Below are 144,179 nucleotides of genomic sequence, written 5' to 3'. Positions count from 1 at the left end.
AATAAACAGGCTTTAAAATAAGGCCCTACTTCAGGTGGCACAACCAGACTATCAATGTGGTTTGACCCTTAGAATGTTGGTTAATATTAGATAAGTAACTAATTTCAGCCTTGAATTGGCAATAAGTAATTAACTTCAGCCTGCTCAGAAAATTCCCTAGTTAGATGAATATCTCTTCAGCCAAAGAAGCAAGCACAGTAATTTAAGAGGTTACCATAATGAAAAATGATAATGTAGCGTGAGTTTTGTACTAAAGCAGGGTCAGCTGTTACAGGGAAAACAAAGTTTATGTCTCAAACTGACCAGAAATGTGAAAGCAGGATGCATAGAACTACTTGGGACTGTAATTAGGAAGTGTACTGCTGATAAAATAATAAAATATTTAGAGAATTAAATGTACTGCAGCTTACTTGACTGCAGTAAAAGAAACTGCCATTCATTAAATTTAGCTCTGAGATTGTGCTAATGAAAATATCTTAAATATATGACAATGTAATTTCTGTGGTGCATTTAATATCAAAAATAGCAGAACAACCCCGCTGCAATTTAAAACTGTTCTTACTGAAAAATATACAGTAACATGTAATCATAAGAGCTGTCTGTGTTACAGTACATGCTGTCAGATCAGGACTTATGCTGAACATGGGAGCTGCAGCAAGCTGTTTCCCTTGTTACAACCGTAAACAATTAAAGGTCACCAACTTCACATCTTTACATTTTCAGACAGTCTTGTATTTCAGGGGCCTTGATGTTCCATAAGCTGATTTTTCTTCATGTTGTTCTTGCCTTGCTGTGAGTAGTGCTGAAATAAAGCTCTTTCATTGCACTGATGTATCTGTGCTTAGCACTAGAACCACCAGTTATATTAAACCGCTGCCAGCAGTCATTATAACGGTTACATTTTAATATGAAAGACACACTATCGAATACAACTCCTAGGTTTATTCAAGCACATCATATAGACATCTGCACAGCAAAAATGCTGCATTTAAATGAACACTTAAACATAAGAGTTTATTTTCTAATTTACCACATATAAAGCAAAATTTAGAAAATGAAAAACTAGAATAAAATACACTAGTGTGCAGCACTGAATGCTAGGCAGTCTTCTAATCATAATGCTCTGTGTCTAGCTTCAAAATTAAATCTCTCCTGCAGATGTTTTCCCTGGTGCATTCCTTGTACAAAAAAATGGAATTGATGGCTACCAGGTCCAGATAACAGATAACAATAGGCTTGTACGCTATGTGTCACGATGAGATCGGTGCCCCCTCTTACCTTGTAAGTGCCTCATACCTTAAAATTAATTGAAAACTGTGCTCAATTGTAGAATATATACTGTATATTAATACCAAAACACACTGAGAATCAATGCTCATCCAGTTCACATTAGCTTATTGATCCCAGTTCTTAAAAGATCCCAATGAATCAACAACAACTTGGCTTATTAACCAATTCCATACACTCACCACTGTCTGTGAAAGAAAAAGTGTTTGACTTAATTTCCAACAGTGTCATCTGGTTCAATTCTTTTTGCTTTAAATATTGACAAGGGTTAACTTTGTCATCTCTTTTTAGGATAAAAAATAATAAGAACATAAGAACATAAGAAAGTTTACAAACGAGAGGAGGCCATTCGGCCCATCTTGCTCGTTTGGTTGTTAGTAGCTTATTGATCCCAGAATCTCATCAAGCAGCTTCTTGAAGGATCTCAGGGTGTCAGCTTCAACAACATTACTGTGGAGTTGATTCCAGACCCTCACAATTCTCTGTGTAAAAAAGTGCCTCCTATTTTCTGTTCTGAATGCCCCTTTGTCTAATCTCCATTTGTGACCCCTGGTCCTTGTTTCTTTTTTCAGGCTGAAAAAGTCCCTTGGGTCGACACTGTCAATACCTTTTAGAATTTTGAATGCTTGAATTAGGTCGCCACGTAGTCTTCTTTGTTCAAGACTGAACAGATTCAATTCTTTTAGCCTGTCTGCATATGACATGCCTTTTAAGCCCGGAATAATTCTGGTCGCTTTCTTTGCACTCTTTCTAGAGCAGCAATATCTTTTTTATAGCGAGGTGACCAGAACTGCACACAATATTCAAGATGAGGTCTTACTAGTGCATTGTACAGTTTTAACATTAATTCCCTTGATTTAAATTCGACACTTTTCACAATGTATCCGAGCATCTTGTTAGCCTTTTTTATAGCTTCCCCACATTGTCTAGATGAAGACATTTCTGAGTCAACAAAAACTCCTAGGTCTTTTTCATAGATTCCTTCTCCAATTTCAGTATCTCCCATATGATATTTATAATGTACATTTTTATTTCCTGCGTGCAGTACCTTACACTTTTCTCTATTAAATGTCATTTGCCATGTGTCTGCCCAGTTCTGAATCTTGTCTAGATCATTTTGAATGACCTTTGCTGCTGCAACAGTGTTTGCCACTCCTCCTACTTTTGTGTCGTCTGCAAATTTAACAAGTTTGCTTACTATACCAGAATCTAAATCATTAATGTAGATTAGGAATAGCAGAGGACCTAATACTGATCCCTGTGGTACACCACTGGTTACCACACTCCATTCTGAGGTTTTTCCTCTAATCAGTACTTTCTGTTTTCTACATGTTAACCACTCCCTAATCCATGTACATGTGTTTCCTTGAATCCTAACTGCGTTCAGTTTGAGAATTAATCTTTTGTGCGGGACTTTGTCAAAAGCTTTCTGGAAATCTAAATAAACCATGTCATATGCTTTGCAATTATCCATTATCGATGTTGCATCCTCAAAAAAAATCAAGCAAGTTAGTTAGACACGATCTCCCTTTCCTAAAACCATGTTGACTGTCTCCCAGGACCCTGTTACCATATAGGTAATTTTCCATTTTGGATCTTATTATAGTTTCCATAAGTTTGCATATAATAGAAGTCAGGCTTACTGGTCTGTAGTTACCTGGTTCAGTTTTGTTTCCCTTTTTGTGGATCGGTATTACGTTTGCAATTTTCCAGTCTGTCGGTACCACCCCTGTGTCAAGAGACTGCTGCATGATCTTGGTTAGCGGTTTGTAAATTACTTCTTTCATTTCTTTGAGTACTACTGGGAGGATCTCATCCGGCCCAGGGGATTTGTTTATTTTAAGAGCTCCTAGTCCCTTTAACACCTCTGCCTCAGTTATGCTAAAGTTATTTAAAACTGGATAGGAACTGGATGACATGTGGGGCATGTTGTCAGTATCTTCCTTTGTAAAAACTTGTGAAAAGTAATCATTTAATATATTTGCTATTTTTTTTTCTTCATCTACGATTTTGCCATTTGTATCTCTTAAACATTTAATCTCCTCTTTGAATGTTCTCTTGCTGTTGTAATATTGGAAAAACATTTTGGAATTGGTTTTAGCTCCCTTAGCAATGTTCATTTCTATTTCTCTCTTGGCCTTTCTAACTTCCTTTTTGACTTGCGTTTGCAGTTCTGTGTACTCTTTCTGCGTACTTTCTTTTTGGTCCTTTTTTAATGCTCTGTAAAGTGCCTTTTTTCACTGCATTTTTTTTTAATTGATCTATTAAACCATTTTGGCAATTTAGTTTTACATTTAGATTTGTCTACTTTAGGGATGTAATTGTTTTGCGCCTCTAGTACTACATTTTTGAAGAATAACCATCCTTCTTCTGTGGGTGTTTTCTCTATTTTACTCCAATCTACTTCTGTTAGTCTCTGTTTCATACCTTCATAGTTTGCTTTTCTAAAACTGTAAACCTTAGCTTTAGTCATTACTTTTGGGATTTTAAAAAACACTTCAAATGAGACCATGTTGTGGTCTGAGTTTTCCAGTGGTTCTCTGACCTCTGTTTTAATTATTCTGTCTTCGTTATTTGAAAAGACTAAATCAAGGCATGCCTCCCCTCTAGTCGGTGCCTTGACAAATTGTGTTAGGAAGCAGTCATTTGTCATTTCCACCATTTCAATTTCATCCTTCGTGCTACCCACCGGGTTTTCCCATTTTATATGGGGGAAGTTGAAATCCCCCATTACTATGGTTTCTCCTTTGCTACATGCATTTCTAATGTCATTGTATAACAGATTATTTTGCTCACCGTCTGACTCTGGCGGTTTATAGCATGGTCCTATTATTATGCCCTTTGAATTTTTGTCTGTTATTCTGACCCATATTGATTCGGCTTTATTTTCTTTGTCCAGGTTTAACACCTGGGCATCAAGACTGTTTCTTATGTATAGCGCTACCCCTCCTCCTCTTCTGTCCTGCTTGTCTTTCCTATACAGTGTATACCCACAAATATTATATTCGTCCCCATCACTCTCAGACAACCAAGTTTCTGTAACAGCTATCACATCATAGTTACCTGTTAGTGCAGTAGCTTCAAGTTCTAGAATTTTGTTTCTGATACTTCTAGCATTTAGATAAATACATTTAATGGTTGTCTTACCTGAGTTGTTGTTCTTGTTTTGATGCGATTTCCCTTCTGTTTTTTTGTTGATTTCTCCGCCCTTCCTTTCTAGTTTAAATGCTTCTGAACCTGCTCGAGGATCTTTCCTCCAAGTAGACTGGTTCCCTTGTTATTTAACAATTTATTGTATAATTTATGATGTATTTAAAGTTATATGTAAACAAAAAAAAGAGAAAAATTCAAACTGGGAGCAGATGCTTGGCAAATATTTTAAATGCTATAATTTATTTCTACTTTAGATCTCAATCCGATGTCTGCCCCTTTCCTGTCTGAAACTGTTCACTCACTTAGTAATTTTATGAAGTTACTTCTTGTTGAAATGTACTACTTTAATGTCATGTTAAGACAATGCAATGTTATCAAGTAAATAAGTCCTTAGAGATATTAACAATATTGGTTCCATATGTGCTGACCAAGGAGTGCAAACAAAGCAGTAAGGAAATGTCCCTCAATCATATCAGCTTGCTCTGAAGAGTTTGTTGTTCTGCACCTCCAGTTTTTTTTTTTTTTTTTTTGTTGTCTTCTATTGTTTTGGCCTGCAGGAACATATATGACACAGGGTTCATTATATTCCACCTCATTAGCCATTCTTATTGTATTACATAAGAGTATTTTCAGCAGCTTATTTTCTACCTCCATATGAAATTGTACATAGTTTAATGTACACTTTACTACAAAATGTACTGCAACTTTACAATACTGTGTATTGCAGTAAATTGGATTTAGTATAAAATTACAGTTTATAAATGTGTAATGTTAATTACATTTTATTACAGTACATAATTCAGTACCCCCCCAAACATGATATCTCGGCCACCATCTTCCACTGTCATTACAGATTTGACTTCCTTCTCTTTCGCATGACTCTAGCCTTCTGGGATGGATCCCCATAGGCATATATACAACGTGAGTTCTCAAAACATTATTTTAAATATAATCATTATAACATTTACCATATATTACGGTTTGCATATGTATCACTTACATTTTGAAAGAGTTGCATCTCTATTTTCAAATTGGGTATGGAATGGAATAACAAACAGAGTGTATGACAGTTTATTGCTTTCAATAGCAAAATAGTACACTAATTGTAGTATGTGGTGTAGAATACTGTTAAAATCTTTTTCTGAATTGTGGTAAAGTTTCACTTTGTAGTGTACATACGGTACACATTACAGAATAATTATTAGAAGCAGTGGAGCAAATTAATTGGTTGTGAAAGGAACACTGCTTGTGATATGACTAGCTCTGTAATCAACTGCCATGCATTATAGTGACTCACTATCTAATAACATGCCATTGCATGTTCCGAAGTTAAATATTGTAATTATGTTTGGCTGTTTATCTCCTTGTAACAGTAGCTGGCAACTTATTGTGGCTTTGCTACAGCAGTAGCTAAGGAAATTAATTTGTGTGACTGCAAGGAGTTATTTAAAGGCAGTAATGCACAATGGATTCTCAAAAAACTGAGAATGGCTTGTGTGCTCAATTGACATTTTAAAATCATTCAGCTCAACAACTGCATCCCAGATACTGGGTCCTTATATTACACAACTAAAGGAAACAAATGAGCCAAGACTACAATATCTGCCTACGAGGAAGCACTCTGTACGAAGCATTTGCAATTTCAAACACACTGACTATTTTGTCCTCAGGTTAACCATTTAGAACAATTACAGTTTTACAGTCGCAAAATGACTAAGGGGCATCAAAAGCTGTTGTGAAGGACTACCTGTGTAGCTTGGTCAGAAGCGGTAATAATAACAAAAAGTATTTTATTGGTTGCTGAATGCTGCTTGGATCATAAGATCATAGTTTTTTTTTTTTTTAATAGAATACTAACCATTGTTGTCTTCCATTAGTAAACTACTATAGCACCACATATCCAGTTAGGGTGCCTGTAGCTTTCTGTGAAACAAGTATGCTTTACTGCATGTTTTTAAAAAGTCTCCCTGAATTCTACTGCATCAATTCACCACAACAGCTCAGGTGAATTAAAGGTCAGTGGCCTTCAGTTTACAACCAAGAGCCCGACAACGAATGTCGGCAAGCTACAGGCCACGGTGCAGGTGTCCGCTGGAGCACAATAGGCAATGCAAAGCTTCCTGTGAAATCCCCAGCTAGCATCCCCTTCCATGCTGTCATCCATAATTATTAAACACTCAACAGCAGGGTTCATTTCATATATTAAAACGCACCAGGCAGGAGTGCTCACTCACAACTTTTCTCTTATGTATGAATGGTAGATATGCACTGCCTGCAATAATTTTGCGAATCAACTATTTCAACCAATTAGCATTGCCATGTGGGGGGCGGCATTTAGTGTTTCAAACAGTTAAGACTAAGCATTGCCATGCAAGGGTGGATGTTTGTTTCAACCTATCTGCACATTAGCATTGCCCTGCGAGTAAATATACATGCTAACGTAAATTTGAAATACTTACTGACCCTGAATTTATTGGTTAAACAATAAAAAAAAATAAACATACACTAACTTGAATAGCGAACTCCTCCCAGCTCCCTTGCCCTTCACACAAGTAAGTACCATATTTAATTTTGTTACAGATACAGTTTAAAATATGTGTCCAGCTTGTGTTTATGTATTTATTTTTTAAATAGGTGGGGGTTTTTGCATATACTTATATATGGTGAGTTCTTCAACACAATGGCTTATATCGATAAATAGGTTTAGCTCATCAAAGATTAGGTCTTGTTAAGTCCTATTTACTTTATAAGGTTCAAAAGGGTAGGAGCTGCAGCCCCGAAACCCAAAGGGGAAGGAGACTGTCCTCAAAGGCCAAAGTTGAAGGTGCCACCGTCCACAAAGGCCTGAAGAGCCAGAGAAGAAGTTATGGTTATAGAAGGAGTAGCTGCCACCGTGAGGGCCAAAGGAGGAGCTACTATCCTGACAGCCTGAGGAGGATGAACTGCTAACCCCGAGAGCAAGGAAGGAGAGAAGAGACAGGTTTCTATGGTGGAGGAGTCAAGGAGACCAGCTTGTCAAGGAGTCAATGAGTCCGGGAAAGCTGCAAGCAGCTGAAAGGGCATCTGCGCCACAGCTCGAGGTGACTGCACCGCCACGTTACACAGACGGGCGCTTTGATTACATCCAGGAGGAGAGGCTCCGCACTGCAGGATTACTACTATGGAGACATGCCTGTGAAGGACCGTCGTAATGATCCGCAGTCGCAGGGAGGCTGGCACTTCGGGAGCAACAGCAGTACTTAGTTTACTGGATGTTGATCCCAAAGAAGTATAGAGTGGATTTTTGTAGTGTAGTAGGTTCCTGGAGTGGGGCATCTTTTTTAGTGAGATTAGCGCTCGCCTTGTGTGGCAAATTTTTATTCTGTTTTTGAGCTTTGTTTTCTTTTGTTTTCTTTAAGTCCTGACACTGCTATCCTAAGTGTCAGCACTTGTTTTGATATTAAATCTGCACACCTGTGTGGCATGTCAACACCCAATGTTTGCAATGAGGTAAAGCAGTTATGTAACAGCTTAATTAGAACATGTGCTGTAAAAATTTATTTATTTATTAATTTATTCCTTACGTCTCACACTGCATATAAACTATATGTTTATTGTCTGATTCTTAGAATGATGCTAAACATACTGTCCTTTGCTATAAGACTTTGGTTTAAATATTGTGTTCTAACACGTGTTCCATTAAAACTGTCTCTTTAAAAGGTCAAAGCTTTTCAAAACCAAACACATCCCTACACAAAAACATTATTTACTTATGGTAGCATGCCATCTGCTAATGCAGGTAAATAAATTATATGCCATAAAGAGAAAATATGGAGAAATATTCTTTAACACCAAAAACATTTAATTAAAATAAGTATTCAAAATAATTTCTTAAATTTAAATTGTATTATGTCATGTTTTAATTTTTATTTCTCTATAAATTCAATTAAACTACATACCAGTTTCCAGTCCATTGTAGTTAACTATTTGCTTGTGTAAGGCCATGGGTGTGTTTCATCTTGTGTAGTAGTGACTTGTTGAATAATGGAGGCCGACACAGAAGTACACAATCCGGTTTATCTTTCATTCTTGCACTTACAAATGTTACAGAATATACTTCTTACTATACAGGTCAAAATTAATGAAAATACCAGTCTCTCTACCATATTGAAACAAATGCAAAAAAACTATGGTTATGTCTTTTGCTAATATGAAAATGAAAATATTGAATAACCAATATATGTCAACTAAATTCAATGTTATGTTTTCTTAAGCACAATAACATTAACTAAACACGTAGTTATAGTAAGTGTTATTTTAATTTTACCATTACTATGGTTGAACAGCTACAAATCAGGTATTGCTTTTATTTTTTTCTCTTTGTCATTACTGCCACAGATTTGCTCTAAATACTTGACTTTAATTCCACTTGAGAAACAAATTACTTTTTAAGTTAACAACTACTATATTTTAATTGGATTTTAAGAAAAAAATGATTTCAGAAGCAGACAGGTTTTTTGGTGACATTTATAGATATAATTGCCTGTCAACTCATCTAATTTCCAGGGTGGTAGAGACATTAGTTCAAAATAAAAATAAACCATATGTTTTGTAGGTTTTAATCTGACATTCGATGCATCATTATTAATGCTGTATGTCTTAAAGACACACCATGTACAAGTGTGCACTGTGATTAGTTTCGTCATTTTTTCCTAAGGCTTGGGTGGAGACATTTAGGCAATGCCTACAGATGCAACTATGTTATTAGGCCTATATCTATAGCAATAACAGGTGAAACATGTTTCATTTGTTTAACTCTTCAATTTTTGTGTCTTGTTAAAGGAGAAGTGAATATATTCACCATGTGTAATTAGTGCTAGGCCAAATATCTGGATATATGTATTCTGATACAAAAATCAGATCTTAATGTTCGATAGAAATGACAAAAATACCTTGCACTTGTTGTGCAACAGTTTAAAAAGAGCTATGTGTTATATTTGAGTAATATATTGAGCCTGTATTTAAAAGTTTTAGACAGCAAAATGTAAATAAACCAGATTATGTGCTCGCACTCATAGAGTCGATTGCTGTGTACCAAAGTTAGTCCACTTGATTTGTCTAACTAGCGGATTAAATAGGTTTAGTCCATTTGTTTAGACTAAAGTTAGTACACTCGTTAATCCCGGTTGCAGTGTACCAAGGTAATCATCACAGGTGGATCATCCGCTAAATCAGACTAAACAAGATCCTGATTGCAGCGTGCCAAATCGGATATAAGATGATCCTGTTCTGGAGGACTAATTTAGTACCATGAAGTATAAAACTAACTTAGTACGATTGCTTGTCCTACGTGTGTACAGCACATTTTAACACACAGACAGTGCCATTATTCTCGGAAATGACATCTAAAAATGATTGAAGTGAAAAGTGAAGCCTTTTGAACCTCAGACTGAACCCGTTGACACATTTGGTTCAGTAAGGTTCGCTCGCCGAATCACAGAAATATCCTTAATAAAACTGAAAATTGCACTATATAATGATCTAATGTACCTTAATATATTGTTGATACACTATATTAAGCAATTATTCATTTTCTTAGGTAAACAGCTAATTTATACAGTAGTTTTAAATAAACTAGCAATGTGGCACCCTTTTCCTTTTGTCTAATTTATAATGGTTGATGAACAAAGTGTTCTGAAGAGATTGGTTTTGTTTTTTCATGAAACTATTGTAAAAACTTTAAAGTGCTGCACAATAGAATACTATGTATTTATATTTAAAAAAGAGTGGCTGATGTATTCAATTTAAACTGAAATGTCAGTATAATGTGTATTAAATATAAACAACACATTAAGAACTTAACGTTTGGTGTCAAGCAGCAATAGGCTACCGACAAGTTAAAATGCAGGTATGATCCATGTGCTGAATGTGCATAAAAAGACATGTAGTAGCTACAATTATATTATAAATATATATATTTCATATATATATATATATATATATATATATATATATATATATATATATATATATATATATATATAATTTTTATTAAACATGAAATGTTTACTTAAATGTGTTTGCCCAAATCATGCCTAATGTAATAAAAATGTTTTTACTATTATTAATACTATATACTATTAAAGGTATGCATTTTTCATACCTTTTCATATGTCTGACTTTTTTTCCGGTTCAATATATCCAATGTATTTTTTATGTCATTTTTTTTTTTTTTTTTTAATCAAATGCTAGTAATGACAATGTACACGGAAATGTCCAAGTTTGTAGTTACACTTTAAATTGTAAATTTCCATCTGCATTTGTAATGGCTTATTATGGGTTAGTCCTCATTGTCGGCCTAACTTGTTCCATTTGCTCAGGTTAACTAAACTAATTTTCAGGATTAGCTGTTTGGTATGCTGCAATCAGGACTAGTACAGAGCTGCAGGATTTGCTAGACCGCATTTTAGTCCACTTGGTGCGACTAAGTCACAGGAACGCTGCAATCAACCCATTGTGATCTCTATGGAAAGCCATCTGGGTCAAAAAAGTATAAAATAAATAAATGTATGCATTGTCAACTTGACGTAATGTTTATTTAGAGAATAAACAAAACAACGTTTAACTTGAGCTGCTATTTGGCATCAGTTATTTCATTGGGGTAAAGTAAGGCCTACATAATGTATTCCTTCCTGGGATATTTTTCTATTTTAATGTGTTACATATTGTAATGTCTTGTGTAAAATAAAGGCACACACACAGGGGCCACCTCCCTCTCCATGTTGTAATTCGGACTGCCTGCATTCTGAGCAATATAATGACTGAACAGATTTTTAAGTTATGAATGATTATTTAAATTATCTGAACATGAACATCCTGTGTTCGGGCCAGCTATGATATGTAACTATGGTTTGCACTGGTACATAGCTTTCTTTCACAAATGTCGTGGAACTTTTCAGGTTTGCAACTAAAAGAGCCAACTGCACCAAGTGCTCAGAGATATAAAGCTTTATTAGTTTGTGCAAACGAGAACAGCTCAACACATCAGTGTTAGGAAGCCCGAGCAGTGTTCTGCCATACAGAGTTAGCATACAGTTATTACACCTTTACAGAGAGACAGGGTCGTTTCCTTTTCAACCGATAAGCTGGAGCCAGCTCAGTTGGGGTAATTAACAACAGGGGGGGACAGGTATTTACGAGGTAACACAATAAAGATCAACCGATAAGCTGGAGTCAGCTCAGTTGGGGTAATTAACAAATAAGCTGGAGCCATGTTCCTTTTTGTCACACCACCCACAGTTTAGCTCTTTCAGCCACACGTACCTGCAGTTTAATATATTTACTTTATTTCTATAAACTTAATAGATCATAAACTCAAAAGATTTTAAAACATATAACTCAGTGAATAAATGTAGTACAGGGTAGCAACAGACAGGTACAGGAATGGTTCTATGCAATTATTATCCTACATTCCCTCCTTTTGTAATATAATTACAACTCAGATAATTGCAATCCTGCAAAGGGATTCTTCCTCATCTTCGTTATTGCATTCACCTTCCCTGGTAAGCAAGATCATATTAAAAGCAAAATCAGTAGCTCTAGTGCACAGTTTCTTTAGGCAGAGTATACAAACATACATAGCTATTAAAAAGGGTACACATATATTTCGCAGTGTGAAACACCCATAAATACTCGAATAACAATATTCGAATAACAGTCAGCATGGAGAACAAACATAGCAAGGTTCTGTGATATTCAAAGTGTTCCTGGCAGTGTGGCGCAACAGAGACCACCAGGCATTACTGTATGGTCTACATTGTGTTCATCTCCACTGGTGCAGTGCGTTCCTTTTTTGCTTTAGTACTGGGAGACTCAAGGAGCAGCAGGGTGAGGAGACACACGCTCAAGAGGATGGTGACTGGTCCCAGGAGAAACTTGAGTGGAGACATCTTGGTCTGGATCGTGCGGTACCTTCCTGCAGTGTCTGACGTGGACCCACGTGGACCTCTCAGGTACCTTTATTGCGGTGGGAGTTGTCGGCAATACTTGGAATGGTCCAGTCCAGCGCTGTTGGTGCCAATACTTCCTCTGAAGGTCCTTGATCACCACCCATTCGTCGGGGTGGACGTTGTATCCAGGTCCTTCTGTTCGGTCGGGCAGGGCAACTCTTACCCTAGAAAAGAGATTCTTAAGCACATCGTTAAAAGCGACACAGTATGCCATGAGCTCATCATCACAGCCTTGGAGCGTTAACTGGTGTCTGGTGTGGGGCAACTGATTAGGCATACACATAATGCGACCAGTCAAAACCTCATGGGGACTCAAACCATGTGCAGCATGAGGGCGTCCCCTCATGTACATCAGAGCCAAAGGTAGTACCGTTCTCCAGGCCAGCCCAGTTTCAGCACACAATTTTGTCAATTTGCTTTTCAAATACTTTTTCCCTTGCTATGGGGTTAGTTCAATGAAATCCATCATTATATGGTCAAATGGCTGATTAGGTTTGGGATGGGCAGACATGGGAACACCTGTACCCCTTCCCATGTTGTTCTGCATACATACAACACATTTGGAGCAATATTGTTCAGCAAAAGCAGTAAAACCAAAACAAAACCGAAACTGATAAACAAATCTACTACCCCTCCTTTGGACACATGGTCAAGACCGTGTGCCCACTTACACATAAAGGGATTGCAAGATCGGGGTAGTATGGGCTTGCCGTTTGTGCCTAACCACAGACCAGAAAAGGATTGGCCGTCACGTTGTTTCCATTTATGTTTCTCCTTGTCATTGGTGTGCACTGCGCATTTAACTACTGTGACTGTGTTCAGGTAGTCCCAGGCAGGAGCTGCTAGAAAGGGCCTGTTTTAGTGCCATAAAGGAATATAGCTTGCACTCTTTCAGACCCCAGCGACTTCCCTGCAGTTCATAGTTTGACCCAAATAAGTTACTTCCCGTTTTCACCGAGCTCCCGGGGCCTGAACGGTGGCTCCTTTTTGTACCAGTTCTTCTAACAGTGGTTTTACGCCATCAGCAGCATCCCGTCCCAAGGGGTTTTGTTTTCGTTTGGGTCGGTGCGCGCTTTTGGGTATCACCACCAGAGGTTCGCAATTCTTAATACAACCAAACTCATTTTTGCTGGTGGGCCGCAGTTGCTGGGGTATGTCTTTCAACCAGGCTAGCTCAGGGTCATGTAACAACATGACGTCCTGTGGCCCAGGCATGTCTGAAAGCTCCACAGCCACTTGATGGCACGCCCAGGCCCCTCTTTGTAACATCCGGTATGCTTGACCGGACGGAGAGTACTCGCCTCTGGGCGCTGACTCCCAATCAACTAATTTAGCTAGTGCTAACACCCACGGACCCAAATCTTTCCACCCTAGTTCTGGTCGCTTAGCAAGAGATACATGAGGGGCAGAGCCCTTGGTAGAAAAGAACACTTTCTGTTCTTTTAACAGACAGATAGAAGAGAAAAATCCTTTGACCAGTATAAATATTCAGAGGGCACACATTCAACATAGACAGGGCACAGAGGAGTAAACCAATCTTTTTTAAATTCAAGGTTGCGTTGGCCATGCGAGAAAAGCGCCGTGCAGTGCATACGAGGTGCTGGCATAAAGTCTGTTTGTGAACCGCATACTTCTCGTGCAAGCCATTCCAATTGTGTGGTTAGGATTTCTGGCAACAGGTCCCATGCATACACGCATACAGCCAATCGGCTTCTCCATGATATAGTAATTGCACTTCAACGATAATGCCTTCCTGACTACATTCTATCGTGATGTGTAGAGCCGTTAACAGATCCCTCCCATACAAATTTACTGAGTACAAATGGGAACATATAAACGCATGGTCAACAGACATATCATTACACTGCACCCTAGCTCTGGTAGTAACCTGTTCCTTATTGGTTTGACCTGAGGCCCCAACAGTTAGTACAGTGTTTCCTGATAACTGCAGGTGTCCTGCCCTACTGTGTTTAATTACTGATCTAGCTGCCCCGGTGTCTACTAAAAATATATTCTCTTTCCCTTCTACTGTTAATGTTATAGTTGGGCTAGTATGTGTATCAAATTGTAAAGGGCATAATTTAATTGGTTCATTATTAACTTCTTTCTCTACAGTTCCCTCCTTGATGACCTCGTCCTCGTCTGTGGTGACCACGTCCTCCCTGCTGTCCTCCACCCCTGCTTCCCTGTTGTTGTTGCTGCTGGTAGTATTGTAGTTGTACCATCTGCAACTTCCCTTGCTTCTTTTCTTTCTCTTCTTTTTTCTTTTCTTTTTGTGTTGCCAATTGTCGATTCTGATGCACTATGTGGGCTAGGAAGTTGGTCAGTGTGCCGGTTTCCCAGCTGATGCATGACTGTGCTATGGGGCCACGGAGATCAGGTTTAATGCCATTCATAATGGCAGTCTCTAGTACCTCTGAGTACTGGTCCTGGTCGTCTCTCATACCGCTGTGATCACTTTAGCAGTCGGACATAATAGTCATTCCAACTTTCTTCAAGACCTTGTTTGCAATTGTGGATTTTATTCCAGTCTGATTGGAGCGGCCACTTGGTAGTGATCCTGTTACATAGGTCCTGGAACTGTCGCTGGAAGTCTCCATCTGCTGCAAAGTTCATGTTGGTGTTAAATCCTTCACTAACACTGTGCCAGTCCAGTTGCATGTCCGATGTCAACTGCGCCAGGACGGTACATGTGTATTAGTCCTTGCACTTTCTCCACAAACTGTCCAGAGTCTTTACGGTGGTCCGGCAAGTCGTACTGTACCGTCTTTCTTGTTACGTTCTTGCTCTCGCTTAGGGTATCCTCTCACTGTTGGGTTTGGATCAGTCACTTCTTTTGCACTGTCTTCACTTCCAATGGAGTAGTCAGCTTCCACCGCTGTTTCGGGAAGGAGGGGTGGCGGTGGAGTTGGTACGGTTACCGGAGGCGCGGTCACCCCGGAGTATGGAGGGGGAGCGAGTCTCTCTCTGCGCTGTTTCGACTTCCTCTGATCCATCTGCAACATACCTTGAGCCTCTCTGTCTGTCTTTCCCTTTTCGTGTTTCTCTTTGTCCCCATCTGCCATTCATTCCCACTTCCTAAAGCTATCCCAGTCTATTCTGCCCTTTCTCTTTTTCTTTTCTTTTTCCCAATGTTCTAACTGGCTGCTTTTTCACTGGCTAATTTAGTTACACTTAAAGTTCCTTCTAATGAAAACCCGCCCTTGTCAAACCATAAATCTATTTGTTGTAATACAACAGGACCCCATCTGTCACATATTCGTTTCTGTGGTCCTGTAAGGTTATATACCTGACATTTGTTTAACTGTTTACTACGTCCCTGCCCCATCCTGTTTTGCTAACGTATTGAAGTAGAGAGAGAGAGTAAAGAAGAGACAACATAGCAACAGACAATTAAACACACATGAGCACAAATCAACAGACAATTAAAACACACATGAGTTCTTTTCGGACAAATCAACAGACAGTTAAACACAAATGAGCTCTTTTCGAACAAGTCAACCCTAAACAGAAACTGGCTCCCATTCTCAAACTGTAAACAGATTCTGTCTCTATCTCAGAGTCTAATTGCTGCCAAACGCTCTGCTAATTCATATCGTAAACACAGTTTACACATTCCCGCACACACATGCACGCACACACATAGGCCTACTCAAAATTCACACACAGTTAAACATACCAAGATAAAAACACAAAACGACGTACTTCAACATAAAGGCAGTTCGATGCTGGTAACATAACTCGGTATTTTATAGTACTGAGTTTTTTGTTTAATTATTATTTGTTTTCCATTCAAAGAAAATGTTATCTCCCTGCTCAGCTCAGGCATGAACTAAACAATCATTAACACAGACCAAGGTTAACCTATTGAGTCCCATGTTCCTTTTTGTCACACCACCCAAAGTTTAGCTCTTTCAGCCACACGTACCTGCAGTTTAATATATTTACTTTATTTCTATAAACTTAATAGATCATAAACTCAAAAGATTTTAAAACATATAACTCAGTGAATAAATGTAGTACAGGGTAGCAACAAACAGGTACAGGAATTGTTCTATGCAATTATTCCCCTACACAGGTTTGTTTTCTAAATAAATTAATACAATCGGTTAACCTGATAATAACAATAGTAGCAAGATGTAATGAGTTAGCTCATGCGTGGCTATTTCTGTTTGTTAAAAAAGTAAAGGTTAAATTATAATCATATATTTGCTTTGCATTGAAAATGCAAGGGGTCAGTTGGAGTCATTAAAATTCTTCACCTATTTTTCATTAAGAGATTGTTAAGTTATTGCCATATGGCATGTTTTGTAAATGCTAAAGGTGGAAATAAGTGAGTTCAGTACAGCGTTTAATAATAAATGTCAGAGCAACTTCTTTCACTTAATTTATTAGCGGTTCTAAAGTATTTTGATGGAGCTGAAAGATTCATAAACAAATATGACAGCTAGCATGACAAAAGGAAACTGAGTGTGAAGCATTAACATGTTCCACGACAAGACCGTCATAAAATATTTGAGCCTGAATGGTCTCCTTAAGGCAAAAGTGGTCTTAAACTGTATTCATTTCATGGAATGACTAATACATTGATGGTATAATCTCTGTGACTGTTGTGCAACCAAAAACTAAGTACCCCAAAATTTCCATATTGAAGTCCACATTTGAGTATATCAATGATATCTAAAGTGGTCAAGCAGAAATAATTAGCTGACTGTTTTATTCACAGGTTTTCAAAAGTAAGCATTTACAGTAATTGAATAATTAGTCTGGAGAGGAAGCCTCAATCAATGAGACATTATCATCTACCCCAAGCAGGGCCGGTGCTAGGATCCACTGGGCACTGTTGCAAGAGTGTGAAGTAGACCCCTCCCCCAATCTAACTGAAGTACAAATCATGTGTGATTTTGGGGAATTCAACATCAGTTTCTTTAGCTGTTTCATGATTTCAACTCTTAGCTCTTTGGTACAAAAGTCAAAGTCAGGCCAAGTAGCTGGATCATAAAAATCACATAAAAGGTGCCTGACTGGGTACCGGGTTTACAATACATGATTCAGTACCTTGTATTTGCTGTTGATGTCTCCGATTCACATCTTTTCTCTGGCTCATCTTCTTTTGTTTATTTTTCGTGTGAGGAGGAGGTTGGCAGTTCCGCTGCCGCACTATACTTCCATCCGCTGTTTTTGGCCCACTTTAAAGCATTTACTGTACACTTTTTTTTTTTTTTAACCATTTTCTGCTTCTTTTGGGGAAATTTCTAGTTGTATTTTCTGCTCTTTTCGCTTTGAACAACCCGACTTCTTTTTTGATGGCCTATTCCATATACCAAATGTCATGTACTTATTACCACAACTGTGGAAAAGTTAACTTACTCCACTGAGCGCTTTTTTTTTTTTTTTTTTTTTTTTAACCAGGCAAGTCTATTATGGAAAATTGGGGTGTGATGTAGGAGTTTGCACAGAGAATTAAAAGTTGGCTGACAGTATGTGTATACCTATGTGTTTATTTTTTCAGAAGTATTTGTGATTATATACCTTATATACCTTGTTAGTAAACTGTTTGTTATAATCTTTATAAACAGCAGCTGTGAAAGAAATACCACCCCCCGTAAATTGAACAGTCTGTTGTTTTTTAATCGACAATGACCTATAAAAAGATTCACACTTAGTCCCGCCTACGTAGCTCTGATTTGATAATATGTGTTTTGACTGACAGTACATGGTTTAATTTTAAACCACCGGGAGAAGTTTTTTGTTTCTGTTTTGCGATAATGGACTTCGAAAAAAAATAAATGGCATGAGCAAAGATATTCTAGACTGATGTAGTTTTATTTGGCCAGTATTAATTGGGATATTTATAAGTTTATTATAACAAATTCCACAGGGTCTATTAAAAGGCAATAGATACCATGAGTGGTAGTTAATTTGAACATTCAGCCCAGAGCAATTTTCTTTAAATCTACTCCTCTCCCCAGTTCCTAGTTTAAATGTAATAGTGATTCAACCACGAAAGGCTGACACAACTTCAATGCGATAAGCCTTTTTAAAATTTTCTGGAGATTCATTCATTGGGACTGTCTTTGCTAAATAATATTTCTCACTAGTACCTTGCCCTTCCCTACATCTTAATCTAAAAGATCTTATTTTGTGGGTACTATTGTAGGCAGTTAATATATTCATAAGAGCAATAAATTAAAAGGACCTCCAAAAAAAGCTGTGTCCTATTATAATGTACAAACCCGTTTTTAATATCGCTCTCTGAAAACGATGGTGGAATTACATGTTACAACAAGCCGAAAATAGACCACATTCCAGACTGTTCAAAGCTCATAAATCCTGTTTGTTCAACCTGAACAAATTAGTCAATACTGGGAATCTCTTTCAAGAAAGGTGGTATTTATTAAGCATACAACCAAAATAAGTTTGAAAATCACACAAAACAGTTACACAATTAATGTCACATTAAAAGCATTACAATGAGAACTAAGGTTTAAAACAACAATTTACCAAATAAATACTAGTACATACTGACACAACAAAGGGGTCACACAATACCTGAATAGATATTTAAGAGTATGGTTAACTAGCCTGAAAAGCAGTCACTTTCAGCATTCCGTTACCTTGTGTTTTTCCGAGTGTCAGAGATCCTAACCTTGATGGATAAATACTGAGAGCCGAGGGCTCCAGGTGCAGTCTTGTAGTTGTCTGAGCTGATAGCAGAGGGGACTATCGCAGGTCTGGGGCGGCAAGGACCTGGGCTAAAGCAGGGGGTTTTATACTTTTCAAACAAAGAGATTGTTTGAATTTCCCACTGCATGCTCCAATTGGCTTTTTTAAAGTGAATGGGCTTGCAATCTTGATAGATTGATCCCCCCTCCCTCTGTCTGATTTAGTTTATTATCATAATCTGGAAAAGGGAAACTTTTTAAAACATGCATAACTTTTGCTAAATAATTCAGATTTTATTCTGAATTCCTGTTATTTTTACCATAAGAAATTACATTTCTTTAGACACCAAACATGTCTGGTTGCGACTTTGGTTAGACATTGCAAACAGTTTAATTCTCTTAGGGATCTATTACCTGGGTTATTCTGTACTTGTTAGGCAATTTTAGAATAAAAATGCTTGCATCTTGTACTCATAGTGGTATTAAATTAATATGATGTGAAATTTGTCTAAAATCTTTTGAGCTATTTTCCTCTCTTTTGAGACTCCTATGCTAAACCACCTCTCTCTCGCTAGACGAGTTAATTAAATCACGGAGACAGGTTTGATTAGCCTTTTGTTTCCTGTGTGCCTGATGATTTCAAGGTGTTAGGTTGATCGTTATCTCTAGGCAAAGCTAGACAAATTATATTAAAGTTCATTCAATGTAGTTTCCTGATAATGTAATATCATAGTAACATAAAATAAGAAAGTCCATGACATTTGCAATATATTTGTGATGACAATGTCTATAGAACCTACATAGTTTTCAAAATGTGCAGCTAGACTACTTGCCCCAGTATTGTTCAAATGAAGATTATATGATGATAATTTGTACCATTAGCCTCACAATAAAATAAAAAGGGAATATCAGTATTATTTTAATGTGATGGAGTAAAAGCCCTGTGTGTCAGGGAAGTGATAAAATGACAATCTGTATTTCAGTGTGTTCTGAGCTGATTACATACATGGTCAAATGTAACTGCCTTAATCTTTCATTTACTGTAATTGTTCTTGATAGAGCAGTCAGACCATGTGCCAACTGGAAAGAAATTATTATATGTAACCTGGTGTTAGTTTTGAACAAGATTTGTTTTAGCTTTCAATTCCTTTTTATTATTTTATGGTTATCTCGTTTTCTCAGCTTGTCAGTCCTATCGTTTATTTTCCTTTTAAACAAATGGTTGATGCTGGGAATGTGTGTCATCATTCGGAGCCCCAGAGGTGCAGCTATGGACAAAAGTTTTGCATCACCTACATTTTTTTTTTGCCTTGAGACATAAATACATAAAAAAAAAAAAAATAATCATGATTTAGATGTTTTATTTAACATCATGTAATTAAAGAAACTGCAGAACTAAATCACAAAGGTCTACCGGAAGCCATAAAAGATGTGTGGTAATATTTAATGTTGGATGTCACATTTTTCAATTGTTCTCAGTTTTTCATTAAGTATATAGAAAACTTCAAAGCTGTATGTAATCATAAATGTTAACGAAATATTATTCAGCAGCTTCACTGGAAATTATTTAATTCTATAAAGAGATGCAAAACTGCTAATTCACTGTATTCTAAAAGATAAATTACAACTGTATATGCAATATTGACAAAATACAAGAAACATAGCCTTGATTTATGATGGCAAATCAATAATTAGAAACTGGTTCATGTGAACAGTAATCATATATCAGTATGTGGACAGTAATTAATTCCACTATGGAAATTCAACATTAGAGACCTAACAATACACAGCTCGCCATTTACAAAACTACTATTTAACTAAAAGAAACTAGTAACATTTCATTTTATTTAAGAGGAATGCATTTTTTTTTTTTTTTTATCATCTATCACATTTCGTGACTATATTCAACCTGAGACAAAAGCTAATATATTTGGGGTTCTCTAAACAGTGCCAGCAGTGTAAACAACCCTCCTGGGTGTGGACAGCTTGTATTACTCATTTTGTAAATACCAGCTTGTCAGAGTGTACAAAGATTAAATAAATGGAATCATTCAGCACATATCTTTTGAATGAGGAATAATGCTGCAGAATAGCCGTTAATGAGTTCCACAGAAAAGCTCTTTCCATTTCCTTTTTTTTTTTGTTTTTCTCAAAAATGTTTACTCAGCTGATTCAGTTACCTTTAGAACAGCTTATCACAGTAAGGTGCAGAGCCAAATGTCATAAAGCATAGTGAAAGCATTGTAAGGAATAGCAAGGTATGATAAAGCATATTAATAAACAAGACAAAGCAGGGTAAACTTTGGTAAATGCCTATTACTTGTATAACCATAGGAAACGAATAGTAAACCTGCAAAAAAATACTGTGCACAAATACCGTAGTTAACCTTTATACGGTATATTTTCTAAATATGACTAGCATGTATAAAACTGTCAGCTGATAAGTGACCAAAGGGGGGAAAAAATAAGAAAATACTGTTTTAAGTTAATAGTGTGATTGAGTGAGCCCTATGAATGTATAAAGTTTGTAAATACCTCACTTACAGAGCTTATCATGGGCAAAACATTATTAACATTGTATTTACTTTCAAGTAGGTAGGAAACCAAATTGATTTGACTATAGCTCCCAATAAAGCAACTCGACAAGGATATGAGATCAATCAGCCATCAGAAACCGGTCAAGCTGGCAGCCGCTTGTTTCTATCCCTTTTTATGTTATTAAATATAAATGTTCATGTTAGAGCCAAATTCCTAAATTTAAACAGACAAAAACACAGAAAATTAAAAGATATACTGCTGTTTTGTTGTATTTTAAATGTGACTGTTGATTAATCCTTTCTTCTTGTAGTTTTGTTACTGACCCTGTTGCGGTGTCTAATAGTCTTTCATTTTAGTAGCTGCAAAGATGTTATTTTTTAATTTCCTTAATTTTTTCATTATCAGTATTATCAAAGGCCTGGTTAACATGCTGTTTGTAAACCTTGGATTCTCTCTCCATCGTGTGAGAATGAGATAGCGCACACATATCATGCACATTCTCTGCGCTACAGGAAGAACGTGGCCAAAACATGGTATGACTTAAAAGGTTGGGGACATCGCCTACTCATGCTACAAAGCCGTGCAAAAAAGGTTTTTTTTTTTTTTTTTTTTGCAAGGAAACAAGTCCGAAAGCAGTATTTTCACAGGACTACAACTTTCTACGACAACTAAAGGCCGTACCAAGCAAGTCTGTATTAAGAGATTTGCTGAACGTAACACTTGGCAAGCTTCTTTGACCAAATATCAAAAAATAGGTATACTGTAGAGGTTTTTTTTTGTTTTGTTTCATGTGATACCATTTATTCAATGTTTCAAATTATTGCCATTTGCAGGTGACTGCTTTATTACTTTAGTTGTTTTATGCGCAAGATTATAAAAAATAATTAAGCTACTAGAAGCAAACAAAAAAAAAATAAGCTCTTTGCAATAAATAAATAAATAATAAAGTCTTTTGCAAAGCATAGACAGATTTGTTTTTATCCTTTACACTTTTGTTATTTTCATGTTTGGTGATCAGATAGCTGATTTCTTTAAGCTTAGACTTTTCTGTCCCTCAGCAATAAGATAAGATAAATAAGATAGAATTCATTGTACACTATCTTTAAGTTGCATCTACCATGGGTGCCTACCAAGGACAAAAAAGTAATTTTTGGACCCCAAAATATATTCAATGAGCATAGCTGGGAATTAATGCCATTGGTCTTCTACATTTTATTGCTGTGGGCTAGTGAGGGCATCAGGCTTGAGTGACCATGTAAAATATGTAAAATCACTGGAACCTAATTCAGAGCAAGATTTGTTTCAGAAGAACAAAAACATAAAAAAGAAAAAGAAAAAAAATCTGTTGGTTCTATGAATTTGTTCAAAAAACGTAGTGAAATTCTACTCACGAAAGCAGTCCCTTTGGAATTCAGATTCAGGTTATTATTATTATTATTATTATTATTATTATTATTATTATTATTATTATTATTATTATTGTTATAAGAACATTATGCTGAGGGAGATGTGGGAGAGTAGGTTAGCCTATTCCAGATTTACTACCAGTATAAAATGTACTGTACGGACAGGATCATTTTAATATAATTAACCTAAAGTGATTATCTATATTGTGGAAATGTGATATATATAGCCACAATTTATTTTTTAACCACAGTCAAAGTGATGATGTTTTTAGTTCTGTATCAACAGATTGTCCTCCCATTCTTGACTTTTCCTCAAGCAGACTGTGCATCATTTTGCTGCACACAACCTTTTTTTAGGAATTTTAGGAATTAAGAAGACACTGAGAATTTCTTTCAGCCATATGCTTCTCTAATAGAACATTTCCTCCCCAGACCCTTTTGTGAGTCAAGTAACACATATTTCAATATTTCACTAATTTCCTTATTGGAATCCATTGCTTTTAACTTTTCCTGCCTTAAAATTGCAGGATAACGCTTTAAGAAGGGGATTCCACAAAGCAAACAGTTTACACAGCTTAAAACTGCTGAAACATACAACTTGCATACAATTGTAAATCATCCAGCCTTACACAATTTGATGCTGAACTCTGACAACTATAGGTTACATGGTAGGCTGACCAAGCATCTGAAGACTACACTTACACAAAAGTAAAATCTGTCAGGATCCACGATTTTAAACTACATTACAGACTTACTTAGAACACTGTCCGCCCTCTCTCTCTCCCAAGAAAATTATATTCAGTCTTAAAAAAGCATGCAAGGATAGCAACCTTGTATATGGTATATTTTGCATACAATGTAATAAAATGAAATATGTAGGAGAGACAGGTACGTCAAACAGTTATATACAGTAAAAGAACGCAGAACCACCTCTCAAATATAAGAAATAAAAAAGTAAATGAACCAAGAGTTCAGCACTTTACAATGAACAGACACACCATGGATGACCTAGTTTGTGGTTTTAGAAAAAATTAAATTAGATAATATACTGTATAGAAGAATAAAAGAAAATAAATGGATAGACTAGATTCCAAGATGCCTGAAGGTTTAAATAGAAAGGAACAGTAGATCATTACATAGTTAGCTATGTAGTGAATGACATCACAATGACATTATATTTAAAGAGAAATAAATGTGTGGTTACCATGGCATCAAAAGCCTATAAATACCTCCAATTTTGTTTTCAACCACACTTTCCCCTGACAAAGGTATGTTAATTAGACTTAAAAAAACAAAAACACACACACACACACACAATTATATATATATATATATATATATATATATATATATATATATATATATATATATATATATATATATATATAGATATATATATATATAGTTTAACATTATATACATATAAAACAATATTCATAAGTCCAGGTTTAGTATGTAACAGTTACTGAAGTTAGTAAAAACATGGTTAACAAATGTGAGCCTGATAAATCATAAAGCAGCTTAGTAAAATGAGGTGTGCCATATTATTGTTGCAAAGAGGTCTGGTTTCACATTTCCCAATTATCACTAATCTTGTAATAACTAATATTATTTTAGGTAAAGTAGTCCAAAACTAGTGCTAACCATAAAGGCTATTGTAGATCATTGGTCTCTAATCATTTCTACTGCTAAAATGCTGCAGAGGGGTACATTTACAATATGAATAATTAAGCCTTACATCCTCAAGCCCAGAAAGGAGGAGAAAGTAGGAAGCAGCGTAGGACAAGAATGATACCCATGCATCCTGTTGCAGTTCAGCAATATGAAGGAAGGAGGTTCAGGAGGTAATTTGAATTGGCAGCGCATGTAAAATGGCAGTTTATTGTTCACCTTGCGCTAAATTCTCCAGGAACATCCACGCTTTAAAGAGCATCAATTGTACAAAGAAATAATTTCAGTCGAGCATCTGGGGAACTGAATTGCAATTTTACAATCTAATAGTGATGTTGAGGTTAAGATAAATTAAGGGTTTTGGGTCAAATTGTGATTTAAGGATTGGATTATGCGTAGATCCTCCTGGATGTGAATATTCTTGATGTATTTGGCATTATGTTACTAATGTTGCCACTACTTTCCATGAAAGAATATTCAGATATACAAACATGGCTCTCAGCAATATTATACCATACAATAGTACAGCTACAAATCTCTTTGTAAAAGATCCTTCAACATGTAATTGTTTAATAGTGTATTTACAAATATGCATTCTCTTGTTCAGATTTCAAATTGAATGCAAATATAAAGATTTATTTATTTCAAGAACACATCAGATAAGTAAAAACATTTAGAAACAGTTTAGATAGGTGGTCTTCAGGTAATAAAATATACCTATTAGAAATAAAATGCAATTTTTACATTCAACCAAATAGTTAGTAGTATTAAATAGTCAAGGAATGCCTCTCTATTTTTTATTTATTTTTTACAGTATATGCAGAAAGTTTCTGTGCGTATCTAATATTTGAGGGTTTGATATAATGAGGTTTAAAACACAGTGAAATGAGACAGGAAGTTACACCCTCAGTACTTAGAGATCATAAAACAATAGTGGTTGTAAGCTTTTGCTAACGGGGCTGTGTAAGTCCAAGGTTTAGTGGACGGGTGGAGCAACAACCTTTCGTCTCCCATTGTCAGTGGAAATGACATTTAGGTAAAAAACCCTCAGTTAAATAACTTGCACACTACTTGAGGAAAAACAGCACTTGAAAAGAGCTAGCTACCATTATACAAGGGAACAACAGCGGACGTGCAATCTTGGTTTAAGCATATATGCATAATATTCTCAGGTTAATGAACTTTGCATTGCAATGTGAGAGGTGAGAGATTAACAGTCAGTGGAGGTAATTATCAACTATCATACTGATGATACTGATATAACCAGGCACCAAAGCAAAACGACTAGTTTCTATAATGTGGGTGGAAGTGAGGCTCCATGTCCAGGGGAAACATTAAAAAGGCAACTACAAGAATGTTGTTAAAAATGTTGTGCATATACAACATTAGTGATGCAGCTTTTGTTGATTTTAAACACACATTTGAAGCCGTTACCTAACACTCAAAAAGGTACTTCACCCACTCTTCACCAGTACAAAATATCTATATTTACACATTCTCTGAAAGCTCTCCAAAACCTTCACCAATTATAATTTAAAAGTCTTTGTTTTCACAATGGTTCTTTTTGCAATGTCTCCTTTTGAACCAGTGTGTAGATATGTTTTGCTTGAATCATAGCGAAAGCATTTGAAACTTGTAGTTTGCTTGCATGTAGATAATTGTTTCAGCAAGTTTCCAATGTTGTTCTGAATGTTTCCTTCACAGAATCTCAGGGGTGCTAGTCCTACAGAATCTTATTTCTGAAAGCACTTCAGCAGAACAGGAATCCAACTTCTGTCCTTCACTCCAGATAAGAGGAATATCTGAATTTATATAAGTCAGCTTCATCAGGAAGCAAAGGTACAATGTCACCTGAAAATTGAAAGGAAAAAAAAAAAAAGTTACTATACAGGTATTTAACCAGAGTGTTTGCTTGACAACCCTAACCACATTCCACAAGCACTAAGCTACAGTGAATACATAGCACTCTAAAGGGGTTAAAAATTGCTTTAAATGTTAACCTGGTAATTATAGACAGCATTTAACTTAAACAATTATAAATCAAAACAGTGTCAAAGTACATAAATGACTTACCCAAGTATTATTAGCAACATCTACACCATGTAGAACTATAGCTCTACAACAGCTTGTAATGCGACCCTGTATGCAAAGGGATGACAAAATAAGATTATCTCGTACATTGGTTGTGGACCTGCATTAACAGTTATTTAGTAACACCAGCAATTCCAGGCCAATGGAAAAAAAATGATGTCCTTGTGCCGTAGGGGAAGACAAATACGACAATCACTATATATATATAGATATATATATTATATCTATATTAATATAATTACTAGTGCAGCAATCTATAATATATATATATATATATATATATATATAATATATAAAGTTAATGCTGCAGAATTAGAAATCCAGAAACTCAGAGCAGGCACTGTATTGCTGGAATTAGTATCGAATACTTTATCCTCAAGCAAAATCCACAGGCAGCAATTTATGCAAGATCATAATAACGAAAATTACAAAGTTACAAATATACAGCTTTCTTCCTTGTATTGTGATGTACTGTATCCAGCACAAATGAGCTCCAACGTAACCAGGTTGCATTTTACTAGCTGTTTACTTGTATTTTAGTCCTTCAGCTACAGACAGCAGTTCAAACTCCACAGTAACAAAGCAACAATTAAATAATGTAACAGGCTGTGTGTGCATGTCATGTTGGACAATAAAGACAACCCATCTTCTTTATCACTGCTGGAGCTACCTGAATAAACCATATTAATAATCTTTCTGCTGAATACATATGTATGATCAGAGGTGGGTTAAGACTTTTTGGAGCCCTGGGGCACAAAGAACATCCCCTCCCCCCTTTAAAACAACAGTAAAATGCATGAATAGACCTGTAGAACATTTACCTGCTGCATTAATACAAAGGAAATCATATTACAATATACTATGCTTAAATGAAACTGCTTGATTTTGTCACAAAAAACTAATAAAATACCTTTATCTGCTTTCAGAAAAACTCAAACCCACATTTGTTCACCTACTGCCCTATACCAAAAACTACACCAGCCTCCTTACCAAAACTTAAACAACAATAATTGCACTTAAATCATTTATTTTATTTGCAGAACCATAATACCTCCAAACAACGGATACCGTTATTAAAGAAGGCAACCTCCGCAACCTTCCTTAATAGAATATTTTACCAGAAAACACTTGACCTGCTGCAGAATAAAGTTGTTCAAAGGAAAATAAAAAAGTGATTATACGATACATGTATATAACACGATATAATACATGACCTGTGAAACGATTTTAAAAAATTTACCTACATTTCAAGTTTTACATTAGGATGTCTTTCGTGTGTAAACTACAGAATAATACAATGTTCTTTAAATACTGGGATAGCAGCGCTACTGCTTTAGTTATTTCATAAATTCCAACAATAATATTCACACTAAATAGTTGCATCCGAGAATCCATGCACTCATGTCAAAAAAAGTAAAGGTGTTGTTTACAGAGTTCACACAGGTAGCCATTTACAACAACGCGCACACTCTTAGTATCTGTCTAAACACATATCCCTTATATTATTAGAGACCAGAGGTGTGCATGTGTAGTTTTGTAGTATGTGTCATTGATTTGATAGCGTAGAGATCTTAACGTGTCAAAATTCTGATATACTTAAACACCTGGACATTGTATTCATTCATTATTATATTAAAGAATATTTATTGCTACATTTTTGCTATATTTATTTACTGCTATATTTTGATCCACCAGTTATAGTGAGTTTTATTGGGGGCCACCTAAGTGGCTGGGGCCCCTAGGCATTAATCCACCCGTGTCTGATAATGCATCAGATGTGCAATCAATTTACACACAACACTTACAGATGATGGATTAAAAAGAACAGAATGGGGTCAGAGGTGGCCTTTAAACTTTATACTTGAAGTTCTACGTTTAAATTGAAATGTAATTATGATATTTAAAAAAATAATAAAATAAATCAAAACAAACACACACATTTGTTTTCCTTCTGTAGGAACCCGAAGTATATTATGTTTGCCATTTCTGTTCACTTCCAGTAACAGAACCAGTAACTGTTTGAGTAAAGGTCCTTTTCCACTTATTTTCATTGGTATGTTAATCTTGATAATTGAGGCCTGAATTGCTTTGCTACATTGGTCTCACACATACTGTTTTGTAGAGCTGCCCAAGGCTTCAAATGATTGTAGGTTGTGGGAAATACTTATCCTTACAGGAGTGGTGTCAACTGTGGGTTAAAAAGGGAAAAGGGTTTAAACAACCTTAAGGCAAGAGTACCCAAGGCAGGGTGGCAACAGTCACTGTGCCTCAGATAGAATGCAGCTGAAACAGAGGTGGGGAGGTTGGAGAAGCAAGAAAACAGACCAGAATGACCACCTCCCAGGGTTATGACAAAATATACACCTGTTCAGACCAGTACATCCTTTTACATTTGTTTTAATATCATTGCATGACCGATAACCCCAGAATGAAACAGTTACAAAACCTCTAGGTACTAATAGGAGTTTAAAAGAGATTTACTTTTCTTCTGCAGGATCTTCTTGATTTACATTGTGTTGAACACTCAATGTTTCAATTTCATGTATCGCTTGCGTATTCATTCTTCTTTTTTTTGTATGCTGTTGGAGAAAAAAGTAGACAACTTAAAAAATCCCAATGTTTGTTATAACTGCATATTTTATCCTTACTACAAAATGTGCTTTGCCTATTTAATGTCTATACATTCTAAAGTCTGTCCTATTCAAAATCCATGTACTGTGTAATAAATATTAATATACAGCTTCCAGCATATGGACTGCTTATCCTGAAGAAATGTGTGTAGTACATACATCTTTCTGCACCAGTACAAACCTTGTAACTTATTTTTAAATGTACCTTAAATCTCCATTTAATGAGGCATGTTAGTAAGGTTTGGATTAAATTAATTTTTTTTTTTTTTTTATCTTGTTTGAGTTCATATTGCTCTTCAGGCAATAATAACCTGATTTTCTTTTACAGTAAGCTTGATTACCTTCCATGTCAAAACCAGCAAAATGCCAAAAACTGGTATTAGAAGTAAGAAGTAGAGTGGTATGTGCAGTTTTTCTGCTCCTTGTGTGTTGGTTTTAGCCTCAGGGTTTTTACCATGTCTTGTTTCCTCTGTGTAACAAAAAAGAAACAAACTGTAAATGCAATGTTCTACTACTGAAATGTCACAATTTCATGCTTATCCTTAGCTGAACCTTTATGAAATTCATGCTTCTAGTGAGACTTCTCTGCTAGAATTGCATTTTCATTCTTAATATCTTTATTGTAAAATACAGAAAAACAACATGCAACTCTTTTTCCGTTGTGATGGCTCCATCAGTCAGTCTCCTCAACAAAACCGCATTCATTCTGTTTTAGGATACACAGTTTATTCAAACAGAAAATGGCAGAGCATGAGGATACAACAGGTTTATTACAATTAACCTAATCTAACAGTATGGAAAAATGCACTAGAAAAAAAAAAAACAAGATATGACCCTGCCAGGAATAAAACAAAACATCATGATGCGTGCATACTGTAAATTACCACAAGGCTGCATTCACCGGAGATAAATAAACCTCGAAATTCAAACTAATGATACATTGATGACATAGTGCTTGACGCCAAAAAATGTAGAAGCAAAGAAACTCTTTGTACCATTCTTCTAAATAACAAGCTCTATGTACTTACGTGTACTACAGTCACTTGAAGATACACAAGCTGTTGTAGTCATTATCAACAGATCAGTGGAGTTGGTAACGGAGCCTGTATAGAAAATGGTGGGGTATTAGTGTATTGTGCTAAACATAGTAATTCTGTTAGATACAAGCAAACATTGACCTTAAGCTTCTTTTTCTTTTCTGCTAAAAGTGTTTGTACTTTGGGAGATATGATTGCTGCAGCTGTAAGCTACACATTAACAAGAAAGCTGTGTATTTGATTTCCTTTCACAAAATCAACAGAGGATCTTTTATTATTATTTCCAAGAATGCTCATTTTAAGTGAACCATTTTCTTTCTTGCATAATTTCTTCTTTACATTGGGTGAGGACAAAAATCACAAAAAGTTCTCCCTTGCAAAATTTTTGGAATAGAGCCATCTGACCTAAAGCGGTGTACTGTAATTATAAGGGGGAAACATCCTTGCTTCTGCTGTACATAGATATACAGGCTTGTGAGCAGACATTCAACATTCTGGAGATAAGCAGATGACAAATCTCAGGACTGTAATATTGCCATTGACATGTTCCTTCTGTATTAAAATTGATGTATACGCTGTGTACATTGGACATTATTTATGGAACATGATTTCTGTCTATATTTTAAATATTCAAGCACTAAGTTAATGAAAGAAAGATATATATAAAAAAGAAGCAAAAATCAACTGGATTTGTAAACAGGCTTCCATGAGTAGGAAACTGGATTTGAGGGGTTAAAAGTTATGTGTTAACATTATTGCACATGTGTTATCTGTTCTCACAATTAGCTCGAGATAGCAATGCCTAATAAACAACTCCCCAATGAAGATTCTACAACAGCTAGAAGGGGGTATAAAATAAAGCACCATTTCACAGATGATTATTCACAGAAACTATCATCAGACCTGAGAATACGGTTGACGGTCCTAAAGTGGGCTGTAGAAATAAGGTGTTAGAGTCGTAAAGCAAAAAAAGTTTTAGTTTCAAGGCCACGCAGTGATAGGGTAGCTAAGTAGTAAGTTAGGAATATCTTAGTGAGTAACAGCAGAAGAGGCGCAGCGGTAGAAGACCATCTATTTTTGGGGGGGGGGGGTTGCATCACAAGTGTCTCCGGTCGTGTCACCTGGGGAGTGAAAGGTAGGACAAACTGAACTACCTAGACATTTTAAAAGATGAGTAAAATCTAAACAAAAAGTGTGATATTCATACCTGCCACTAATGTTGTCATTTCACTCGTAGGACAAGGGGGAGACACACAGTCAGGAGAGATGAACTGCCTCTCATTTAATTCATACGTTTTAATAATTTTTTTAAAATAGTCAAAATAGACACTGGTATTAAAGTTTCCGTCTTGATAATGGCAGTGGTAATCACCAATGACGTCCTCTTCCTACAATGAGAAACAAAGAGAGAAGCATACAAATTAAGATGTCTGTAACAAGGCGAGGAGCCCTGTACATAAAAAGGGGGCAGAGCAAAGCCCTGCTGTTAAAGTATTATTTAGTTTTTATTTTATGGTATTATTTAAAAGAAACGTGTTTGTTTATTTTTATAACAGGGTACCCCTCCACTCCTATGTATAGTTGTTAGCTTTGCATGTATAAGTCGAGCGAGGTGTATGTGTGTTTGTGTGTGTGTGTGTGTGTCTATATATATATATATATATATATATATATATATATATATATATATATATATATATATATATATATATATATATATATATATATATATATATAATAGATATAATGGTAAAATAAATTAATAGATAAATAAATAAATTTTATTGTTTACAAATGTACAATTACAGTCAGGTTGCTTTTAATTAAGTTCACCCAGTGGGTGGAGGACGTACTGTTCGTACAGGATGTCCTGGGAGCCTTTGTTTACAAATGTATATACACCATGTGTACACATTTATATATATATATATATATATTGGATATATATATATATATAAGTATATATATATAGTATTATATATATATATATATATATTAAAAAATTCAAGTTTAAAACAGAAGTCTTCGTGCTCACAGAGTGTCTCGGTTTATAAACATTTGTTTTCACGAAGTGCTAAATTTGAGTTCGTAGAGTCCGGGCCGTGCGGACAGTGACAAGGATAAATGTAAAACAAAACTATTTAGTAGGATGTTTTATTTTCTCTCATGTCTCCTCCACTCTCGTTCTCCACTTCCAAACACCCACCCTGAGTGTAGAGAGCTGCAGGCTTTTATTTAGTGTGGCCGAGGGGTCAACTAGCTATCAATGATCTCTCATTACCACAATCTCCACAAGTTTAATAATTATTAACTGGTTTAATAATTAGTAAATATATATATATATTAGCTCAAAGAGCCAGCTGCCCAACGCTTTGATATGTTGTACACATCTTTCTCAAGGGATAGACACACACACAAAACAAAACAAACAACTACACATAGGGGTGGAGTGGTACCTTGTTCTAAAAGTAAACAAACACATTTGTTTTAAATACCATAAAATAAAAACAAAACAGCACAATGCTTATCACCCCGTCACAATGTCACAAATATCAAATTGTAGTTTTGTAACCCTAACAGGACTTAAATATAGGTCAAGAGTTTTAGCAAAACTGCCTTAATCAGTGTTCCTCAAAACATAAATGCAGACTAAAATGTAGTAGCACTAATAAAGACTAAAGTCTTTGTTAGCGCTACTGTATTGTAGTATTCCAAAACAATTTTCTGACAAATGAAAAACAATGTGGTAGAAAACTCCATAAACCTCAAATGTATTTTTTCCCCAGAAATTTGTTTGGTTGGTAATATAAAGCAAACTTAATTTGGTTGGAAATATGAGGTTATCTAAAGATTTAAAAATACACCCCTCAAGTATGCAGTTTGATCCATGGACAGTCCTAATCAATGATATTCAGTCAATTTTCCTTTTCTAATCTACGTTTCTTACTAGCCATAATCAGCACCATTTGGGATGAGAAGCTGATTCCTTACCTCATATTCAAAGAGCCTCCGCATTTTCATCACCATGTCTATAAGAATTGTAATATTGTCTCTGTTGGATGAGGTTTCAGCAAACTTAACAGCAAGACTGTATAAACTTAACTGCAGTTCATAGATGTTGAGCATCAACCAACATATGTCATTCTGTAAGAAAATAAAAACAAGTTTGAGAAAAGAATGTTCACTGGAATGGTTGCTCTTAATGAGATATTAAATATTATATATATATATATATATATATATATATATATATATATATATATATATATATATATATATATATATATATATATATATATATATATATATATATATATATATATATATATATATATATATATATATATATATATATATATATATTATATATATATATAATTATATTTGGGGGGGGGGGCAACCATTCCAATTATCAATTAACAAAATGCAAAGTGAGTGAACAGAAGAAAAGTCTACATCAAATCAATATTTAGCATGACCACCCTTTGCCTTCAAAACAGCATCAATTCTTCTAGGTATACTTGCACAGTTTTTGAAGCAACTTGGCAGGTAGGTTGGCCCAAACATCTTGGAGAACTAACCACAGTTCTTCTGTGGATTAAGGCAGCCTCAGTTGCTTCTCTCTCTTCATGTAGTCCCAGACAGACTCGATGTTGAGATCAGGGCTCTGTGGGGGCCATACCATCACTTCCAGGACTCTTTGTTCTTCATTACGCTGAAGACAGTTCTTAATGACTTTCGTTGTACATTTGGGGTCATTGTAATGCTGCAGAATCAATTTGGGGCCAATCAGATGCCTCACTGATGGTATTGCATGATGGATAAGTATCTGCCTGTACTTCTCAGCAGTGAGGACACTATTAATTCTGACCAAATCTCCAACTCCATTTGCAGAAATGCAGCCCCAAACTTGCAAGGAACCTCCACCATGCTTCACTGTTGCCTGCAGACACTCATTTGTGTACCGCCCTCCAGCCCTTCGGCAAACAAACTGCCTTCTGCTACAGCCAAATATTTCAAATTTTGACTCATCAGTCCAGAGCGCCTGCTGCCATTTTTCTGCACCCCAGTTCCTGTGTTCTCGTGCAAGTCTTCCATGAAGGCCACTTCTGACCAGACTTCTCCGGACAGTAGATGGGTGTACCAGGGTCCCACTGTTTTCTGCCAAATCAAGCTTCTGAGTGACACATTTAGTAGATGTATAGTATTTTTTTTCTTTTACTGTGCCCCCTCTTACAAGATAGTTCTGGCCAAGATAGCAAAAAACTACTAATTATATTTGAATTGCTTTTTTTGCAAACTTACCAATTCTTCTGACTGAGGAACATAGCGCACTTTAATAATGTAGTCATTTGGTATATTCCCTTTCTGAAACAGAAACAAAGTAATAATGACCCCCGCAGAAATTACCCCTCTATAAAAAACTCATGAAGTATATACATTCTGACAATATTATTTTAAAAGCTGAATCATTAACACCTTTCTACAGTATCTCTTGATATGCTACGTAATTAAATGTATATACAGGCCCGCTGTTATGGAGTTAAGCCATGTTAGAATGTGGCAAAGAAACTTCACATGTGGATTTTGAGTACAAGGGCAGAGCACATTGATTTTGGTCGTCCAATACTTCAAATTATACTGTACCTAGCCTAATTCAACTGTTCCATCTTACGAAATACACAGCGCTGCTTAAAGAGGGAATAATTATAATTGGGCCCTCTAGTTAAGCCTTGGTACTAGGGATATGCAGAAACGTGTTGTCTGTAAGTATTTATCTGCAGTATTTTTCTTATTTAAAAACAAGAAAAGCTTCCATGTTTACAATTGAATACTAACAAATGGCAATTAACTTCGGCATTGAGAGTCTGAAAAGGTAGCTGACTTAGTGTATGGCCTCGATACACCACTACAGCAGTAAAAATGTCAGTGCCCTGGATGTGAAGAAAATATTCTTCAAATCAGCTTTTTAAAAAAATCAATGCGGACGTTAACTGCCATTGATTGATAATCAGTTGTAAACATTGGAGGCAGATTTTCTTGTTTTTAAAATCAACACGTTAATGAATGGATTTATTGAATACTTGCCGTTAAATACTTCTCAAAGACAATTCCACGTACAAGTAACGAGTTTCTGCACACCACTATTTGTTGCATTATATCCCTAATAAAAGTCTGGAAGTTATGATTAAACTGTAGTTTACACATAAAACCATAGCCCCAAGCCATTCTAAAGAATTCATAATAATCTAATAGTCAATAATGTAAAGGTGAGTGGTGTTATGGAAAAACCTACTTTCAAATTCACATGTTGCATAGTATTATTCCAAAAACTATTCTGTTTTAAAAAAGGCACAGTAATCAGTTAGTCAGGGATCATTAGTCAGCTCAACCTTGAATGTGGCATGAATTCTGAGATAAAGTACTACTTCCTTTTAAATTAAAAAATAACTACTAGGTAATTTTAGACCAATATTTCCTCTAGAGTTACTTACTGGAGTGCTGAACTCTTGTTTGTCAATGTACAATTTAATTCAGCTTACCAGAATGGGAATTGTGTTGACATCATCGGTTATAACATTTCCCAATCCACGTGAATGTTCCACAAACGTGAAGCAAAAGAATAAACAAGGGTAGATAAAAGCAGTTATCCAAATCTGGGGAAATAAATATATTTGAAAGTCATTTAAATATTACAAGAAACCTAACAAGTGTTAATTAAAACAGCTATAGCCAGCAGAGGAAATACTTCAGGGCAGTATCTGTTATTTTCTGTTTAGCTGTTATGGGGAGATTCAATAATAAAATACACCATGGAATGTTTGTTACATTGGATAAGTCATCAGTATCAGACTATTGGCAAGCCCAAGACTTTTGGTGAACTTCTTTGTAGACCCATCAACACACAAATGTGTACTTGCCATTAGTCTGTTCTTCACATACCAAAAGTACCAATTTCATGGAATGGTCCATTCATGTTATTTCATTCCATGGCAACTTTCAATCAATACAATGTTAACTCAAATATATGGTATTTTTTTACCCTAATACCTGAGAAGGGTCTGGGGGTGCCCATCTACACTTGTATAATCTGAGTTCAGGAGTGGGTAGTGAATGTGGCGTAGCAGTTTTGCAATTTGATATACCAGATGACTGGGATCAATACAATTGCTGATACTGTGGCAGCTGTCCTGCAAGTTACTTATTTCATACCATATCAAGTACTAAGGTAGTTAGTTCCACAAATCTCTTTACAACCACTGCACTTAAATAACCAAGAAACAGATAACATTGTGCATCCTACAATCAGTGCCGAAGACATCGACCAGAAAATTGCTCTGATTGATCTACAAAGCACCTAAAAAATAATGTTAACAATTAACATTAGCACATTATCTTGGTCAATGCAAGTTTAAAGCAGCAAAACCTCTGCAGCTAGACAAGAATCCTTTTATAAGATCTGGATTTTTGGTTACTATCCAAGGACACTTTTGTTAGTTACTGTATGTTGGTTTTAGGCGATGCTGGATTAGGAGTTCGTGCAGCATACTGTACTTAACGCATGAAAGATAAACAAAGTTTAAATCCCAGAAACAAAAACATAACATATTTAAGAACATTGTGAATATTTGTTTTTATCAATTACATTAAAATGTCTTTTTACGGTATGGTTTTCTAAATGAATTCAATTTGAGTATTTACTTAAACCTACACAAAATTAAGCACAGGTTCAGTACCTGAAATACTGTACACATTATACCATCTCTCACGCACAGTTTCTGCTGGTCTGTGCATACTGCAAAAAAAAAAAAGTATGCATTAGTTATGGATTTATATACAACATGATTTTTATATAACTCAATGAATTATTGTATTATGTGGTTAAAAAATGCTGTTTCAGACTTCCAGACCAAACCTTTATATTAGAAAGTTTTGATTTAGAAACTCTTGTTTTTCTGACAGGAGACTCCACTTACCAATTACACCATTATCCTACTTTCTACAAATGCCTCAGTTTCATGTTGTTTTTTTTAATCTTAGTCGTCTCATCCTCCTCCCCTCCCCTCCCCTCCTTAACCCAGATGTAAGTGATCTCCATAATGAGGCTGTCAGTGAGCAGGCTAGGAGGCAATATTCATTACAGAAAAAAGTTGCACAACCACTGACTTGGGACATACCTGCTGTCAATCGCAGTTTTATTAATTAACCTAAAAAGATCCAAGCCCAATTACTCAGCTGTAGCTGTGCTAACTGCCAAAATCTTTGGAGTGGATTTACTTAAAAAGGTACATAAGGACCTTTTTATTTTACTGTGTTACATGTTCCCATGTGTTGCTACAACTTTATGTAAGGTATGTGTATTGTTTTAATTGTATTTATTTACATTCTGACCACTTTTAAAACTTTTAAATTGCATTCCCTGTCAAATGTAAATAAATAAATAAAAATAGCACAATACACACACCTTATGTAAACAGCTGTAGCAACACATGGGAACATGTGTTCTTATGGTCCTTATGTGCCCTTTAAAGCCTGCTATTAAAAGCAAGTAATGGTAAGTTTAAGGAGAAAGGTTCATGTACTTATATCACAACATTCTCTCCCAGATGAGATTTATTATTTTGTTATCTTTTAAATCTGGAATCACCAATTTCTTATTTTCTCCCCAAGTTGAAATATCCAATTATTTTTTTTATTTCACCGCTGCCACCCCTGCGCTGGCCACCCCTGCGCTGGCTCAGGAGGGAAGCTGACGGCACATGTTTCTCCGAAACATGTGCCGTCAGCTTCTTTTCACTCTGCAGGCCCACCGTGCAACCAACAGCGTTGGAGGACCATGCAGCTCCAGGCAGCTTACAGGCAGCCCCACAGGCACCTGGCCAGTCTACAAGGGTTGCTGGTGGATGGTGAGCCGAGGACATCCTGGCCAACCTAGACCCTCCCCACCCGGGCAGCGCTCAGCCCCCCGTGGTCAGCAGTGGAAAAGCCAGGACCAGAACCAGCGACCTCCAGGCTATAAGGCATATCCTGCACTCCACTTGGCGTGCCTTTACTGGTTGCGCCACAATGGAGCCCAGTTGGGTTATTCCTTAACCCACAACCTAAAGGCACACAACATAACTGACACTATAATAATCTTAAAATTAAATTTGTGTTACAAGACTTTCTGCTTAAGATTTAAGCAGTTAACATGTTGTCCTTCTCTCTCATCCAGCAATACATGTACAGGTTTTGTCACCAGTGTTTAGCAGAAAGTTGCAAAAAAAAAAAATAATAAAAAATTCACATTTGTATCCACATATTGTTTTGTTTAAAAATTTTTTTTTTTTTTATATTATATATATATATATATATATATATATATATATATATATATATATATATATATATATTACAAACATTTTCAGTTTGTAGAAGTCTTGTTAGACCGTTATTCAGATTTTGTGGTGATATGTAAAACACCAAAATAATGTTTAATTTTAAACAGACAACAAGCATTTGTCATAAACAGTAAAGTAACTTAGATTATCTAATTTGCGAACCTAGGTCAGACTGATCTGAAAAGTTTCACAGTGTTTCCTTTCCAGTTCGATAGCATTTCTGTTTCTTTTTGTTCCCCCTCCCCCCCCCCCATCCATATAGCCCCAGGTCCACTGTGAGTAAAATAAAATAATAACTTGTATCGCATTATTGAGGAGTTTGGTGATAAAACAAGTGATAAGGAGAGGATTTATCAGTATGCATATCTATAAAGCGGTGCGTGAAATACAGCAAAAAAGAGGTGGGGCTTGGCTGGAGATACAGTGCCGAGTGTCCTTTTGCAATTCAATGCCTTTTAAACCTGTTTTACTCTGAAAAAATAATATTTTAAACAACGTGTGTGAAAATAAATTGGATGTGACGTGCCTGAAAAGGTCTTCAATAAAAAATAGAACTGTTTAGGTGGTAAGAATTATATTCAAGCATACTCAGTGTTTAATCATACAGGTACTGTAACTGCCACAGACAAAACAAGGCTACACCTACACATTCATATCTGGAAACTATTTTGTTTCCCAAAACTGTATAAGTAGCATTATTTATGTCAAGTACAGAGTACTACTTACTTATTTTTACTCTTCAAAAATGTAAGAATCTTGTCTAAAGTTTGTCAAATGTTTTTATTAAAGGTTTTTAAAGTTCTGTGCAAAACACAAAATAAAATGCACAAACAAATGCCTACATCTGAGGTGTACTGTACAGTAAACAGTACCAGTTACTTATGACAGTAATTTTGTTGCATGGAAATACACAGATGATTTGCTGATCTGTCTTTCTGACTGTGGCTGTGTGTTAGTAAAACAAAAATAACATAACAGAAATGCAATAAAACAAAGTATCTGCCAACTGTAACTCAAAGTTATCCCAGAAACTGGTGCAATTCATCTAGCTCTGTTAAAGAAAAATGAAAGAAATAAAAAATACCAAGGCAGTATACCACGCCAAAGGGGTGTAACTAAATGTTCTATTTGGCATACAATACACTTCTTTATATACCTGTATGTCTTTATTCTATTCACCCTAGTGCATTTTGCCATGCTGTACCAGTAGCTATTTTTTTTTTCTTGTTGGCATACAGTCCTCAGGTTGTATTACAGGTAGGTGCTAGGCTATAGTTCAGTGTGAGATGTGGTGTGACAGAAATTACCTGTATATCCTGTATTGTAGACAAAGTTTTTGATCAGTTAGTCTCTACATTCAACTACTGCCTTGCTTTAATGACTATGCTTCACAACATAAGATTTTAATCTTTTTACTTTGTATTCTTTGTTCTCAACGTTGCCCTGAAAGATGTTTTGATAAAAAAAAAATATATACAGTGGTTTCACCCCTGGAAAGTTTTCACATTTTGTTGGCAACTGAGCATACTCCACAATGCTTTCAAATTAGACTTTACATGTAGAATCTACACAAACTACTCCACGTTGATAAAGTTAAAAAATGCATATACAAGATAAATAAGTAAGATTTACAGAGAAAAACAGATTAATCTCAGTTGCATAAGTATTCAACCCCTTTTCTACTGTAGCCCTAAATCAGCTCAGGTGAAAATGATTTGTTTGAAAGCTCACAAAATTAATGAAATGGTTTCAGCCTGCGTGTACTCAGAGTGGTTTAACTTGTAGACAACTGCCCTCGGGTATATAAAGACTTTCAAGCTGCAACTCACATAGTGATCCAACAAAACAACCATGAAGACCATGTCAGGGATAAAGTGGTAGAGAGGCACAAAGCAGGATAAGGGTACAAAAAAATTTAAAACGTGCCGATTAGCCCTCTCAGCACAGTGACGTCCATCATTAAGAAGTTGAAGATGCATCACAACACCTAAACACTACCGAGATCAGGTCTCTGTCCCAAACTGAGCAGCCGAGCAAGCAGGAAACTGGTTCAGGATGTCACTCTGAAGCCAACAATGACCTTGAGAGATCTGCAAAATTCTGTGCCCGAGATAGGAGTCAATGTTCACACATCAACAATAAGCCGGTCCCTACACAAAGCTGGCCTGTATGGATGGGTGGCAAGAAAGAAGCCATTACTCAAAAACCCTCACCTTAAAGCATGTATGGAGTTTGCAAAAAAGCATGTAGATAATACTGCAGATATGTGGAAAAAAGCTGTGGTCAGACGAGACAAAAATTGAAGTTTTCGGTATAAATTCCAAGCGCTATGCCTGGCTCAAGCCCAACACTGCACTGCAACCAATCAACACCATCCCAACTGTCAAGCATGGTGGTGCCATCATCATGTTATGGGGATGCTTCTCTTCTGCAGGGACTGGGAAGCTTGTCAGGATAGAGGGGAGAATGGATGGTGCAAAGTACAGGTGAATCTGTGAGGAAAACCTGTTTGAGTCAGCCAAGACTCTGAAACTGGGGAGAAAATTCAAATTGCAGCAGAACAATGACCTGAAGCACAAAGCCAAAGCCACACTGGAGTGGTAGAACAAGAAGATGTTTAATGTTCTTGATTGGCCCAGTCAAAGTCCTGACTTGATCCAATCAATTTATGGTGAGACTTGAAGTCTTGCAGTCCACCGACAATCTCCAACAAACTTAACTGGAACAATTTTCCCCGTGAAGAATGGGCAAAAATGTCACCATCCTATTGTGCAAAGCTAGTAGAGACCTATCCAAAAAGACTCATAGCAGTAAGTGCTGCAAAAGATGCTTCTACCAAGTACTGATTTAAGGGGCTGAATTCTTATACAACCAGTAAATTCCATTTTGTACAATTTCTTTGCAAGTTTTGCTGACATTTAACCCCATCTTCATATAACAGTGTTCAGTTTAACCACTACAGCTTTGAATAAAAAAAATGATTTGAAAAACTGTGCACACATTATTTGTAATTCAACAAAATGTGACATCATTGGTGGGGAGTGAACACATCTGCAAACCACTGTATATATTTAGAAGGAAACGGGACATTTGCGAATATCCCTTGTTTGTTTCTCAGTTCAAGGAAATAATGCAAACCACCAACACCAAAATATCTAAAGGTGTATGCAAATGCATTATCTATCAAACTGTTTGACACTGTCTTGAGTATGACAAATGTTTCTTTTAACACTTTCAGTACTGGAAATCTGTACATAATCTAGGAAAAAGAAATTGCAACCCAATCCAATATACTAATACGAATATCTATGTCAATTTGTATGAACTACTCATTACACTATGTAACACAATTTTTGTTCCTGGGTAGTAAGTGTTATTTCCTAATTGCTTATGCCTCAAAAGTATAGAAAATGGCTATTATTCCCCACAAACTTTGCTTTTGTAACCAGGACAGGTAAATTTCAAAATATCACTATTTCCAATGAGAAAACGGGCGAATGTCTTTTCGTTCACATAAAGTCAGAAAAAAAAACAACACATGAATCCAAATTAACATGTATTTATACTAAAGTAATACAAAAATGACTACAAAAGATTTAGACGTAAATTTACAGTATAATCGTAAATCTCGAAAAACTTCTCACTTGGTAGAGGCATCTATGTATTTTTTAAACTTGGTCAGCATGAAAGAGCTTCATTAGATAGACTCGAAAAGTAAAGAACAAAGTGCCTAGTTTTCATGCAAGCATTAAGTAATACAGTATTGAGATGCGTGTATGTTCATGTACTGTGATTTCATTACGTCCAAACAGATTTTTTTTTTTTTTCTCCCTAACTAATGTTGTGTATTATGCGAATGTTAGGAGACAATGGTTGTTATTTGTAGCCATTCTCAATCCACCATCTCCTTTAAGTAAACAGCATGACTGTCAAAACTAAAAGTATCATGTTTCCTCATGAGGTGCGTTTACACTGCTAGCACAAATATTCCAGATCGAGAAGATGAGGCCGGATTTCAGACACTTTTTGCTAGTGTAAACGTTACTGAGCACCTTCCAGAATCCATCGTTTTATCCTCTCAAATGTTGAGTTAGTATTCCGGACTGAGAGGGCAAGAGGATGGACTCTGTTCACCGTTTTCAGTTTAAACGCGCTGAGGACGTATTCTGGAACGATTGCCGCAAATATCCAGCGGGCACTGCCTGCTAACCAGCAACGTCTTCACAATGCTGTCTTTTCATTTAAGCATTGGAATTGAAAGCGGGAACACAAGCACATTTAAACTCGTAGCAGCTAAAAAAAGTGAGAAGTACCCCCCTCCTTCAAGCAAGTGTAAACGCAGAGCTCCGGTGCAGATTGTCGCAGAATCTTATCTGAAAGATTCCAGAATGTGGGTGTAAACGCACCTATTGTTTTTCATCCAGTGGTTTAATAAATTAGCTCCCTGCACCTGCTCTTGTGTTTCTCCGATATCTGACAGAACTGTATGACTTGCAATTACAACTGTAAGATCACCAAAGGCGAACATTAAATGTGCACATTGTGAAACTATTGTACAAAAAAATAAAATATATATATATATATATATATATATATATTGTACAATAAATATTAATATATATATATATATATATCATATATATATATATATATATATATATATATATATATATATATATATATATATATATATATTATATAATTGTGTGCATGCATTAAACTATAAACTATACAGTAAGAGCTTACCAGTAGCATAAAAAAAACTAATGCAATAATAATACGACGTAGCATTTACATATTAGTATTTTGATAATATGTTCACCAAGTACACCACTGCTGTTGTCCACATTGAAACTATGGTAGAACGAGCGCCATTTAGTATTCCACTTGTAAAATAAATCTGCTGACACTTCTACAAAGCGAAGACCCGATGAATGCAAATAAACCCTTCGTACAGGACGGTTTTATTTATTTATTTATTTATTTTAAAGACAAAAGATAATAAAAGTCGAAATATACTATTACATCTACCTGGATTTTAGCGACAGTAATCAAAAGACTAACAGTAAAAACTTACCAATGTTACAATTGCATCTGATTTCTTGGGAGATATCTGTTTTGCAGATTAAGATCTGTGTAACACATCAGTTTCCATGGGCTAAATAATAATGGCTACATACATAAATAACATGACAAACTATCACACCATTGCTTGCGTGAAAAGACATCGTTGCATTTCTGACCGGTAAATTTGCAGTTTTTCACGTGCTATGCTTTACCATACCTCTCCGGGCTGTTCAGTGCTTGCATATGCTTTACCATGTTTTACTATGATTTATCACACACTGCTATTTTTATGCTATTTTGTAAACTTTTATAAGGGTACTAGCAGAGCACAAGAAAAGTTTGTGTTGCAAGTATGTTTTTCTTATAAACGAGAAATATCTTCACTGCGTGCCCACGCGTGCATTACAATCTACATCAACTAACCTACATACGTGGCAAATCAGTTGTAACTAGTTGTTTTTTATATTATTATTATTATATATATATATATATATATATATATATATATATATATATATATATATATATATATATATATAAAGTATCTTGTTCTGTTTATGAACAACGCACTCTCGCTCAAATGCATACATATTAATAAATAAAAACATCCCCATGTGCAAAATGTATCTTTACTTACTTTTGTCTTCATAAGGAAATAGGGCAGTAAATCCCAATATTCAGAAGTAAAACCCTGTTAGTGGAATTCTGATGGAAGAAAAATGGTTCGCATATTGTCCTTGCACATATCCAGTGTTTCTCAAAAGTAGCGTGCAAGCTGCAGAGATTCGCCTTGTATACACCTAACCCTGCACAAGTTGCACATATCTACGGTTTATCGAAATAGGCAGGATACCAACAGCTGTAACAACACAAGCAGCAGCAGCGTGAAAGCCACTATTTAATCGCAACGCCCTTGCTTTATAGAAATATTTTAGAAACGCCCACTACAAATGGGTCCCCCGCTCCCACCGCCCTTTCTTTTTTTTCTTTTTTTTTTTTTTTTTTTTTTTGATTTTGTGTCAGTCACACTGGCTGAAACTTCATTATGTGGGCAAATTCCCGACTAGAGTGTATATAGACTTTTAGTGTACAAATATATTTACAAAACCATTAACGACATGACAACCACATAATTATAATTACACTATGTAACACAATTTTTGTTCCTGGGTAGTAAGTGTTATTTCCTAATTGCTTATGCCTCAAAAGTATAGAAAATGGCTATTATTCCCCACAAACTTTGCTTTTGTGACCAGGACAGTGATATTTTGAAATATCACTATTTCCAATGTGAAAACGGGAGCTTTTGTGTCTTTTCGTTCACATAAAGTCAGAAAAAAACAACATATGAATCCAAATTAACATTTATTTATACTAAAGTAATACAAAAATGACTACAAAAGATTTAGAAGTGAATAAATAATATGTTGTTTTTTTTTCTGACTTTATGTGAACGAAAAGACACAAAAGCTCCCGTTTTCTCATTGGAAATAGTGATATTTCAAAATATCACTGTCCTGGTCACAAAAGCAAAGTTTGTGGGGAATAATAGCCATTTTCTATACTTTTGAGCCATAAGCAATTAGGAAATAACACTTACTACCCAGGAACAAAAAAACAAAAAAACAAAAAAACAAAAAAAAAAAAAACATTGTTACACAGTGTTATACATCCCAAACAGCAGACTGTAGCCTAGTTGCTTCTATTTCTGTTTTATATACAATTTATATTTAAACAAAAGTTGTAACTTTAGTTGTTATGAACCATTTTGAATATCATTAACTAAAGTGTATACATAATTTTGTCATATCGCAAAAGACATATTCTATTGTATATATATATATATATATATATAATATATATATATATATATATATATATATATATATATATATATATATATATATATACACACACACACACACAGCTCTGGAAAAAATTAAGAGACCACTGCAAAATTATCAGTTTCTCTGGTTTTACTATTTATAGGTATGTGTTTGGGTAAAATGAACATTCTTGTTTTATTCTATAAACTACTGACAACATTTCTCCCAAATTCCAAATAAAAATATTGTCATTTAGAGCATTTATTTGCAGAAAATGACAACTGGTCAAAATAACAAAAAAGATGCAGTGTTGTCAAACCTCGAATAATGCAAAGAAAATAAGTTCAGATTCATTTTTAAACAACACAATACTAATGTTTTAACTTAGGAAGAGTTCAGAAATCAATATTTGGTGGAATAACCCTGATTTTCAAGCACAGCTTTCATGCGTCTTGACATGCTCTCCACCAGTCTTTCACATTGATGTTGGGTGACTTTATATCACTCCTGGCGCAAAAATTCAAGCAGCTCGGCTTTGTTTGATGGCTTGTGACCATCCATTTTCCTCTTGATCACATTCCAGAGGTATTCAATGGGGTTCAGGTCTGGAGATTGGGCTGGCCATAACAGGGTCTTGGATCTGGTGGTCCTCCATCCACACCTTGATTGACCTGGCTGTGTGGCATGGCACATTGTCCTGCTGGAAAAACCAGTCCTCAGAGTTGGGGAACATTGTCAGAGCAGAAGGAAGCAAGTTTTCTTCCAGGACAACCTTGTACTTGGCTTGATTCATGTGCCCTTCACAAAGACAAATCTGCCCGATTCCAGCCTTGCTGAAGCACCCGCAGATGAGTCTAATTTTCAGCTTTGCCCAACACCTGGTCGTCTAATGGTTAGATGGAGACCTGGAGAGGCCTACAAGCCACAATGTCTCGCACCCACAGTGAAATGTGGTGGAGGATCGGTGATGATCTAGGGGTGCTTCAGCAAGGCTGGAATCGGGCAGCTTTGGCATGAATTAAGCCAAGTACAGACTTGAACCCCAGTGGATACCTCTGGAATGTGATCAAGAGGAAAATGGATGGTCACAAGCCATCAAACAAAGCTGAGCTGCTTGAATTTTTGCACCAGGAATGGCATAAAGTCACCCAACATCAATGTGAAAGACTGGTGGAGAGCATGCCAAGACGCATGAAAGCTGTGCTTGAAAATCAGAGTTATTCCACCATATATTGATTTCTGAACTCTTCCTAAGTTAAAACATTAGTATTGTGTTGTTTTAAAATGAATCTGAACTTATTTTCTTTGCATTATTCGAGATCTGACAACATTGCATCTTTTTTGTTATTTTGACCAGTTGTCATTTTCTGCAAATAAATGCTCTAAATGACAATATTTTTATTTGGAATTTGGGAGAAATGTTGTCAGTAGTTTATAGAATAAAACAAGAATGTTCATTTTACCCAAACACATACCTATAAATAGTACAACCAGAGAAACTGATCATTTTGCAGTGGTCTCTTAATTTTTTCCAGAGCTGTATATATATATATATATATATATATATATATATATATATATATATATATATATATATATATATATATATATTTCAGATTTAATAAAAAAAAAATCCTTAAATGTAAATGTAGAAGTAGTTACTTTTTTTTTATCCAAATGTAATGGTTTTATTTTATTATTATTATTATTATTATTATTATTATTATTATTATTATTAGTAGTAGTAGTAGTAATAGTAGTAATGAGTTAGTTTCCCAATCCAGTTTATTGTAGAAAATATCTTCTTGTCTCATTTGAACAACAATTAGAAATAAACTAAATCAAGCAGAGAACATTTGAGCCCTTAATTTATAAATGAGAATCTGAAGATATTGTTATTATTCATAAACAATACTACTGTAGATCATAGAATGATACAGTGGGAAGCACTTCGAGGTCTTCAAGAATAAAAACAGGCCAGACTGTGAAAAGTGTGCATGCTGATGAAGGTATGCCTTTTGCTTTTGTTTTTTTAAAGCACTGCAGCCAGGTATCACTACTTCAGCATCTTCTTCATCTGTAACATTGCTTTTGGTTTCTTACCACTTGAAAGATGCAGAGAAATGGTTCCACTATTTTAACCAGATTTTTAAATGTGAAAACAATGAACAAATGAACCTCTTGTACAGTACATCTCAATATACAACTGCAGCTGTAATTTGCAACTCTGTCCTTATGGGCAGCAACATAATAGCTATTCACAATCACAAAGTCTGGACAGAGGATGTGGGTTTTTTAATTAAGCATGAATGAAATAAAGATCAAAGGCTTACTGTTCTAGTTCCAAAAGCCTTTACCACTGGTATATAGCTCAAGAAATACACATTCTTTATACTGCATATGCCCTGCACTGGAGAATGCAGAATTAATTGGCGTTTTACACAGAATAAGCCCGCTTGAGAAGTCTGTGTGTAGGGGGTTAAGAGGATATCTGATAATGAGGAAATGTCACTTTACATTTTTTAGCACCACATCATATCAAATCACATAGGGAGCATCTTACATGAACAAGGAGAGCGCTGCTTTGAGGAAATGTGTAAATATTGAGTATTTTAAAGTGTCTTCATTAAATGTTTGTAGACTGATGTTCTTGTTGGAATGCTTCTAACATTGTACAAATGTTTTCACCCGCCTTTACATCTATTTTGATTATTATAAACCTGGGGAAGCATATTTTGTACATTTTGCTCAGCATGTATCAACATGAAAAAACTGGAATAAGATAACCCAGACAATGTAGCCTAAATCTGGGAGGATCATATTACAATGCGCTACTATATAATCTTCTATGGTGCCTTTCAGGTATCTGAAGGTGCTATACAGACAGGATTACTGCACAGCAAAGACATTGTACAATAAGTAAGTCTTTAGCCCAGATTTAAACATGTAAATGGTTACAGCATCATAAATGATAAAAGGATAAAAATTCCACAGTCCAAGCAGAGCAGGTGACCCTGTCCAGTTGGTAAGTAAAGGTCACAATCTGCTCACTGTAGAAAAAGGCTATTTTAGCTGCCCAGCTTTCCATCTAATAATGTCTTCATGTGCATTTGATAAATCACAAAATCAAATTGTCTGTACCTTGTATATTTTTGCTTTTGAATTTCATATTTGTCATGAGTCCAGCCGTGAGATGGTAATGCAGCAACTATTCATCAAGCTTAATATCCAAAGCATGATGTGAAAAATGAGTTTGGAATTCTTTAACCAGGGACACCAGCCCTGATCTTTACAGTTTCATTATACTGTGCGTACTGTAGTTACTTTGATTTTACAGGTTACAAGATGATTCCCTTTTAATGAATAATTGCGATCATGTAGGCCTTTATAAATATAAAATAGTATATTAAAAGAAACTTAGCAACATTTTTTGAGGAGTGTTTCAACAAGAAGTATTTCTCTATGTATTTGACATTTATTTTAGAAATGTTCAGTACTACAATGTGTGCTCTGGAGTCTATCAAGGATACTGTGATAGCAACATGCGAATGCAAATTTGAAAAGTGGTGATCTATATACTTCAATATACAGGTTGAAGCACATCTTTAAGGAGGCTGCATGTGTAACAACATAAGAGCAAAGCAAATAGGTGCATCAAAAAAAAAAAAAAGTAAGTCCAAGTAATGTGGACAATAATGTGTCCCACTGAAACAAGTTACCGTTTCCACTTATTTCACAATTTAGCCTAAAGTTGTATTACATCTCACAGATTAAACCACAAAAAATCTTGTCAAACAAGCTTAGCAGTGACTGAATTGTGAGAAGGTTTTTCTGGTTATTGAGGATAATGTATGCAAGGCTACAACTTTGAGGAAGCCTAGCATTTCAAAAGAATTTTTGATTATAAAAACGAATACATTTTGAGCAAAACGTACAGCACATGTCACAATGTTTTTTGTGCTCATGAGGTTCCCAGTCTTCAGGATTGCATACTCCACTGAGAGAGTGATATACTATATAAAGCTTAAATAGGAACTTGCTGATAGGAGGACAGCATTACCTATACCCTAACATCAAATACCTTTGGGATACCAGTATCATATATCTGGAAGGAACCACAGCAAAGCAAACACAATGAATTTAGAACAAATATTGCACAATGGTCCTGATAGCACACTGGTATGTGTAAGGTGCTTCAATCGATTACTGATGTGACCTTATTCTTAACATTGTTACCAGTGTCAAAATATAAACATGTCACCATCTGAAGATGTCCCCTGTTCTACCAGTTGCCTTTTGTTGTGCCACTGAAGATATAGGGTTTTCTATGGTATGAAGGTTGCTGCCACTACAGTAGCTCCGTAGCTAAAGGAAAGGATCTGTACACAGCAATTCAAAAAATAATACCTCTATTTCCAATAATATGTGGGTCATTCCACACCAACTCAACCAGAAAAGAGGCATTTTGTTCCCCGACCGTCTCAGATTTTTATAGAAAAATTAACCTGGGGGTTTTCTGGCCCGCTGAGATCAGAAATGCAAATCATTTTTTAAATTAATTTTTTTATTTCCTCTTCGAGTTGTGACCTAACGTGAAAAAGTGAGTGTGACAGCGTAGCCGTGTGGTGACGTCAGACCAGAATGCAGGAAGAAACCAAACAAAGTAACTGCGGTGCAAAAGGTGTGACGTGTGCCGTTTTTATTTTTAAATACAAAAAATAAATCAAATATTTAAACAAAGCACACTGAGCAAAATTCAAGTTTTAAACAAAAACAACTCTCAAGCACAAAACAGACCTAAGGTCAGGCTGGGCAGTTGCCTTCACTGATCCTTACTCTTTCGTTTTAGGCTTTTATCCAGGTGACCATCTCTCGATTAGCAACAAATTAATCACTTATTTAATTCGGGAGATGGACACCTTCTACACAAGGTTTTTTTTTATTATACACTGGCAGAGGACAAGCTGCCTAATCACACCAGAAACAAAACAATAACAAAACACGGCTATGCTGTCATATTTATATACAATAATTAAATCATAATAATAACAACAATACAACAAAACAAATCCAAAATAATAAACTGCACAGGGACGGAGGGGTACCCCATTCTAAAAATAAACAAATAATCATGTACAGGACTCCTCGCCCTGTTACAGTGACCCTAACCAGAAAAATCACCCTGGCCTCAACTTAGAAGCTACCATCATGTGTAGCATCTCGTTCGACTCGTAATGAATAGGGCTTTCGAGAAAAAAATACTAGGAGCGCCTAGCTCACTTGGCAAGTTTCCAGACAAGGGGTAAGTGACTAGTTTTATTAAATTCTCAGCCCAACCCTTTACCCTGTAGGGGATGTGGGTCCTAAAATGTTAGCATTGCTAGCATAGCATAGCATTGCTCTGTGAACAACTTTTGGTTTCAAGTCCCTCCACTGGTCATTAACCCCCTCTGAAATTAGAATTTTTGGTATTTCTACCAAGTTTAGGCCGAAATAACTCACGATAGATATTTTTGGATAGATGTTGATGAGATCTACAAGAATCAAGCAAAACATTTTGGTATCTGAGGATTTTGGATTTTTGGCAGATTTTTGAAGTTGTGTTTGTCATGCATTCGAGCATTGCTTATGGCCACTTTGGTGAGGCTAAAGTACCACATCCTAACCAAACTACCATTATTCTTCAATTTTGCATTGTCTGGGGTTAGATCTAGAGTAAAAAGTGACAGGTTGTGCTTCTACTAGCTTGGCGATGAGGGGTTATGAACTTGCGTGTGGAACTTAGATTTATTTATTACAGTGACACATTTGAAAATACCAAAACCTCAATTAGTTGTGTTTTAAAAACTACAAACTGATAGAAAACACCAAAACATATTACAATGGTAAACTTAAGTAACTGGAGGGGTTAACAACTTCCAGCATCACTAGAATTTCATATCTACTCCTACTGGAATTTAACAAAAAATGTCAGTTCTTATGGCAAGTATATAACTACGCAAATAGGAAAAGATCTTAAACATTTAAAAAGTTGCATGCAGAATGTGGTTGGTTAACAACTGCTATAGAAACCACACATCACAAAGTTCAGTATTCATAAAATTTATAATTATTGCGGGCATGAACTGGAACGGGGAGCGAGATTTTCTTCACAGTGTTCTTTAAGTTCCTTAAGCTTACCATGGTAATCTATTTTATGTGTTTTCTATTAGATTGTAGTTTTTAAAACACAAATAATTTTCGGTTTTGGTAGTTTCAAATGTGTCACTGTAACAAAGAAATCTAAGTTCCACACACAGGTTCATTATTACAAGCATGTTATTTAGAAGAAATAGTGAAAACACATACAGAACAACATTCAATCAATGAAACATAATTACATGAAATAAGAAATATGATTGTTTGTGATAACAAGGATATCATATTCAATTAAGGCATATTTCTGAATATAAAACAATGAAAAATGTTGCCCTGGTTTTGGCGCATCTTGAAATATGGTATCATGTAAGGAAAAATGTTATAACAGATCCAGAGAAAATAGCTGGTGAGGTAAAATTAAAAAAATATATATTATTCTACTGTACCAGCCTTTTTATTAGTTTACTAGGTTTTTCCATATCACATTAGTGTAACAGAAGATGGGCATTAGAGCTCATCGGTTTTAGAGACAGCTGGGGTGTATGGCAGCGGCACATAAAATGAAAAGTTTTATACAGTGAGGAGTTTGAACAATGTACACAAAATAATGAGAGGATTGAGATAGAGACTTGCTTGCTATGCCTTACAAAATAAAGCATAATTCCCTGCCTGGGGAGATGTTTTTAAAAAAGTACCTGTCTGGTGTCTTCACTTAATCCTATACCTGTACAAACCAGTGGATTAAATCAGATTTAATAACATTCTCGTGCCTCCTAGAGATACATTTTTCTTTTTCATTCACATTTATATGTAGTACATCATTTTTGTTCAGTTTGTCAGGTGAGAATTATTGTGCTCTTGTGGATGCCCAGTTCCTGGTTTATGTGATTGTTTCGACGATTCAAACTGATTTATTTATGTCATTCAACAAAGTTAACACTACTGCACTTTGCCATATTATGAAAACTTAAAATTGCCTTTAATTTCACTATCTGAAATCAAATTACCTAAAAGATTATTTTTATATGGTTTATATCAATTTACAATATCATTTATATAATAATATGCAATGTACAACATGAAAAAATATGCAAACATGTGCTAAGATCAAGCCATTCAAATAGTAAACAGAAGTTTTTTCTACATTATTTTCTTTGTATGTGTGTGTTTTTTTTTTCAGTTTTGCCTTATCTGTAGGACAATGAGATTTAACCTCCCATGTGAATCCTACCTTTCATTTCCTCCGTTAGGGAATTATGCTTTCAATACTGAATAAGAGCTTCTGGGAGTGGAGGAATGGATAGGATTCAGAAGGGAGGTCTGACATTACATTCCTGCCTTAAAAGCATTAGAAACATGAAAATGAAAGAAATAATGTACAAAAGGTAAAATGACACCACAATACTCACAATTGTGTACATAAAACACACCTAAGGTATTTGATAAAAATCCTTAATAAAAAAATAAAGTAAAATTTAATAGCTAAATAATCAATTCAGGATGTGAGCAGGATTTGTGCCATCTGGATTATACCAACATTGTTAACAGCTTTATGTTAGCATGTTTCAGTACAAACAACTCTGACCACTACAAAAAAAGGAAGTAGATAAATTTCTCTGTCAAGGATATCCCTTACACAATGTTTAGTGCCTGATAAACTGAAGTTCTGTTCAAAGCTGGAACGTCTCTCTTATTCTCAGTAAAGGACAATGCGACTTCTGATTTAGCGTTTCAGCTTTTTCAACTTTATTCAGGGGAATTTCACAGGCTCTCCGAAATTAGGAAATTGAAGAAATGTATTGATATTCCAAAGCAAATGTTTTTATAACAGTACTTTCAGTAGCGCTTTAATCTCTGATATTATTAAAATCAATGATTTAACAACATTAATGAATATACACTGTCTCTAAGACATGTATTCCTGTTCCAAAATGTGGGCCATACCTTTTGTTTCTTAAAACACCTAATTGACAAAATATCTGCAACCTATTCCAGATTTAATCTGTTTTTTCTGTAGCTGTCTTTACGTCAAGGATTAACCCCTTAAGGACCGTGATCATGTAGTCACGATCATACTGTAGTGTTTCTTAGCCAATGATCGGGTAAACACTGTAAAAACACACAAATTGACTTACTGGACCACCACACTTTTGCAATATAGGTTTGAAAATGCATATCATTGCATAGGGGAGGGATTGAATTTCACTCCATGATATGTATTTTTTTTCATGTGACGTCACTGAGATGATGTGACAGAGGGAATAAATTCTAGACAATAGTCTCCTTCCTGACCTGTGAGGGTGCTATGTAACAGTGTGCCCTGGACTGGAGGGTTTGGCAGTTCATTACAGGGTCAGTTAGAAGCCGGCCATCCAAGAAGGGGGCGGAATCACAATACCAGTAGTCATCACCCTAATGCAGTAAGTAATGTGTCAGTCATGGATTGGTGGATACGTGAATTTACTCGCTACTAAAGGGGGCAGGACTGAAGGTAAATCAGGGGATGTGGCCAAGCGATCTGTTCCTTGTGTTATGATTACATAAAGGCCTACGAGGAAAAACCCTGTGTACTAACTGTGAGTGTTTTGTTTGTTTTGTTCTGTCTAGTAATTGTTGTATTTGTCATTGTTAGATGGCTAAACTATCCGGGAGCTGTTGCTAATTGGCCAGTTTCCAAACCCGGACTTCCTCCCATGCACATTGTTTCTACACTACGAGCACTCACTGTGGACTTGTGACTGTGTTGTGTTTGTGTGTGACTTATATACTGAGTTGTATTATTTCAGGACTGAACCCATTGTTTTGCATAGAGAGATACACATTCTGTGTAGAGCCTGTGCTTATTATTTAAGTGTTGCTGGCATGCAACCCAACCAAATAAAGAGCTGTTTTACTGTGAACTGTCTTGTGTATGTTTATCTTGAACACCACATCACCACTGCACCTGAGCACTGATAACCACTTTGACACAGATGGACATTTTAGTTTTAAAGGCTGGAGAAAGATTCAGCAGCATGCAGAAAGAAAAACATCAGGAAGAACTTATTTAGAGATAAAAAAAAGGAAAAAACACTGTAAATCTGTTGTATATTTGAGTTATATTAGAACATTTATTCTGTCTTGTGTGTATGTGTGTGTGTGTATATATATATATATATATATATATATATATATATATATATATATATATATATATATATATATATATATGCTTCCCTGAGTGTAGCAAGCATGGCATCCTCTGGCAGTGCAAGGCAGGCATCCTCGGGCGGTGCAAGGCAGGCAACCCCAGACGATAAATGAATACAAAATCAAAACAATACAATAATATGGCAGACGGCACTTGCTCGTCCCCCACATATAAAAACATTTTATAGCGGGGCTTTGCCCTGCCCCCTTTTTAATAATGTGCAGGCTTTCTACATATCCACCCCCTTGTGGCCCAACGGCCACCTACCCCTAATTTTAGGATTGGGACATAATTTAAAAAGAAAAATGATATGAACATAATAATAATCTTTTATTTATCATCATGTAATCAAAGAAACTACAAACTTTTATAACAAAAGTCAACTGGAAGCCATAATAGTAGTACAGTATTTCATGATTCATTTTGAAATGTCCCATTTTTCAATTGGTCAGCTCTTCATTAAGTATATTGAAAAATACAAAGCAGTATGTAATTCAATATGTTAATGTTACATTATTCAACAGGTTTCATTTGACTTTATGAAGCAAAATTTGTTAATTCTATGGGGTGATGCAAAACTTCTGACCAATATTGCAGAAAACAATATTTGCTTATAACCAAAATGTCTATGTAGCTAAGAAAGTTGGCTAAAGATTGATGCAAAATCAAGCCAATTATCGTGCTAATCATGTAAATTGCGACTGTCAGAGATGACATGATTAGAAAAAAACTGTAAAAGAAAATGGCTGATATCTTTCTGCACTGGGTGTAAAAGCATGATCTGGAAGGATCCAAAATTTGACATTAACATGTTTAACTGTAAAGTCTGTATTTACCACACTGTAAAACATTATATTCCATCTATGTGAATGGGGTAGGGTATTCTGTATATCCTTATACATTTTCAGATCAGTAGCTTTGTGATGGTGGTCCACTATGAAAGGAGCTAATAAAATAAAAATTGATTGATTGATAATAACCATGCAGTCTGTACATACTTATTGTTAGTGTTCTCCCTGTAACATAGGATAATATGTAATGTAAAAAGGTAACTTCTTAAAATACATACTATATATATATATTCCCTGATACCGATATGTTTGTCATGTAATAGTGTTGGCTATTTCTGTTTGTATGTGTATGTATGGTGTATATGCATTTATGTTTGTGAGGGACCCAGGACCGTGCATCTAAGAAGATTTTTACTTATAAAGTGATGTCATGCTTGTCCTCCACCCACCTGACTTGTTTTCATTTTAAGCAACCTGACATTAACATTTATTTATTTCTTTTTAATTACTGCCATAAAATCCATACTTCTTCTTTGTGGACTAATTTCTGGTTGTTTTCAACTAACAATAATTGCTAGAGGTAACTTACAAAATTACCTTCCAACTTTTTATGTTCTTTATTTTTTACTCAATGGTGGGTGTAATACGTTACAGTCTTCAAATGTTCTGAGGCTGACCAACTGTTACATTGCAAAAGCAGGGTTCATTATCATTTAATGAAGTAAGCACTGTGGTAAATATTTTGTGAATATGATCCCACAAATTATATATATATATATATATATATATATATATATATATATATATATATATATATATATATATATATATATATATATATATATATATAATCAGAAAACAGAAGCCAGAGAGTAAAAGCACATGCATGTACAGTTTAATGCCATGAACAGTATTAGCATTTCTATACTTTACAGTATAAGACTCGAGGTCTGAGACAATCTTTAAATCTTCAAAGAAACTGGTTTTCCATTTCTGACAACCAAATTCATGTAATGCGCTTCCATCCTCCTCAGTGTCAAAAACAGCAATATTATCCATTGCTGAATAACTTATTCCCTGCTGTAATGTTGTAAAATATGATGATTTGATTTGGAGCTGACAGGTTACAAGTGGTGAATGTTATTTCTACACATTGCTTAGCACTGATCTGGCTATCAAGTGAATTCACTACAGATTAGTGCATGTCATGCATTAGTTCAAAAGCATGTCTAAAATATAATTTCCATAATGCATATTTGCAACTGACTAGTAGATGAACAGTAGAAAAGCTACATATTTACTTTTAATGAAATAAAATATTTTGGTCAATACTGTATGCATACCATAATCTACACATACAGATACATTGTGTAAGTTAAAGCTATGTGAAATTCAGTAGAACCCTTTCCACTCCAATCCCATTTGAGAAATGGTGCAGCATTAAATCAGACCTGGTTTCCATTTTTTGATAAATGAGTCACTTTTGACTTGAAGTGAATCATGCTGTAGAGATTAAAATTACTGGCACTTACTCTATGTGAACCTTATCAGTATACCAGGACACACTGTTAAAAGTGGCAAGCCTTAAAAGAAATTCCTGAAATATCTAAATTTGCATACAGAACATTGGGCTCATTTGCTTAAAGCTTTTAAGTGTCTGCAATGACCTTAGAAAAAAAGAAAAAGGGTTCAAGTTAAGACATAGATAGGTACAGTACTTTAAAATCAGACAAACTGTAAAAATTACCTCCAATTTTGTTGTCAGAATGATTGGAATACGTCTGTACAAAGATATAATTAAAACCTGAAGAGTCACGAGAATCTTGAAATGACTGCAGTTTGTCATCTGTTGGTACTAACAGTTTGCACATTCCTTCCTCTTGTCTCAGCTGTCTTATACATTGGGAGAAAAGGGATGTAATATGCACACCGAAGCCTGCTAAGGTATTTGTTCACAAAAGGCAGGTCATAACAGGACTGATCTTCTGCGCTGTCTACTGACTCCTTGTGTACCTGCTCACGCCAAGCTTTGATGCCTCTTTCTTTTTCTGTTCCTGAAAGACATTTAAAAAGGCATGTCTAATGAGAAGTATGTAGAGATAGGTGACTCATTTAATACACATTAAAGGTTTTAACATGTGGCTAACCACCAATTTGATTCCACTGCACATTCGGCAGCCATGTCACACATGGAAACTACCTGTTAGACAATATTTTATATGTTGCTAGGCATTGTTTGTTGATTTCTTTAAATTTATCGTAAAGGAAAGTTTGTGGAAAGTTAGTGAGAAAGACTGTGACAAAGATAGAATGATTCTTGGTGTTAGATCTCCCTCCCGACCTGTGAGGGCATTATGTAAAAGGAACGGAGTAACCTTTATCAAATGGCATGACAATTTATTCCTTAGGGTAGGTGGAAGTTGGTCATTTAGGAAGGGGTCTGAGCTACGTCACCCAAGTTCGATGACTCGGACGGGAGACGGCATGGCATCCGAGGATTGGAGGAGCGGACTCACCCCTATGATCCGGTAACATACCCCTTATAAAAAGTGTGTTGTGATATACCACAGTATTATTGAAATTATGAAAAATTATGAAATTATGAATTGTGAAAACACAAAACCTAGATAAGTATAGTAAAGCTTTGTAAAAGCCTTGGTTGTCCTTTGCACATGCATTGTGCAAGTACGGTAAAAGCACAATAAACTTAAATTAAAGTGCAACGATGAGTGGCAATAGGGACCTTTTATGGCCCATGTCTGGCATTCAAAAAAAAAAAAATTCAAAAACTTAATAGAAAAAGAAAATCAAGTAATGCTTTTCTACAGCTCTTTCCTGCATCACTGCACTCTGAACATGTCTCATAAACCTGGCTTTAACATGGAAAGTGAAATTGTCCCTACACATTCTACACCTTATTTACTGACATTAATCTACTTACCACTTCCCCGAATGCCTGAGATGCTTTGCAGCCAGCGACATCTAATGTATGACCTAAAAACACTGCTGACTTGAAATGACCTACCATGAAGGAGGTGTCAACTTCTGTTAAGGCAGATACTGGTACAGTATGCTCAACACCTGAAATCTCCCATAAAAATACATGTGCTGTGGTTGATTAAAGTTAATTTATATACCATGTAAACTGGACCAGCTCTAGACCTGCAGGACAGTATAAACTGTCTAGAACGCCAGCCATTCTAAGCGCCAGCCGTTGAAAGGCCACACATCAAAGGGCAGTCTGAGCTGTGGCAGTCAGTGCGAGGACCTTTTCCAAATCTCTCCCAGTGGCTACTACAGGCCTCACTCCAACTCTTAACATTAGCTATATTTAAGTAACATTATAAAGGTGGTGTTTTAATTAGGTTATCTACTGTTTGTGATTAGTATCAGGTGAGTGTGATTAAATTGAATAGAGGTTGATTTGCAATTTGATTGGTTTCCACACAAAGTTTTGTAGTTGTGTGATCCCATTGAAGTGCATTGAGACTAGTGTCTTGCTTAAGTATTGTCTTTAGCACAGTTTAGTATAATAGACAGCTAGCCTATTTGTGCGCCCACATGAAGCGGCAGCCAACCGAACAGCCTCTCTACCAAAGAGTCAGGAGTCTAGCTATGGGAGTCCAGCGAGGAGAGGCTGTTGGAGAAAATCCGAACCTAGCAGCACTCTGGAAGACGTCAACTACTAGACAGGTCTGGACCCTCCCCCACCACTCCTGCTCTCACTACTACGACTACTACGAATACTACTACTACTGTACCTATCTGTCTCACCTGTCCTGCCACGACTATCTCTCACATCCCTGTTCTGTCCTCTTATTCCCATCCTCTGTTCTCTCCCAATCGCCGCTCCCCTAACCTCTCTAATCTCATCACTCTGCCCCCTCCCCCCCTCATTCTCTCCACCTCCCATACTCTCTCTGGTGCCCTCTGGAATTGTCACTCTTATGCTAACAAAGCTGATTTCATCTCTGCCTTTGCCTCCCACCTCTCTCTCGATTTCCTTGCTCTCACTGAAACCTGGCTCTCTCCTGATAACACTGTAACTCCTGCTGCCCTGTCCTCTCTCCACATCCTGTCCCATACTCCGCATTTCACTGGACGGGGAGATGGAACTAGTCTTCTTTTCTCTCCCTTCTTACTCTTTTCTGTCCCCTCTGACCTCTCCTCTCTCTCTGTTAACATATTTGAATTTCACGCTGTCCAACTAACCTCTCCCTGTCAACTCCTGCTAATTGTACTGTACCATACCCCTGGACCTCTTGCTCACTTTCTCAATGAACTTGACTATCTCCTCTCCTCCCTTCAATCTCTGTCTATCCAACTGTCCTGTTAGGTGATTTCAATATTCATCTCTCCAATCCCATCCACTCTGCTAGATTCCTTCATCTCCTTCACTCCTTCAACTTCTCTCTCTCTCCATCCCCTCCTACCCACAAAGCTGGCTGTCAACTGGACCTCACCTTCTCGAGGGTCTGCTGCCCCTCCACCGTCTCTGATCACTATTTCATCTCTTTTTCTCTATCTCTCCCCTCTGTCCCTAGACCACCTACCACCACTGTCACCTCCCGCCATAACCTCCGCTTTCCTTGCCTCCACTGCTCTCTCTCACCTCATTCCTATCGATACCTTCTCCCAAGTCTCTGTAGACTGTGCTACCTCCACCCTCTTCTCCTCCCTCACCTTCTCCCTCAACTCCCTCTGTCCCCTCACCTCCCGACCTGCCTACCCCTCTGCTCCCCGACCCTGGCTCTCTTCTGTGCTCCACTCAGCAAGAACTGAACTGCGCTCTGCAGAAATTGAATTGAACCAAACTTTCTGCTGCCCTAGACCTCTACTGCTCCCTCCTCTCCTCCTTCTCCAATACTCTGCTAAATGCTCCTATTTCCAATCTATTATAAACCTCCAGTAACAAACCCCAGAAACTATTCTATACCTTCTATACCCTCCTCAACCCTCCCCCTCTCCTCCCTCCTCTATCTCCTCTGACGACTTTGCATTTTCTTCTCCTCTAAAATCTCTGATATCCACAAACTCTTTAACATCTCTCCCCCCACCCCTCCTGCTCCAACCCCAACACTCTCTGTCTCTCCACGTGTGCCCTGGACCCCCTCCCCACTCACCTCTTTTAAACTGTTGCTCCTGCTCTACTCCCCTTCATCTCCTCCCTTCTCAACACCTCTCTCCTCTCTGGCCTCTTTCCCTCTGCCTTCAAACAAGCCTCTATCACCCCCTCCTCAAAAAACCCCACCTTCCTCCAGAACTACCATCCTGTCTCCTTCTTACCCATCATCTCTCAAACTATTGAGCAGGCAGTACAATGCAAGCTCTCTGCTTTCCTGTCTAACCACTCTCTGCTTGACCATGTGGAAGCGTGGTGGGCAATTCACTGACAAAGAGACAGAACTTTTAGTTGTAACACCGCTCAGGCTCACTGATTTATTTCAGCCCACAGAGGGTGCGGTTGTCCGTTGCTTGAGTACCGGCAACGGTAAACAAGACCATGGTTATACCAGTCCTGGTACACAGTCCAATGCAGGTGCACTCGCAGGTGCTCTAGAAATAATATATCACAAAGAATAAAAAGTGAAAGAAAAAGGGCAAATAAAACAGTAACAACTACAAAATACATTTGCTGCACTCGGCAGCGTTATCCCGACTGTCGCTATCTCTAAGGCCCGGGTCTCTGTCCTACACTACGGTGTTCCCTCCACCTATACACATTTCGGGGTCTCCCCAAGGATTCCCCGATTCCTACAGTCTTTCTTTTTCCAATGTGTATTTTTAGTTATTTAGTTTGTTTTTGTTTCGCCAGCCATGCTTGGTCAAGCAATCCAATTCCCAGACTTTGTTAAGGAGGTGCAGTCTACTTGGGGGGCTCCGGCCTCTGCTCCTGCGACGTCTCGCAAGGCTTCGGCCTTTACTATGCAAGGGGCTAGTGAGGCTGGTTTAGCGTCCTTTCCACCGGTGGACGCTGCGTTCACCGCGTTAGTGAAGACGCCAACACTATCTAGGCTTACAAATGACCCAGCGTGCCACAATAAGCATTGCAGGACCACAGAGATACAACTGAAAAAAGGGTACTCTGCAGCCACGGATGCAGTCAGACTGTCTAACATAGCCAGTCTACTGACGGTTTACCAGGTGGCACTCCTTCGAGACCTACCTGAGTGCCCTTCTGCGGCCCTCAGAAGCGAGCTGGGCACAGTCAGTCAGCTGCTGGTGAAGCTAGCCCAGGTCAACGCGCGGGCTCAGGGCAGGAGCATCACGTCTATGGTGGTGGCCAGAAGACAGCTCTGGCTCTTGCAGACGAGAGTGCAGGAGCCTGACAAGGCCCCTTTGCTGGATGTTCCGATTACACCTGGACAGACATTTGGTCCGGCGGTGGAGGAGATGTTGCAACGCTCTGTCAAGGTGCGGGAGACGTCGCAGCAAATGGCTAAGATGTGGCCAAATAAACAGTTCCAGCCAAAGCGGCCTCAGGAACAGCCATAGGGTAAGATACCGCCACAGCAGCAGGCACAACCACGGGGTAGTAGGACCTCCCTCGTAGGTCCATCAGCGTGCGGCCAGCCTGGGTTTGCCCAAACCGCGGCGCGTAGAATGGCGCCCTAGAGGAGGTGGAAGGTCACGTCCTCGTGGCTCTGGCCAGGCCCCTCGTGAGCGAGCACAGCCAAAGCAGCCCTGAGACATCCAGGCAGCTGTTAGCCCACCCTTACACTGTTCCACAGCTCCAGTTCTGGCAACAATGCACCAACGACATCTGGGTGCGCAAAAGTATATCCACCGGGTATCTTCAGTTCCGGTTAAAGCCTCCCCCCTTCAGGGGGGTGGTCATAACTGCAGTGAAGGACTCGGTTCAGTCCTCAGCACTGAATGTGGAAATACAGGCATTGCTCAGGAAGCATGCCATTCAACAAGTAGACCCTGCTCTGATCAACCAGGGGTTCTGTTCCAAATACTTCCTAGTGCCCAAAAAGGACGGCGGGTTCCGCCCTATTTTACATCTGCGAGTACTGAACAGATACCTAGGGCGGTTATCGTTCAGGATGCTTTTGCACAGGCACATCATCCAGTCAGTCCGACACGGCAGCTGGTTCACCACCGTGGACCTGACAGATGCGTACTTTCATGTTCCCATCTGCCCAGGTCACAGGAAGTATCTGCGTTTTGCATTCCAGAGCAGGGTGTACGAGTTTTGTGTCCCCCCATTCAGTCTGTCACTAGCTCCTCGAACCTTTTCGAAATGTATCGATGCCATTTTAGCTCCCTTGCGGGCTCAAGGCGTCCGACTGCTGAACTACCTGGACGACTGGCTCGTTTGCGTGCAGTCGAAGGAGTAGCTGGCACAGCACACAGTGATGGTTACAGACCATCTTCAGTGGCTAGGTCTGAAGGTCAATTCAGAAAACAGCTGCCTCGTGGCAAGCCAACAGACCGAATTCGTGGGTCTGCATCTGGACTCAGTGTCCGTGGAAGCAACCTTGTCGACACATAGAGTTGCCTCGCTGGAGCGGTGTCTCTCCCTGTTCAGGTTGAGAGAAACAATCAGCATGGAGCTGTGTCAGTGCACGCTGGGGCTGATGGCTGCCGCCTCACAAGCCCTTCCTTTGGGCTTATTACAACAGAGACCCCTACAGGCCTGGTTCAATGCCTTCGCGTCACATCCGCGGAGAGACAAACACCACAGGTTGACAGTATCCCAAACCTGCTGGGAAGCACTACGCTGGTGGAAAGTTCCGTCAAACATCCGCCAGGGCGTGCGCTTGGGTCCCATCTTCCAGAGGGAGGTGGTTACAACTGACGCTTCCAACCAAGGTTGGGGAGCAGTCTGAAATGGCTCAGGACCCTGGAGGTCAACCCACATCAATGCTCTGGAACTCAAAGCAGTGGACCTCGCCCTCTGGCACTTCTTGCCAGTGCCTCTAGACAAGCACGTGTTGGTGCGGTCGGACAACACCATGGTTGTAGCATATATCAACTGCCGGGGCAGCCTACGGCCTTCACCGTATGGTAACACAGCTGTTGCTATGGGCACAGCCGCGTTTGACCTCTCTGCATGCGGTTCACCTACCGGGCAGGCCTTCTTGCAGGGGAATGGCGTCTCCACCCTCAGGTGGTAGAGCACATTTGGGAGTGGTTCAGCATAGCACCAGTAGATCTCTTCGCCTCGCGACAGACCACGCACTGCCCCCTATGATTCTCAGTGAGGGACCCCTACAGCCCCCTACGAGTCGATGCATTGGCTCACAAACGGCCGCCAGGTCTCCTATATGCGTTTCCACCGATTCTGATGCTCCCCGCCCTCTTAGAGAAGGCCAGGGTAGAGCAAGCGATAGTGATCCTGGTCCCTCCTCGGTGGCCTTGGAGGATATGGTTTCCGAGCTTGGTGCAGTTGCTGCATGGTCAACAGCGGGAGCTTCCCCTGCGAGCAGACCTATTGTCCCAGGCCGAAGACAGCTTTGGCACCCGAAGCCCAAGTTCATGCAGCTATGGGCTTGAACCCTGAACAGGAGCGCCTGTCAGCCTTATGGTTTTCGATGGCGGTGATTTCGACCATTCAGAGCGCTAGAGCACCCTCTACTAGGTCGCAGTACACGTACAAGTGGCAGTTGTTCCAAGATTAGTGTCTGGCCGGGTGCCATGACCCAATATCTTGTCATGTGGCAGTGATATTACAGTTTCTACAGAAACTGTTTGATGAAGGGAAATCTCCCTCTACACTTAAAGTGTATTTAGCCTCCATATCAGCTTGCCATATAGGCATTGACAGGTTATCACCAGGTTGCCATTTTCTGGCATCGCAGTTCCTCAAAGGCGCAAGACGTTTGCGACTTCCAAGGACGACCAGTTTACTGTCATGGAGCCTTGACGTACTGCTAGAAGCCCTTACCAAGGCACCATTTGAGCCTCTCCACACTGTGGATATGAAGCTCGTGTCTATTAAAACTGCGTTTCTGCTGTCAGTGGTGTCAGGTAAACGTGTCAGCGAATTACATGCACTATCAGCGCATCCTTTATGTATTTGTTTCGCAGGAGACGGTTCTAAGGTCTCTATGTGCCCAAATCCAGCCTTTTTACCAAAGGTCATATCCCTGTTCCACATGAACCAACCAGTCGAGTTGATGGCGTTCCATCCTCCTCTATTTTCTTCCCCAGAGGAAGAACGGTTACACATGCTCTGTCCTGTGTGGGCATTGAGGTGTTATATTGACCGTACAACGACTGTGAGGCAAACAGAACAATTGTTCATATGCCATGGTTCTAAGACCTTGGGTCAGCCGTTGTCTAAACAATGCCTTTCCCATTGGATAGTAGATGCTATTAAATTATCAGGGCAGTTGAAGGCATATTCCACTAGGGTATGGCGACATCCTGGGCCGTCTTTAAGAGAGTGCCGGTGTCTGACATTTGCGCTGCAGCCAATTGGGTTACACTGCATACTTTTATGAGGTTTTACCGGTTAAACGTACTTGATTCCTCTGCTCCACTATTATCTGTACTACACTCTATGGCACCTTAGGATGCCAGTATGGTGTTTACTATTCCACCTTAGGACCGGTGTCATTGCGAGCATAGACGCTGAGGCGCAGCTCCGCATATGCCTAGATGTATTACCTACGCAGTTGCGTTATGACGTAAGTCTGTCCTACTGCCAAGAATCCTCTCTCGCGACGGCTTGGGTACACTGTTCCCAAACGTTGATGGTTCGAATTGAAAGGGAACGATAGGTTGTGGATGCAACCCCCGATTCCCTGAAAGAGAAAATAACCATCAACCCGCAAGGTCGCTCCGGAAGCCTTCACGGCCTGAAGAGCAAAAGAGGAAGAGAGTCTCTGCGCGCTGCGTATTGTAAGCTCCCAGGGGGGCGGGCTTACACGACAGCTTGCGCAGAGGCCTATCGACAGCTTTGCTATAAAGCTCAGCCAATCCCTACTGCCTGACGGCAATGTCCCATACATTGATGGTTATTTTCTCTTTCAGGGAACTGGGGTTGCATCCGCAACCTGTCGTTTTATAATGGTCTTACAACTTAAGAGCATAAACAGCATTAAAGCCCCCCCCCCCCAGGATATACAGACATGTATAATATTTTAAGTGTTTCTTCCTGGTATTTAATCATTCCTGTGCTAAAATGGTTTCATACCAGGAAGTAGCAGCGACTTTTACTTCTGTAGCTTTAGTTAACACTTTCCAGTAAGTGTCTCCAACTGCACTGTTACTACACCACTACAGTACCACACACACACACACAAACACACACACACACATATATATATATATATATATATATATATATATATATATATATATATATATATATATATATATATATATATAGTATACTATTTTGGTTAACCCTACCTATTAAACCCACCTGGGATGGTGTTGTCCAGAATAAATCCAAAGAATCCACCAACAAACATATGTGTTGTAAAAAGAACAGTAAGAACTTGATCCAGTTCTCTGATGCCTGGGGAAGACAATACATAGACAAATATGTGTTCAATCTATTTTTTTTTTATAGGACAGTATACTGACAGTACAGTGGCTTGCGAAAGTATTGAACCCCCTTGGCATTTTTCCTATTTTGTTGCCTTACAACCTGGAATTAAAATTGATTTTTTGGGGGTTTGTATCATTTGATTTACACAACATGCCTACCACTTTGAAGATGCAAAATATTTTTTATTGTAATACAAACAAGAAATAAGACAAAAAAACAGAAAACTTGAGCGTGCATAAGTATTCACCCCCCCCCCCCCAAAGTCAATACTTTGTAGAGCCACCTTTTGCAGCAATTACAGCTGCAAGTCTCTTGGGGTATGTATCTATAAGCTTGGCACATCTAGCCACTGGGATTTTTGCCCATTCTTCAAGGCAAAACTGCTCCAGCTCCTTCAAGTTGGATGGGTTCCGCTGGTGTACAGCAATCTTTAAGTCATACCACAGATTCGCAATTGGATTGAGGACTGGGCTTTGACTAGGCCATTCCAAGACATTTAAATGTTTCCCCTTAAACCACTCGACTGTTGCTTTAGCAGTATTCTTAGGGTCATTGTCCTGCTGGAAGGTGAACCTCCGTCCCAGTCATAAATCTCTGGAAGACTGAAACAGGTTTCCCTCAAGAATTTCCCTGTATTCAGCGCCATCCATCATTCATTCAATTCTGACCAGTTTCCCAGTCCCATGCCCACAGCATGATGCTGCACCACCATGCTTCATGGTGTTCTCGGGGTGATGAGAGGTGTTGGGTTTGCGCCAGACATAGCGTTTTCCTTGATGGCCAAAAAGCTCAATTTTAGTCTCATCTGACCAGAGTACCTTCTTCCATATGTTTGGGGAGTCTCCCACATGCCTTTTGGCGAACACCAAATGTGTTTGCTTATTTTTTTCTTTAAGCAATGGCTTTTTTCTGGCCACTCTTCCGTAAAGCCCAGCTCTGTGGAGTGTACGGCTTAAAGTGGTCCTATGGACAGATACTCCAATCTCCGCTGTGGAGCTTTGCAGCTCCTTCAGGGTTATCTTTGGTCTCTTTGTTGCCTCTCTGATTAATGCCCTCCTTGCCTGGTCCGTGAGTTTTGGTGGGCGGCCCTCTCTTGCCAGGTTTGTTGTGGTGCCATATTCTTTCCATTTTTTAATAATGGCTTTAATGGTGCTCCGTGGGATGTTCAAAGTATTGGATATTTTTTTATAACCCAACCCTGATCTGTACTTCTCCACAACTTTGTCCCTGACCTGTTTGGAGAGCTCTTTGGTCTTCATGGTGCCGCTTGCTTGGTGGTGCCCCTTGCTTAGTGGTGTTGCAGACTCTGGGGCTTTTCAGAACAGGTGTATATATACTGAGATCATGTGACAGATCATGTGACACTTAGATTGCACACAGGTGGACTTTATTTAACTAATTATGTGACTTCTGAAGGTAATTGGTTGCACCAGATCTTATTTAGAGGCTTAATAGCAAAGGGATTGAATACATATGCACGCACCACTTTTCCGTTATTTATTTTTTAGAATTTTTTGAAACAAGTTATTTTTATCATTTCACTTCACCAATTTGGACTATTTTGTGTATGTCCATTACATGAAATCCAAATAAAAATCCATTTTAATTCCAGGTTGTAAGGCAACAAAATAGGAAAAATTCCAAGGGGGGTCAATACTTTCGCAACCCACTGTATTTCTTCAAGCTCTTGTATTGCTTAACCCTATGATAACATAAATGTATGGCAATATTTAATTCTGGATGCAGTCTTTAATTATGAAAAAATATATATTGCTGCATAATTAGACAGCACCTTCCCTGAAACATCAGATATTTTATATGCCAATACAAGCCACGTGAAAGACCTGAAAGTGACTGAAGTATGATAGAACTTTGGTAACAACTGTTGGAAATGAGGTTGTATTCTATGAGTGAAAGTTGTTTTTACTGCTGATTCTCACTACATGACTGTCCACTTCCAATTTTCACAAATTCAGAAACAGTTAGCTTGACAATTTGTTACCTTGTGTACCTTGTATTACATGGCAGCCATTTTACACTAGGGCTGGGTATCGGCAGTGTATTCACGGTACGATACGTATCACGATACGATACGTATCACGATACAGTAAATTAAGCATGAAACATATAAAAAAATAATCACACAGCTATTGTCCCATTTGTTTGTGCAAGTGCTAACAATAACAATGTTCAAAAAAGCTTCACAGGTTGCTTTGCTGTTTCATGTTTATGCTTTAAAATATATTTCTTTAAAAAGAATACAAATACTGTAAGTCATAAAGTTCTTGTCGAGATCTGATTATAGCAGAGTACCTTGGCTCCAAAGTATTTATCATTTTTCGAAACCCTTCGTTTTCCACAGTACAGTAGGGATGCAAATCCTTGCGAATGAAACGCACTATGGACTGGTTAATATTTTTAGCTTTTACTGATGTTTCAGATAATTTTGAACAACTAGTTTTCTATTGTAGGTTGTGCATAATGAGTGGTCACACTTCCTTTGCCGTGGCTGTGTGTGTAACTCAGATGGTGATGGTGTGTCGTCAATCTGATGGTGTTGTTTTAAGTGAAAACAGACTGGTTGTGTTCCCTGAATACTTGATTCGAGCCTTTCATAGTTTACACAGAACTCGAGTCTTATCAAGAACTTGAGGCGAGTGCTTTACGCAGCTAAAACCAAAATGAATCCACACTTTTAAACAGGCCGGAGTAGGATGAATTTCGGTGTCACTCTCCATAGCTTGATGTGATGGTTAAGAACATTAATGACCCGCCTGCTCTTAGCTTCCTGTGTGCTTGACGTAGCATCCTTAGCTACACTTGGTATGTGAGGCTGTTAGGATACATACAAATAAATAATCTTAACAGTGTTGACACAAATTAATGCACAAACATTGTTTTATATCAAGTTTATATGCATATAAAACGTTCGAAATAAAAAAAAATAAAACGATATGGGTCACTGTATCGATAATCGCATCGTCAAGAAAAGTATTGTGATGTATCATGTGTATCGATGTATCGGCACACCCCTATTTTACACATATATGGTCTTGTGAAGCATGACACTGTAGGGCTCAACAGAATTAAATATATTTAACTTTTACTGACAGTTGTACACTGGATTTAACAGTCTGTGAATTCCAATAGGAAAGGTCAAACTCCAAGAAAGCTCATCACCAGTGTCATTGAACATGTTTTCAAATGGTATTATTCACATCACCCTTAATAACCTCACACATAAATGTTTTTGTCAGCAAACACCTCTTTGCGAATGTCTTTGCACTTCTACTATAACTGATTCTGAAGTAGGCAGAAGCACTTAAAATGGAAATCCAGAAAATCCAAGCCATAAACTTAAATCTCTTCAAAGTCAGTGCAAAAGGAGACTGTGTATTTCTTTTAGTTTCCTTAAATACACTGGTAGAATAACGTAAATTTGTCAGATTTAATCGACCATCTATTTTCTCATGACCTCAAAAACTGTTCTAGCCATACCTTGTGTGTTTACACAGTAAGATGACAGATGTAACAGATGTTTGATCTATTTAGAGAATATTACAGTACCTGACCAAACTCCCTTTAATAACTGTTAAGTGTGTACTTTTAGATTATGGGAAAGATTTTACTGAAAAAAGTCTTATTTACAGTAGCATTTAGTTAATGAAAGATCAAACAACAAATAGCTTTGATTTACATTATACAGCCTGAAACTGTTTGTCAGAAATCAACCAGAGAACGATCAGGTCATTACAACTGTGCTACTGTAGCTGAGTTGAGATTAAGCTTTTTTATCATAATTGTGAAAATAAGTCTGATTTTGTTATGTTTATATAACATTTTAAAATCATTGTAGTTATTTTGATATGAAAATCAACTCTGCTAGCCCATGCATGCTGTGTTTTTGATGATTTTTGATGACTATTTCCCCTAAAAGCATCAATAGTCTTGTTTATCTCCAAAACTGAAATTGTTTGAGTCTTTTTCAGTCATTGTGTAATAGCAGTAATTGGCTTCATTTATTTCAAAGTACAATTGCTTGATCTGCGATTACAGCTCCCTCCCCCCTTTTAACTTAATGTTTATTTTTTGGGGGTTTTGTTAAGTTGTTTTTCCTAGCCTTGCAATCAGAGTCCTATAAATAAGTCATCCTGTTAAATCCAGGATACTACAGCATGACATCATACATGGCTTAGTTTAAACATCTCCTTTAATCCTAAATTCAAATGACAGGTAGGTGGCGAAGTTCTAAAAGCCTGACTGACAGTTATGGAAATTTATATTAAAATATACTAGATTGCTACTGTGTTCTTACTGTGAGAATGTTGGAATTATGTGTTCATTAAAAATTTGAACCAAAAGCTTAATTTATATTCAAAATAAAGGGCACAAGTAAAGCTGGAAGATAGGGGTGTGTCGATGCCTGTATTTTCTGAGTAATTGCCTTGAAATTGAAAGTTGTTATTAATTAAATGGGATTTAAAAAATTAAAAAAATCTCTGATTAAACTAGATAAATAATTATATATCCCAGTTTCCACATTGGTAGCTTGTGTTAGGGTTAAGGAAAGGTTACATTTTCATGACAAGTCCGTTGCATTTGCTAGTTTTGCAATATATTTTCAAGGTCAGATTACGGCCCTGGCATGGCAGGACGGCATTAAAATTGGCAGTGCCAAATGAGTGGAAAAACACTCAATGTGGAATTCAATTGCCATTGATTGGTACTCCTTTGTAAAGGTGAGGGAAGGGCGGGTTTTCTTGTTTTGAAATCTACACATTAATAAATAGGTGTGTTTTGATTAATTTAATATAACATTATGACAAACTATTTAAGGAGTGATGTGTGCAAATGAGCTCCCACCACCACCTGCTGCATCTAGGGGCATCTGGGATACTTCATCAAAATTCAAGAAAAACAACAGAACACAGATATTTTTTAAAGGCTTGGTGCAAATTAAATCAAAAGTCTAAGTGTTAGTTGCCAGGCTGTAAATAATTACAGAAACGCAACTTAAAGATGCTGAATATTTTGAGAGTAAATATGACACTGTATATTTGTACCAAAACCAATAACCTTCTTTAAGGTGTAGCAGAAAAAAGTAATATGGGGCAAGAAATACTTCTGCTGCCTTTAGGCGTCTACTTTGTGGCCCTGTGTAATGGGCCTAGTTATTAAACTCACACAATAGGCGATGTTTTAGATTCCAAATTGGTCTTTTATCAGACTAGAAGCATGAAACATTTCTCGATTTACCACATTTAATGCCAAGTCAATGAAACACTGTATTAACTTCGCTGCCAATTTAAACATAAATCATTACAGTTTAACAGTGGAATTTAACAAACAGAAGCTACACATTACACAATTTTGATAGTTTATGTAAATGCGGGCAGCAAAACTGGAAAAAGCTGTTTTGTCATGCAGTGTATACTTCACCAATTTTATTAACATGTGCTTGGGAGGTTTTTTTAACTAATAGTTTTAAAAGCAAGGAGAAGTATCAGAGTCTATCATTCTACCAAGTAATAAAGTGGAATAGTTGTATGCCTTTGTCTTGTGTAGGTATTGACTTCAATTCAGGCCACTAAGAGTTCAGTTTACAAGAGATCCCTTACTTTCAAAACTCAGTGCTGACAGGTATGTATATATTGTACATGCAGTATGTACTGTACCTGTGTTGATCATCTCTGGGTTGGAATGGAACCAAGTTGGTAAAACTAAGCCACTAAAAGTTGAAAATCCCAGGATCAGCAAATTTCTTGACGAGTTCAAATCCACATACTAAAAAGAAATAAAAAAAATACAGTATAAAATGTATAGTACGTACAATTTCTGATATAGCGTTCTTATTGATTAGGTTTTTTTCTTTTTATTATTCGAGAATGGCTTGTTACATGCATCTTTCCCTCACCTACCTCACTAAAATCTCTTTTATAAATGTTTTTAAAAATAAGATGGCTTGCATTTTTTATTATTTAGAAAATAAAAATGCTTTATTATAGGATGATTGAGGATTTTTCAGTCTTGCAATTTATGTTGTCTCAGAAATAGCTTGCCTTTTTTTACCCCACATATTAAGAGTATGCTAATGTTTCTGATGATTCCCCCAAAAAACATGAAAATGATTAATCCATGCAATGCAGTAAACGTCTCAAAAGTAAGTAGTCTCAGGTGTAATTGTATCTATACCTTTTCTACAACAACTAGCTTTCCTTATTGCATCAGTTAATTAATGTCCCTCCATTGGAGTTTCTGTAAGCCAGGGTGTAAACTGCAGCTTTGTTCCCATTGCATTATTAATGCAATCGACTCACGTTTCAAGAAATGATTCAAGTTATGGCAGATGTGTGGGGAAGAGAAATATGTGTGTGTGTGTGTGTCTATATATATATATATATATATATATATATATATATATATATATACACACTAAGTGTGCAAAACATTAGGAACACCTGCTATTTCCATGAATCCAGGTGAAAGCTATGATCCCTGTAGCAGGGGGAGATCTATGCTGACTCTGCTGGCGTGTTCACAGTGCTGCAGGAAGAGGGCAGCAGTCGTCCAATAACCGCCTGTCGGTCATGGCAGTGACACAGGGAGGTGGGAAAGGGTGTGTGTGTACTTTCCCTCTCTCTGAATGGCTGGGAGGCGGGTCTTGGGGAGATTGTTAGCCCAATAAGGTAATGCTCTACTGTTTCCTCAGGTCTGCCCTTTTAGACGCGCTGAATGTGTGAAAGCGCTGGTCGGGATTGAGAACCAGCGGGGAGGAAGAAACAACTGAACAGCGAGACAGTGACAGCGGGGAACCCTTGGGCAGACCCTGGAATATTGTGTAGAGCAGGCTAGTGAGCCGGAAGCGTAGGTCGGTGATCCGGGTCGTGCGGGTAGCGACGACCGGGATAACGCTGCCGAGTGCAGCACCTTTTCTTTGTAGTTTTATTACTGTTTTATTTTCCCTTTTCCTTTTGCCTTCTATTTTTGAATCATTATTTGGAGCACCTGCGAGTGCGCCTGCACCCTGAACTGTTTACCGTTTGCTTGGTATTCCCGTGGTTCTGTTTACCATAGTTGGTTAGCAGACCATGGATAAACAGTGCCCTCTGCGGGCTAAAGAAAGAAAACACTCTTGAAAATAAAACTGGGCACCTGTGTGATGTTTTCAAGTACACCCGTCTGTCTCCTGTGTCAGTGAATTACCCACCACCCAGTGGTCGAAAAATGGCTCATTGATGAAAGAGGCCAAAGGAGGATGACACGAATTGTGCAGAGCAACAGACGAGCTACAGTTAGTCAACTGACAGTCCAGTACAACACTGGTGCAGAAAGACCCATAAAAGAATGCATAACTCGTCGTACCTTGACACGAATGGGGTATGGCAGCCGACGACCTAACAGAGTTCCACTTCTTTCAGCAAAACACAAGAAACTGCGGTTGCAGTGGGCTAAGGAACGAAAACACTGGACACTGGAAGATTGGAAAAACATTGCCTGGTCTGATGAATCCCGGTTCCTACTGTTTCAAGCTGATAGGAGGATAGGGTATGGAGAAAACCACATGAGTACATGCATCCATCATGCCGCATGTCAACATTGCAGGCTGGTGGTGGTGGTGTGATGGTGTGGGGTGTGTTTTCATGGCACACATTGGGCCCCTTGATAAAAGTGGAGCAAAGTTTGAATGCCACAGGATATCTGAACATCATTGCCAATCAGGTGCATCCCCTCATGGCAGCAGTGTATCCATCTGCTAATGGATTTTTTCAGCAGGATAATGCCCCATGTCACAAGGCTAGGATTGTCCAGGAATGGTTCCACGAACATAACAGTGAATTCACCTTACTGCAGTAGCCTGCCCAGTCACCACATCTCAATCCAATTGAGCATCTGTTGGATGAGATGGAACAAGCTATTCGGAGTTGAGATCCATTACCAGCCAACTGACAAAACTGTGGGTAGCATTGGAGTCAACATGGGCCAGCATCCCTGTGGAACGCTTTAGACACCTTGTAGAGTCCATGCCCTGATGAATTGAGGCTGTTCTGAGGGCAAAAGGGGTGCAACTCAATATTAGGAAGGTGTTCCTAATGTTTTGTACACTCAGTGTGTGTGTATATATATATATATATATATATATATATATATATGTATGCAATATATATGATATATATCTATAATATATATGATATTATATATATAATATATATATATAATATATATATATATATATATATAATATATATATATATATATATAGTATATGTATATGTAATTCATCTTGTAGAAATTAACCGGAAATCCTATGAGACTTTAAAGGAGTGTCTTCTGGAGTTGATAGATTTCTTGAATGATAGCCACCATGTTACTGCATTGTTACAAAATGTAATCTGGTTTAAAATACTGTCAGTGTAACATGTTAATGTCTTTCTCAAAGGTAGGATATTAACTCATTTATTTACATATGTTGGTTAATATTCAAATTAGAAGGAGGCACCCTGCGATCTCCATTACAGTCACCTTTTCAATTGATCTAAGAGAGATAGCTCTATTTCATGTTCTGATACAAACATATAGTTTCACCAAAGCTGAGAAAAAAAATCACAAACTCCTCCACATAAGCAAAGCTCACCCTCAAGCACAAACCAATTGTAATTATTTTTTTCTTTGGCTATCACAGGTGATTTGTGAAGCATAACAACACCTTCAACTGTGAGCTGTGGAGTGTATAAAATGTATTAAAGGTGAAGCAGATATTTATTCTATTCAGTCAGCACAGATGTGTTTCAGTCAGTTAAACTGTCTGCAAAATTTAACTTTACATTTTGTCATATATAACATAAAAACTTAAAATGACAAAGTTGGTGGACTATTGTGAGGATGACTTCTGAATCATGGAAGCTCAAAGATCTCTGTACAAAGGTCAATGACTAGAGTTAGAGAAAAGTAGAGTAATTGAGGGTGTAACAGGGGAGATCTGTGCTGGCTATTGGGCGTATTTGTGATCTTGGGGGGGGGGGGGATGCAGTGGCCTGTTGGAGGTGTGGTGGCTGGCATTCTGAGTGGCTGGGAAGTGGTGGGGTGTGGGACTGAGAGTGAATAAGAGTCACTGTTCTGTATCCTTCTCTCTCGCGTAGGAAGTGTGACAGGAATGTGCCCAGAGGACTGCTGACTTCTGACAGCATGCAGCGAAGCTTTGTACACTGGGGCAGAGCAAGGCGAGAGGACACAAGAGGTCTGTGATACCCTGAAGGGAAGGGTCTTGGAGGGAGAAGGAATACAAAAAGCGAGTTGACCTGGAGTCTGTCTGGTACTGCCCAAACAAACAACAGGTGCACAATTAAAACTAAAAGGTAGAAAGGGAATTAAAACAGTGACTCATTTTTGGGGCTTCTACAGCATTAGGGGAAGCACCGATCCTAGGTTTATTTCTGCACATTTATTTTGCCTTTCGCCTTCATTATTTTCAGCACCTGCGTGTGCTACATGAACTGCATTTGAAACCTACCATTGTTGGTAACCACCCTGGGATTGGCTATAATTAAAGGGTGCCCTCTTGTGCATTCAAATAAAACTGTATGCCAAAGTGGTATTTAAAATAAACACTTCTGACTCCTGTGCTTTAGTGAATCACCCACACCCTCCCACAGAGGGTTATACATTATTTAATATTTTGGTTGATGTGCTGCAGAACCCTAGCCCATTAACATGGAGATGAAGACATGCATGCCTCATGGCCTTACTTTAATAATTGCAGACTACCAGCAAATGTTGGGAATTAAAATATCATGGCAAGGTGTGAACGGGAGAGAATGAATCTGAGCTGCAAATCCACCTCCCAACCTGGAAGGGCGCAAGTAAGGTTGGTGGTATGCCTTCACAGGGATCGGCTGACTCGATGGTAGGACAGAACCGCAAGTCGACCATCTTGGGGAAAGAATGTAGCTGTAAGACTGCTGATTGGCTCTATTGTGCACAGCCAGGTTGCATGCTGCGATTGGATACAGTGTGGTGCCGTACTGATCACGGGGAGGAGTTTAGCCGTACAAAGGGGATGCAGCTACATGAGTACGGCCTCTTACGCTGACATGACGGAGTGCTGCTTGTTGTTTTTGCTTTGGTATTTTTGCAGACGACTACCACGGGACCTGAAGCTACGGTGCCAGCATAACCACCCGGATCATCTGCACTACAACTGGATACAGTATCACAGAGCACGGGCAATTGCACCCTGGACTTGTGTTTATTGTTTTGAGACATCAAGCCCACTGTTTAAAATCCCTGATACCACTGATGACAGACGGGATCATTTATTTTTGATTAACCGGGCATCTTGTAAATACACCCTCTGTTGTGAACAGTGATTCATTCCTGCACCACTCATATCCTGACACAAGGTGATAATGCATTCTTTCTTCTATTCCATACCTGTAAGTTAGAGATGCCCACAGCTGCGATCATTCCAAACATAACCATGAACATTCCTCCAATGACCGGAATAGGAATGGTTATGAATATAGCACCAAATTTTCCAAACAGTCCCAAGAAAATCATTAAAAGACCAGCATATTGAAGTACCACCCTGCTGCCAACCTAGAAAAAAAAATGTATGTATATAACTTGTTGAATAATTTAAGTGTTTATGAAGCGGGACATTTGATAACTTTGTGTACTAGATAAACTATATGTACTGTGAAAGGCACAACATAGTTGATTTGACATAACTGTTATGGCTCACTTGAAAGACATTTAGTACCATTCATGTCTTTCAACATGACTCATTAATTAATGCAGCAGCTGGTTATGTATCAATTCCCTTTCTCTTAGGGTACTGGTCCTAGGGGAAAAGATTTTGAAACAAATACAATAAAACAACAAATAGCCAGAATACTTAAATCAGGATTGTTTTTTTCAAAATAAATGATTGACAGATACCTGCTTTCTGTATGTTTGTAGTCTATGTGCAGATGTGTTTAACAAACAGCATGTCTGAGGTTTAAGAATTAGTACCATTAAGTGTGTTAAAAAAAAAAGAATAATAAGGGGATAAACAACATACAGTAATCCGTTGTGTATCCGCTCATTATAAATCCGCCCTAATCGTTTCTCCACCATGATCAAGCTCTTCAGCAACATCACCCACGTGTACAGCGCTAATGCAAAATGGTTACAGGAAAGCAAAAACGAGTTGTGCTTACAATTGAATTTTTATTTATTTTTGTAAGCCTATGCTTTTTGCTACTGTGTAAATTAACCGGCACTAATTTAGGTGTATACAGCACTGTGGCTGTAGGAGCCCCGCGCATAAAGAGGGTTTTTTGTGTTAACGTATATTATAAATAGTATGTACTTATTGTAATTAATTAATGAAGTACCTGGGAGAGCCTGCCTGTTGTGTGTGATTACCAGGTGTTGAATCTAAACCAGCAGGTGGGTGTGTTCCAGTGGGTAGTCAGGTATAAAAAGATTCTGTGTATTCACTTCAGTGCTGCTGCAAAACCAAAGCCAACTGGGCTAAAGAAGCTGAAATTCGCAGAAGTGTGTATAAGACGTGTTATTTAGTACACATATTGATTTGGACCAATCAGAATACATAAAAACTATGCGTTCTAAGTAAATGTAAATTAACTGTGCATTTTCTTCATAGGGGCGGGACATTTTTCAGTAGTACTTATGTAGTTGCTGGTCATTTTACAGTCATGCAGCGTAATTACAAGAGTAGCCAATCACTTTCAGGATAAAATTTTTTTAATTTGAAATTAAATACACTTTAAAACAATCAAGAACAAGGAAAATTGCAAATCGTTGCAGCTGAGAGATTTTCTTCCACGGTGCAAATATAGATTTGCTGAGTGCTGCTTACTTTTTCAGACAGACAATGTTGACCATGTCATGGTTCAGTTTCTATAACAATGTACTCATTTGTTTTGTTTTGTTTTTTTCTAATTATATTGATGTCAGTTTTGCACTAAATCATTGAATTAGCATAGCTAATATTAGATTCAATGTCAGATCTTTTAACACTTGTTTACAATGACATGTTAGTTACAGTAGGGTTACCACTGAATGAAAGCGATTTTTAAGGCTCTGAAACCGCAGGTTGATGCTCTTCCCGGGGGAATGGGTCCATTCATCTTTTACTAGACTTTACCCAATGCCAAGTCCATATACTGCCACGTATTGGGCATTGGTTCGCATTTAATTTTCAACAATCTGATTGGCCAAATTAGTATGTGCAAGAATTCAAATTACAACAGGTACTAAAGTCAAATTAGAACACGTACTAAATAATGTGTTTTTGACCGGGATGTCCTTCCATATGTGTGCGTGTGTGAGAGTGAGAGAGAGAGAACCAGGGTTGGATACCGAAAAGTGAGTAAGCAGGTCGAAACCGCTGACAGCCGAGTGAGCAGCAGCAGTTAGTTTATTATTGAACCAATACACTGTGTTGTATGTACTCCATGCGTAACCATTGCTTGTAGTGTCACATGAGCTGTTCAGTGTGATGCTATGTAAATAAATCCTGTTCGCTTGCGGGAGGTAGCAAATTCAACCTCCGTCTCAATCTCCTGCGAATGCACATATCTACACAGCAGACGGCTACCCTGACACAAGCATTAATAACCTGTATCTTTAGGGGAGCTCCCTCATTAAATCAGAATCTCAAAACAATACATGTGTGAATATAGTAATTGTTACAGCTGTGTAAAATGGTATTTAAAACAGGATTCATTTATCCGACTTTTTACAAAATGTAGGCCAGTAGCCCCAAGACAACCATTAAAAGACCAGCTGACTGAAGTAATAATCTGCTCCCAACCTACTATATTATTATTACAGCTAGGTTTATATTTACAAAGTGTGTACCATGGAGGAGAAGAAAAACTCGAGAGTCAAATAAAATAATGAAAATATACATTTCCTGCTATTCACAGAACATCAAGTTGCCCAAATTGGTTGATATGATTAAATCTAATATACTAACCTTACGATCCCTGTGACTGGGTACCCACCCCTTGTGTATATTTATTTATTTATGTATGACTATTATTTTCATTTGTTCATCATTGTTATATTGTGCTTATGTGCAGGCAGACGAAGACCGTCTGTCATTGTTATTTATTATTTGAGACCGGCGAAATGCTGTTGTTATAATGTGTAGCTGGCATGGATGGGGTTAAATCTCCATCATTAGAAATCTTGTGGGAATGTGGCTGGAGCCTTAATAAGGTAATTATTTGACGAATAGCCACAGAATATAAAAAAAGACCCACTCCGGGCTCATTAGAGAGAAAACTTAGCAGAGCTTGGGAGAAAGAACCAAATATAAAGAAAGAGAGGGTGAATGCTACCCGACTACAAAGTTAAAAGGTACTTGTTTTACCAACGGTTATTATTATTTATGTTTGTTTTGTTTTGGCCAGTGTGCCCATATCTTTTGTGTGTTTTGTAAAAGTGTTTTGTTTTATTATTTAATAAATATTCGACTGCGGCCGTTTCAGCCCCGTACCATCTGTCTGTGTACTGCTTCCTGAAAGCCATCCTGGTGGCAGTCCCGCACTTGTACATCAATGAGATAACACTTTTGTGAAACATGTAAATATATTCTTTAGCCTTTAAAAAGCAAACACAGGAAAAAAAAATGCCTGTATTTCATTCTATTCATTTTATGCAAATAAAAAAACATGTTTAGATTTGTTTGTACAACCTTTGTTGGTGATCTTAGTAAGGTAGGTCAAGCAAAGTGAAAGAACTGTTAGTACCTGTATTCAATTACAATGGTTTGTTTTTACGTATAGATAAGGAAGTGCAAGCATTGTTGTCAATGTAAAAAGAAGTTACGATAAACATAAGATAAGCCAATAAGTACATCTCAGAACTGTTTGTTTTTCTAATGTTCAGGCAAAGTGCCCTGCCCCTGTGTGTATTTTGTGTTGTATGTTGTGCGCTAATGTTGGTGTATAGTCATGGTTACACGGGATATAAATGGGTCTGTGTAGCACAAGTGTTTAAAATGTATATTTGTACTTAGGCATGAGGATTGCACAGCACTTCATGTGCAAGTAAAAAGTAATAATTTGTGAGCATGGGGAATTGCACTTTATTAATTCACGTGCAGTTGTACCGCGACTCCAATTGAATGATTGATTAGCAATCGAGTCTCGGTACAGCTGTATAAAAGCAGCATCTTTTCACCTACACGAGGTTGTGTGTTTGGTCAGTGGAGAATGGGATTGGATACGAAGGTAATTGTAATAGATATAATAATAAAAGCTCACCGTGTTTTGTCTGTATAGTCCGTTTTGTTTGTCTTTTTGTTTTGGCTATGAGTGCCGTATCCTGTGTTTTGTTTGTCTTGCAACCTTTTATTTCCTGCTTGTTTAATTATTAAATGATGAGCGGTACCAATCGTCTGCTTCACCAAACTCCACCTCTGTTGTTTATTTCCTGGTTCCTGGTTTCTGGTCTGACGTCACCCACTGCAGCCATCTTTGTGACAAGCCCTCTTACTGTGTGCAGCTTGTGAGTGCATACAGTCACAATACAGGGAGCTTGTCTCCATCACATGTGCCCACTTACTGTACAATCATATTAGTCCTTCTATCAATGAAGGAACACAAACAGAGAGGAACAAATATTGCTGTGGCAGCAATGGAATTCAAAACTTAAAGCAAGAAGCGCCAAGAAGTTTTTAACTTGCCTATCTGTATACAGTTTAAGTTCTTTTAGTTACCATTTCTCTGGATATTAAAAGAAGCATAATCAAAGGATGGTTTTGCTACTGTCTTGATACTTAGAAGATGTAGTTGTGTTACTGGCAATTATTGTACGCTTAGATAAACCAAGTCAAAGCCGACAGTAATTAGATCTCACTGGAGATAAAGAGAGAGGATGTGTATACACTCTCTAAACGTGTAACCTTGAGCAAGACACTACGGGCCGAATTAACATACAATTGGTAAAACTGGAGTTAAGGTTAGAGGTGTGCCATTATCACTCCTCCAAACTTAACTCCTTGCTTCTGCACAAACATCCAAATAGTGCTTAATCATCTGTTTACCACCCTTTTTACCTTGATAGCGGGGTTCTGTGGCAGAGTGGTTGCAGTGCATAGGTGCGGTGACGTCACGGACCAGGAAGAAGCAACACAAAACAAAGAAGGACGGGGCAAAACTGAAGCGTAATGGCGCTCAGCCCGTTTATTAAACAATAAATATTTAAACCAAACAAAAGTGCAGAAGGGCCAAACAAACAAACAGTAACAAGTAGTAACTTCTTTTCAAAAACTCACGTCTCTCCTTTGACACTCTCCGCCTTCTGAGCCGAGAGTGGGTCCTTTTAGTCGTGGCTGGAGCATTACTTACCTATTAATAAATTACCTTAAGTCTCCACATTCCCACGAGGGTACTACAGAAGGTCTTTAACTTCATCCCCACAACTACACATTATAAGACCGGCTTTTTTGCCGGTCTCAAACAGTAAATAATAAAAGACGGATGGTGCTCGACCGCCCCCACATAATAATAATAAAATATAATAATAATAATAATAATAATAATAATAATAATAATAATAATAACACATAAATAACACTGTGTAACATTTTTTTTTTTTGTTCCTGGGTAGTAAGTGTTATTTCCTAATTGCTTATGCCTCAAAAGTATAGAAAATGGCTATTATTCCCCACAAACTTTGCTTTTGTGACCAGGACAGTGATATTTTGAAATTTACCTATTTTCCAGAACATTCCAGATAAATTCAGTGCTGAGTAAACTGAGTAACTTCTAGAACTTTCTAGAACTTTCCATTTATATAAATAGTAGTATAAATACAGGGGCCTTAAGCCCACCAGTTCAGTTTAGTTCCAGCTGCCTAGCAGAGTACGGCTGGGAGGTCATAGGAGACTTCAAAATGGTGGCATTCCTGATGGGTCTCCAAGGCGGTTTTACCAAGTTTCCCTGCTATCTTTGCCTTTGGGACAGCAGGGACACCAAGGCGCACTACCACAGGCGGGACTGGCCACAGCGGACCGAGTTCTCTGTGGGGAGGAACAACGTCAAGTGGGAGCCACTGGTGGACCCCCGGAAGGTGCTGATGCCACCACTGCACATCAAATTGGGCCTTATGAAACAATTTGTCAGAGCTCTAGATAAGGAGTCGGCAGCCTTCAAGTACCCTCAAGACTTCTTCCCTAAGCTGTCTGAGGCAAAGGTCAAAGCCGGTGTCTTCGTCGGACCACAGATCAAGAAGATCCTGGAGTGCAATGAATTCCCCAAGAAGCTCACTAGTAAGGAGAAAGCGGCTTGGAACAGCTTTGTCGCAGTGGTTCGGGGCTTCCTGGGCAATCACAAGGCCGAAAACTATGTGGAGCTGGTTGAGACTCTGGTGAAGAACTACGGCACAATGGGCTGTAGGATGTCCCTCAAAGTCCATATCCTTGATGCTCATCTTGATAAATTCAAGGAGAACATGGGAGCGTACTCGGAGGAGCAAGGCGTGCGCTTCCACCAGGATATACTGGACTTTGAACGTCGCTACCAAGGACAATATAACGAGAACATGATGGGAGACTACATTTGGGGGTTGATTCGTGAAAGTGATTTACAGTATAATCGTAAATCTCAAAAAACTACTCACTTCTAAATCTTTTGTAGTCATTTTTATATTACTTTAGTATAAATACATGTTAATTTGGATTCATATGTTGTTTTTTTCTGACTTTGTGTGAACGAAAAGACACAAATTCGCCCATTTTCTCATTGGAAATAGGTAAATTTCAAAATATCACTGTCCTGGTTACAAAAGCAAAGTTTGTGAGGAATAACAGCCATTTTCTATACTTTTGAGGCATAAGCAATTAGGAAATAACACTTACTACCCAGGAACAAAAATTGTGTTACATAGTGTAATAAAATACATACAAGGGGTAGGCACCCGTCACAGGCTCTTATTATCTTCAAATAAATTGCCAAGCGTAGTAGCTCCAGTACAGCTAGCTGTAGGCACATTGGGATAATATAGCTTGTGTTTAAAGACTTTGCTTTTTCTAAAAATAGCTCAACAAGGGAGCACATTTTCCTAATATAGATTTGTTACATAAGTTACTTAGAACTGGGTTTTTTTTGCATTTCTGTAACTTTCAAGCAACAGTAATGTGAAATATACACCACCCACTCTTTTTATATTGCGGGTGTCAGGGTCCAATATAAATCTGCTATATATCGAGGGATACAATATAATGAAAGACCCATAGAAAAATAAATAGGCTAACAAATACTTTACAACCACTCCTTCGTTTTATCAGGGGCGTCAGGCTTCAATATAAATCCTCTGTGCAACCTGCTTTTTCTCATTTTTTGTAAATAAAAAGCAGCACACCATTTTAATTCATATTGCAAAGTGTAATTGCTTCTCATTGACTTAAATCTACGAGTAATTTCATGAATCTTCACAAATGCACAAACCTATGGAGAGCCATTTGTGCCAAACCTATCCAGCTGTTAGTTTGTCAATTTGTCCAGCAATTCGTGTAATTAAAATGTGTAAATGTAAATGTGTCAGTTCATACAGTTATTCATAAACGTATTTGTTAATTAATCTAATAATCCATTAATTAATTTGTCAATTAATTAATACAAAAGGCTGTACGGACCTGCAAATTTCCAATCAACCAGACAGACTTCTCAACAACCAGACAAACTTCAAACTATCAATCTCATACTAAAAAAATACTGCAACCTTTCTAGCCAATGGGAGCACACACTAATATTTTAATCAATGAAAATCCAGCCTCACTTAAAACTGCTTCAGCCAATAATATTGCAGTCTATTAGAAGGTTATTTCAAAAGATATTCTATTTAACAAGATACTCGACTCCTTTGTTTTCAATGGAGACTTCCGTCTCACTGGGCGCAAAGTATTGTGGTATATAGAGAGTTTGGAGTCTATGGAGTCAATGCAGGTGTACGAAGTGTTGTTGGTTTTCACCATAAAACTAGCAAACATTAGCAAATTATGACAATATATAGTTATTAGGAAAAATGCTATTTTCTGAGCACTGTCCTGTTCAGTGGCGCATGCGCAAAAACGTCGCTCTAAAGAAGCGTATTGATTAAATCATTTATCAGTCCGGTAACACCGGTTACTTTACTAATACATAACATTACAACATAAATATTATCAAGACACAGCAATATAGTACAGTAAACAAACTACCGGCATTTGTTTGGGGTTTTTTTTAACATGGCAAAAACAAACATTTCTTACGCCTGCATTAACTCTCCACAGAATTTTTTTTTGCCTCACTATATACCACAATGCTTTGCACGCAGTGAGACGGAAGTCTCCATTGAAAACAGCAGGGTTGAGTATCTTGTTAAGTAGAATATCTTTTGAAATGCCCTTCTAAATATTATTGGCGGAAGCAGATTTAAGTGAAGCTGGATTTTCATTGATTAAAATATTAGTTTGTGCTCCCATTGGCTAGAAAGTTTGCAGTATTTTCGGCACAGTGCGAGATTGACAGTTGAAAGTTTGTCTGGTTGTTGGGAAGTTTGTCTGGTTGATTTGAAATTTGCAGGTCCGTACAGCCTTTCGTATTAATGAATTGACAAATTAATAAATGAATTATTAGATGAATTAACAAATATGTTTAAGAATTACTGAATGAATTCACAAATTTATGGACGATTTGCTGGACAAATTGACAAACTAATTCACAAATTGACAAATTCACAAATGAACTGACAAAAATTGACAAACTAACGGCTGGATAATTGTGGCACAAATGACGCTCCATACAGATCCGCTGCATTGAAAGAATCCCATTACAAACATAGGAGGCTTGTTGCTACGGAGCTGACGACACTACAGTGTAACTTTTGCTAGTGCATTGTTGCCACAAGTGAACACCTCTTTGGCTAAAATAAAAATCGCTTCAGCAAGTATATATTTAACTTGCTTTGTGTTATTGTGCAATAAGTGTGTATATGATAACAGTACGAAATAAAACTAACAGTAATTCCAAGTGCAATTTCCTATGTATACAGTTAGACTGTAAAAATGGGGAGCTATCTCCAGGAGCGCAATATATCTAAATCTGCAGTATGCAAGGGGCAAAATAAGGAGGGGTGGGTGTATAATATTACATGGTGCATATGATTTTCTGTGACTAATAATTTTTTGTTGAAATTAAAAATGTGTATTATTATTTTTTTCCTTGTTTTCTACGGTATGTAAAAAAGTCCATGTTTCAGCTTTCATGTTTCATGATGAAAAGAACGATAGAGGGTTTAAGCTCAAAGGAAAGTGCGTTTGGGGTATGAAGTAACCCCAACTTTATATATTTTGTGATGATAGCATACTGTACATACAAACGTAAGCAACCTGTTAGTTATTTCAGTGTTATTCCCCCACCTGCCCTACATTTGCAGCTCACAGACAAGCTTCTGGCAGTGCCTTTCATTTTACCATTACAACAGTTTCATTTTAAACATGCCATGTAATACCTAATTTATTTTAAATGCATACAAGCTTGAAAGGATGTGAAAAGTTTTTTGGGGGGAAAATCTATTTAAATAATCAACTTATTTGAAGAGAGCAAGGAGCCTGTCACCTCTATTGTCTAGGGATCAGGTAGTTTTCCTGCAACTTAAGGTTAAGATTTACTAAAACGTTTTTCCTCCAGGTGCATCCTTATGCTAGGCATTCGTTTTAAAGGGACATGTTTATAAGAACATAAGAACATAAGAAAGTTTACAAACGAGAGGAGGCCATTCGGCCCATCTTGCTCGTTTGGTTGTTAGTAGCTTATTGATCCCAAAATCTCATCAAGCAGCTTCTTGAAGGATCCCAGGGTGTCAGCTTCAACAATATTACTGGGGAGTTGATTCCAGACCCTCACAATTCTCTGTGTAAAAAAGTGTCTCCTATTTTCTGTTCTGAATGCCCCTTTTTCTAAACTCCATTTGTGACCCCTGGTCCTTGTTTCTTTTTTCAGGCTGAAAAAGTCCCTTGGGTCGACACTGTCAATACCTTTTAGAATTTTGAATGCTTGAATTAGGTCGCCACGTAGTCTTCTTTGTTCAAGACTGAACAGATTCAGTTCTTTTAGCCTGTCTGCATATGACATGCCTTTTAAGCCTGGAATAATTCTGGTCGCTCTTCTTTGCACTTTTTCTAGAGCAGCAATATCTTTTTTATAGCGAGGTGACCAGAACTGAACACAATATTCAAGATGAGGTCTTACTAGTGCATTGTACAGTTTTAACATTACTTCCCTTGATTTAAATTCAACACTTTTCACAATGTATCCGAGCATCTTGTTAGCCTTTTTTATAGCTTCCCCACATTGTCTAGATGAAGACATTTCTGAGTCAACAAAAACTCCTAGGTCTTTTTCATAGATTCCTTCTCCAATTTCAGTATCTCCCATATGATATTTATAATGTACATTTTTATTTCCTGCGTGCAGTACCTTACACTTTTCTCTATTAAATGTCATTTGCCATGTGTCTGCCCAGTTCTGAATCTTGTCTAGATCATTTTGAATGACCTTTGCTGCTGCAACAGTGTTTGCCACTCCTCCTACTTTTGTGTCGTCTGCAAATTTAACAAGTTTGCTTACTATACCAGAATCTAAATCATTAATGTAGATTAGGAATAGCAGAGGACCTAATACTGATCCCTGTGGTACACCGCTGGTTACCACACTCCATTCTGAGGTTTTTCCTCTAATCAGTACTTTCTGTTTTCTACATGTTAACCACTCCCTAATCCATGTACATGTGTTTCCTTGAATCCCAACTGCGTTCAGTTTGAGAATTAATCTTTTGTGCGGGACTTTGTCAAAAGCTTTCTGGAAATCTAAATAAACCATGTCATATGCTTTGCAATTATCCATTATGGATGTTGCATCCTCAAAAAAATCAAGCAAGTTAGTTAGGCACGATCTCCCTTTCCTAAAACCATGTTGACTGTCTCCCAGTACCCTGTTACCATATAGGTAATTTTCCATTTTTGATCTTATTATAGTTTCCATAAGTTTGCATATAATAGAAGTCAGGCTTACTGGTCTGTAGTTACCTGGTTCAGTTTTGTTTCCCTTTTTGTGGATCGGTATTACGTTTGCAATTTTCCAGTCTGTCGGTACCACCCCTGTGTCAAGAGACTGCTGCATGATCTTGGTTAGCGGTTTGTAAATTACTTCTTTCATTTCTTTGAGTACTACTGGGAGGATCTCATCCGGCCCAGGGGATTTGTTTATTTTAAGAGCTCCTAGTCCCTTTAACACTTCTGCCTCAGTTATGCTAAAGTTATTTAAAACTGGATAGGAACTGGATGACATGTGGGGCATGTTGTCAGTATCTTCCTTTGTAAAAACTTGTGAAAAGTAATCATTTAACATATTTGCTATTTTTTTTTCTTCCTCTACGATTTTGCCATTTGTATCTCTTAAACATTTAATCTCCTCTTTGAATGTTCTCTTGCTGTTGTAATATTGGAAAAACATTGGTTTTAGCTCCCTTAGCAATGTTTATTTCTATTTCTCTCTTGGCCTTTCTAACTTCCTTTTTGACTTGCGTTTGCAGTTCTGTGTACTCTTTCTGCGTACTTTCTTTTTGGTCCTTTTTTAATGCTCTGTAAAGTGCCTTTTTTCGCTGAATATTTTTTTTTTTTAATTGAGCTATTAAACCATTTTGGCAATTTAGTTTTACATTTAGATTTGTCTACTTTAGGGATATAATTGTTTTGCGCCTCTAGTACTACATTTTTGAAGAACAACCATCCTTCTTCTGTGGGTGTTTTCTCTATTTTACTCCAATCTACTTCTGTTAGTCTCTGTTTCATACCTTCATAGTTTGCTTTTCTAAAATTGTAAACCTTAGCTTTAGTCTTTACTTTTGGGGATTTAAAAAACACTTCAAATGAGACCATGTTGTGGTCTGAGTTTGCCAGTGGTTCTCTGACCTCTGTTTTAGTTATTCTATCTTCGTTATTTGAAAAGACTAAATCAAGGCATGCCTCCCCTCTAGTGGGTGCCTTCACAAATTGTGTTAGGAAGCAGTCATTTGTCATTTCCACCATTTCTATTTCATCCTTCGCGCTACCCACTGGGTTTTCCCATTTTATTTGGGGGAAGTTGAAATCCCCCATTAGTATGGCTTCTCCTTTGCTACACACATTTCTAATGTCATTGTATAACAGATTATTGTGCTCACCGTCTGAATCTGGCGGTCTATAGCATGCTCCTATTATTATGCCCTTTGAATTTTTGTCTGTTATTCTGACCCATATTGATTCGGTTTTATTTTCTTTGTCCAGGTTTAACACCTGGGCTTCAAGACTGTTTCTTATGTATAGCGCTACCCCTCCTCCTCTTCTGTCCTGCCTGTCTTTCCTATACAGTGTATACCCACAAATATTATATTCGTCCCCATCACTCTCAGATAACCACGTTTCTGTAACACCTATCACATCATAGTTACTTGTTAGTGCAGTAGCTTCAAGTTCTAGAATTTTGTTTCTGATACTTCTAGCATTTAGATAAATACATTTAATGGTTGTCTTACCTGAGTTGTTGTTCTTGTTTTGATGTGGTCTCCCTTCTGTTTTTTTGTTGATTTCTCCCCCCTTCCTTTCTAGTTTAAATGCTTCCGAACCTGCTCGAGGATCTTTTCTCCGAGTAGACTAGTTCCCTTGTTATTTAAATGCAGTCCATCCCGTCTATACAGATAGTCCTCGTTGTAGAATGTGGTCCAATGATCAAGATAGGTGAAGCCTTCCCGTGTGCACCACGTCTTCAGCCATTCGTTTTGATTAATTATTTCCAGCTGTCCATATGGTCCTTTGCAAGGTGCGGGTAGTATACCAGAAAATACCACAGTTTTGGTTTTCTCTTTTAATTTCCTTCCTAGCTCTCTGAATTTGTTTTGCAGGGCTTTTGGTCTGTCTCTTCCAATGTTGTTTGTACCGATGTGGACGACTACTACCGGGTCGTCTCCTGTTCGTTCTAGGAGCCTGTCCACGTTTTCAGTGATGTGCTTGACCGAGGCTCCCGGAAGGCAGCACACTGTTGTAGTAAGGGGGTCCAAACTGCGAATTGAACTTGCTGTGTTTCTCAATATGGAGTCCCCAACAATCATGACCTCCCTTCTTTTTGCTGTCTGGTCACCACTGTCAATAGGGTCCTGGATGTTGTTCCTTTCATTCTCTTGTTGTTGGTTCTGCTCATCAAAATTCTGAAGTGACTCAAATCTGTTGGTTGTTTTGATTTCTGGTGGTTGTGTTTGACGAAGTTTCTTTTTTTCCCTGCTTCTGCCTACCTGAACCCAGCTGTTCTGACCTTCTATCTCCCTGGTGGCTTTCAGTCTGTTAGGGGTGATGCAGACTTCCATGAATTGTGGGTGTGCCAGTTCCTCAAGATCCTGTTGCTGTCTCACTTATGTTATACTACAATACATGACATACAGCACACTCTTTATACCAGAAGGAGGGTATAAAGAGGTCAATTTTTCTTGGCTTTCAAGCACTCCCATTAAAACATATGTGCTGCTACAGCTGAATTGTGTTTAGTTAAATAGATTATTAAAAACTAGAAAATTATATATTTAAATAACTATGTAATACAAACACACATATTTATACATTGGTTGTGTACTATGGGAATGTAATAGGATTATTATAAGCTGTGTGGTTCAGTGGTTAAAGAAAAGGTCTTTTAACGAGGCGGTCCCCGGTTCAAATTCTGGCTCACTCATTGTGTGACCATAAGCAAGTCAGTTAACCTCCTTGTGCTCCGTCTTTTGGGTGAGATGTTGTTGTAAGTGACTCTGCAGCTGATGCATAGTTCATACTCTAGTCTCTGTAAGTCACCTTGGATAAAGGCATCTGCTAAATAAACAAATAATAGTAATAACCCTGTGTTGCATGTCCTGAATCCAACTACACGCAACTCTTCCTGTTATACAGTTTACATTATTCTTATTGTGGTGCCTACAGAGTTAACCCACTAGTACATCTATGTGGATTGTAGTTAACATATAATAGTACATCTATGTGGATTATATATATATATATATATATATATATATATATATATATATATATATATATATATATATGTGTGTGTGTGTGTGTGTGTGGGTGTGTGTGTGTGTAACAAATGAATGCACCTACCTGTCACACTAAATTTCCTACTCTGTCACCAGTTTTCTGATACAAAGCCCATCTCTTCAATGTTACAATTTATTTGACTATTTGTGTTTTTTTTTTTTTTTTGTCCTCTCTAATGCCAAATCAGTCTGTCTTATATTGTGCACTTACACAACGTTTCCTCCAGTTTCACATGACAAAAGCGCAGCCAAAACAAGGCGAACGAGACAAGCTAGGGTAAGGTAACAGTTAATCATTAAACAGTTCTAGCTATTGTGATGTATTTTTTTTTTTTTTTTATCAGTGATCTTTTGTTGTTTTTGTGCATTTTCATTTGCAAAGTGAACTGTGACATTAGGGCCTTATCGAGCATATATTGTGCAATTTTGAATACTGACTTGGGATACTGTTTTAATTCTGTTAACTGTTGTGTTTTTTTTTTTTGTTCTTTTGGTTTTGCTAAATTGCATTGCCTTTTACATTTTACACAGCTGTGTAGATGGATAACATATAGATTGTATTTTGCTGTTAGGTCGTTAATGGAAAATTTTACATACCGCTAAAATACGTACCAGATTTAAAAGTATGTACTGTATTACAGTTAACGTTTTTGGCAAGTGATATTTTCAGAATCATATCATTCAGAATTAAAATACTTCTGTTGAAAATCTAGTACTGTACCAGCAAAACCAGTACATCTAAATGGAAGCCTACTTATTTTAAAACACAGTCCTTTCAGCTATGTATTTTTGATATTGTATCTTTTTTGTGTTCTCTGAAAAACAGATTCAAGGGTTGGAACGGCCCAAAATTAAATAATCAGATATGTGTCAGATATAGTGGGCCCTCCATGTGTTTCATTCACTTCCTGGTGTAGATTAAGGTACAAACAGGACTCGGGTAAAATATGCAGGTACATCTCAGCAAGTTATAATGAGTAGAATATAAATACCTTTGTGATTCCGAGTGCGGCAATATTTTGGCTGTAAGACGTTGTTCCATTCCCACTACCCCAGATGGCTGCCAAAATACAACCTATTGCTTCCATTGCAATGCCTCGGTTAACCGCATGCATAGGTGGTGGTGGGGCACCAGAAAGCCGTGCACAGGCATAATAATCACCAACAGATTCCATGGTTGACGCCAGAACTCCAACCATCATCCCAAGTACCGAAGCCAGGTTTACTGTTGGAAGGCCCCATTGACCTTTAAAGATAAACAGAGTTCTTGGAAACTTTTGTACATAACTTCCACAGGGTCACTCAAGCTTTGGTTTTCAGAAACCAGTTACAGGATTACCACTCAGTAAAGTGCAGCAGATTGAAGGACGTGGGTATAAGTTTCAGGCCTGGCAATCAAAACATAAATTCACAAATGTGTTATTTTTTATTAATTTATTTTACGAATTTCAGTTTATAAAAAAAATAAATCTAATTAGGTACCTATACCAGGGCTTCTCAAACTCAGTTGTGGGGACCCCCTGTGTCTGCTGGTTTTCATTCCAACCGAGCTCTCAATTACTTAACTAGATCCTTACTTGAACTGATAATTTGCTTAATTCAGCCTTTTTACTTGTTTTCAGCTTTTGAACAGTTACATATTTCAAGTCAGCTATAACATGTGATAAGTAACTTGAACTACAACTGTTTAAGAACTGAAAACAAGTAAAAATGTCTAATTAAGCACATTATGTGATTGATGCCTATGATTAATACGTTTTTGTGACTAATTTGAATCTATTAATATCTTTAACAATTAACAAAATCAAGTTATTTATTACATTGATTGATCTTGTTACATTGATTTAATTAATGTTTGGATATACTGTTACTTGATTTTAAGTCTTGTTCAGTTGTCTTAAAATAATATGTTTTGTTGAAAAAAAAAAAAAAAGTTTGACTATTCAAATTTTTTGGTTAAGCGCTGCAGTTGCTCTCAACCAGTAAATCCTAGCACCGGCAATGGATTGACCTTAGAACCAGCCACTTAAGTGGAATGTAACTTTTGTGCAAAGTCAGAATTAATATGTAAGATTTAAACGTCAAGTCAAGGGTGTTCTGCTTGCCACACCAAAACAAACATGAAGGCCTAACTTGTAACTGTTTAGACATGCTTTATTTTTATTTGTATTTTTTTAAAAATACTGGTTTGATCAGATCAAGTTGAGAGAACAACCTGATTCCCCTCACCTGGATATGGAACATGGAACCACGGAGCACTTTGAACAGCATTGAGATTGATATCTGTCCTTGCAGTGTGCCCGTAATCGTTTGGGTTCAGTGGTAGTACATCAAAGAATGTAAGAAGAAAGCAGATTAGCCAAGATCCACACATTCCCAGTAGCACCTATATGTGTCAGAAACAACATTGAGATGATTAAATACAGCAGTATATAGTACTGATATAAATAGAGTAATAAAAGCATTGCGAGTAGTAATACTGTCTGTAAACAAGACTTGTACCACAACAGTGATCTGGCCATCCAGTTACTGAGGGGCAACATGTGAGTTTATTATCCTCTGCTGGGGATGCAAATCTGGGTAACCGGGTCTCACATGTGTTGGCAGCATTGCGTTACACTATCAAACCCATAGAAATGAACATATAAGTTTTTGATCTACTCATGAGCTGTACTGCGGCTTGCATAGTCTGGGTTAGACCCCTGCTGATTTGAATATCAAATGTTTTTGGTTTGTTAAAAGGTTGCTTTGTATCAGTCATTAGCAAAGTACACATATGTTGGGTTGGTATTGAATGACAAGAGGTTGAATTTAGGGACTCTGTAATGAGCTGCTGTATCATGTGGTCCATGGGGAAAGTGTAGCGAACTAGGCTTAAATCTAGGGAAGATTACGTGATTTAAGTTACATCCGGAAAAAAGAAAAACACCTCTTACAATATATATATATATATATATATATATATATATAATATAGTATATAATATATATATATATATATGTGTGTGTGTGTGTTTTTTTTTTTTTTTAACACTTGGCACCCTATATTGCTGTGTTAATTCAATTAATATAAATATCATTGTTTTGCACTTTTCAGGGTTCGTACAGGTCATGGAATTTCTGGAAAGTCAGGAAAAATTAAAATCTGTTTTCCAGACTTGGAAAGTCACGGAAATTGTGTGAATTCTTGTTGTGGATATGGAATATGAGGGAAAATCATGTAAGAGTTTATTGCAGAAGTTGCGTAGCCCCATATGCAAATGCCTTTTTGTTGATATGTAAATTAGCTATGCATAAAGCACTCATGCTGTTTTTGTAGATTACTAGTGAACTTTTGTGAAAATGTGGTTTCCATGCGCAGAGAACTGGTACACGAGTAAATCTAAGCTGCTGTAATAAAGCAAAATACCTTGTGCCTGGCTGGTTAACAATGTGTTTTACTACTCTTTCCCAAATTGTTTTTAAAATGTCATTAGTAGTGAATACTGTTTCAACTAATGTATCTTACGACTCATTGATTAAAAATAAACTCAGAAGTATAAAATAAAACTGGCCAACACATTTTGCAGTTCCCCATGTCTGAAAACCAGCAGAGACTGTATAAAACCACTTAACATGAATGAACTGCATTATGCCCTTGTTGTAGTACTGAAGCAGCTGTTTGAGAATACCCTTGCTGCGTAAATGTCTAACTGAATTAATTCCCGTCCTTTTTTTGATCCCAACTACTAACTGACTAACTAAAACTGCAAACGAACGTATTGACTGTGTTTTATTTGTTTGCATCATTAATATTTGATGCAACAATAAATCCAACACAACTTAAAAGAAAGGAGAGAATCTCTGATAGCACAAGACTCCTCAAATCACTGCTGTCCAATGGAAACTGGCAGCTCAGGTAACCTTTACAGTTGCCAAGTTCGCTTACATAAGCAGAATTGGTCTTGTTTTTGAGAGTCGCTGGTTGGAACTTGCATAAACACCCATACTCTAACATGGGTTCACTTGTTTTGGGCTTGTTCTGAAAGGCAGTGTCGCTTTTTTGACTCATGAAATTTGGCAACACTGGTACCTTCCCCATCTGTCTCACAGGCATCAACTGATTCCACTTAATTTTGTTGTTGACAAGAGTTTGTGCAGGATACTAACTAATGCTGCACTTCAGTCCATTTCATCAGTATCTGCCACCTCCCTTTCAAGTGCCCACTACCCGTACTTGCCCAAACATGGCGTTGAATGCTTCCTCAGCAGCTGTCAGCCGTCTGGACAGGTAGGGTTTCTAAACCAGGGTAGTACAGTGGCTCTCAAAAGTATTCACCCCCCTTGGACTTTTTCACATTTTACTGTGTTACAACATGGAATGTCAAAGTGAAAAATAAAATCTACAAATTGTTCTAAATTAATTACAAATACAAAACAGAAAATAATTGATTGCATAAGTACTCACCCCCTTGAGTCAATATTTGGTAGAGGCACCTGAGTCTATTTGGATAAGTCTCTACCAGCTTTGCACATCTGGACACTGCAATTTTTGCCTAATCTTCTTTGCAGAATTGCTCAAGCTCCGTCAAGTTGGATGGAGACCTTTGGTGAACACCAATTTTCAACTCTTTCCATATATTCTCAATTGGATTGAGGTCCGGGCTTTGACTGGGCCACTCCAGGACATTGACATTTTTGTTTTTAAGCCACTCCAGTGTGGCTTTGGCTCTGTGTTTGGGGTCATTGTCCTGCTGGAAGATGAATCTTCTCCCAAGCCCAGGTCTCTTGCAGACTTCAGCAGGTTTTCCTCCAGGATTTCTCTGTAATTTGCTGTATCCATTTTGCCCTCTATCTTCACAAGCTTTCCAGGCCCTGATGCTTCCCCGTAGCATGATGCTGCCACCACCATGCTTCACGGTAGGGATGGTGTTCTCAGGATGATGTGCAGTGTTCGGCTTGCGCCAAACATAGCTCTTAACGTTGAGGCCAAAAAGCTCTATTTTGGTCTCATCAGACCATACAATCTTCTTCCACTTGGTCTCAGAGTCTCCCATATGCTTTCTGGCAAAGTCTAGCCGAGATTTGATGTGAGTTTTTTTCAACAATGGCTTTCTTTTTGCCACGCTGCCATAAAGGCCAGTTTTGTGAAGCACCCAGGATATTGTTGTCGTATGCACAGTGTCTCTCAGCTCAGCCGTGGAAGACTGTAACTCCTTTTAGAGTTGCCATAGGCCTCTTGGTGGCCTCCGTGACTAGTGCCCTACTTGCCTGGATACTTAGTTTTTGAGGACAGCCTGTTCTAGACAGATTCACAGTTGTGCCATATTCTCTCCATTTCTTAATAATGGATTTTACTGTGCTCCTGGGGATATTCAATGCCTTGGAAATGTTCTTATATCCAACCCGATTGGTGCTTTTGAAGAACTTTATTCCGGATTTGCTTTGAATGTTCCTTCGTCTTCATGATGTAGATTTTGTTAGGAAATGTACTAACCAACTGTGGGACCTCCCAGAGACAGGTGTATTTAACCTGAAATCATGTGAAACACCTTACTTGCACACAGGTGGACTCCATTCAACTAATTATGTGACTTCTAAAGACAATTGGTTGCACCAGAGCTTATTTAGGTGTGTGATAGCAAAGGGGGTGAATAATTGATGCAATCAATTATTTTATGTTTTATATTTGTTAGAACAATTTGTAGATTTTATTTTTCACTTTGACATTATGGACTTTTTTTGTGTTGATCAATGGCAAAAACTCCAAATTAAATCCATTTTGATTCCGTGTTGTAACATAATAAAATGTGGAAAAGTCCAAGGGGTGAATACTTTTGAAAGCCAGTGTATATGCAGCATTACCTGATCTCCTATATGCTGTATTGCCTAAATGACAGGCAAATATATATCTTACGTCTTTCAGAGAAAGCGTCTGTACAGCCTAGTGAGATTTTATTATACAAAAAACGTAGTCTTTTTTCTGGTTCTTTTTCTGATTATTAAAGAATTAGAATTTAATAAGTCATTTACACGTTAAGGATTGATGACGATGGGGATTTAAGAAAATAAAAACGATGAGAGTGACATCAGTGAAGAACGGGGAAAACAGAAGTCCAGAAACTAAAAATGTGCAACAGTCACATTGTAGACTTCTTTATTATATTTTTTAACAAAAGTAATTGGTACTGCAATCAACGTTGGCAATTCAAAAGCGATTTGCATGTCTGTCTTAAGTGTAGTGTAATAAATGTCTTTCTACTTTTGCAAATTGTGTTCCATTCTGGTGCAGTGACAATAAAATTAAGTTACACATTTTTTTGGTCTTAAAGTGCAATATTATTAACATTAAAATCTGCCGTGCAGGCCATGAGTTTGAAAGCAGAAATAGAAACTGAATTAAAGTAAAACATGTTAATCTGCTTGATATATATCTATGACCTATTATTGTATATGGCAACATGTTTTTAAACATGACTTAATTTTTTTTTTTTACTACTAGTTTAATCCAGAAAAGTTTTTGATTTTAACTATAATCACAAAATCTGACTTTCTTTTGACAGTAACTTTATGCAATTAATAAACTACCGTGATTGTTTTTAAATTTCTACATATATATCTATATATATATCTATATATATATATATATATATATATATATATATATATATATATATATATATATATATATTCTTTTTTAAATCTCCTTTTAGGACATCGCTGTCTGTGTGCACGATGGAGTGACTTCTTAATTACCCGGCATGCTACAGCAGTGGTCATGGTAGAGGTGTTCTGTAAGTCAACAGAAGGTCTAAACCGGAAATCTTTAATTTAGCTTTCAATGGATGTGTCCAATGTTAATTGGAAGTTCCACAACCTGATTCAAATGGAACTTGAACGAGATGTGCATTCAGTACTACTTAATGTACGACGTTGTGCATTGCACATTGTACATGGAGCATTCAAGAAAGAAACATATTCTACAGGTTGGAAGGTAGACCAGTTTTTAAGTAGTGCTTATTGGTTACTGAAAGATTCCCCTGCTCGTCCTTAAGATTATGCTAAAGATACAGAGGCAACCAAACCATTCAGGCCACTGAAGTTCTGTAAACAAGATGGGTGGAAAATGTGCCAGTGACAGGATTATTAAAATAATGCCAGACTTAAAGAACTATGTAGACACAGTGGAGTCTGGAAAAATCCCAAACCCAGCTACAAAGTCATATAGTACTGTCAAGGAAAGGTGTGAAGATCCATTAATGCACGCCAAACTTGCATTCCACCTCTCTTTGCAAAAGAAGTGACTGCGACCAGTAGAAAAGCAGAATTTACAGATTTTGATTATACTAAATCTAGGGTGTATACCCTCTTCTATGAAATAAGGGTAGGCAACAAAGCATTTGACAAGCTGTGGAAAATTGTGCAGGTCTTGCTACTTCTGTCTCATGGACATGCCTCAGTTGAGAGAGGCTTTTCACTGAATCGTCAGATTGAGGTTGAGAATCTTGAAGAGAAGACCTGCATAGGCCAGCGCCTTGTATGTGACCATCTTAACTCAGCTGGGGGGGATCCAGAATGTGGTGATTACCAAGGCCGTCTTACTGTCCGCAGCTGGTGCCAGAGAAAAGTACCATAAGTACCTGGATGAGCAAAAGAGGCTAAAGGAAAATAAACAAGACACTGAAGAGAAAATCACTTGTGGATGAAATTGATTAAATACATTTTTAAAACAGCAACGAATTGAGAATGATGCACATGCTCTTGAAAAGTCAGCTGATGAATTTGCTTTGAAGGCTGAAAGCACAGGAAAGCTGACATTAATAGCAAAATCAAACAGTTTGCGCAGATCTGCTAAGGATAAACTTGAACATCTGGGACATGTAAAAGAAGAACTAGATGAAAAACTTAAAAACATGTAAAAAAAAAAAAAAAAAAAAGACATTCAACCGGACCGGACTTCAGTTTCTAGTACTGTCATAAAAGTACATTTTGTTAGAATTGACATTGACATGTTCTTAACAATCAGTATGCATTTTTGGGGGTTTATTTGAAAAAAAATAATAAACCAGTTTTGTTTTTTGAAAAAGGAGTTTTTCCTTTACTCATTTTACTTTACAGTAACATAACACCAGCGTTGAAACAATGTCGTATATTATGAATTGTTCCTGAATTCTGATTTTGTCTTGTGGTCATAATTTTGCTGACATCTAAAATATGATTTCAGTTCCCTGCAGCTTTTTTTTTTTTTTTAAATCTTTTCACTTGATCTAATAATTTAACTAAACAGCAGCATAATGTTTGTACAGTTTGTTTGTTTTATTTTATCCTTTTGTTATGTTTTCGCTGATTTAGTGTCTGACTAGGCAAATCCGGTCACTTAGTCCTGTAGAAGATCATGGGAAGTATTTCCCTTGATGAGTAAAAAGGCCATTTAAATTTAAAAATTTCATCAGGAAAGTAATTCAAAACATGTAATTCATTTACTTATAATTGATCTAATTAAAAGGTTAATTCAATTGGACCCTACATTCAGGAACAAAAATAAAATGAAACAAAAAAACTTACTGAAAACAACTTGAATATTGGGTATTTTATAATTTTCCATTTCTTCTCTGTGTAGACAATTAGAGGGATGTTCACGTTACTCAAGTATTGAGAGAAGAGAAAAATCAGGCCCACAGTCCTTTACATACAAGAAAAGTATTGACCAGTTAGTATCACTCATCAGGAATTAACATTTTAAAAAAGTTAAATAGTAAACAAACCCTAACTGAATGAAAAAAAAAAAAAAATCTGTACTATATTCACAGTATACACATCTTGTTACAAAGCCTTTTGTCCACATTAAAACGTCCTGTCATAAACACCCCAAAACAGTTCTTAGTTTATACAGTTCTTAGTAAGGTACAATCAGCATAGTACTTGGGTTTATTCAGCATCACACAACACACAAAAGGACACAAAAACTTGCATCTGCCAGTGTGATGTGAAGAAAATTATCTAATTGAAGCAGGGCCTCCACTTTAGGCGACAAGAACAATGTGAAATGTACATAAAGATTTGGTCTGTTTTATTTGCATTAAGTGTGTTTGTCTGGTCTTTGTGATTAGGCCAGGTGGGTCTCATGGGATTAATTTCCTGAATAAAAAGCTGGCCTTGGCTATGTGTCAGGAAGGTGCAAGGAAGGACAAGAATAGTTTTGAGTGTAGATGGGACTGGTGTAGATTATACCGAGCACTGGATCATTATTTCAAGATAATAGATCCTCAAATGAAGTGGGTTTGAGGCCAAATGTTTAATTCATAATCATAAAAAAATACTATTTATTGCAAATTCTATGTTATGTGGGTTTGCCTGAATGACTGAAACCACATTGTTATCTCAACCATACTCAAAGAAACAATGCAGAGTGATATTTTACTACAATTCCACATTAAAGCCTACGAGGTACTATACATGGAGATAAAAGAAGGCCGGGACTGATAATCACTTGTATTTTGGCTTTTTTATGTGAAATATAAATGGTATATTTGACTCATCATTGACTCACATAGCAGCAATGCCCCAGTGTGCTCCGGACTTCTTCCCAGCTTCAACAAAAAGTGAGAGTCCAATGAGTGTTATGGTGGGAGCAATCGTGAGGGGTCCAGTACACCTCAGGACAAATCCAACAAGACCAGTGAGTCCAAGCACCAACTGAAGCAAAGAAGCAACCAGGATGGCACCTTGAATCTGTAAATATACACAAATGAAGCAGGATTACTTTCTTTATTTTGCTTATTATGGGAGCAAGCACACATTTTTTTTATACTATTTTAATATTGTTTGGGGTTTCTGTAAAATATTCCAGTTTAATGTAAATCCTTTACCTTAAAATGTCTGGAAAAAACAAAAACAAAAACAAATATATATATATATATATATATATATATATATATATATATATATATATATATATATATATATATATATACAGACTCAGAACATTACAATATCCTTAGTTCACCTGCTATTCTTCTAAACTGATGTACCGAAATAAATCATTGTTATTTGCATTGTTGTAGCAATATGCATCAGGAAACATCATTGACATAAGCATAACCGTTATAAATGTATGTATCATTCTTGCAATATAATATGTTATAAGTATGAAAGCTATGTGTTATATATAAATATACTGTAGATTTTACTATTTAGATTAAAACTTGTACTTCTCTCATGCGGGATTTCCATATTTCATCTCTGTTAAATTCAGTGTTATTCGTTGTGTTAAAGAGCGTTTCCTTAATGTCTGGACATCTCCATTCTGGCAATGCAAGTATGGCCAGTGTGGGAGTGAGGAAGCTGAATGTGCCTCCTTGGAGAATAGGTAACCTGGAAAACAAATCCAAGCACTTCATACCCTTCAAGTAATAAGAACCTTGTTGCTGTATTGTATTCCTGTATTCAGCCACAAGGTACCACTATGTCCAACTAGACATACAGACAAACAAATAAACAAGGGCTACCATGGTGCCAATGTACAGTTTTGTGCAATTATAATATTCTTTACTACACATTGCTATGGTTTTAGCATGGTCAAATTGTATAAGGGACAAGCCACAATGCATGGATTTTGAGCACATTAACAATAGGTCCTTATTTATAACAGCAGATGCCCTCCCATATTGGAGGCTATTAGTAGTTTTACCTTATTCTGTACTCTATTCCACTAAGAGGTGAGACTGCTGGGACAATATCATTAAAGCAGCTGTAGTAAGTGCCATGCTTAAACTGTAGATATTAGAAAAAAAAATACTTAAAACCTCTATTTGCTCTACCTGGTTCCAAAAGTTGTCTGCAACAGTGTGCACAAACCCGAAACCAAAAATATGGTGCTGATGAGCTGACTCTTGACAGAATTGTTATCCCCAAAACACATTGGTTCTGCTAGGATCAGTGGAACAGCAATGATACCTCCAAAGGCCAGGATGTAGTGCTATGAGATTAGAAAAAAAATAAAAAACTTGATTCAGTAACACATCATTTATCCATGTTGCTTTTGGGTACAATCCAATGCAAATCTGAAAAATCAATAAATCACAATACAGTACCTGGAAAACAAACAGTATGCAAAGGTACCATGGTGGCCTGTCATTTATAGCATATATGAGATCCAGTTCTGGCTCATTCTCATGTCTTTCATTCAGACTCACTGTGATGATGGTATTACTCTGTTGGTGGATGGATTCTGTACACTGGGAACAGAATGTTTTTATTCATTTCAGATGTTTATTTCAATTAGCAGCACGTTAAGCCTTAGATCTTTCTTACACACACTGATGTTATCTAATGACTGTTCAATGCTAAGGATGAAGCATAGTTTAAACTTTGGACAGCAGAAACAAATATGGCTAAACATGAGGGCTCTGAATAAACTATAGTTAGGAAAATATTTCAGGTCCATGAATACATTTTTAAATAGCAATTGTACAAAAAACATACAAGACATACAGGTGATCTTTGACTTCTGTGTAATGTTGCAGATTATATTTCAGATTGCAGATGGAACCAATGGCAGCCAAAGTTTGATATTGGAACAAGATGAGATTGAGTTTTAAAGACTGGTTGATGGTGCAGATGGAAATGTGGTGTTAGTAAATCTGTCCCCAAATGTTTTTCAATGTTACAATAGTGCCCTCTTGTGACTCACTAATATAGTATATAAAAAATATGTAAGAAGAACATAAAAAAGTCTACAAAAGAGCCATTCGGCCCATCTTGCTCATTGGTTGTTAGTAGTTTATTGATCCCAGAATCTCATCAAGCAGTTTCTTGAAGGATCCCAGGGTGTCAGCTTGTCAGAGTTGGTTTCAGACTCCCAAAATTCTCTGTGTAAAAAAAGTGCCTCTTATTTTCTGTTTTGAATGCCCCTTTATCTAATCTCCTTGTTTCTTTTTTCAGGTCGAAAAAGTCCCTTGTGTCGACATTGTCAATACCTTTTAGAATTTTAAATGCTTGAATTAGATCACCACATAATCGTCTTTGTTCAAAACTGAATAGATTCAATTATTTTAGCCTGTTTGCATATGACATGCCTTTTAAACCCAGAATAATTCTGGTCGCTCTTCTTTGCACTTCCTAGAGCAGCAATATCCATTTTGCAGCGAGGTGACCAGAACTGAACACAATATTCTAGATGAGGTCTTGCTAGCTAATGCATTGCTAAAGTTTTAACATAACTTCACGGGGCGGAGCTATGGCCCCTGATAGTGTTTATTGACAGAGTTAGTAAACATATATACATGGAGAGAGGGGTTCTGCCTCTTCAAGGCCCAACATTTACTTGATCGATAGACACGATAAACAGGAGGGGGGCCACCATCTTTGAGGTGACCCGACATACGAGAGGGGCACCGTCTCTGAGGTTACCCGACATACGAAGAGGCTCGCGAACTGGAAGGAAAAACATGAATTAGTGTTGTTAACACAAAAGAGGTTCTGGCTCTTCCTGATCCAACATATACAGTAGGGGGGTTCCGTCGCTGAGGAGACCCAACAAACAGGAGGGGGGCCATCGTCTTTGAGGTGACCCGACATACCAAGAGGGGCACCGTCTCTGAAGTTACCCAACATACGAAGAGGCTTTCACCGGAAAGAAAACATAAAGTTAGTATTTGTTAAAACATATAATGTGTGGTGTTCCGCCTCTTCAAAGCCCAACATAATAGAAGGGGGGTTCCGTCGCTGAGGAGACCCGACAAACAGGAGAGGGGCCATCATCTATGAGGAGACCCGACAAACATGAGGGATGCCACCGCTTGGGGACCCTCACATAGAGGTATCTGACCTGAAAGAAGAATCCCAAAAGAAACATACATGCAGATGGAAGGGTTTGGCCGGGGGTCCCCTCTGACTCATGGAGAACCCTCCTCTATGAGGTAAATGAAGCGGAGCTTAACAAAGGGTTGGAGAAAGTGGAATCACTAACCCCCCAAAAGATGGACCCCCGGCTCCCCGCTGACACAACGTGAAGAAGAAAAAAGAGAGAATCTCCAATGCATAAGAAAGAAGAAAAGAGAAAACATTTAGACGAAAGAAAACAAACACTTAACGTGACAAAGGGGTTAGTATACTGTACCCTAATGACTATGTGAAGACCCTCTGCACAGTGGAAAGAAAAAAACCCTTTCTTTTAATTTTATTTCTTAGGGGGAACTCTTTGGTGGCTCAGGCAGAAAGGTCATCCCCACTCCGGACATACTAGCAATGGACTGCGGAGGATATTTCAGATGATGAAGAACGAATAGAAGTTTCGACTGCTGATGAAGTCCAGCGCCCCATATTTTTAATTAAATGCTGGTTAATGTTGGCTTTTGCAGCTGAAGTAGCTGCCCCTATTCTAAATGAATGAGGAGTGTAGAATTGCGAAGGAAGACCTGCTCTGGACACCACGGTGGAAAGGTGTGTTGAAAACCAATGCCTTGATACAATGGACCAGCTTGAATTGATAAACAAAGGGTCGGAGGATGAAATGGCCTTGCGTTCTGCAATGTACTTCAACATGGAAGTGAAGGGACACAGAGGAGAGTTGATCTTAGAAAGCTGAATACATTGTCCTTGCCGCAGTTGATCTGTTTTTGAAATGCGAAGACATAAGATGAAATGAGAATCTGGGATGAGCTTGAGGTCACTGCAGCGGATACCAAGGGTAGGAAAGCTGGCAATAGAAGGAACTGTATATTCAGAACATCTCAAAAACCCGAAAAATGCAGATAGACATATGACTTCCATAGTTAAATCATCAAATGGAGAAAAACAGCCATGGTGCAGAATTGAAATCAAGTTACTGAGAATGTCTCTAGAAATAGGCAAGCGAGCAGAAGAAGGAGCCGGAGAACGCTTAGAAATTCCTCGTAAAAGGAGACAAACCGCTGGAATTGATAATAGAGTTGGGGAATTGATGGACATTAAACAAAATTGGTGCTGAATTCCTGACAAATATAGTCTGATTGTAGCTGATGCCAGATGTAGAGAGTCCTTTGCATGCACTATGAACGCCATGATCCAGTCCTGGTTGAATGGAGTAGGATTAATCCTGCTTTGTAAACAAAAAGTTACATAACATGCCCAACCTGTAGAGTACGAGGATCTGGTAGATGGGGCAAGTGCTGATGCCATGTAATCTTGAGCTGAATTAAGAAGTTTATTAATAGCTGGATTTAGTTGAAAATCAGCTGATTGAACCGTGGCGTTGCTGCTGGATATTGCAGAGCTGTGGGCAGCAAACTGTGGAATTTGGAAATCTGTAAACGAGATAGAGCATCAGCTGCATTACTAAAAATGCCCGGTAGGTGGCAAACTTGTAATAGGAAATTAGACTGAAATCCATACTAGCCGCCGCAGCAATTGCATGATAAGAGGGGAAGAGGAATGTCCTTTATTTATAATATGCACTGTAGTTGAATTATCACAGTAAAATAGTATTGATTTCTTAGACCAGAGATGACCCCATAGCTGGGCAGCTGCTACTATTGTGTATATCTCTAGCAGAGCTGTGGATTTTAGATGAGGAGATATGTTTTCGATTTCCTCAGGCCATGTACTGCAAAACCATTGATTGTTAAATAGACCTCAGAATCCCAGAGATGACGCATCAGTAAATAAAGCCATATCGTGTGGAGCTGAAATGAAATCATTGTAAAACATAGACAGACCGTTCCAGTGCTGAATAAGCGCAGACCACATTTTAATGTCTTTCCTAGCTTCTGAAGAGATATTTATTTAGGAGTCCAGATTTTTTGCTGTTGATGCCAGCGCTAGCAGTCGAGATATAAATGTCCTCCCCTGTGGAATGATACATATTGCAAAGTTAAAGTAATCCAGCAATGAAAGCAGTGCCCGTTTTTTAATTGTTTTACTGATCTGAAAATTCTCAATGAGCAAACGAATATGGTTAAGTTTAGACTCAGGCATGGCTTCAAACTTTTCTGTATCTAGAATGATTCCAAGGAATTCTAAAGAATGAAGGGGACTGATTGATTTCTCTTCTGAAAGTGGAACGCCAGCTTCAGAAAATAAGCTTTTAAGATTGGAAATCGCTTCTGCTGGTGCATCTGAAGGAGGAGAAATTACTAAAAAATCGTCCAGCAAGTGGAGCAAGAATGGGACATGATAGACATTAAGAAGAATCCAGCATAATGCTTCCGACAGGGTATCAAATATCTTCGGGCTGCTGCGGCAGCCGAAGGTCAATTGGGTGGCAAAATAAAAAACTTCCCTTCCCAGCATATACCAAACAGGTGACGGAGAGACGGATGGATTGGCATTACTTTAAATGCATCTGATATATATGCTTTTGCTAACCAGGAACCACGACTTGCTAATTTAATTGAATGTATTGCGTCTGCAATAGTGATGTAATGCAGGGAAAATTGATCTTGGGGAATTAATGAGTTAATGCTGCTGTCCCCCGTGGTGCTGATAAATCAATAATGAGACGCTTTTTTTTTTTTTTTTCCTCTGACATTTTCCTCGTGGCAATGCCGATAGGATTAATTCTATATACTGGAAAAGGAGGAGCTAAAATGGACCAACTATAAATCCTTTTAGAATTTCTTTTTCGATGAGAGATTGCACTAATTGTGGTTCTTGAGTCGCTGAATAAAGATTTTTGCTTTTGAACAACGAAGAAGGAATTTGAGTCAGACCGGTTGAAAAACCATTTTTTTAATCCGTCGATCAGGTAATGAATTAAATTACTGTCGGGATGATTCTGTCATTTACTTGATAATGCCGGGATGTTTATAGGAGTAAAGACTGTGAGCATCGGGGAAAGTCACTTGCGTTTTAAAGGGCAGATTGTATCAGCGTGAGCGTCTCCGCAATTGCTGCACATGTGGATAAGATTGCATTGCCTATTCGAACAGAAGCCAGTATTGAAATTGCTGCAGATTTGTCTTCCTCCTGAAAATCTAATACTGCGCCCGTATTTGTCTTTCCTTGTGGATTGATCGAGGGGAGCTGAAGAATGTATAGGATTAGGTACTGAAGAGCTGTATGAATTAGCGGCGAAACCGGGTGCTTTAGAAGTTGATGCAATTGCAGCTTTAGGGCAGAGGGATGTTGAGTATGCTGTTGAAGCACAGACCCCACATGCGTTAGCTCTTAGACCACCAAAAATTCTGTTAAATAGATCTGGGTCAGGTTGTGCCCAATTGATGATGTGATTATCTGCTGCCAATATCGCTGCTGCTTTTGCAGAGAATGCTTTATGATACTCAAAAAACATAGTCCCTCCATATCTGACAGACAGCTCCATGATGTAGTATTCGTATGAATCCAATTCAGCTCTGCAGTTAGGATATACCGAGCATAACACATCTCTGAATATGGAGAAAACAAGGACAAAGTCCCCTAATGTAAGATTTTTAAGCAGTCTGGGATCTGTGGATTTTAGAGTTACTGCCAAATCTCCGCAATCCACTACTCTATGATCCAAGAATTCCGAAGTCGTCATTAATAGTGAAACAAGATTAATGTCCTTATCTTCGAGAATGTTACGTCTGATTTGTGGAGATATAGTGTGATGTCTAGCTGTAGTTGGAGAGGAGGATCCATATGTAGAGGCAGTAGCGAGGTTGTATATTGGAGGATCTGCTTCGCTGGCTGAAATTAGGGCTGGACCGGAAGAAGCTGTAGGTGGCGCTGCAGTATTTGATGCTGGAATTAATGACAGCGCTGTAGATTGTTATCCCTGTTCCATATTAGACACCCTTTTATCTAGATCCAACAGTTTAGAACTGACAGAAGATAGAGTATCGGCAAAAGGCTGCATAAATGATTTTATCTCGTTAAATATTTGCGAATATTGGATTTTAATGGCTGGCTGCTGGTTAGCGGTGCTAGTTGTGGGTGGTGATTTCCGGAATAGACTGCCTGCTGTCTGTTTTAGGATGATGAATGGCTGGGCACAGCTGATTATGTTTTTTAGGAGGAAAGACTGGTTCTGCTGAGACTGAATTGCAATAGAGAATAAAAAGAGACTCACTATCACTCCCTGCTGGAATCGCGTTACCGTATGTAAGGAGGGTTTTTATTAATTTATTCATGGGTCAGTCCTTCTAAAACAATCGATCCGGAGGGGCGTCCTGAGGCTGAAGTCGCTTGGATCTGCACCGATTCGATGTTTGAGTGGCAGGAACGGTAGGCAACATTTGAACTGGAACCTGGACGACAGCCTGATCGGGAGCCTGATCAGATGTAAATTAAATACCAGAAGGGGAGAAAAAACTGGATACTTGATGGACCCTGGATTGAAGCTGGAGGAGAATGATCTGGTAATGACAGAAAATCCTGGGAATCCTCTGAATCCGATGACAACTGCTGTAAGTACTCCATTATTGAGTTATACGAAAGTTGATGGGTCTTGAAATTGCTTAGGTTTATGCCAAAACGAAAAAACACAAGACAGCTAGGTAGAGGTGACTAATGTTTAAATAAGGTAGATTTAATTGATGACAGGAGATGATAGGTTGTTGGTGCCTAGCTCCGCCCCTTGAACCCCACCTATAGGTTAACATTTACCTTGATTTAAATTTAACACTTTTCACTATATATTCAGGCAGTTTGTTGGCCTTATGTATAGCTTCCCCACATTGTCTAGATGAAGGCATTTTTGAATCAACATAACTCTTAAGTCTTTTTCATAGATTTCTTCTTCAATTTCAGTATCTCCCATATGATATTTATAATGCAGATTTTTATTGTTTGTGTGCAGTACCTTACACTTTTCTCTATTAAACGTCATTTGCCATGTGTCTGCCCAGGTCTGAAGTGTGTCTAGATCATTTTTTTCAATGACATTTCTGCTGCTGTGGTGTTTGCCGCACCTCCTATTTTTGTATCATCTGCAAATTTACGTGTGGCCTTTTGGCCATAGCTGTGTACTTGCAGTTTGCACTTTTCATGATAAATGTTGTAACAATCAATGTGCATGAAAAGTTGATCACAGATGGGGTTGATTGAGTAAATCATACAGGTCCAATTAGGAGAGAAAGTATCATTAATTTAGTGCCTTAAGGAAAGGCTGATAATGTACAACAACAACTGAAAATCCTAAGAAAAGATACACAACCTTGTTATTTAGACTGGAAGCTTGCCAGGATACACCCATGGTTATAACATTGTCCTAGTGTATGCTCAATACAAGCAGAGTGTTAAAGAAAACCTCACAGAATGGAAAAAACATATATTGCAGGCCCTATTCATAAAGCTTTAAGTTAAAGAAACCAACAACAATTTGTAACAGTTTTATGAATTTCAAACTTTGTCTACACAGTCTTTAAAAAAAAATCATACTAAAAGCTCAAAAAACTTTATAAAATGCATTTAGACAGTTCATGTTTCCCAAGAGAACACATCAAAGAGTGTTAGACATACTGTATCTCTTATTTATTTCAAATTATTCTCAACAAACTTAAAATTGAGCTCTTAATGTTTGCCTATCTCAATAAAGCATGCTTGTTATAAACGGAATACTGTAAGGATTTAATGGCAGCAATGCCCCTAAAATTAACCCAAAAAAGAATGTAAGATATATTTGGCCATTTCTATAAAAGACCATAACAGTTATTAAAAATTAATACAAATAATGATAACTAGAAAGGAAGAGACATTTAAGTCTTTCATTAAATAATTAATTATTGTTCAAAGCCACATGATTCAGCACATTTTGATAAAAAAAATGGTCTTTAATTTTCCCAATTTACAGCCAAGCAGTATAAAATATATAAGGTATTTTTAAATAGTAAGTAGTATACCTGAATTTAAATGCATATTTAAAAAACTTTAAACTTGCCTCAAAATTAGAATGTACTGTTCCGTCTTTGTCCTTTGTTTCATCCACTTCACTTTCGGCTAAATGCATGTTTCAGATGTTGCTGGAGATTCGTACTCAATAAACTGTGATTATATACTCACTAAGCTCTGCATAAAGGGTGCAGGTCCTAAGACTTATATTGTAATAAGATCCAAACACGACATGGTGCAGCAGTTACACAACTGCCCTTTGGAATTAAAATGATGTTGCCAGGGAAACAAAAGCTACTTATTTCAACTATAAACTTTTAACCATGAAACAACTATAGAACCACATTTAGTTTTTTCCTTGCCACTATCATGTGGTTTAAACAGGCCGAAGGTTTCAGCAGGAAGGAGTTAAGAGAAATGAAAACCCTGGTAACCTTGGCAAGTATTAGTTGTATAATAAAGCAAAAAGGCTGAATCACCATGAATACGGACAGGGGCAGATATCTTACATAGCTGTATAGAAAGAATTGCTTATTTATATCAAAACCAAGACCATAAACAGTGGTTTGCAGAAGTATTCACCCCCCTGCAAAGTTTTCACATTTTGTTGGCACCTGAGCATACTTCACAATGCTTTCAAATTACACTTTACATGTAGAATCTACACAAACTACTCCACATTGAGTTTAGAAAAATGCATATTGTTAAAAAATGCATATAGAATATAAATAAGTAAGATTTACAGATTAATCTCAGTTGTATAAATATTCAACCCCTTTGCTACTGCAGCCCTAAATCAGTTCAGGTGCAAATGATTTGCTTGAAAGGTCACAAAATTAGTGATATGGTTTCAGCCTGTGTGTACTCAAAGTGGTTTAACTTGTACATAATTTCAGGTATATAAAGACTTTCAAGCTGCAACTCACATAGTGATCCAACAAAGCAACCATGAAGACCAAGGAGCTTTTGAAACAAGTCAGGGATAAAGTGATAGAGAGGCACAGAGAAGGAGAAGGGTACAAGAAAATTTCAAAGGTGCTGATTATTCCTCTCGGCACAGTGAAGTCCATCATTAAGAAGTGCACGATGCCTCATACCGCCAACACATTACACAGATCAGGTTGCCCTCCCAAATTGAGCAGCCGGGCAAACAGGAAACTGGTTGACCAAACTGGTCAATGACCTTGAGAGATCTGCAAAGTTCTGTGTCTGAGATGGGAGTCAGTGTTCACACATCAACAATAAGCTGATCTCTACACAAAGCTGGCCTGTATGGACGGGTGGCAAGAAAGAAACCATTACTCAAAAAGCCTCATCTTAAAGCACGTATGGAGTTTGTGAAAATGCATGTAGATGATACTGCAGACATGTGGAAAAAGGCCTTCTGGTCAGACGAGACAAAAATTTAACTTTTCGGTCGAAATTCCAAGCGTTGTATCTGGCTAAAGCCCTAAACTGCACATCACCCAGTCAACACCATTGCAACTGTCAAGCATGGTGGTGGTAACAGCATGTTATGAGGATGCTTCTCTTCAGCAGGGGCTGGGAAGCTTGTCAGGATAGAGGGGAGAATGGATGGTGCAAAGTACAGGTGAATCCTTGAGGAAAACCTGTTTGAGTCAGCCAAGACTCTAAAACTGGGGAGGAAATTCACATTTCAGCAGGACAATGACCCAAAGCACAAAGCCAATGCCACACTGGAGTGGTTGAACAAAAAGAGAATTAATGTTCTTGAGTGGCCAAGTCAAAGTCTTGACTTGAATCCAATCAAAAATTTATGGCAAGACTTGAAGATTGCAGTCCATCGACGATCCCCAACAACTTATCAGAACTGGAGCAATTTTCTCGTGAAGAACGGGCAAAAATGTCACCATCCTATTGTGCAAAGCTAGTAGAGACCTATCCAAAAAGACTCATAGCAGTAATTGCTGCAAAAGGTGCTTCTACCAAGTACTGACTTAAGGGACTGAATACCTGTGCAACAAGTAAATTTCATTTCGTATATTTTCTTTGCAAGTTTTGCTGACATTTAACCTCATCCTCATATAACAGTGTTCAGTTTAACCACTACAGCTTTGGAAAAACAAAAAAGTTTGTTTGAAAAACAATGCATACATTATTTGTAATTCAACGAAATGTGACATTATTGGTAGGGAGTGAATACTTCTGCAAACCACTGTATACATTGCATATATATATATATATATATATATATATATATATATATATATATATATATATATATATATATATATATATATAAACATATAGACCTGGCAGTCATCACCCGTGTGCGAGGAAGGTATCAGAAACGTGGGGATTCAGATGTCTTGCCCCTGAGCTCAAAACTAGAAAGACATGTGTTACGGTGGTAGAGTGGTATTGTATATTAAAGAAACTTCAACTCCCATGATCCCGGGGGTCAATAGTCAGGTGACCTATCCACGGGAACTCAGGGAGTTTCAAAAGGCAAAAGCAAAAAGACTTGGGAGAGAGACAGAAGGTGCTGGATGGTGTTTCCAGCATCAAAGGTGAAAAGTGCAGTGAAAGCGTTTGCTCAGCCTGCATGAAAATGAGTTAAACAGCAACTGTTATGGTGGTGCATATGCCAGTGGAACAGAGTCAAGAGCAGCCGGGTTTCATTGTGCAGAAATACAGGGACCAGGAGATCAAAAGGACGACAGTGTTGGTGATCAGAATTATTGCCGGAGGAAGCTGTAACGTGTCGGCAGTCTGGAATGAAGCAAAGCTGGTGCACTCGCCAGAATAGATCTCTACAGTGAGTAACACAGACCGCATACTAGCAGTACACATTTGTGCTTGGTTTTTAAAAGAAAGACAGCATTCTGTTTGCTCCTGTTTTAAAGAAATCTGCTGTATTAAATTGACTGTTTTACTCACCTGCTGACTTACCTGCTGTGTGCAGCGTTCAATCCGTTTACTCCGGATGAGCTATACAAGGTGTGCGGCAAACGCAACACATTTAAACAGGCAACTTATATCAGCGAGTATGATTTGCAGCACTGCATTCACAAAAGCCTGTGATTCATGGACTGTTCTCTTGTTTGTTCTTTTAAGCAACCTTCTCATTTCAATGGACTGTTTTATTTAATTAAGGCTGGTTGCATGGATTTTATTAACAGAAAAGCCATTTAATTTGTACGGTCTGAAATGGCTGTGACAGTCTGGGGTTTAAAGTAAAAACCCAGACTTGTGTTTTTTGTTTATGGAACTGGGAGTTTGGTGTAAGGACCTGTATGTTCTACAATATCAAAGAAGTAATCAAACCACACGGACAGTGGTAGTTTGTTTTATTTAAGTCAGTCAGGAATCAGCAAAGCAGTATGCTGCAAGTGACAGTGTTCAACAGCAGAGGGTGACAAAGGAACCCGAAAGAACGCAAAGGTGCTGTGGTAATCACAAGGACTCTAAGAGGGCGCTAAAGGAGTATCCTCACCTGTTCCTGTGTGAACCACACAGGGGTGCAATCAAACTGGTATCAAGTGATACTATTTGTATTTAAGGTTGTGCCCCTATTGTAACTGTCATACCGTGACGATAATATAAAAAATATTGCAATATTCAATAATGCTGTCATTTGAGGTCCAACGCCACATAGATTTGAGAACGCAAGACTCACAACATACCTGCCGTCAGCCTACCAAAAAACACAAAATCAAAACCAACCAAAAAAAACCCTTGAGGATCTGAATAACTTCTCTATGTCAAACTTTTCATGTCAGGTTGATTTGGAATAAAAGATCAATCTGGGATTCTTGCATGCTGGATTAAGATTTAGTGCACTTTGAAAAGATTCATGTCAGATTGATTTTGAATAAAAGTTCCACTTCAATTCGGGATTTTTGCTTTTTGTACTGAGTTTTAATTCTTTAACAAATTAGATAAAGACAGAACACTGCATACATGAAATGAACAGGTATATGGAATTCTACTTTTATTCACAATCTCATATCATTAACTTACTCCAACAGTTTATAGTTTAATTTGATTGTCTTTTCGCTACAACGAACCTCTCGATTTATAACAAACAAAAGCCTTGGACCCCAACAGGGAAGTACTGTACATCTACTCTCTCCGAGAACGATTATTTTCCTGTGAATACTACCACTTCCTGTAAGGTGTTGTTATTATTATTATTAATTCCCGGAGCATTTAGAGGACACAGATTGCGTATTTGCGTATGCCTAGCGGCGGGCTTGCTCGACAACAATGTCTCAGACTCTCATCTTTTCACATGTGTATTACGTTTAACAGTCATTTGAATGTCAATTATATATACAAAAAAAAAAAAAATCAACTTTACCTTACCTCATCTTTGAACATGTTGGGTCAGCTCCGTACTAACTTGCAGAGTTAGTACAGAGCTGCGTATTAAGTTGCGTACCAGCTAGTACGGTACTATCTCGGGATCATCGCCAGCTGCGTACTAACGTAATACCAATTGCAATGAAAAAAGAAGCGGAACAAAGTTGGCGACTAGCTGATCTCCAGCTTTAGTATGGTACTAAGGATTGGGGTTTGTTTTGGTGTACTTCCAAACAGGAACTGAAGAGGGCCGGGGCTCAAAAGCTGAGCAATTGGTACAAATTATATTTTAAAAGTGTGGTTTTTCGTAAAGGTTTTTCCATCTTTTTTTTTTTTTTTTTTTTTTTTTTTACTAAACCTAACATCTTAATTATTATTATTTTTTTAATTTATTCATGCTTAAGTTTTAAACTTGAAGGGTATATTTATGCACAACAAATATTGAATTGCCCTTTGAGTGTTTTTTGCTTTTTTTTTCTCAAAATGAGACCTAACCACCACCACCACGATGCTGAACACCAAAACAGGGACTTTTTCCATTTACACTTACAAGCTTTGATTGTTAGCTTGGTGTAATGTGTCTAATATAACAGGATATGTAACGCATCTTTGTTTGTTTTCTGCTTTTTTCTGTAAGGAGTGGTGGGTGTTGTTACCAAATAGAGGACAGCTTATCATGTGCATATATGACATGTTGTACTATGGCATAGACTAAGCAGGCTTAAACAACAAGAATTGGGGGATTTTGGAAATGATATATATACATATATAATATATATAATAGAAGGCCGGTGTTATTATAGTGAGATTTAAGGTCACTGAATCTTCCCTACAAAATTATTTCCCTAAACTCAGTCCCAAAGAATTTAACATGAATTCCAAACCTTGATGTCATTCCCTGCTACATTGGTACATCTTTTTCAGATGAACACAACAATACAGGAACTTCCTTAACACTTACATTCCACAAGCATTCGTGGCTCATGGAGGCATCCGTGGTAGTTGGTAATCGATAGGGGCCCTGGTTAAGTGATTACTGTGCCACATAGAAAACAAATACTTCAAATTTGAGCTATCTTGTAACTGAAGTGGTTACCTACAACTTTTACATGGATTTTCTGAGAAAGTGTGTTTTTTGTTAGTTTGTTTTTTTTTTTTTTTTAAATACTGGAATCATATTATATATTATATATCTATATAATATTTATATATATATATATATATATATATATATATATATATATATATATATGTGTGTGTGTGTGTATGTATGTGTGTGTGTGTGTATGTGTATATATATATATATATATATATATATATATATATATATATATATATATATATAAATATAAACAACAAGATTAATTTTAATCAATTAGAGCCCAACTTGACAACTGTAATTAATATTTCCTTTAATTGTGAATTGAAATATTGTGGCTTAATTGTAATATGAATAATGGAAAGTAAAAAATAAAATATTTGTATTAAATGAATGCAGAGCTTTTTATAAAGGGTTATTATAGGAATAGGAGTGTAATTTATTTATTACTTTTTTATGGCATAAGAGTATTTTGTATAACCACTTGAAAGGGTATTTTTAAACAAGGAATATTTTCTACTACTGCTATAACCTATATGTGATAAGGGGAGCTTTCTGGTAAAAAGGGCAAGTTATTGTTCTGACTTTCTGAAATTGTATAGGGGTGAAGGTTAATGAAGTCAAATAAAGTACTAATATACAAATATGTTGTATGTCAGTGAGTGGTCACTAGATAAATTCATGTTGAATCCGTATTGTATTGCCTCTTATAACCAGCAGATGGCAGCATTCATTAACTTGCAGTTTCATTCTATTCTTCCCTTCCTATTCAGTACAGTAGTCAAAGTAACAGACAGGTTATCTGGTGTCAGGAGACATTCAGTACCATGAAGGCGGCAAGTCTGACTGCACCTATACTAATGTGTTTCGTGATTGGTCTCTGGGACTTGTTTTTGTCAAATTCATCTTTTTTCGTTAAGTAGGTTTTTGCGGAAATGTTGCAAGATTTAAAAAAAACTAAAAAAAAAACAACAACTTTGAAACCATCTTGCCAGCTCACTCTCCCTGTACTGTAAGTCTAAACTGAGAACCCCAATAAAAGTTTACTATATTATCAGTATACCATATGGTAAAAGCACAGCAATCTTCGATAAACCAAGTAGAGACTACATTATTTGTAATATCTCTACATAGAAGTTACATGCTGCCAATATCTAGCAGAACACCATGAAATCATCTGTGACCTTTATTATAGGCAGGCAACCACCGCTTTGTGATAATATAAATGAGACTGGAACAAAAGAAAAGTGTAACTGAATATGCATTGTGAATTGCTGTTAGGGAGGGAATACTGATATGGGCTTGCAAATGATGTTCCAGTGCATTGATCCTCCCATACACACAGTAAGACTGCATAATTACACATCCCTGTACCTATAAATGGATCCGGGAATGAAAGTCAGGAGGGATTTATGCATATTTATCAGCTGTGCTGGCAGCTTTTGTTTCCATTCATGCTAATTTGTGAATGTGCTTTTAGATTAACCTGAGTGGGTGAGGGGGCAGACAGGCACCACTAGGCAGGTTGATAATTACAATGAAAAATACCACAAAGTTGTGGTGTCTGGGCAACTTGCATATCCTTTTTTTTAATCTCTGAATTAATTCTCCTGGGAGCTATACCCAAAAGGATACAAGAAAGCAACCAGCACGGTTTTAGTTCACATATCCTAAATGATATAACACCCAGCTTTAAAATATCAGAGCAACATGAATGCTTGAATTACATCAGTATTGTAGTTGTCCCAAAAATGTTTGAACACAAAATGTCCACTAGAGTGTAGCGTCTACTGATTGATTTGATTATCAGCTACCATACAATCTTTCACTTGTATAACTGTTATATGTGCGCCTTCCTTTGCATAAGTCTAAATTGAATGCAGATTTTATTTCCAAAATAGCACACAAATCATGCTGTGTATGTAGAAGTATTATCACCGGTTGCAGTGGGCGTCGACAGTGATTAGGTAGGTAATAGCCAGTTAGCAGCTTTTAGCATCTAGATCTTGTGATATTTTAAGCAAATCATATTTTCCCCACTGGGAATAGTGCAGTACTAAGGGGATGTGTTATCGATTATATCAGGGCAGATTAAGATGTGTTTTATACAGCGCTTCACGTGACTTCAATCAGTCGGAGGACAGATAGCCACAACAGCACACATCCAGACTGACCAAGTATATAATGCAAACTCCCCTTGTTCTAGGATGCAGGAGAGGGTTTATCACACTGGCAGGGTCCTTGAAGATAGCAGGCCGGCTAGGGTAGCTAGACAAGACAGTGGATGAATAACATTAGCCAGAGGCACAACTGTGGCAGCTTTGTTACCTTTTATTTGAGCGTACAGGTTCAATCAGGTTCATTAGAATAATACGTTATATTATATCAGTACTTAATTGCTTCACACATTGGAAAAGATTCCCTCTTCCAGAGCTCATCTCTTACATTATTCCCCTAAGGGTTGAAGCACGCTCTCCTTCTGTTTGTGCTCACTGGCAGACTGCATACAGACTGCAACATAATTTAACTCAACACTCATCGTTCAGTTCAGACACAGCCCACCTATGTTCCTCTGTTCTATACGTGCTACCATACCTATAGCATCAATGACTATGCTGAAATAACCCCAACTGAGCTCACAACATCTGTTAGCTGCACACATAGAAAGAACCGATTTCCCTCCCCTACATCTCCGTGTAATACTTATTTATTCCATATAAAGTGGCTTGTCCTATTTCTAACACGCTTATCAAGTGCATAAAAAAGTATACTGAATGACCACTTACTACCTGAATGAGGATATATGGACTGCCTCATAAACACAGTGAATTGTCATTGTGTACATCTTAATTAAATTACTGTTTTGTGGGTGAGTATTTTGGGTGAATGAGGTAATTCATGCAAAGGTAAATATACCATGTCTTGCAAGAGGACCTAGCTTTTATTTTTTACTACAGTGGCTAAACTCTAGAACTGAACAGTGTGAGGTATAGTTCTATTAATGAGTGCTGAAAGAATTAAATGCAACTTTGAAGTCTCCATTATTAGGGCACTGACTGCAGTTATGTCACTGGAACACAAGGTTTTATGAATGAGGTCTATGGAACGTATTATTTGACTTTAAGGTATTTATCGGGACACAACAATATTGACATGTTTCTTTCTAAGATAAACAAAAGCAAGAAAACTGATAGGATGGAACATTTAAATATTCTATATTGATTTAAAACCACACAGTACAAACCCACCTACAATCTATAGGTGCTCCATATGCATCTGCCCCCCACAGTCGTCTCCATCACTCATATATCCATCTTAGTAGTGTCAGAGGTTCTCTGTTCAAAAGCTTAAGAAAAGTAATTGAAACCACAGCCTTTCTTCATCCCTATAAAACTACAATGGCATGGTACTAATGACCAATAAATATTTATACAAGACAGGTAACATTTCCTGTGAATGATGGTGTTGGTTGGATGGGGTAGCAGGGGGAGGCATCACTTTCATAATACATCAGTAGCAAGGTTCATTACCAAATACTGTTTTGTTTGTATAAGAAGTGGGGTGATGGGGAAACTTAACCCTTGCCTCTAAAACAAAAGCCAACAGATGTTTAATTCCTTAAAATGATTGATACTGGTAGCCCACTCTGTTTGCACCTAATTCTAATTCCAAGGCTCTGTAATGAGATAGTGTCTGCTTTGATCTACATTGCCAACTTTATATTACACAAAATAAACTGTTTAATACCTGCATGATTATCAGTTGTGCTGATACTATATTGTTGCTAAGAAATTCAATTGCAATATGTTAGTAATATTTTAATAGATGTTCTAATTGACTAATCTAATTGAATTTTAAGTATGGAGCAACATTGGAGAAAAAGATCCACTACCAGCGGATGAACAAAAGCAGGTAGCTGATTCCCATTCAACTTTAAGTGGATAAAAGTGGCTACAGTACTTTATCTATCAATAATACACCCATAACTGCTGTGCGCAAGCCAGTTTGGTTTCTGTTATAATATTGTCATTGCACTTAGTACTAGATATATGGATTCAGATTTGGATGTGTGTTATGACTCAGATTGTCCATTTAGATCAATCTTCTGATAATATAACTTTGGGTAATATCAGTATTACCCATACTGAGAAAAATGCCCACACTTTGAACGGACACTTGTTTATTCTAGTTACTCAGCACACCCTTATACCAGGGTTTGACAAAAATGTCAAACTCCTGCCATAGTAGTGTGTAGGGCCCCACAAGCAGTCAGGATAGCAAGTTGTTAGATGTGTTGTGCAGAAATATATTCCCATGAATCAATTATTTCTACCTCTAATTCCTTCATGGCAATTAGAGGTCAACATCTATGACAAAGTCTATACTATTATCAAATACCGTTGGTCACATAACAATTTCATGATGTACTATCTAATGGTCAAATAACCTGGGGGGTGGGGGGGGAGCGGACTGACGGACATCTTTGTCTTAATCATACTTCACTGGCCAGCAATTACAGGTGGGAGAGGTATTGCTGCTTTGTTTGTTAAAGCAGGTCAGTCAGTTTTTGTGTTCTGTCCTCGGTGCACCAAAAGGTAATTGGTTGTTTATTTGTTACACTTTTTTTATGCTTGGTGTGTTGTAGACACGGTAGTTGTTTTAAGTGATTTATATTTTATTACGTTTTTGCTAGTTTCTAGAGTGTTTGTGTGTAATGAGTTCTTGCTGATATTATTATTATTATTATTATTATTATTATTATTATTATTATTATTATTATTATTATTATTATTATTATTAGTTTGGTTTGTAGTTAATCAGTGCAATTGAGGGCAATAGCCACCTGATTGACCTGCTAATTAGGTAATGTAATTTTCATTGTGTTTCCTTTTGTTTAACGTTGAAGTCCTGCCAGTCTATTAACAACTAATTAACCCCCAATTTATGTTGCCCCTTATTTTGCTGCTAAACCTAAGCTGTGCTGCTAAACGGCTTAATTATAACTAAACTCGTACTTTACTGCTAAACTGTTCTAATAGTTAGATCTGGTATATTGCTGTTAATTGTCTTAAATATAACTAAACCTGTACTTTGCTGTTAAAATGTTAGAATATAGTTAAACTTGTATATTGCTGCTAATGTTCCCTAATGCTGTTAAACCCTGTGTGTATTAACAATCTGGCTTTTGTTGTAGAACCCTTGATGGGAAGAGCTGTTTTCAACCATCTACCACTCTTAATGAGAAGGGCAGTCGCTGCTATATGTTGGTCTAATACCCCATGCCTTTTAAATATGCTGTGATTATTAGCTGGCTTTATTTAATTTCCCCTCCCCTTGTTTTTTGTAAAACTTTAATGCATTTTATTGTATAGTTATTTAAACTGATTTATGTAAATCCTAGATCATTGTAATAAATCTTTGTGAACTTCTATTTTGCTTCTGTCATTCTGTTGTCATTCCCAGTCACTTTGCCTCTATTCCAGACCTTTAAATTTAGTTTAGTAGAGCTTCCTAGTGGTGGTGTTGGGACCCTTATTGAGTGTCACTGGGTGGCTTCTACAACCATGACCACTGCAGACAAATGTTTTTTTTTTTTTTATTTGTTCTGGGAACTGTTACAAAAAAGAAAAAAGTATGTATTAGTATAGTTTGAGTCACCTAGTCAGTTAAATTCATGATTTGAGCATGTGCCGCATCAGCACCCATGGAATCCATTGGCTATGTTTTAATGAGACATATGTCTCCAGCTAGACTGACATCAATCAGGCAAGCCAGGAAATAAATTTAAAAAGTGATGCATAGATTAGCAGGGAGGTCATGCTAATGAATGCTTGAGCACATGTGAATAAGCACATATTGTGACCAGGTGTTGTAAAATGTATTATATATTTATAATGTGCAGATACACTTCTAAATCCAGGTACATTAATTGAACTGCACCCACACTATATGTTAAATGAAACATGTTCCGGTACTTGCATTAAAATACATAATTGGGAAAATATCTTTGTTAATGTTTGGATTTTGGTGTACTGTGACTTTTGAAATGTGGGGCAGTGTTAGATAAGAAGTCAAATGTAGGGCAGCTTATGCAGGGCAGCTATAATTTAAAATATAGTCCCATCATGTGTGGTAGTCTGTCTATCCTAAATCCATCATTAAACTATTAAAGTCTTCTTAGATCTCTCCTCTAGACTAGGCTGCCTTCTGCTAATCCTCGTATAATTCATTGCTCAGTCTTGTGATGCATTGTCAGGGTTAAAACTGCTTTTATTTTTATTTTTTAAGAAATCATCTCAGTTGGCAGGGGAACACTGTTAATTGATAAACTAATTAATCAGCACCTCAGGAGAAAATCTTGCACTTTTATTCCTCTACTTGGTGTCTGTGTAAAATCTTTTTAAAAATCTGATAATTGCCTGTATCTAATCACAGGGTCTCCTGGTTATTCCCAGGCTGTTTATTCATCTCACTTCAGTTGGTGACGAGGCCTCCTGGGCTGGGGGCTGCCTATTTAATCTTTCCAATCTCAGTGACAAAAACCAGAGAGATTATGAAAACAGGTCACTACAGCTGAAAGCTGATCCCAATCAATGTATTTGGGTGGCGGAAAAGATTGAAGAAACAGGAGCAATATGAGGCCCAGTTGGAGCTGTTATCCATTATTTGAATCCCAGCCTAGGCTTGATTTGTTAGTGATACAGAGCACGTTTAAATAAACACAGTATTTACTGTGTCCAGATCAGATATTTCAATGACAGTCACTTGTGTTATTTTGGAGGCTAAACCATGTACGTTTTCTATATGTTGACAACTTTAGTTTTTATGTATACCAGGATCAGAGAATCAGAGAATGAGGGGTTACATTCAAAATACTCCAATGTGTATAGTTGTTTATATGAACTGTTTTTGTCAACTGTGTTGTCATGGATGAAACACCCATTTTAGAGCCACTCTTCTCAGATGGAGGCTTCCCACAATGCACACTTCAGCCTTGACAAGAAGGGACAGCCCTATATTATACATTACATAGTTCATGACCTCTCCTAAAAAGAGACTGACAGTTGTTGAATTGTATGCTGATTTGGTAGTGAAGACCACTGTTCACAAAAAACCGAAATGCCATGAATCATACATACCAATTATACTTTAAAGTACAGAGTTTCTGCCCACCCCAAGTAATGTTCAGTGAAATGCTGCTGGAACTGATCAGTGGTAACTGAGTCATGATACTCAAACAGATTTGGGTTGTGGGTTCCATTTATTTGATTTATTTCACTTGCCATGTTTATATTCTCAGTAACTTATTTTGATCTAGCTGGCATTTGCTATTAAGGTTCTGCCTTGGAGTGGGCACTGCTGATATATTTGCTTTCTTTAATCAGACCGATTGGTGACTCCGACACTCCCCTTTGCTCATAGACTGGCCTAGTCTGTACAGCATCAAGAGGTCACTAGAGTTAATTATTGCAACTAAATTTGAATACTGAAGCGGAATGTCAGTAAAATGGAACAGTGAGAGTTTTCTAAGATTCTTGTCCCTTTCAATTTCAAGAAAACACAACTGCAGCTAGATGAACTACGAATACCATTGCAAAGCAGTTCAAAACAAGTTTTACCATCTGTGTGGTAATGGAACAAAACAACATTTTTTTTATGATTTTTTTTTTTGATTTTGTGAGAATTTCACTCAGAGAACGCCATCACGTGCATCATCTATAAAACTAGAAATCTAGTTACCAGGGAGATATGCAGCAAATAACACGGCCAATATGTTTACTTTACAGTGCGAGAAAGGTGAAATGAGCACTTACTGCATACTTCTCAATTTTTCTTGTTCGACAGATGTTAGTTTGAATAATATTTAGCATGGATGGCTAGAGATTGGTACAAAAAGTAAAAAACTGGTTTGCCTCTCCTATAAGTGTTAATAAATATTCCACCTATTTATTACTATGAACGTGTAAAAATGGACAGATGTCTTCCCTCAATTGCTTGTTCTTCAGTGTGTTCAGACCAAGTTTCATCCCAATTAAGCTCTTGAGAAGGCAGGTGGGGTCTTTATACCAAAAAAAAAAAAAAAAAAAGATTCTACAAGCATCAATCAGTTTCTCACTATATCCCTAATAAATGTAGAAGGCAAGATTTTCTTCAGCATTATTGCTCAGAGATTGTCAACTTGCCTTTTTAAAGAGCTGCTTCATTGACACTTCAGTACAAAATGCGGGCATTCCAGGTTTCCTGCCGTAAACGATGGAAGATGCAAAGGCTGCCCTTCAAATCAGTAATATTATGGGGTAAGTTCAGCATGGAAGAGGGGGTCTTGTTCTCAGTTCAGATGTCAGATTCAGTGGCCAAGAGTTGCGTCGCACAGTAAAGATCTTATCTGAAGCAGCAGAGAGGAGCAGCAACTGGCTGTGGTTGAGACAAAAAGATTCTGGTTGAGGATCTCAAGCACAAAAGGAAGAAATGCTGATGTACGGGTAAGTAATCTGGATTGAGTCGAGTGGGGGATGGAGGGGGGTGATGCTGGGATGCCAGAATCACTGTTGAGCCCTCTTGAGGTGTCGTAGACTAGTCGACGAAACACTGAGGATGGAAGATGCCCACCTGAAGACCCCAGAGAAGTACCATACTCAATCCAGGTTGTCATGCTGATGTCCTGGGGAGACCGCAATGTTGTTGATCCCCGGAGCCAGCATCACAGCCGTTGCATGTGCTGATGCGTTGGAAGGCAAAATAAGCTGATCCCTGGAGCCAGCATTACACTTCAGCCAAGAACACCAGGCAGAAGGATATCTACATCATCAGATGGAAAGAAACTCAAATGGATGGAGATGCAGATGGATCACACTAGTTTACTGTAAAGCTACGTCTTAGTTGGTACTTATCTTTGCGAGAGTCGAGTTGAAATCAGCATGAAGTTTTAATATCTACTCATGTAATGGAAATCAGAGTTACTGTAAAAAAATCTAATACTGTACCTAACAACAAAATCTTTACCTGATATTAGAAGGAGTCTGTCTAAACCATTCCCACTGAAAGATGTTCAGACTATTTCTCTTGGCATTCAAGTTTTCACTGTGTTGCTTTTAAGTAGACTTTTTTTTTTTTTTTTTTTTTTTTTTTAATATCTGAAATATTTAGGCATTTATTCGCTGTTCAACAACTGTATAATTAAGAATGGGGCCAGTGGAACATGTGAGTATATACAGAACCCCTTACCTTTGTTTTTGTTTTGTTATTTATGCTAATTTTAAACTTAGAAAAGAATAATCACATGACCTGGTGTCAGATTTACATTGATTTTAGGAAGACGAAACTTAAAAATCATACCAGAACAGACCGGATTGTATAGGGTATCACAGGTTATCAGGACCCAAGAAGTGGTTATTTTTAGATATATCCAAAAAAGACAGTCTGATGGAGTAACAAAGAGCCTCCATGCTCCATTATATTACAATACAGGTCCTGTGTATGTTTTGTAACAATTGAACAAGAGGTTATCTATATACTGTATATACAAAACACTAAAGTGTGACATCTGCATCCCCATCAGGTATAATAATAAACACATTGTTTACATTGGGGAACTGGCTTCCTATTTTACAAGGGGAGGGGTGGATATGACAGCAGAGGATTACCTCCTGCCCAAACATATATTCACACCCTGACATTAACAATAAAATAGAGGCAATAATATGATTTTAATATTATTCTTTCTCTCAAATCTGAATACAAATTAGAATTTGTCTACGACTTTGGTCCTGTTACACAGGTTTTCATATGTTATGTTTTACACATAATAGTCATTGTTACACAGATTATAACAATTATTTATGTTATGAATACATATAATGCTTAAAGCCAAGCTTACACAGACAAACAAACACTGTAATAGAATAGCACACATGCTTAGGTGGTCAAGTTCTATGAGCTTAGGAGGGCAGTAGACTGGACCAGAAAGCACCAGTTTGCACTACTTACTCAAATCCACAAGGCTCTGAGCTAATTAGTATAAATAGTCCAACAACCAAGAATATTCTACAAGGTTGTGGCATCTCAGTAGGAGTCAGAAACCAGGGACCATTGGAAATATTCAGAAAAAGCTTATAGAATCAAAAGGCATGGGAACAATTAATCCCAGATACCTCGGAAGTCAGAGCTTTTTCAGATGCATTATTTATTTATGGCTTGATTAATTGAGAAAATCAACATATGTATACCATAAACTGATAAATGCCTTGCACCAGAATCACCATCTGGAAAGGAACTATGTCTTTAGAAAATCAGTTTGAATGGCATATATATTTTGATTAATCCATAGAGATTCTAAAATGAATCCAGAAATGTAAAAAAAAAAAAAAAAAGAAAAAAAGAAAAAAGAAAAACCCTCACACAGGCTGGATTCATATTTGGTGAAGGATGTTTACCTGCACAGTTTATGCAGCTACTGAACACACTGTTAACACTTAAAGAAAATACAGGATATTAACTGTATAAAACCTATACAAACATTTTCAATTTTGGTCAGTTCATTTTATGCTAGATCCCCCAGTGGTTATAGTGGGTGAAATACCAAAGGCTACAGCTCGATTCATAATTCTGACTGGCACATTACAGTGGAACTAGTAAAGAGCAAAACTTGCAAATAATAAAGCCAGAACTATGAAAAAAGAGCCTGTTTGCTACGACAGAAGTTACAATGCCAACTGCACTTGTAGGTAGAGCCAGGAAAAAGAGAGGGTTACACCATATCTACTTTTCAAAATGAAGCATAAAAATCAACTGCTCTGTGTAGAGATAATCTGAGATCCACACAGTGAGAGAATGGGTTAAATTGTCTGGCAGAAGCTTTTAATGACACATAAGTGGGTTTCTATTTTGTTTAAAGACTTTCTTTGGTTCAGACTGTTCCACATGAGTCAGAAACCAGATTAGCCTTCCAGGTCAGTGTTGCTTGGTTTTGGATGAAAAAGCTCCTCTAGTCAACAGAAAGGGTAAGAATCGCAACTCTGAGTTGCTGGGTAACAGAACAACCCACAACGTCTCGTCTGTGACTCCTAGGGATTTCTTGCCCACTAATGACCCTGGACTTCGAAGAAAGTATGACTCATAATGTATTAATTTATAGTTTTGTTCAAACAATCGTTTTTCAATTTAGACAAAAACAGCAAGTGCATTAGAGTATATCAACCCTTAGTAGCCTAGCTAAATTTCTTCGATAATGAATCCCTTTCTTGACTCTGGGTGCTCAGAGGCTTACCCTTACTCTGTTATTTTGGAGGGTGAGGGAGGGCATGGCCTCTTTGTAAGACATTTGAATTGTACAGTGTGAAGGGAGAATTTCAATATGATTAAAACGCAAACAATTCAATTAGTGTTATGGTCCCCACTGGGGCTTTTTATCAATTCCTACTGATCCCAATAACAGCTGCATCTCGTTGTATGGATCTCAAAAGCATTTTGTACTCTAATCTCATGCCACCCCACTGGAGGAATCCAGCAGCCTGAACAGATTGCAGCATTCTCCCACAGACAACCCACCAGAGAATTCCTAGCTTGCATGCCTCAATTCTCAACAGTTTCTCTCATTTCTCTGAATGACAGCAATCCCTAGAATGAGATGGCGAGCTCAGTGACTGTAGCTGTTCTGTATGAGTGTGTGTGTGCAGGGGGAAAGCCTTCTGATTGGTCAGGATATTCCTCTTTAGGTTATTAATGGATGCCGTTGCCATGACATAAGCCAGCCGGAAATAACCGGCCTCCTGAGGGACTTAAAGCAGCTCCTCGTCATTCACACTGCATTTCACTGCCTGAAGATTACAGCCTATAATCTGCTCAGCAACAGCAGAGCCACAGAGAGGGTGGAGGTGGGATGGAAATTAAAGAGACGAAAGTGAGCAATGCTGCTGATTCATTCATTTTCTGTTCTATATTTCAAATCCCCAGTAGCACTTGGGAAGGTCAAAACTTCTCAGTGGGATGCAGAAAATAAAAGGTGGCCTATTGAAATGATCTAAATAGCAGGAGATCTAAATATCACAGCCCTTACACTTCTAAACTCATTCTAAATCATACATGTCCATGTTCTTTCTATTCTATAAAGTGATTTTAATTATACCAAGACAATCAATTTCGCAGGTGCTTAGGTTATTAAACAAATATTGTTTCTATTTGGTTCTATGAACAGGTTTTTAATCCTCACTATCAATTGACAACTGTTTTCATTGATTACTGCTTTGGTAATATAAAAGCAAAGGTTCACAGGTCTACCTTAGCCCAGTTCAAGAATTTTTTTCAAGAGCAACATTACAGTACCCTGTTTTCTCCAGCAGTCATTAAAAGCTTTAGGATTGCGGTCTTTTGTTCTGTGTATTCCTCTGCTTTTAGTGGTATGCACTAACTAGCAGTGGATCTTACCTGTTTGTTTATGTTTATGATAGTAGGTGATCTACTCGGTAGTCGGTAGCTAGCAGTGACATGTGTGTATAATGTGGGTGTTGACTTTCTGGAAAGAACAAAAGCAATCGTTATCTACAGCACTTATGGGAAATGGAAAGACAAGGGTAGCTATAGTTTGTATGAATCATTGTTAGAGTGGCACTGGTACTTATATCACAGGAGTATTTAGGTGTAACAATACACTAAGGACCTGATACAGTAGTCTCTGTGTATATGAACACCTCCTAAGAGAAAAATTTAGCTAAGAGAACAGCCTTGTGGTGAATCAGATTTTTCCCCATTGTAAATGCTGATCTGTGACAGGGTGCTCCTGTCACGTGAGTGGGTAACCACTGATGTGCATGACAGAGAGACATGGGAGTTGGAGTTGAAACGCCGCTCAGGCGCGCAGGATTTATTAACAGAAAGTAAACAAATGGGTTGTGACGCTACCAACAATAGCGCACAGACACATACAGCAGGCTGTACAAAAGGCAAAATAAACACAGTACAAAAGATACAAACAAAAGGTGCCACACAGGGTGAGCGCTAGCCTTATTAAATGAGGCATCCTGCTCCAGGAACCTCTTACACTACTTAACCCTCGCTGTACATTACTTGGGATCACTATCCCCTAAACTAACCTACTTATGAGCTAGTATTCATATGACGACTCCTGCTGCTTCATACGGCCTTGGCTGGGTATTGCCTTCACAGTACCGTGTTGCAGTTCCAGAGTTGCGTAGCTGTAGTTCCTATAGCACAGATGCTCGCCTCCTTAGTATATGCAGCATGGCAGTGCAGTCGCCCAGAGTGAATCCTACTGGATGTTTTTATGCTGACAGACACTCAGTCGAGACCTGCCCACCTGCTGATTGAGGAACGTCACAGCCAATCACTCGCTGCCCAGGCAGCAAGTCTTTTAATCACACACAACAACTCCAAAAATCACACAACACAAACCCCATATTAATTACTAACACTAATTTCCCCCTGCGCAGGGCACAAGCAAGATGGGCCGAATAGCCTCCTCTCATTTTGTGAACTTTCTTATTTTCTTATGTCAATGGGAGCTGAGCTGGAGGACTGAAGATCAACTGACAATGTCCGTTCCCACTGTCAAGCCAATTGCCTCTTTTTCAACTGCTATAGTTAAGCAACAAATCTTACCAATCAGCTGTGTTAAACCTTGAAAGCAACGGCCCAGTCTGGGAATTCTCTGGGGAGGTGAACTTCGTAATTTTCCTTCCCAACCCGTACACTCTCCATGGGCTTCCCAGCCAAGAATGCCAATGACTAGGTGTAAACTTCTGATCATATGACTCAAACTGCACTTCACTTCAGTGAACTGTTAAACTATTTGACCTTTTTAACTATATGGAAAAGGGGCAGCTTAGTTGTGGTTGAAGTAGGTGAGAGACAAAGAGGCTGAGCTAAGAGGTTTACAATGAGAAAAAAAGGTTAGACAGTTTATTTCCAAGGGCACTGAAAATTGTTCTAAACTGGTTTACTGGTGCAAGAGTGATGTGGTGTGTAATGAACAGACAGAGACTTGTAAACTAGTTGGAAAATTATTCTTTTATTTATAATTCAAGGTCTGGTGACCAAATAATAAATCCCAGGCAATACACAACAATGTGTAGTGCACAGGTTAAATAACAACAGAGCTGCAGACCCAGACAATAATCACGCATATCCTTCCCACAATATACAAACACGGTCACCAGTCCTGGGTGCGTGCAGTAGTGCTCGTGGTGGGTGATACAAATGTTATCCGTGAAAATAGTGCAGTGTTGTTCCGGGTTATGTGTTGGCCCTTGGTGACAGCTTTGGAACATGTTAGCAGTCTACTAACACTAAACAATAATAATTTGTAACAAACAAACAAAAACACTTGTGATATTTTATCACAGATACGTCTCACAGGTCCTTCTGGGTTCTATAATACAAACGAAAGCAAAGGAACAGATTGCGTCTCTCTGTCCCCTTTTATGCCATCACACATGACCCCTTCGTAAATGAGTGCAGCTGACCCTCCAATCCGCGACTGCCACATCGTTTCCCTTCCAGGTTGATGAGTTAATGCACCAGAGTTCTGCCCCCTTTCTAGCTAGCCAACTTCCCTTGAACCCTGGGAAAGAACTGTTGGGCCAGCCCGTCCAAGGAACTCTGTTCTTGCTACTTAGCGCCCTCACAGGTTGGGAGGGAGACTTACCACCAAGAATCACTGTATTTCTGTCACAATATGCATTAAAAAATAAATAGTTAATTCATAATATAGATTCACTTTAATGCCCTATCGTTAGGTGCTATAATTGTTTAAAGGTGTTACCTTTTGTACAGTGTGTTTTCGATAGAAAATGTAAAAAGTGCTTTTTGGCTTTTCATGTATACAGGATATGTGGGATGGGATACTAAAATAGATACATTTTTCTTCCTCTTTCCTTTTTTCTTGGACTGTCACCTGACCCAGACTAATTCTGAAAAGTGGGTCAGTGTTGAATGATTCCTGCACACAAAGTGGAAAACTTGCAAAAGTCTTCACTCAAAAATATGATTCATGTGATGATGACTAATATGTTACATAACTGCAGAGAACCCCTTCCAGCTCTCATCAATAAAAGCAGGAAAGGAGGTGTTTCATAACACTCGCACCGAGCTTCCCAAAGATCAAATCCATGAAAATATTCAATACTATTCATTAAAACCGAAATGAATAGAATTTACCCATAGGAATTGAGTTAAACTGAAAAATCCAATTAGCCCTACTGTATTTGCATTCTGTGACATTAGAGAGAAAGTAACTTGTTGACCCTTCTGCTAAGTAATGTCAGATCCAACAGTAAGATACAGTGTAAGTCTTGACTCGTCCTGAAAAAATGACATCCTTCAAATAGAAAATACGTTTTAATGACAAGAAGGATCACTGTATTGATAACATTTTAAATATATATGGTGCCGAACAATACATTGCAGACTGCTTATTATTTCAGCATCTGCATCATAGGGTTGTCACAAGCTATTATGAGGAATAAGAATAAACTATTTTTCCGGTAGATCAAAAATAAAAAAAAACTGTAGCCCTTGGTGTAGGTCACATGATCTGACTGCAGCTGGTATTAAGACTACCACATTTCTGGGAGGCTCAACAGGGACATATGGTGAGCTGGTGGGTGGGAATGGCTAAAATTGCAATCTCTTTCTATTGAAATGTCATTTTTCACTAAAACTGTGTGTACAGCAGCCCCTTGCTGAACTGGACATGTTGAGAGACAGACAGTTTGTCTGAAAGAAAGAGGTGTCCAAAAACAAAACTGCACGCACATACATTTACAGTACAAGATTGTACTTGCTGTTTGAACTTGACCTTGCTCTCGACTATTGTAATTTCATCAGTATTATCATGGCCAGAGCTAAACGATCATCAATTTCACTTAAGGACAAACTGTACATTATTGGAGAAATCTTAAAGGGACAAAAGCAGCCAGAATTATGTTGTCAAAGAGCTCAAGTTTAAAAAGCAGCAGTCGCTGAGGCAATTGTTAAGGCCCTGACCACATTGGAGCAAATAAAAAAAAAGACATACAAGTTCAAAACCGATTCACCTGAATCCTAGCCCAACAGTGTTAGCACGTCCAGATTGCGGTAATCAACTGGGTTAGTTTAACCCAGCTGTTGAAAAAACACTTTCACACTTTCAGTGAAAAAACACTTCGCTGGATCACTGTATCCCAGAAACCACTGTAATGTATACAAGTTCTTTCTTCCTTACCCCCCTTGGGTAAATGTTGTTTATTTTCATTCAGCCACGAGAAAGTGTCTAAGTGATCAAAGGGGGAATAATTCATATGGGGGAAAAAAAAGCCCAGGCCCTAGTAAACAATTTAGATGGGCATTTGGACAGTGGGAAAATCTGGGATGGATAAGAAATTATTTAATTTAATTAAATGTCGAAATAAAGACCTTTAACTTGCTAATATGTGATGTGATCTAAGATAATTTAAAAAGTGTTTTGGACACATTAAGTTTTGTGTACTACAGTGCATTAACATGTCTGACTGCCAATGGAATGTGACAAGAATAAATCCTCCTGTATTTTAATTCGAGGTTGTCTTCTTTATTCTCGTCACATGTAACCAGTGGGATTATGGCAATGTACTACTGCAAAGCACTAGGGGATTGTGAGGCGAGAGTGTATTAAATGGAATGTCCAGACAGTAATTTATGTGTACAGAAATAAAATAATTTATTTTTATTTTCTATACACAACAAAAGGATTAAATAACAAACAAAAAACAAAATGGTGTGAGGGAAGGAGTGCAGGGGTGGAATCCAAAACAAACTGTGATGACTCGTCTTTAATTTGTCTTCGTGGTGACCCATACATAAACAAAAAAAGACAAAAGAAATGTTAGTGTTTCAAAAAATCCCGCTGCACAAAACCAGACTCTCCCTCCACCCGTTACTCCTCCTACTTTACTTTCGGACCAACCCCGAACACAGTAGTACGTTCCCTTTAGTATGTAATGTCCCGCCTCTGTAGTCAGTGGAACACCAATCCCCAACCGACACGTGTCCTTATCCTTCACTTGACTCCAGTGGCTGGAAGTTACATACTCGTACTTCCGCCCCTCACCAAGGTGCCGCCCCTCAAAAGATGACTTTTGCCATGGTCACGAGATCTTGGTAAGGGAAGTCCCGAGTTGGTTTGATGCCATCTACTGTCGGGAGGCTGAATCACAGACCGAAAACCCTTTGACTCATCACAGGGATATCAGAGGATACTGTGTAGCCAGACTCGAACAGGGTTCACGTCCAGATTACAGTCAAACAAGTTTATGTAACCCAGCCAACAACTGAGTTCGAGACTACCTGAGTAGTCGGGGTTGTGTGTTCTGTGAGTGGAGAACAGGATTGGAGACGGAGGTAATTGTAAAAGATAAGAAAAATAGAAGCTCACCGTGTTTTGTTTTTCCATTTTGTTTGTCCCTTTTGTTTTGGCGAATATGCCGTGTCCTGTGTTTTTTGTTTGTTACAACCGTTTATTTTCTGTCTGTTCTGTTCACTCATTAAATGCTGAGCGAAGCCATTCGCTCAGCTCCACCAAACTCCACCTCTCTTTTTGTTTATTTCCTGTTTATGGTCTGACGTCACCCACTCCGGCCGTCTTTGTGACACGTGGTGTCACAAAACAAAACGGACTATCACTAAACAAAACACGGTGAGCTTCTATTTTTCTTATCTTTTACAATTACCTCCGTCTTCAATCCCGTTCTCCACTCACCGAACACACAACCCCGAGTGGGTGAAAACATGCAGCTTTTGTGCAGCTGTACCGAGACTCGAGTGATCAATCATTCAATTGGGGTCGCGGCACAACTGCACGTGAATTAATAAAGTGCAATTCCCCATGCTCACATATTATTACGTTTTACTTGCATGTGAAGTGCTGTGCAATCCTTGTGCCTAAATACAAATATACATTTTAAACACTTGTGTTACACAGACCTGTTTATATCCCGTGTACCAATGACTATACACCAACATTAACACACAACATATAACACAAAATACACACAGGGAAGAGCACTTTGCCACATACATATATTGTATATGTACATTAATCCATTAGTAATGTACAAGGTTTTGATTTTTGTGCTGATTTGGCAGGCATGTGCATGTACCTGGTTATTAAATACCTTGGTTAAAAATACTGTTTTTACGGTCCAAAGGCAGTACGTTGTATCAGCGTTTCACTCTATAAAATACGGAAACAAAGCAGTACACATTTAAAATTAAAAAAAAGAAATTGTGTGATTGGACTTTAAATATTTTTTCCTTATTTCAATTTATTTTATTTAATGCTATGAGAACTAGTCAGATACAAACAAAGGTTTGTAAAGAACATTGTTGCTTTCTTTCCTTTACAATAAGAAAGCTCCCACTGAACACTCTGACTCATGTGGCAGTCCTGTCATTTCTAACTATTGTATTAATGCAGATATGAGTCAGACCAGTTAGTCCCTCATCTCAGTTATATTTATGTATCCGAAGAAGTAAATTAAAGGGCAGCTCCCTCTTTTTTACAGGAGGCAAAGAAAGTCCCACTGATGAGAGTTGGATTGGAAGACCACTGATGTTTCCAAGAAAAGATTTAATTTGTTTCTTATCCTGTCAATCATACTACGAACAGGACAGTAATGAGTGACTAACAGGAAAGATATGTAGGAGAACACAAAATGGTGTTGTGAGCAGCATTGTAGTGGTTATAAATGAATGGTAATACTTATTCACCTTCAAATGCATCAAATATGAATCCTGCAGTATAGAAAACTGTAGAAAACTAAGTGGTGCTAGTTTTCGAAGAAGATATCAAAACGTCGTCAGCAACCAAAAATTAGGAAAAATTCACACTCCAATGCTGTCTAAAAATATGCTTTTCCTTCTGTAACGGGAGATCTGTGCTGACTGTCTGGCGCATGCATAGTGGTGCAAGAAGAAGGCAGCAGACTCACTAGAGCCGCCTGTCAGTCATGGCAGTAACACAGAGAGGTGGGAAAGAGGGTGTGTTAGCTTTCTCTCTCTCTCTGAGTGGATGAGAGGCAGGCCTTGGGGGATTGCTGGACCTATAAAATAATGCTCTGTTGTTCCCTCAGCTCTGCCCCTCTAGACCGACAACAAGCTAACGGAAGTGCTGCTGTAAGAGACCATTAATGGATGGAGAAAGAAAACAAAATAAAAACCAAAGAGAAGAAAATAAAACTATAGTGAGCAGGGAACCCTTGAGCAGACCCCCCAACAGTGTATAAGAATAGGTGGAGGGAACGGTAGAGTGTAGAATGGAGACCCAGGTCATATGGCTAGTGACAGTTGGAGAAAAACTGCAGCAACTTTATTTTGTAGTTTTGGTTAAGTGTTTTATTTTCTCTTTTTCTTTGTACCTTCTGTTTTTGATTATTATTTGTTTAGGTACCTGTGAGTGTCTATCTGGTATTTTTTAGTTACCATTGCTGGTATCTGGGAATGACGGACCTCTAGTGCCACCTGCCAGTGAACAATAAATCACATTGGGGCAATATGACCCAAAACATAACAGATGTACCTAAAATCTGAACATAGTAAGAGGGTTAATATGATAATGGTTTTGACCACACAGGACATGTTTATTTTAACAGTACTGTAGTACTAATGCAATATTACCAAACACTTTACAGCAACCCTTAGTTTTCAACTACTGTGGTGCTAATGAGCTAACATGCTCTGGTCCACGGTTTATTTACACATTGAAACTGAAGCCTAAGAATGTGGAATATTGGCTTCATATGGTTTCATGTTCCCATTTCATGTCCAAACTGAACTGTTTGTGGTTTTGTTTACTGTTAGTTGAAGTACTAGTATAAAATAATAATAATAATAATAATAATAATAATAATAATTATTATTATTATTATTATTATTATTATTATTATTATTATTATTATTATTATTATTTTTTTTTTTTTTATTTTTTTTTAATTTATTTATTTTATTGCGAACAGGACGTCATTAGATCTCTGGAAAGTTGTCAGGATGTTAACAATGAAAAGAAAAATGACAGGTACTGTCTCGAGGGACTTTGAGTTTCCATGTCATCCTTTATGTAGTAAACTCTTTGTTGTGTATCTGAGGGCAGTATAAATGAAAACATTAAAGAGCTTTTTAAAAAAAATAAATAATAAAATACCTGTGCATTTTAATTATAACCTATACTCTAACTTTTTTGTGATTATATTTTCTTGTCCTTTCTTGTTGGCTTTGATGTCTAATATTATGAACTTCGCTTTAGTTAAAAAACAAAAAAAACAAACAGGCAGTGAATTTGTGTTAGTAACTATGTGCTGTAAATGCACATGCTTTTTCCATTCACTACATTTAACTAGTGACCTAATGCTCCATGCGCAGTTTAAACATAAAGTCAACTGTCTTTTTCATAAATGAACAGTTGTGTTGTGTTTATGGACCCATTCATAAAGCCATAACTGATTTTATTTCTACAAACAATCTTTATTCATAACATACAATTTGATATTCAAGATTAGATTTGTATGCGTTATCAACAGTCAGTATTAGTTTAATTAATTTAAAATATGTTTATTCATAAAAGCGCACTTTCAAAAAATATATTATTCTTTAAATGGCTCTTCATTATTCTTTTAAAGGAGTGAAAGCTTTGTGATTAGAGTTTGATGGGAGTGTCAATCCTGAAGAAGCATAATTCCAGTTATTTATAGTGGTGTCTTTAACACGAGAAACGGTATTCAGGGTAAGCTCTCACTGGACTCTATACAGATTTAAAAATAATGCTGAGGCAGTGCAAAGGTCTCCACACAATGCGATTTTTTAATTGGCCATGAGACACTTTCGCAGCAACATGACCACACACACCAGAAGTGACACAGATGACAGGGTTGAAAACTACCAGATCTATACAACTGTTACCAATTGCTACGGACAAAACTATGATCAAAACTGGTACATAATCGTCAAATGATGTAGTCAATATGAGTGTCTTCTCTGACCATATTTCAACACATGGCAATAAATCATACATGTCAGGCTTATCCAGTTCCTTTGAAATGGGCTCAAATCTGTATCTTTGTAATTGTGATGACCTTGACAATAAAGCTTTGGGTATTTTTTCAACGGCAAGTATTTATTGTTTCCTCTGTCATTTTGGATACTGCTTCATCCTGCTGGACCACGTGCATTGAAGCTGTTCACTGATTGCTCAATGCCCTAGTTGACACGTGTCAAATTTCAAAGAACAGGAAGAACGGGATTCAATCCTATTTATTTCGTGTAGCGCCAGTGACGGCGTGGTGCCACTCCCCCGTCACCTCTCTCGTCGCCTGTGGTGTGAAAGATACTTCTCAAAAGTATCAGTTCTATCAATTTTGTTGCATCGCTGCACAGTTTCACTTGTTGGATCGTGTCTGGTGTGTAGCAGCCTTAACAGAGACAGGTGGTCTTCCACGAATATCAGGCTTGGTCTGTCATAGAGAAGAGAATGGTGTCCTGTTTCCATGGAGGTAGTGACTGCCAGATGGTATATATGCTACTGTCTCCTCAGAAGGTCAAATAAAACATTTGCAACAAATACAGACAAACTAAAGAGTATTGAAACAGCAATATACATCACATTGCATTTGATTTAGTCTGTGTGAGGATATTTAGAGCTGTCTAGACCAATTTATAATATGTATTTTGCATTGCTCTTTTGAATAAACAAAATACAGCGCTCCCTCTTATAACGCTGTAGTCGGGAGCCTTAAGAGACCATGCTATTTGTGTTCCGCTTTATAATAAGAATACTAGTGTTAGTGCAATGGCATTAAGGGGGAGCCAGGACCTTACCGCTTGATCACCTGTTACGCAGAATAAAGGGCCACCTTATAAAGGAGGAGCACTGTATGTATCTGTAAATATGTGAATGTCCTTTGCTCTTCTCATAAGCAACTGCTGGTTTGCCATATGGTGATGGAATTTAATTTTTGGACAAAACTATTTATTTATTTAAGAAGCCACAAACTGTGCAATTAGTAACTCCAAACAAGCTTTTAAAGAGGTTTAAAGTCTACCTGGCAATTCAGATAATTACAGCTATTTAAGGTTTTAAGCTTTGCATACTATAGTCATACATGGTAGCCTACAGGTTATGTTTCTAGCTGGTAAAATTCCCCTGTTTTGGAAGTGGAATGACCCAAACCTTAACACTGATACTGTATAAGCAAGCACATGTATTTAATATATAGTGTATGTGAAGGTAGGCCAGCGCAAGTATCCCCTGAGGATTATTTTCTAAAATGACTCGTATGTCGGGTGTCAGGTTGTCAGACAGGAGGTGTTAGAAATCTATAATCCTCTGCTTCCTCTCACTTATCTAACACCAGATAGCAAAGTAGTCAAGCAATAACGTGTTACAACTTTAGAGAATTTCACCTCATGAAACATAAAACGTGGCTGTTAAAGTCAAACTCTACAAAAGACGTATCTTAATTGTCACCTGAACCAGCACTTCACAAGTCAAGCAGTCTGAATTTTGTCATGGTTTTGTGATTTCACAATGTTTTTTTTGTTTGTTTATTTTTCCAGATGGTTGTGGACTATTGTTTCTTGAGGATGAATTCCAGACCACTGTAACAGGGAGAGATCTGTACTGACTCTGCTGGCGTGTTCACGGGCTGCAGGAAGAGGGCGGCAGTCGCCCAACAACCGCCTGTGAGTCATGGCAGTGACACAGGGAGGTGGGAAAGTGGGTGTGTGGACTTTCCCCCTCTCTGAATGGCTGAGAGGCGGGTCTTGGGTGATTGTTGGTCCTATAAAATAACGCTCTGCTGTTTCCTCAGGTCTGCCCACTTAGACGCGTTAAGAGTGCGGAAGCTTTGATTCGGGACCGGGAATCAGCCGGGAGAGAAATAAAGATTCACAGAGAGAGAGCGGGGAATCCTTGGGCAGACCCCGGCGTATTGTGAAAGAGCAGGCTAGATAGCCGATAGAGTAGGACGGTGATCCGGGTCGTGCGGGTAGCGGCGACCGGGATAACGCTGCTGAGTGCAGCACCTTTTATTTGTAGTTTTGTTACTGTTTTGTTTTCCCTTGTTCTTTTCGCCTTCTGTTTACATTATTATTTCTTTGAGCACCTGCGAGTGCATTTGCTGTTTGTGTACCAGCTGTGGTATTTCCGTGGTGCTGTCTATCATCGTTGATAGGCAGCCCACGGTCAACAGTGCCCTCTGCTGGAGAAAAATAAGAACCGGTCTAAAATAAAACTGGGCACCTGTGTGGTGTTTCCAAGTACACCTGTCTGTCTCCTGGTCAGTGAATTACCCACACCCCTTCCACAACCACCTAACCTAATTTACTAATAACTCTAGTTCAATGGTGCATCTGTAAGATGTTTGAGAGCTGATATTGTGAAGTGTAAACCCTTATTTTTAAAGCTAAATGTTTAAACTGAAGGCCACTTGTGAAGTCAGCTTCCATTTGCATTTTTTTGTTCTACATGTAATATACAGAGTCAACATAGCTCCTCCACAGTTTTATGATTTGTCTGAAAGTCACCTACTGTCTCACTGCAACCTGCAGAGCTGATGTGCAGAGGTAGGAGTTTTACTGCAGAACTGTAAATAAAATAATGACAAAAAAAAAACACACACCAGATTTTACACATGGTAAGGGTACTTCTTAAAAAGGTTAAACACTATTAAGTTCTTGAAGAAAGTATCAGGACACAGAAATGCAAGCAGTGAGAGATTGCAAGGTTTAGAGGCATTTTCACCTTACTGTGACTCAGGGTCAATAAGAGTTCAGCTGTACTCTGCGGTGGTCCTGTCGATCTGTTTGTTTACACTGTTATTGTATTATTCTGACTCACTCTCCTTTTCTGTAATCTGCACAAGGATGGATGGCTTTTATCAGGCAGGTTTTTAAGAGGTGTTTTGAAAGATGCACATTGTCTACCAAAGCAGGATTTCACCAGAAAAGCTGTAGACATAATGAAGAACACGTTAATATGATTCAGTTAGAATTTGTTGCCATAACAACAAGAATACAGGATTATATTGTGTTGATTGTCTGAACTACCTTATAAAACTACTGCTTATACCCTTTTCATTATATTAAAATGATAGAGTATTATATGCTGTATAGCCTTTATTGTTCTCACTTATTTAATACAATTGATTTCGTATACTTTTCACTAAGTCTTTTAACATTCTTCCATCAACCATTAGCTCATCAAAAACAACTGCTGACTAGAAAGCAGAAATTGAATTGCTTAAATAAGCATGCACATACTTTGTAAAATGGTAAACATGTCAATCTGAATGCCACCCAACCAGCTTCTATTGACTGGAATAAACAATTTCAATATCATTTTGGTTGATCATCAAAGTACATTTGTATTGTATAATAAATTCATATTCAACTAAAATTAACTTATCAATAAATAGCTGGAAAACAACCAGAGGGAACCTTTTTGAATCAACCAAGTAAAAAGACTAAGTTTGAGCGAATAGTTCAGTTGTAGGAATTCTTCAGTTAAAAAATACTTGAATATGATGTGCTTAAATATTCTAGTAATTCTCAGAGCACTAATGAAAAAAGGTATGACATGAGAAGTCCCTTAAAGAAAAATAAACAAATTCCTGTTAAAATGTTTCAGATTGATAGGGATGACTTGGTATTACCGGTTAAGACAGCACTGGAACACTGTCATTCAGATTCCATGGCTTCTGCAGCAATACATCCCTGTTGTAGGGAATCTTTTTCAGCCACTGGTGGTTTTTTAAATATTTTTTACACACACCGGTGTTTGCTTCTTGTTTTTTTATTAATTGGTTTTAAGTAGGATTCTATGTATTTGCAAGCAGGTGGTGCAGTAACCAGTGCATACGATACTTAATGCAAGCTCAGTCTGTGGTTTGGATTTTTTAGCTAAGGAAAATAGGGGCTCAAAATTTTTTTTGTAATTTAGTAGTCGGCTATTATTTTTATAAATTTTTCTTCCAATTTGTAGCGGCGAAGACGAACACATGCATTCCTCCGAAGCGTGTGCCATCAGCCGACCACTTCTTTTTCACACTGCAGGCCCACCATGCAGCCATCTCAGGAGCTACAGCGTCGGATGACAATGAACTGACATTGGCGAAATGTTTTTTTTTTTTTAACACTTGATCATTCATCCCTGACCATGACACACTTGAGTGACTATGGCTGAAGCATATGCACTTAATCACCTATTAGTGAGACAGTTGATTGGACAGTTGATCTGGATATGGAGTGATTTCAGCTGTTGAATTGCAAGCTTGAGTAAAAGCAATAAAAAAATAAGAATATGTCATGTCTGTCAAGAGAGCAGCGCCTCTGTGCAATCGGCATATTGGAAGCTGGACTAGGGCCGCAAGTTGTGACTCGTCGTCTTGAGAAAAGAGGACATGGCTTCTGTGGGTTGACTGTTTAATCCCTCGACAGGCGGGACCGAGGATGTCACCCAAGGAAGGGGACTGTCAGCAGCTCTGATATAAAAAGCTCAGTAAATACCTACCTAAGGCAGGCATATCCCATAACAATGTTTTGGTGGTCGTCTTCGAATTGAAAGGGAACTACAAAGCGGTATGTAAATTAACATGTTAACGTAACATTATTCAGCAGGTTTCATTTGACTTTAAGGAGCACTATTTGTTAATTTATATGGTGGTGCAAAATTTGTGGCCATAACTGTGTGTATGAAGAGCATTTTTTTTTTTTTTACAATGTTCATAAGTATTTTGCCATTAGAGCTAGAAAGAAGTTATATTTCCAGAACTGTTCATTCCACATTAACAAATAGATATGTTTTTTTTTTTTATTCTGTTCTTTGGTCTCTGTATGCTGCTGATTTAAGATTGAACCACACCTGTTTTACTGTGTTGCTTGTACTTGTAATTGTCTTTTTATTGTTTTCCAGGACCCCCTTATTAGTAATTTGTATTTTGAAAATGTTTAAAATTGTAGTACAAATTTTAAATTCCACATATATATCTACTATGTTTTTTTTTTTCGGGGGGGGGGGGGGGGGGGGGGTTAAACACTCTCTGTCTGCAATTTCGAAACTATTTATAGAAAAATTATGCACAGAATATCATTTCTCTTGTCTGCAATTGAAATATTTATAGAAAAATTAATGACAGAAATCCATTTCAAAAACACAAACCAATTACCCATTACGTTATTCATGCTGTGTAATATGTAAACAATTTCCGAAAGTCTGTGCCCTCCACATGTCTTTTGAAAGTCTTTAAAATGTACCTGATATCGGACTACCTGTATTTGTTGATGAAGTTCTCTGCCAATGAAATGAAAAGAAGGATGCAGGACTCAAACCGGCAACCACGCATTCCCATCAATCATCCAAAACACTTTACACAAGAGCCCAGCTGGTTTGCACAAGCATCTATACAACTTGTAAAGTCGTTTCACCTGCAGGGGGGTCACAATCCAGAACCATTGTGCATCACTGTAGGTCACTGTTTTGGAGTTACATAAGACTCTAGGGGCCCCTAAGGCACATTTGTAAAGGGAAATAAATAATTATAACACTTGCAAAAACACTCAGAGCAATATTTGAGCTACTCATTCCTTCAACTTGCATACATGCTAATATTATAATACCTCAGTATTGGTAGCTGTGATAGCTCTGTAGGCAGGTATGAATTGCCTCAGTGAAGCTGAAATCAGTCAATGTTATCAGTGAGCCAAATTCATGCTGAAAAATTGAAGTCACAGCATGTACCATGCTCTTGTCGGCCATTCTTGATTGCCAATTGCTTGTCAAATTTCTGAAATCCTACAAATCATTTCTTTTTTGATAGTTATTTTGCGCTGGATATAAAAAACAAAAATCACTGCTAGATGACTATAACCTTGTCACCTAGCAGCATATGACAAGCACCTACAGTTATTTAGCAACTCGTCCTGTTTTGATTCTTGTATCCAAGGACAGTCTGTAAGATAAACAGCTTTTCACTACTGACATCAGATACTGTTTCAAGCTGTAGATCAAATGTTTTTGTTAGCAAAGGGTGATATATAGACATGACACAGATCTACTATTCGAAGATAAGTGTCAAATATTGCAGGTAGGTGGTTGAGCAAAAGATTATCTCGTCTCCAGCCAAATAGTATTTAATGATGTCAGGAAACAGACGGCAGATGGAATGTGTTTGATCTGTTTTAGTATTAACTCTTAGGTTATAAAAGTGAGAGAATTTACACTTTTTCTCTGATGTTTATGCCAGGAATTTTGAAAACCCTGAAATGCTTTTTGTCCATCCTACTAATATTATTTTGTATATAATTTTATTATTCATATAACCATATTATAAGTACTAAGTATAAAACACAAAAAATACTAATTGATTATAATTTTATTTTTTCAAACCAAATTTGAATTCAAGTGGATTTTTGTGCCATTGTGCATATGGTAATTGGACCAAAAGATCCCAGTAGCTTAAATATTTTGTATGTACAGTATTTTAAAAATCAATAAAACTGGGAGAACAAAAAGTCAAACAGAAGGCTTGGATACATACTTACAAATCAAAGAAGGTTATGATGAGGTTGTACAATGCACTTGAGACCGCACTCAGAATATTGTCTTCATTTCTGATCAGTTCTGAAGAGAGTCCAACAAAAAGCTGACTAATCCCAGGTCTTAAAGGAAAGAGCTATGGGTTTGAAATAATTGAATTGAATTACCCTAGAACAAAGAAGATTTAGGGGGGGGTTGATGGAAGTCTTTAAAGGAAGGAACCGGACGAGCACAGATGGCCCAAATGACCTCCTCTCATTATGTTCTTATGTTCTAATGTTCATGAGTTAACCAGTGGCAGTGGCAGTGGTTACATTTTCAAATATTTTTTTCAATACCATCACAACGGTACAGTAAGAAACAATGCGCAATGGCATTATACTAATATGCAACTGGTATTTTTTCCCCCCAATTTTCCAAATGCTTCTACTGGGATCCAGAAATATTTGTGGGTTAAAATGAGGTGCTCATTACACTTTTATGTATAGCAAAAGAAGCATAGGAGCCCTTAACTTTAATTGTTCATATCTAGTCTTGCACAAATGGTCCAATCTGTTATTTAATTGATATAATAAGAATATAAAAACCATAATAGCTGTGCATATGAGAAATTCCAAGATAAATCGATTGGTTCAACTATTGGTAGCATTAGCACTAAGAAACAGGTGAATCTGTAAATTATGCTAATCAGTATTTAACTGTAATTTGTAACTGTTTTAAGGCAGTGATATACATTAATTAATTTACAAATACTCACCATTTGAGACTGTTTTAGCAAGTGAGTGAGGACCTGGCTAATGAGAAAGAATGCTGATAATTCCTGCAACTCGTGTCTATTCTCTCTGAAGAACACAAACTCAACAACATAGCTGGTTCAATAATATTGGCAGATTAGCTACAGACATTTTGAACAGCAACATTGCCAATAGCCAGAGTGCATTGTATCTAAGTTGCTTGTCTTGACCTTCAGGGTAATGAGTTATACCCTCTTAGAAAACAGCCATGGCTAGCATTAGTTTAAAGCTAGTCATAGCTGATTATGTGGGATTTTAGCAGACCAAGCTAAGAAAGGACAAAATAGTACATTTGCGTGTTTGGTTATTAAAAATGTACCTAGTTCTGTATTTTTAAACAAAAAGGATAAAAATGTATTGAATTAATTGAGTCTGTTTGATCCTGACAAGTGATAATAACTTCCTTGCTTTCAAATTCATCAGGTTTCACAGCAGAATGCCAACTGGGTAAGTGCTGGATATGCGATGCCTCCTATTTGCGGTGCCAGCAAGTGGCTGTGGAAAATGTATGACAGATCATTTTACACCTCTCCCTGAATATAACACGTGCGATCAAACAGCAGGAAGTATGAAATGTGCAATATCTAATTTCCCAGTAACAGGTATTCTAGAAGTTCCCACAGTGGGGGCTCCAGCAACCTCTGGGGTTTAGAGTAACATTTCCAGTGAAGAATTGAACTTTTCCTGTGCAGGCCTGGGACATAATGTGATCTTGTGCACTTTCAGCGTCCAAAATTATATAACGCTAGTAACGGTGCCAGATTTATTTATTTCAAGCCAATGCTACACAGTTGGTAAAATGTTATATTATGTGAAAAAAAAAATAAATTCAGACAAAAGATTCTATATGGGCACCAGTGTTAATAAAGCATATACTGGTAATAACAAAGCTGTACATCATGCGGTTATATGGAAGGTCTGACTGTCTGCAAATCACACCTACAAGAACCTTAGAACCCAGTGTCTGGACATAATTTAATTCAAGCTATTAAGAGTAAACCAGTCTGAAGCATCTGTCCATCAGGATGTACAGTAAACTTGCATTTTTACATGCGCAAACAGTTAATATAGGTCATGGTTATCTGCTTTTTCTCGTGCTCTAATTATGAATTCACAGACATGCTCATTTCTTTTTTGAGCTTTATTACCTTGGTATGGGC

General features: G+C 37.6%; 2 protein-coding genes across 4 annotated transcripts; both read right to left on the bottom strand.

Moving 5' to 3' along the window:
- Positions 1-25,261: 25,261 nt before the first annotated feature.
- kitlga (kit ligand a) lies at positions 25,262-44,793 on the bottom strand. 3 transcript variants are annotated; one of them, XM_041255217.1, is made up of 11 exons: positions 44,552-44,793; positions 37,204-37,262; positions 36,010-36,123; positions 34,772-34,834; positions 33,458-33,610; positions 31,674-31,854; positions 30,458-30,532; positions 29,771-29,898; positions 29,281-29,378; positions 26,782-26,847; positions 25,262-26,559 (listed from the first exon to the last, which is right to left on the bottom strand). In XM_041255217.1, exons 2-10 carry the CDS (start codon positions 37,219-37,221, stop codon positions 26,817-26,819), a joined length of 861 nt encoding a protein of 286 aa, XP_041111151.1. In that variant the 5' UTR covers positions 37,222-37,262; positions 44,552-44,793; the 3' UTR covers positions 25,262-26,559; positions 26,782-26,816. The 3 variants fall into 3 exon arrangements, with proteins under 3 accessions (XP_041111151.1, XP_041111152.1, XP_041111153.1); XM_041255218.1 differs by lacking the exon at positions 37,204-37,262; XM_041255219.1 differs by lacking the exons at positions 25,262-26,559; positions 26,782-26,847 and adding an exon at positions 27,104-28,987.
- Positions 44,794-56,701: 11,908 nt separating this feature from the next.
- si:dkey-106n21.1 (solute carrier family 23 member 1) lies at positions 56,702-109,420 on the bottom strand. The gene is made up of 12 exons (XM_041255216.1): positions 109,297-109,420; positions 101,552-101,695; positions 101,279-101,436; positions 100,670-100,832; positions 100,009-100,190; positions 99,024-99,141; positions 92,710-92,866; positions 91,473-91,726; positions 76,795-76,959; positions 72,042-72,150; positions 66,238-66,333; positions 56,702-57,913 (listed from the first exon to the last, which is right to left on the bottom strand). The coding sequence occupies exons 1-12, from the start codon at positions 109,363-109,365 to the stop codon at positions 57,702-57,704; spliced, it is 1,827 nt and encodes a 608-aa protein (XP_041111150.1). The 5' UTR covers positions 109,366-109,420; the 3' UTR covers positions 56,702-57,701.
- Positions 109,421-144,179: the final 34,759 nt, after the last annotated feature.

This window comes from Polyodon spathula, chromosome 7 (assembly GCF_017654505.1).
Source record: "Polyodon spathula isolate WHYD16114869_AA chromosome 7, ASM1765450v1, whole genome shotgun sequence".
Taxonomy (NCBI): domain Eukaryota; kingdom Metazoa; phylum Chordata; class Actinopteri; order Acipenseriformes; family Polyodontidae; genus Polyodon; species Polyodon spathula.
Note: the sequence above shows the minus strand (reverse complement) of the source record. Positions and strands in the feature narration are given on the sequence as shown.

Coding starts and splice junctions, on each gene's coding strand:
- kitlga (XM_041255217.1), bottom strand. Junction 34,835..36,009: donor TCAACACAATTCCCATTCTG/GTAAGCTGAATT, acceptor TTTCTGTTTCAG/AAAGGGAATATACCAAATGA. Junction 29,379..29,770: donor TGCTGGTTTTGACATGGAAG/GTAATCAAGCTT, acceptor TTTCTCCAACAG/CATACAAAAAAAAGAAGAAT.
- si:dkey-106n21.1 (XM_041255216.1), bottom strand. CDS start 109,365: ATGCATTTAGCCGAAAGTGAAGTGGATGAAACAAAGGACAAAGACGGA. Junction 101,696..109,296: donor CAGTACATTCTAATTTTGAG/GCAAGTTTAAAG, acceptor TTCTGTTCCCAG/TGTACAGAATCCATCCACCA. Junction 66,334..72,041: donor CCCAGAGATGATCAACACAG/GTACAGTACATA, acceptor TGTCTTCCCCAG/GCATCAGAGAACTGGATCAA.